The sequence below is a fragment of the Pinus tabuliformis genome, chromosome 5_1 (genome assembly GCF_031772625.1).
Source record: "Pinus tabuliformis cultivar Carrire ecotype Pingquan chromosome 5_1, CPIR1, whole genome shotgun sequence".
Classification (NCBI taxonomy): domain Eukaryota; kingdom Viridiplantae; phylum Streptophyta; class Pinopsida; order Pinales; family Pinaceae; genus Pinus; species Pinus tabuliformis.
In genome coordinates, this window is record NC_142305.1 from 481,342,414 (window position 1) to 481,486,592 (window position 144,179).

Consider the following 144,179-nt stretch of genomic DNA (forward strand, 5'->3'; position numbering starts at 1 on the left):
GCAAATGACACATGGCGATTTAGGCCTGGTCGGTGCAGTATGTGGATTTTCGTTAGACGACACTCGTTTGCCCCTATTCGCTTTCGGCTCCTTCTTCTTCTTCTCTTTCTTCTTCTTTTCCTTCTTCTCCTTAGGAACTTGACTTTTGGCTTTACCAGCCCCATCAAGCGAAGAGGAAGGAGGAGAGGAAGAATTAGAGGAAGTAGAAGGTTGGTGGGTAACTCTGGACTCGTCTAATTGCTTATTCGATTTTTCAAGAATAGTGGTGTTCTGAACGACAGAGGTTGAGAAGAGCCATACCGGCAAACCAATTGTCAATCCTGGAAGCAACAATGTGGCCATATGGGGTGCACCAACAGCTCCCCAAGAGGAGAAGGGACTAGGATTTCCTCCAAGGGGAATTCCTTGGTTGGTGGACTCCATTTTCTCAACCCAAGATCAACGTAGGAAAGGGGTAATGAATATTCGGTTTAAAATAAATTTTTAGACGCTTTGACACAACTTGTTTTTTCATTTTTTAAGAGTCGAGAAAAAACAAAAGATGACTCTAGTCGCCTTCGATTTTTAATGAGCCTGAAGTGACAAGTGCTCAGATGGACCTTTTCCGTTAAGGAGTCTGAAAAGGAACGAAAGGGACTACTCTGGAGATCTAGGTAGAGGGAGTGCCAAACCAATCGCAAAACTGCAGAATACTTTTTACGGTATGGCAGTCAATATTCCCGAATGTTGTGTTCAGTGCATTGCGATCGATAGGGCGGCAGACACGGCTTCCTAAGGATAAAGGATTTAAGCCTATAGGGATCTCCCAAAATATACTCGACGGTACGTGGGAGCACAAGTCCGTACTGGCACTTATCGTCTCAAAGTGGAGGAATCACCCAACCATCAGTGAGGACAACAGTTACCAGGCTCTATGACGCCGGAATACGTCTCTAGCCTAGACCTCTAAATGTTGTGCATTAAGTTCCAAAGCGTTGTTAGATTCATTGAATTTATTTTAAGTTGATCTTGTTTATGAAGTTTTCCTTTCGGGTTCACCACGAGATGTAGATGTAATTCCTAAAATGCAATCTAAAGATGATAAACAAACTTTTATCTCTTTTGTGCAATGAAAATCCTAGCTACTAGGGGAAAAGAAAGACAAAATCTTTTCACAAAGAGCAAAGAGCACACTGTAAATGCACTTTCCTAAATCAAGCCAAACAGACTGTCTATATGCAAATGCACATGCATGTATTTGTTTTCGAATTTCTTAGTATTGATGCTAAAAAGAAAGTTGATGTACAAATCTGAATTTCTTTTCAAGCGACAAATATAAACAAGCTCTTTTTCGAAATCAAAAACAGAGATGATTACGACACCTTACGATTTTGAAATGAACACTCGTTCTTGACACTAGAAAATTACAAATTTAGACCAAAGGCAATAGTAACAATATAATCGACCATCAACAACAATCAAACTTTCTCCTATGATCGAAATCGACACTTGCGACAGATTCAAATCAAAGGACGACAGTACGACTATTCTACTTTTGCAAAGGAAAACTGTAAACGACTCAACAAACACACAAAAACATCTACAGTTCTTTTGTACAAAGGAGGCAGAATAACAGTAAGGAAAAGAGGTTTCAAACAGACATATACTGATCACAGGCAGCAAAATTCAGGGATAGAACTAGAAAGAATGAAGCACAAGAACCACAACTGCACAGAGCTAGTCTGATTAGTGCACCTATAACACAGAGAATCTGAAATGCAGCGCAGGTTGCCCCTTCGGGAAGTGCGCTGAAATTCAGGATCTCTGAACAGTACCTACGTTGGGCCAGAAACGAGACTCTGTCCGGGTTCAAGGTCACAGTTTGCAGTTCAGTGCTTGGTTTTTGGCCGAGTAAAAAGCAATCAATAATGCAACAATCAGGGGTAGATCTAAGGAGGATCTAAGAGCTATCACAAGGGCAATCAGATAGTTTGTGAATCAGCTGTTTAAATCATAAACAGATCCAGTGAATGGATTGAAGCAGCAGTTATCTACTTTGCATTTGTTATGGCAAATGCAGTTCGAAAGCTACTTATAAGTTTATGAAACAAACAACAAAGAATGATACACAAACAAACTAATTAGACATTCCCCAGCGGAGTCGCCATTTTGTTACAGGGAAAAGTGTCTATTTAGAACTGCTCTATCCCACTAAGGTGTGACAGCTGCCTTAGAAACAAACAGAGAAAAACTACTTTTGTATTTCCTTTATGAATTATAGATAGAGAGGAATAGAAAGAACCAACCTGTGTCTTGCGCTAATCCTTTGATCCAATCCCTCTCTTCTTTGATAGTCTCCAGCTACCTGCTCCCTTGCATGCCCAGCTTCACAAAGTACCTGTAAGATCACAGAAGGAGAGCACTATACAAAGACATGGATATATATTCATAAACAACTTAGGATCAGATTTAAGTTAACCATACAAATGTAGCAAGCATCAATGATACAAAAGCATGGAGGAGAACTCAAATAGTTTTTATTGATAAACAAGAAAAGATCCAGGAGGAGTTACAACCAGTGGTTCCGACCCAGCATCAACCTCCCAGCAAAGAAGCCCCTCTTCACCTCAAACAAAGCATAAATCACCCAACAATCTAATGTTTGTCTCTAGAAACCAACAGCAATTCCTTACAATATGCAAAATTCCAGCCTCCGGATCTCTGGGATGAGGGATCCATATATAGATATCTGTAAGGAGGATGAGTCAGCTTGTGATTTGATTAGTGTCTTCTCTCTGTCAGTTCTTGCTTCCACTTGGAGACTGAGGGCCTCTTACTCATCCTTGGTCGAATTCAGTGAGGCAAGTGTCACAGGAGAAGATTCTGGAAGCTTCCATTGCCTCTCCACCTCGCGGAATGACACTGCCATTTGTCATTTCTCGCCCATCGCACCCCACAGAAGGGAGTTTTGAAATGCAACGCACCCTCACAATGCATTTGGGTGAGATGCAACGCACCTAGCCAGTGGAGCAGTTGCAATGATCCTGTTTTGACCAATTCTGAGCAGTTTCTGGTGGAGAACTTCTGGGAGAAGCTGTAATATGTTGACCTTGTTCCTTTAGGAGTTAGATCAACACTTTTAGGGAATTAGGAACCCTTGGTTTATGGACATTTCATGCTTGGAGTTGTAGGGCACAAAAATGTCTATAACACTTAGGTACGCCTTAACCTTGTTATTGAGTCAGTTCTCCTCCGATTGGTTACCTCTTCCAATCATATGGAGAGTTCGCTCGCGCCTCCTGCATGACGAACTTATATAGAGTTATCATATGCTACCATATAGTCATCATTGAGTCATGCTTTTGTTCAAGGGAAGTAAGCCTGAGTCGACCTCTCTGCGGTGTCTCTTGACCTATTTTTCAGTCAGCCATCCCTGGTTTTCAATGTCATGTTTGTCATCACATCAGTTATATTGGTCCTTTGCTCGTGCTGGTTTGAGAAGGTCTCCATTAACTTCTTGTTGGCGGGTCTTGTCCTTATCGATGACGACATATTGCTCTGAGGGCAAGCCTAGAGCCACACCCTGACCCTATTTTCATTATTGATAGGTCACCTTGTGCTCAGCATCGATCAGTATCATGGGCCTTTGATTGAGTGGTTTCCCTTGTGTTCGACATCAGCTTTCATTATCACACATTGGGATTCGTGCAGTGCCTTGGTTTCCATTTGACCCTATTGGTGGATTCCTCACCTCCGTGTCAGCTTTTATTATTGGTTGGTTCAGAGGGCTTCTATCATGCACTAGCCACATCTTGTGTACGTCGGAAACATGCTTAAGTCAGGTTACTACATATTTTTCGTTTGATTCCTTCCACATTATTGGCCTACGGGTTACACTCATGCTAGATTGATGAAGGATGCCTTAATGCCTTCCTTCTAGTGGATATTTTCCTATGGACTAAGGCTCATTGCTCTGGGACAAAGATCTAGAGTCCATTTGGCAGTACCTTGGGGTTTGCAGTCATCAATGGCAGATTCCTTCGCTATCGACAGTGGGAAACCATCATTGTCCCCTGATTGATAGATTCTTCCATGTGTTCAACTTGAGCTCATTCATTCACACTTGTTAGATTGTATTGGGTACCTTGAATCTCATTATCATTATCGAGTAGTAGTATCGCGTTTGTTAACGGTATACACCAATGACCAGTAATCAAACGATTTCTCATGTGGTCAACCTCAGATCATTTATTCCCATTGTGTAGAAATGTACCACGGCGGTCGATGAAGACCTCAAGTTGCATCAGCATGTTTTGGTTCACTTGTTAGTTGCTCCTGTTACTGCTAGTTGACACCATCCACCGTATATGTTGCAGTCCTTCATATCGACATCTTATATGCTGGCATCTGAGTTGCGATGTAGTATCATTTTATTCCATCATGTCCATTTGGTACTATTGGGATCAGTTTTTGACATCAGCGATCAGCTTCATCTTTCAGCTTCATTGATCATCTTCTTATATGTGATATTCAAACATGTACTTTTTCGATCACGATCAGATGATCCATTATGTACTTTAGTTCTTTATACTTGTATACATAGTGGGTCCACTTGTACTTGATATGCAGACATGCTTTACTTTCTCTAAGCATGGGTATGCCTGACTCACAGCAGTTTCTTTTTGATCTCTTTTTGATGGCTTGGCAGGCTAAATTCTGGTGAAGTCCTTCTCAGTCTCGACAAGATTCCTTTCCATATACTTAATACATTTCGGCCATCATGTACCCCTTCTGACCTCATATATTAGGGGGCATCTATTATAGCTCCATTTACCACCTTTGGTATTTGTGATGCTTGGTTTATGGCCTAGGGCAACCCCTCCTTCCAGACTTGGTCCAAATATTTTAAAAACAGTGTTTTATTCCCTGTACGCTACTTTTCCCTGAGATAAAAGCATGTACACATAGGTTAGTCAATACCCAACCCACGTATATGTGTTAAAACACTTAAAAAAAATAAATTTCCTTAATTATGGGCAAAGTTCACGGGTTTTACCTGTTGATTACCTCCTAGTGCCCATGGCCCAACTATTTCCCAACTAAAAAACTAATTGGGAGAACTATAAATAGACTTCTATGGGAAGGCCTTAAGGAGGAGAAGAGATAGAATTATTATACTGAGATTATCCTTGATTGAGTCTGAAGCATCCCTGTGCTTCAAGCACTTCCTGTTATGAAACCAGCTCAAGAAAAGATAGATCAACGCCTTAGAATTCAGCCTCTTCGAGGGGGCAACCTCCTTTACATTACATAAATGAACAATTCTTGGATGATACAAATGACAAAACCTCCTTTCTATATATAGGTGTCTAAGGAGTCACAATATAATCCAGCCGACCTAACAATAATAATATAAAGCCACAAAAATAACAATAGAGGGATTCTATGGGCACATTAATAACAATATGGGGGCAATGGGGCACAACAATATAAATAAGGGGTATAACTACAATAGTAATGGGGTAATCACTAGTATTATAGGGACCCAACATGCCCCTCTCCTTCAAAAAAGTGTTGTCCTCAACGCTTGAGTAGTTCTGGATACTTCTGCATAAAATTCTCATCCTCCCATGTGGAATCTTCAGCGGATAAGTTCTTCCACTTGATAAGGTACTCTGAAATTGATCGATTTCGTAGCTGTCGAGTTCTTGTTTCTATAACTGCTTCCGGTTCCAATATAATTTTTCCTTCCTCGTCAAGTTCTGGCAATATTGTTTGAACTGGGAGCTTGTCGCCTATAACCTTCTTTAAGCATGAAACATGGAAAACTGGGTGCAATCGAGAAGCTGCAGGAAGCTCCAATTTGTATGCCATAGTACCAATCTTTTGCAACACCTTGTATGGACCATAATACTTTGGTGATAATTTATTATCCTTCTTAGCTTGCTTGAGGGACATTTGCTTATATGGTTGTAGCCGTAGGAATACCCAATCACCTACATCAAAACTTCTTTCACTGCGATGTTGATCTGCCTGTTGTTTCATTCTATTCTGTGCCAACACGAGGTTATCCTTTAAGAGTTGGAGGACTTGTTGTTGATGTTCGATGTGATGTTCCACTGCCTGAACCTTAGAATTTTCTCTTAAATATGATGTGATGGATGGTGGTTGATACCCATAAAGTGCCATAAATGGGGTCATTTTGTTGTTGTATGAAAGGAAGTGTTATACCACCATTCAGCCAGAGGCAACCATTTGACCCATTGTGTCTGTTTATCAGATACAAAGCAACGAAGATATCCTTCCAAACATTTGTTTACTATCTCAGTTTGCCCATCAGATTGAGGATGATAAGATGAGCTATGAGCTAACTGAGTACCAAGACAAGAAAATAATTATGTCCAAAAATTTCCAGTGAAAATGGGATCTCTGTCACTTACAATAATCTTTGGGTTTCCATGTAGCTTTTGAATTGTTTCCATAAATGCAGTAGAAACTGTACTGGCTTTAAATGGATGTGATAATGCACAAAAGTGTGCATACTTGGTAAGTCTGTCAACTACCACCATGATGACACTCTTTCCCTCAGACTTGGGTAAACCTGTGATAAAATCCATTGAAACCTCCTCCCAACGTTGGCTTGGAATGGATAAAGGTTGTAATAGACCCGGTGTCTTAATTGTTTCAACTTTATTTTGTTGGCAAACCAAACATTCTGCCACAAACTTTTGAATATCTGATTTAAGGCCATCCCAAAAAAATTCCTTCTTAACCCTGTGGTAAGTTTTTAAAAATCCTGAGTGCCCTCCTAAGGGAGAAGTGTGCAATTCCATAAGAATCTTTTGTTTTAGCTGGGAATTCTTACAGAGGTATAAGCGATCTTTGTACCATAACGAATCATTTTTCCAGCTAAATGTATCAGACGTACTGGAATCTTGTTGTAGCTTTCGAATAAGTGCCCACACTTCTTCGTCATTCTTCCATTCCTCCCTTGCTTCATTTATCCAATCTGGTTGGATAATAGAAATGGCGCACAACAATGCTTCCACATCCTCATCCTTTCTTGAGAGTGCATCTGCCACCACATTTTGCTTCCCTTTTTTGTAGATGATTTCAAAGTCATAACCCAACATCTTTGTGACCCACTTTTGTTGCTCTTCAGAGGATAATCTTTGTTCTAAAAAGTATTTAAGGCTATCATGATCCGTTTTTACCTTGAAGTGTCTTCCCATTAGGTAGGGTCGCCATTTCTTAAGTGCATGGAGTATTGCCAACATTTCCTTCTCATAAATAGCTTTGCTTAAAAACTTTCCCTTGATTGGACGACTTTCAAAAGCAATGGGTCTTTCATCTTGCATTAGAACAACACCAATTCCATTTCCTGAAGCATCACATTCCACAATAAAGGTTTTTGTGAAGTTCGGTGTAGCTAAGACCGGTGCTTGGCACATTGCCTCTTTAAGATGTTCAAAGGCCTTTGTTGCTTCCGGAGTCCATGAAAATGCATCTTTCTTCAATAATGTTGTTAGAGGTGCTGCTATTCTCCCATAATTCTTAACAAACTTGCGATAATACCCTGTCAACCCAAGAAATCCTCGCAGATGCTTTATGGATGTGGGGATTTTCCATTCCTTAATGGCTTTAATTTTGCTAGGGTCTACCTTAACTCCTTCATGAGATACAATATGACCCAAATATTCCACCTCCTGGACTCCAAAGAAACATTTGGATCTTTTTGCATATAATTGTTTCTCCTCCAATAGTTGTAGCACCCTGTCAACATGTTCAACATGATCCTTCCAAGACTTGTTGTAGATTAGTATATCATCAAAAAATACTAACACAAATTTTCTAAGGAATGGTTTGAAAATTGAATTCATCAAACCTTGAAATGTTGAAGGTGCATTGGTAAGGCCAAAAGGCATGACCAAAAATTCATAATGACCCTCATGAGTTCTAAATGTCGTTTTCGGAATGTCTTCAATCTTCATTCTGATTTGATGATATCCTGAACGAAGATCCAACTTGGTGAAGTAAATTGATCCATGCAATTCATCCAGTAATTCATCAATGACAGGAATGGGGAACTTATCTTTAATAGTGAGCTTGTTGAGCTCCCTATAATCCGGACACATGCGCCATGATCCATCCTTCTTGTGCACCAATACTACTGGAGCAGAGAAAGAACTTTGACTCGGTTGAATTATACCAGCCTCTAGCATTTCTGCAACCATACGTTCAATTTCACTTTTTTGGACATAGGGATATCTGTACGGCCTGATGTTTGGAGGAACACTTCCTGGAATCAGATGAATAGCATGATCATGATCACGCATAGGTGGGAGACCTTTGGGAGTCTCAAATACCTTGGAATGATTGTCCAGGACTTTTTGGAGATCTGGAGAAATAGATGATTCCAATGTGGAAACATCTAGCGAACATAATTGTGCAATTACACCTCTTTGCTCCTTTTTTAGAAGCTTTGTCATACCATTAGAGCTGATTATCTTTCCTGGTTTCCCTGCAATACCCCTTAATTCAACTTCCTTTCCTTCCGTAGAAAATTTGATGAAAAGTTCTTGAAAATTAAAAGCTATTGTACCCAAGGATTGTAGCCATTGGACTCCTAGTACAACATCAGCACCTCCCATTGGAATGGAAAGCATTGGGCTAGTCAATACATATTCTCCCATGGATAGCTTGATATTATGGCACTTTCCAGAGAAATTTATTGTTCCTCCATTTGCAATCATCACTTGACACTCTGGTGCTGGATATAGGAAGCAATTCAATTCTTTTGCTACCCTACAATGAATAAAATTGTGGGTGCTTCCTGAATCAATCAACACTATTACCTTTTTCTTCTTGATTTGTCCTTCTATCTTGATGGTTTGAGGAGTGGTAATTCCTGCCAATGCATTACAAGATATGGTCGGATTTATTTGTTCTTCATCTAGGCTTTGTTCCTGGAGTATATCCTCTTCTTTTGACCTTTCTTGCTCCTTTTCTTCTTCCTCTTCACAATCTATGTAGAATAATTTCTTCTCAGCACACTTATGACCTTTAGTGTATTTGCTATCACAACTGTAACAAAGCCCTTTTGCTCTTTTTTCTTCCAATTGTTGTGGTGTCAACCTTATAGGTTGTGGAAGACTAGGGGCAACAACACTTCCATCTTTATAGTTGTGAGTGGTATGCTTCCTGGTTGCCATAATTTTGCTTTCCATTTTTCTTGCTAACCTGAATGCCTTCTCTAATGAATCAGGTTCCCAAAGGCAAACATCATGTTGGATATTATCCTTTAAAGACCCTATGAACACATCAATCCTATGCTCCTCTGGAATATCTTTTACCCTTATGTTCAATTTTTGGAACTCCTCAATGTGCTCCATTATTGAACCCTTTTGTTTGAGACTTATCAATTGGCTAAAAAAAGTGTTGCTTTTTGTATCCTCATAATGTGCTATCAATTCTTCCGTAAAAATTGCCCAAGTGATAAATTGTTTACGAGAGCAAAGCCATTGATACCATACAAACTGATTTGGTTCCAAATATAAAGTTGCCATACGTACCTTTTGTGTGTTTTGCACATTATTGAGATCGAAGAATTGCTCCATCTGTAATATCCATGTGGCGGGATCCTTGCCATCAAACTTCCTCATATCGATTTTTGGAATATGGTGGGTCTTCGATCCAACATTAGAGTCTATGGAATCATGATTAACATTTCTTTTGTTCACATCATGAGTTTCCTTTACAACCTTTTCACCATTAGTAAGTATTTCTTGTAGAAAATTTGTCAAATCTGTCTTCAAATCTGCCATGTCTGTCTTCAAATCTGTCCTCAAATCTGTCTTCAGATCATCCATCTTAGCTTCCATGCCCTTTATCTTAGATTCCACGTCATTTATCTTAGCATCTGTTAGCTTTTGTGAGCGTGACATTTGTTGCACTTGTTCTTGTAATTTTGATATATCATGTAGCATTTCTTCCTCTTCTTCATGAGTCATGCTAGAGCTTTCAGGTTCCTTACTAGGTGTTTGCATTTTCTTTCCTCGGGGCATCAGTTACCGATAATAATGCTTTACTATGCCCTTTGAATTCCTTCAAACCAAGCTTATGCAAAAATTTAAAAAAACTACACACCTTTTTTTACTTTGTAGAAGCCTGATATTGAATCTGATGTATCTCTGTAATTTTGAATCATCCAGTTCTGAAATTGTGACCTGTAGTAGCCTTCTATGTCCTCTTTCCAATGCCACTAGTCTGATCCAAATTGGATTCTCCAAGAAAGAGTTATGCACAATCTCCCACAGTGACCTGATTATAGACTAGTTCAGTAGAGAGAACTTGTATGAAGTGCCACGTGTCACTGTTTCAACCTTTGACTCTGAAAAATATATAAAAGAAAACTATAGTCCGTCCTCTTTCTGTAACTTCTTACGAAATTTCAATCCGATGCTCAGAAAGAAAGTTATGACGATTTTCCCCAGGTCACCTGTTTTGAGTGTAATTCAGGAGTCTGCAAAAAGACCAACTTCCTCAGATCATATCTCCGAAAATATCGCGCGAAAAGCTCTGAAATTCGGACCCAAGGTTCAGCGCGATTTCTTCTCAAATGGGTTTTTTTTGCGACTTCTGAAACATCACAGAAAAAAAGTTATAGCGAAAATGCCACGATGACCTGTTTGGAGCAGCGAAACCCTAGAATCCAAAGCTCTGATACCAAATGTTATGAAACCAGCTCAAGAAAAGATAGAAAAGATAGATCAACGCCTTAGAATTCAGCCTCTTCGAGGGGGCAACCTCCTTTACATTACATAAATGAACAATTCTTGGATGATACAAATGACAAAACCTCCTTTCTATATATAGGAGTCTAAGGAGTCACAATATAATCCAGCCGACCTAACAATAATAATATAAAGCCACAAAAATAACAATAGAGGGATTCTATGGGCACATTAATAACAATATGGGGGCAATGGGGGCACAACAATATAAATAAGGGGTATAACTACAATAGTAATGGGGTAATCACTAGTGTTATAGGGACCCAACACTTCCCCAAGTTTCAAGAAACCCTTGTTTCCTTGAGTGTTGATATTCTCCCACTTGCTTGAGATATCATGGTATTGGTTATGGAAGGAGGTTGTTGAAGACTTGGACTGGACGGATCTGGAGGACAGTTCTGCTTGGAGCTGGAAGAAGAAGACTCAGGTGAATTCTCTCCATGTTAGTTATAGCTTTCTACAATAAAAAGAAGCATTGTCTTGTTCCTGAGATTAACTTTGTTTATGCATCAAATACTGTTGTAATTCATATATGAATGTTATTTTAATGTATAACTAATCATTTGCTTATATGATATAAAGTTAGTTTCATCAAAATGATTTACCTATATGTTGCTATGTATGTTCGAATTGGTTGATTTACAGATTCGAAGATCATCAAGAGTTGCAGAGGGTCTGAACCCTGTTGGAACTACCCAAACGAAGGACATCCGGGTTTGTGAAGGCCACTTTCCTTTGCATACAGGAATCGAAATTATACTCTTCAATTACTAAGCTAGGGCCTATTAACACAATAAAGTATGACCACCATGGGCCTGCAAAACACAAAACGGACCCTTCATTGATCTAATAGTCCCTTAGTGCTTCTCCTTTTCTTGATGCCTTGCATGCTTGAATAATACAAACCATTCAGAATTTCCTCCTAGCTCTCTAACTCAAGTTGAAGGTTTCCTCACTTATTTCCTTAACAAATGTAGTTAAAATCACAATTTTACATAAGATTATGGTGACTTGGGACGGTTTTGTCTCCTTGTATGCAAAGTCACAATCTCAACTCCAACATGTGGTTCTCTTTTGTTCCCACGACTTTTCTTTGGTTCACTTGTACACACTTCTCTTGCATTCCTCGACTGCGCTCTCCTTATTATTCCTTTCTATCTACTATGTCTCTTCCACACTCACACTACACATCATGAGAATTCAGGGTCGCTCCTTAGGTTGTGTGGTCAACTAGAAGTCTCCATAATGGGTACACAACTCATCCTCTTGGAGTAGTTTGGTACCACTTCTCCCATTCCTCTCATAGTTGTTGGCAATTGGGTAATTCAACTACCAAATTAGAAATTTGGACAATTTAATTAGGTAAGATAGGAAGCTTCCCAAATCCTCTTATTTCTTTCCCCTCAACATCAAGATCTGTGTTAGTTGCTCCCTTCTTTAGCTTTAATTATATATTAAATAAAAGTTAATATTTACATAAAATAAAATTTGTCAAAATACCCATATCGGTCATTTCAACATTATCAATATTAATTACATATTACAAAACTTCAAATTTAATAAAAAATTCTACCGTTATAAATCTCTTTAAATAAAAAATACTTATTATTTCCTTTAAAAAAATTTCTTAAAGCAAAAAATAAAAAAATAAAGATATGTGTAAGAAACTCAATAAGAAGATGTGTAAAAAACTCAATAAGATAATGAATGTGAACATATATTAAGATAAAGAAAAATTAAAATACTTAACGCAATGTGAAACAAGTGAATATGTCAAAAAGTAGTTAGTCCCTTCCTAATATAAAAATTGAAATATCAAATAAAGTCTATGTTAAATCTAGGAATTGAAACACATATTTCACTTTCAATTTAGTGTTTGAAATTTGACTCTAGATTCATGTATATAAAAATCAGGATATATGTAAAACACTCCCCAAAATGTTAAGAATGAATGTGAACAAACAAGCAAATATGTCATAAAGTGATTAGTCACTAAGTACATAGAAGTATATTAAAAAGATAAGAATGAATGTGAACAACCAAGTGAATATGCTGTAAAGTGGCTAGTCACTATCAAATATAAAAACTGAATGAATGTGAACACACAAGCAAATATGTCATAAAGTGATTAGTCACTATCAATAAAAACTGAATGAGTGTGAACAAACAAGCAAATATGTCATAAGGTGATTAGTCACTATCAATAAGTACATAGAAGTGTATTAAAAAGATAAGAATGAATGTGAACAACCAACTGAATATGTTGTAAAGTGGCTAGTCACTATCAAATATAAAAATTGAAATATCAAATAAAGTTTGCATTAAATATAGAAATTGAGAACACATATTTTAATTTCAGTTTATTGTTTGAAATTTGATTAAGTTATAGGTAAAAAACTTCATGAAAAAGTTAGAATGAATGTGAACACACGAAAGTTGGAGAGAAATTAAAGTCAATGACATGTGACAGAAGTGACTATGGTATAAAGTGGTCAGCCTTTATCAATTTTCATTTAAATATTAAATATATGAATTTTATAGAAATTGAAAAAGTATAAAAGTTTTGGTTTCAGATCTAATTAATATTTATTGGAATAAAAATTATTTGGAATAGTATATTTGAATTGTTAAATTTGAAACGGGTGGAATAATATATTTGAGTGGTCAAATCTCTAAACAATTATTTAGATTTTGGAAATGGTTTAGGTTTTTAATTTTTTTATATATTCAAAATACATTTCAAGTCTAAAAATTTTTTTAAAAAATTATTTAAAGTAAATTTTTTATACATATTTTAAATAATAAAAAATAATAATTTCACTAAGAATTATATCACATTAATCATATTAATAAGTAATTGTTCTAATAAAAAAAACATAAATTAGTCGTATCAAAATAGAAACATTATATATAATTTGTTAATAATTTTTTGCTTTTTTGTTTTGTTTTTGGTTTTTTCCCCAGAAAAAACCTGCAATTTTATTAAAAAATAAAATTGCATTTTGCATGTGCTTAACGCAAGCATAGTAGCCTAGCTACTTGTACTCATAATGTACAAAAATTGCACAAAAAATAGAATTATATTTACCTTCATAAACTGAGTTTCTCTTTTTTACTTTTCCTCTTTTGAACTTTTTGCCAACCCCCAAAATTTGGATTGGCAATTACAATTGCCATTTCTTCTCCTTCTTATTTTAATGACACTTCTTTATCTAAGTCTGAACACTTAGATGAATGAGTTCACTTTGTTTCGGTTGCTCCTTAACTGTTGCATATTTCCTCATGCTATTTTCCTGGAACCTCGATCACTACCAAATCATTGGCTTTCTTGGTGTGAACTTCAAGATTATTTTGCTTCTTTTCGCCCTCCTTCACTTGGGGACCTTGTTGATTATGTTCTTCTACTTGTTGATGATTCTCATCCATTTCTTCATCTTCATCTTCTGCAGAAAGAAGATCTAGAAACTGTCATCCCTTTGGCTTTTATGATCTTTTCTTTACCCTTTTTTTACTTGGGGGCATGTATTCTGCAGGTGGCCTTTCTAATGATAAATCTGACATCTAAAAATCACATTTTTGAAATCTAACAATTGAGTCCACTTAAAATATTTGTGAACTAGATGAATGCTATATGGTAAGCCTTTACTAAGGTCCATCTCAACACAAATCCTAACAAAATTAAATATACTTTTTTCCATTCTTTCTTGATCCATCTTCATAAATTTCCCCAACGTGTTTCCAATACCTTCTAAAACTTGGTGGTGCCAGAAAGGGAGAGGGAGGTTGTGTAGTCTCACCCATACCAGCATCTTCATAACCACCATTGTTGTAGCATCGAATGTTCAAAACCATGGAGTTATGAAGAGACCCTCCCTTCCCTAAAACCATGGTCCCTCGTTTAAAACAAAGTCTAGATCCTCTTGATTATCGAACTGAACCACAAAAAACCCCTTTGAACATAGGTAAATATCACATTTATTAGTCTAATTGGTGAAGACCCATTGATGTAGATCTTCAAAATTGGGCCATAAACACTTAAATATGTAAATAAGAGTTTTGATTTGAAGAGATGTGAAAATACCACTTACTTCTGACAAATTTACTCACATATCTGGTTCTTTTTCCATCTTTTCAACCAAATAAGGACTTGGAATTGATAGATTTGGGGATTGTTAGTTTAGTGTAGTAACTTTCCCTTTCACGGAATCCTTGAATGAGGCTAGACCCTTGGGTTTTCTGGTAGATGAAGTTGATCCAGATGGGTTACTCATTCCTAGAACTCCACCCCGCAACCTTAAATTTATGATAATTATGGCATTATGTTTTGTGTCATAACCTTTCAACCGGATAACATCTTGTAACATTTGCCTTCATGGATCAAAATCTATAATTTGTCAGTATCCCCCAATTATATTGGACCTTCTTTTTCAAATCTATCACTAGATCAAAGGGTTGAACCCCAAAGAGGAGCGATTTCTCGTTTAGGGTTTTCACAATGATTTGATAAGACTCCTCTAGATCTAGATTTGATATATGCAGAAGATGCCTCTGATCAGAAAAAGGTAGAGACCAAATCTAAGATCTGGGCTAAAAATGGATCTGAAACTCGTTTCCAGGTCCTGCATACTACTATCTTTTGAGAGGATCCATCTCTAGTTCCTTAGAGGTGAAGAGAAAAAATACAAACCCTCCATCCCTCTCAGACATTAGATCTATAAAACGCCATATGGATAATAGATCTGTGGAGATGTCGAAAAGATCTACAACCAAGGTGACTTCGATCAATTCCAACTATTATACCTTTGCGGTCTTCGAAAAACTCGTCATCCATTCAACATAAGGAAATGTTGAAACATCTTTGAGTTTCTACCAGCTTGAAAGAGGCCAGAAACTCTTCAAGAGCAGACCAACACTTCCATGGCCATGACTTGGTTCACGTCGATCCAGCCATACTACATTTGCATGGTCAATGAACGCCTCATCTACGAGCTGAAATCTAACAACGATAGTGAGTGGTAACGAAACCTTAAAAAACACTAGCGTTCATCATTCAACCCTACAATTTCTTGCTTTTATTTTATAGTAAAAAAACTTTAACAGTGATATGCCAAAGTTTTTACATAGCATTTGCAAAAAACTCCATACTAAATATTTTTAATTTAATTTTTAATGTTTAAATAATAAGGTTTCTCCTTAGGATTTATTTTCCATGGATAACCTCTTTCACCAGTGAATAAATGAAATTAAACATTTTATGATTTTTTTTTAATTTTAGAAAATATATTTAATAAAATATTTTTTTTAAAACATTGAAAAACTTTATAAAAAAATTAAATCATAACATTAAATTAATTCACTTCAGCTTATTCATAAAAAAAATATACTTTCTATTAATAAAATAGAAAATTCAAAAGACATTTCTTTATTTAAAACTTGACACACACACACACATATTAGACCATAACTAAAATATCATATTAAGAAAATTTGCGGTTGAACATGCATTGATGATACAAAAAGTGTAGATTGTAGACTATTAATATTAAGCTATTCAAAATTCCTGATTCCATAACAGAGCTTGATCAACAAAAATCTATAGTAAAAGTCATAGTAGTATAAACTCAACAACAAAGTCTAAGTATTAGACAAAATTGGACCTCCATGCAAACTTATACTTGATTTGGATGATATTCTTCATCACAAAGTTCACAAGATCCATAATTGGAGTAGCTACATTCAAGTCAGTGATGAGAAAGAAAAAAGCACCAATTGAATTAACTGAAGATATGGAGGACAGGGTACCCTGGGCCTTAACTTGTTGTAGTTCCTTAATTTGACTACTAAGAATGTTGATCTAATCTTCGACCCTTTGAATCTACATTATCTGTTCTATGAGGACGTCCATGTTAGAAGAAATTTCTAACACCAATTTTTTATATAGAATCTACAACAAGAACATAATGTCTTGAAGGTCCTCAAGTTTTGACTCTAAAAGGGGAGAGTTTCTCTTTTTGATTATAATGGTTTTGAAATCCAATCACCTTGGAACTTACACAACAATTTGGCTCAAAGAGCCATTGCGAGGCAACACATCGAAGCTTGAAACCAACTTCAAAAGGAGTTGTGAACTGTCGAATTGGGATGAGACCAAAAATCACACATGTAGATAGGGATGACCCAATCAACACTAGGAGGCCATGCTTGCAAAAGGACCCAACTGTCTACATCAATAAAAGAAGAGTAGTAGCGAACCTAGTTAGCTGCTTTAGAAAAACATGTAAGAGCACTTAGAATCTAAAAATGTTTGTACACACTCAAGGAGAGAAATAAACAAGCCAAAGCTTCTTTTTCAACCCATAAAATTTTGGAATGATTTACCCTCTCAACGCAACCCTTATTTTCTTCCTCAATGAAGGTCAAGTCCATTGATTATAGCATGTGATCTCTCCTCTGCATCATACCTACCTTAACCTCCCATTATTTCCATCATGCAACAATGTACTCGCCAATAACTACCTCCACGAAGAGACAAACCCTTCATGCATGTTCCATAATGGGAACCATAATCCCCAACATGTCGATTAATTGGGGGGGTGTGGACTTAACACCCACCACCACCTACTAACACAAACCCCCATTGCCACTTGTTAACATGTAATAGAATCGGGTGGTTAGACTCCCATCCATTGATATGAAGGGACCCAATTTCATGCAATGTTTCCATATTTTCTAATGAATCTAACTCTAAATTATTTTGTCTAAGGACATGCATTGCTTGAAATTTAATCATAGAACCCAAGTTAAATTTGATCCTTTTGAAAATTGTTTTCAATTTAAGATTTGGTGGAGGTAAGCCAAAGTGTAGCTGGCATATTATGACCTTGGAATTTCCCACTATGACCATGGAATCTCCCACTGTGACTAGTTAATGGATATGGAGAGCACATGGAGAGAGACTCCTTGAAGAACTCCCTAAAAAATGGCATAAACCTCTACTTGGTTATTATATATCTTTCATGAACTCCAAGAAAAGGATAGTTCCAATTGTCCTATGGGGCATGTTAGTTCCCCCTCACACCCACAACCTCTTCAAAGCCATCACAACAATACACTCAATATGAAATCAACATTTCATTCATGGGAAGTGAACTTCCGCGGAGAAAGCAACAATCATTCTTGTGAAACACCTAAATTAAACACAATTAACAACTCATAATTGAAATCAAAATACATATAAAAAATAAAAAATTACAAGTAAGTTAAGGATGAATTTAAACACATGAAAACATGAAGGAAAACTAAACTTCTCAATAATATGTGAAATAAAGTAACTTCTCAATAATATGTAAAATAAAGTGAAATATTTATAAAAATATTGTAAAGGTACATAATTTAATATAAAAATGAATTTAAATTATTATTTTTAAAATATAAATAATAAAATAGATATTGTTTGATATATTGAAATTAAAATCAATCAAGATTAATAGTTGCGATGCAATATACTCCCTGCCTCTACCGCTAATTAATTAATTCTCTCTGCACAACTCTTCGCACAAACATTTGTTATTTGCACATGCTTCCTTCACACAATCACCATGGCACAACTTTCTCCGCACACACTTCCTCCGCACAACTATCTCTGCACTCAATAATGTCTTTCGGTCAGTCATTAACATTCGAAGTTGTTATTAATTGATGTGGGTCCCAGATTTTGTATACCTTGACTATATGTGCAAAGGCTTAGCTAGGACTATAAATATGAGAACGAACGATGTCAAATGCATAACATTGTTGTAAAATATTGTGCATAATACAACATCCTCGTATTTATCCTCTTGTTTCTGACTAAGCATTCATACACTTATTAAAGCCAATATTATGTTTTGTTTAGTTACTCGGGAGTTGAGCAGGTAGTGCAGAAGAAAGATTATTGTGCATATGATATAGGTTCAATATTATTGTTTTGTTTCGTTTGGTTCATATGAATATGACATTTAAATAAAGTAATGCTCTCTCGTGCAAAATTCTATTTCAAGTTTCATGCAATTTGAATCCTGCTTTCTGAGATTAGTGAAACCTTTCCTCCTAAAAGTAAATGAACAAGTGAACCAACGCTGATTGATATCTAAAAATATCTAAAGATATTGAAATTTTCCAATTGACCATTTATAACATCTAAATGATATTGGTTAATTTGGAATATGGCAGAAGATATTTTGATGGGAGAAATGTAAGACAAGAACCCTAGAATACATTCATCAACTTCATGGTCATGGTCATAACCTAACACTAAGCATATCATAGAAATAATTTGTCAGGATAGCTCTAGAAAAAAACTTGATGAATATGGGGGCCTACTATTAGGGCTTTTGGCTCCAAGGGGTAAAAATAATTCTAAGGCTGACTTTCTTTCATCAGGATAGAGATTGCGATATGTGGAATTTAGGCTTTCATCAGTAAGAAGCTAAACTTGTTTAGGCATCACCAGGTCTAGCGTTTGTAATATAGATTAGGTGAACTTCCACACATTGAATTTCCTTTCGCACAATAATCTTTTCAGAGTTAAATGATTGCAAAAAAAGATAAGTTCGCAATTTTTGTAATAGAGAAGTGACTTTTACTAGTTGCAACTTTTATTAATCCTACACGTAAAACAAAGTGCACAAATAAACTTGTTGATATTAATGCTATCCTAGTTTAGAGTAATTCTTGTAAAAGTAATTATTATTGTATTGTAAAATGTTCTTTAGATAAACATGCAAAAAGGTTCATTAGATACTTTTACTTTAGATAATTTTAATGTTTTGTTTCATTTGGTTCATATGAATATGACATTTAAATAAAGTAATGCTTTCTCGTGCAAATTTCCATTTCAAGTTTCGTGCAAGCAGGTAGTGCAGAAGGAATATTATTGTGCACAAGGAAGTTCAATATGCAAAATGTCAGCTCTTTGTGCAGACCTCCGCACATTGACTTCCTTTGACACTTGCAAAAAAAGATAAGTCCACGTTTTTTATAATAGAAAATTAACTTTTACTTGTTGCAACTTTTATTAATCCTACATGTAAAACAAAATGTACAAATAAACCTGTTGATATTAGTGCTATCATGGTTTATTTTAATTAATGTAAAATTAATTATTATTGTATTGTAAAATGTTCTTTAAATAAACATGCATAAAGTTATAAAGTTCATTAGATACTTTTACTTTAGTTAATTTTAATGTTTTGTTTCATGTGGTTCATATGGATATGATATTTAAATAAAATAACGCTCTCTCGTGCAAAATTCCATTTCGAGTTTCGTACAAGCATGTAGTGGGGAAAGAATATTATTGTGTGAAAGGAAGTTCAATATGCGGAAGTTCAACACATTGTACGAACCTTCGCACATTGAACTTCTTTTCACACAATAATCTTTTCAAAGTTTATCCTTGCAAAAAAGATAAGTACATGATTTTTATAATAGAAAAATAACTTCTACTTGTTGCAGCTTTTATTAATCCTACATGTAAAACAAAGTGTACAAATAAACTTGTTGATATTAGTGCTATCATTGTTTAGAATAATTATTGTAAAAGTAATTATTATTGTATTGTAAAATTTGTTTTAGATAAACATGTGTAAAGTTATAAAGGTTCATTAGATACTTTTACTTTAGTTAATTTTAATGTTTTGTTTTGTTTGGTTCACATGAATATGGCATTTAAATAAAGTAATGCTCTCTTGTGTAAAATTTCATTTTGAGTTTCATGCAAGGAGGTAGTGTGGAAGGAAGATTATTGCGCCAAAGGAAGTTCAATGTGCGATAACTCCACAATTTTTATAATAGAAAATTAACTTTTACTTCTTGCAACTTTTTTTAATCCTACATGTAAAATAAAGTGTACAAATAAACATGTTGATATTAGTGCTATCATGGTTTAGAGCAATTATTTCTTGTATTGTAAAATGTTCTTTAATAAATGTGCATAAAGTTAGGTCTTTTACTTTAGTTAATTTTAATGTTTTGTTTTGTTTCGTTTGGTTCATATGAGTATGGCATTTAAATACAGTAATTCTTTCTCATGCAAAATTTCATTCCGAGTTTCATGTGGAAGTTCATCTCATTGTGCGAACCTCTGCACATTGAACTTCCTTCCTCACAATAATCTTTTTGGAGTTGATGCTTGCAAAAAAAAGTTAAGTCCACTATTTTTATAATAAAAAAATAACTTTACTTGTTGTAGTTTTTATTAATCCTACATCTAAAACAAAGAGTACAAATAAATATGTCGATATTGGTGCTATCATGGTTTAGAGCAATTATTGTAAAAGTAATTATTATTGTATTATAAAATGTTCTCTAGATAAACATGCATAAAGTTATACAAGTTTATTAGATACTTAATTTTAATGTTTTATTTCATTTGGTTCATATGAAATGACATTTAAATAAAGTAATACTCTCTCGTGAAAAATTCCATTTTGAGTTTCATGTAAGTAGGTAGTGCACCTGTGGGTGGTCTTACTAATCATTACATGCTTAAGTATTATGACTTGAAATTCTCTGATATAAAGGAGCTAGCTAGGTCATGTTGCTTGATGCTTCAACTCACCTACTTCTCATTGACTTGTGCACGCAATCCACATATGGGAACGTGGGCACCTCACCTTTGTGTGGGCGTGTCCAAGGCACTCGCCTTTCTATCTTGCAATCTACGCAACACCCATTGGTCCACTTCGTCCAACGAATTTGCTAAACACTCGACCCATGTGTCCAATGTGTTGTGCCTGTCCTCCTCACCCATTGCATTGCATGACTTGGGTGCACACAATTTATAAGTCACCAAGGATCGTCATGGGCGTCCAATTGGCCATGGTGCCAACTCGAGGTCCTGATAATCCTTTACGTATATGTTTTGTTGTCCATTCATTTGTTTAGGTGGGCGCCCCTTCATAAGTTGGGTCGACCCACCATGTGTCATGCATGCACACTCCTTCGTTTGGGTGCCCCGACGTATCTGACACGTAATGACCCATCAGCCACTTGGGCACCCCGCCATCGTGTGCACACACCCAAGGCATGGACGCCCACGTCGCCATGTATCGCACGTTACCCTGTCGCCCGCTTCACCAAAATCGCCCACACTCGTTCTGCCCATCACATGTCTCGCCCTTCCTGTGCCTTTTTCTTGCTCCAAACATCGTGCCCGACTACCACTCATGCGACTTGATTCATGCCCGTCACACATCTCGCCCAACCCGCACCTGTCATGCGTGTATCGTTAGCACCCTCTACCTGGATTGTCTTTGGCGCCCATCATGCGGTCGTGTCACCTAGTGCTCCAACCCACCCACGTCATCAAATCGTGTGCGCAACACCACTTATAGGCGCCTGGGCGCCACGCCTTCGTGCGGGCATGCCCAAGGTGCTCGCCTTTGTGCGTGAAAGTTTTCTCCGCAATCTCTCACATGACTGATGGTTATTTTATTATTAATAGATTATGCAGAGTGTGAAGGTCCGCACAATTAAAGCTTGAAAGCTTCCTCCTTGCATTGAAATTTCTTCCACACAATAATCTTTTTGAAGTTGACTCTTGCACAAAAAGATAAGTCCACGATTTTTGTAATAGAAAAATAACTTTAAGTTTTACTTGTTGTAGCATTTGTTAATCCTACATGTAAAACAAAGTGCACAAATAAACTTGTTGATATTAGTGTTATCGTGGTTTAGAGTAATTATTATTGTATTGTAAAATGTTCTTTAGGTAAAGGTGCATAAAGTTATAAAGGTTTGTTAGATACTTTTACTTTCGTTAATTTTAATGTTTTGTTTTGTTTGATTCATATGAATATGACATTTAAATAAAGTAATTCTCTCTCATGCAAAAATCCATTTCGAGTTTCATGCAAGTAGGTAGTACGAAAGTAAGATTATTGTGCGGAAGAAAATTCAATGTGCGGAAGTTCAACTCATTGTGCAGACCTCTGCACATTGAATTTCCTTTGACGCTTGCAAAAAATGATAAGTCCACAATTTTTATAATAGAAAAATAACTTTACTTGTTGCAACTTTTATTAATCCTACATGTAAAACAAAGTGTATAAATAAACCTGTTGATATTAGTGCTATCATAGTTTATAGTAAATATTGTAAAATTAATTATTATTGTATTATGCAATGTTCTTTAGATAAATGTGCATAAAGTTATAAAGGTTCATTAGATGCTTTTATTTTAGATAATTTTTGCTTTTATTTAGTTAATTTTAATGTTTTATTTCGTTTGGTTCATATGAATATGACATTTAAATAAAATAATGCTTTCTCATGCAAAATTCCATTTCGAGTTTTGTCCAAGCAGGTAGTGGGGAAAGAAGAATATTATGTGGAAGGAAGTTAAATGTATGAAAGTTCAACTCATTGTGTAGATCTCTGCACATTGAACTTCCTTCTGCACAATAATCTTTTTGGAGTTGAGGCTTGAATAAAAATATAAGTCTATGATTTTTGTAATAGAAAAAATAACTTTTACTTGTTGCAACTTTTATTAATCCTACATGTAAAATAAAGTGTACAAACAAACTTGTTGATGTTAGTGTTACCATGGTTTAGAGTACTTATTGTAAAAGTACTTATTATTGTATTGTAAAATGTCTTTTAGATAAATATGCATAAAGTTATGAAGGTTCATTAGATACTTTTACGTTAATTAATTTTGATGTTTTGTTTCGTATAAAATTCCATTTCTAGTTTCATGCAAGTAGGTCGCATGGAAGGAAGATTATTGTGCAGAAGTTCATCTCATTGTGCAAACCTCCACACATTGAACTTCCTAATCTTTTAGGAGTTGACGTTTGCAAAAAAAGATAAGTCAACGATTTTTTAAATAGAAAAATAACTTTTACTTGTTGCAACTTTTATTAATCCTACATGTAAAACAAAGTGTACAAATACACATATTGATATTAGTGCTATCATGGTTTATAGTAATGTAAAAGTAATTATTATATTGTAAAATATTCTTTAGATAAATGTGCATAAAGTTATATATGTTTATTAGATACTTTTATTTTAGTTAATTTAAATGTTTTGTTTCGTTTGGTTTATATGAATATGACATTTAAATAAAGTAATGCTTTCTTGTGCAAAATTCCATTTCGAGTTTCGTGCAAGCAGGTAATGAACTTCAATGAATTGGAGATTCGTCCTACGACTGCGTGAGTTATTACATCATTGGGCAGTGTAGTTGCATAACAATGTCAGTCCCACCGTCAATGTCATAACACTCACCTACGCAATGGCCACTCACAAAATTAGCCTTTTTTATTTTTAAATGATTTCATAGCACTCACCTATGCAATGGCCAGTCACAAAATTAGCCTTTTTTATTTTTAAATGATTTGTCAGGCACTCAAAAATAGCAAAAATAAAACGTCTTCCACCATGAGAATTATATACCATTAGAGTTCGCTCAACTAATAAAAAATTAGAAATAAAACTACTAGAAAATTAGAAAATTATTTCTAAATTTACAGGAAAATAGGAATATTAAGCATTTTCTCAAACTTTATATAGTCCCTGGTGAGGCAATGACTAACTAAGAAAGATGAAATATTGAATAATTTAAATACTTCAATTTTGTTTTTGGTTTTTTTTTTTGTAGTTCATAGATCTTGAAAGTCAATGATTGCTACATCCACAAAATATTTGTACGAGGTAGACCCTTGAGCCCAAGGGTGTCGAGAAATTTCAACCTGTGACCTCTCAATAACAAAGGTGCTTTGATGATGGGGATTCCACCAATTGAGTTAACCCTCAAAGCTTACTTTTTTATTGAATGAAAACAACCATTTTTTTTGAGTTCGACAACAATGAGACTACATCATGGTCATACCCATGAATAACACTTGAATAGGGTGGGGAATTGAACCAATAACTTAACATCTAAGAGTGTCTTAACAACACACCCAATCATTGTTTATCCAAAACCCATGTACTAATTGAAAATATTATTATATTAAAAAATAAATTTGAATATTCTTTAATATAATATATAAGATAATTTTTTTTTAAATTATAAATTTAAATTAAAAAAATTAAAACTTTTAAAATTATATATATATTTTGTGAATTTAATAGGTCAATTACGTATAAATGAACTCAATATGAGATATTGACTAAGTATATATGAACTTAATATGTCAACTAAGTAAATAAATAAAACATTGGTAAGGAGGGTATTGCATCCCACAATGGCACGTACTAAATCCAATTATCCAATTAATATAAAATATTACAAATTAATAAAATAACAAAGATAACTCTAGTGAGACACGTAACTATAAACTCTCCAACATTTTTCCCTGCTATATGAGGAGGCTATGTGGTTATGTGTCCTAATAGTCCGTAGGATTAAAGTTTGCCCTATCTATATATCTATATAGATTCCCTCTATGTTGGTCAATGTTCCTTTATAAAACTAAAGGATAATCAAATTAAACTTATACATTGAAAATTGCACATCTTCTCGATGCTTTCAATGACATAATCAACTTGCTTAGAAAAGACAATTGAAATAACATTTTGGAGATGATATATTTTAAAATAAAATTTATTTAATTAATTAAGAAGTTGTTTTTAGTGTGATTTTTTAGATTTTTGGGTGTTGGAATGGTGAAAAAAATTGAGGTGAAATTTTGTTTTGTATTATTTAAATTGGTTTTTTGACTACTTAAAAATCTTTGAAGCATTTAAATTATGCAAAGATTATTCATCAAACTTATAATTTCAATAAATTCTGGCTGAATTTTAAAAAATTAGACTAAAATAAAAAAAACTTCCCAAAGATAATTCCGCTATTCTAAAAAAAATTATATCAAATATTAATTAAAAATAAAACATGTAAACCAAATACAACTTTTAAAATCTGTGAACCAAATACAACTTTCCTTGCGCATTATATTATCAACTTCTCTATCCAATTTATTTGAGTGGAAAATAATTAAAATGTACAAATCAAGACATAATCAGGTGACATGGGAATAATTGAAGTACCCTTCGATGTGTTCACTTCCACTCATTCTCCCTAGTACAATTCAATGCATTTACTTCCACTCACTCTCCACCTAATGAAGCGTTCAATGCAAAATTAGGTGGCATCGAGAATATTTCATGAGGATAGAATAATTACGTGGAATTGGGTACTTCCCAATCCTATAAAATGACTCTGAAATCACATTATTTTGCCAGAGTTTACTCAACAAAGAACTAAGGGGCGAAGCATTTGAGGTGCAAGCCAAGTGATTCTCATACAATGGCTTGGGAAGTTTTTGATATGGAGAAAAAATTTGCATTCCACAGGACTTATCACAGCAGTTCTATTAATGTTCTCATTCATGCAATAGTTGTGTGGCCAATTTTCTTCAATTACATGGTATTGGCATGCTTCACCCCTGTTCTGGGTGTGCTTCCCTTCCCACCAGGGACGCTTCCCTTCCAGGAGTACATGGTACTGAATTTGGCTTTTGTTATTGCTGTTGTCAATGCTTTCATCTATATCATGTTGGACAAGAAGGCAGGTACTCTGGCAGCAGTCCTTTGCCTTCTTTGTTGGGTCGGCAGCAATGTTCTTGCAGAGACTTTGGGTTTCTCCTTAGCATGGAAGGTGAGTTTCTTTTTGAGTTCCTGGATTTCTATATGTTGGCAATTTGTTTATATCTTGTTGCTTTCAAGCATCCTGAATGTCAATAATTAGGCTTGGTCAAGGAGTTTGTCATCTTTGTCATGGAAGGTGAGTTTCTTTCTGAGTTCCTGGATTTCTATATGTTGGCAATTTATGTATATCTTGTGTCAATAATTAGGCTTCGTCAAGGAGTTTGTCGTATTTGTTAATTGCACAAGTGCAGAGCTAGATTCGTTGTACCAACTCTCTGCAGTGTAAACTGAGCTGCAGGGGCCTTCTATTATGCTTCGAATTTTCTGCTTTGTAAAACTGAACCCCGTTTGTGTTATAACTTATATCATGTCTCTGCGAACCTTGCATTGTAAAATTAAGCTGTGGTTGTTCAGTTAGCCATCCTCACAGAGAGCATCACAGCAAATTGATCCCCTACTGAGATTTTTTGTGCTTATCATGAACTTCTGTAGCACAGCTGATTTGAAATGGCTCAGTATATAACTTATCATCTGTTTTGACATTTTCTGACTGGAAATTTGGAGCCACGACTTGTAGAACCTATTTTGCAGCAGATCTTATTTTGGTGATCTGGAGTCCTAAAACTTCTAGATCTCATTTTGGACATTAAATGACCATTTTTGTGGTCAATCTTTGCAAATGAAGTTCCCAGCCCTTCAACATCGTTCTAGTTGCTGAGAGGTTTCCAACTGTCCAAATATCATCTCAATCGGAGTCAGTATGATGAAGTTAAGCCTCCCGCAATTTGACATATGCTCTGATCATCACAGCACCAAGTGGATGCCATGCCAGCCTCCATTGCTTTCCAATGGTTGAAAGATCATCTCAATCAGAGGCCGTGTGAGGAAGTTAAGCATATTTCTAATTGAAATATGCTCTGATCATCACAATATCAAGTGGATGCCATGCCAGCCTTCGTTAGTCACACATGTGGAGCTAGTCATGTCTGGATTTTCAAGAAAATTCTAGAAAGGGTTCAAAACCTGATGCTAACTAGGAGTCGAGGCAGGCAAAAACCCTAATGCTAATTGTCAACAACCTTTAGGAGATGTTAAATAATGAGCTGATGGGTTTACTAGGATGCTCTCCATGAATATTAGGAAGCATTCCTTGAGTTTTCCTTAGAAAAAATAAAAATAAAAATTAGAACTTCACAGGCGAGAAATATTATAGTGTAGTTGTTATCTGTGCAGTGGAATAACAATGCATAGTGTAGTGAACTCAGCGAATAATTTGTCCGAGATTTGCACAAAACTTAAACAAGAAAAAGTAAATTAGAGGATAAAAAAATGATATTTAAGCATGGTAGCATAAAAAGTAAACAATCATGATTCATCCCACAATGAACATCTGTGCGGAGACAAGAAGATATCGCTAAAATTTGTAGAGCACTATTCCTAGTGGAAAGGAATACAAATTGGAGCAATGATTATAGAGCTAGGAAATAGCTCTATGTGCAAAATCCTTCTTAAGAAGGATATGAGGTAAGTTGCACTATAGCTAATTGCTGAGAGCGTGCTTAAAGAGTACAATGGCGATATGATATATATCTAAACAATTTAAATGATCGCTGATCAATGCCCTAATAGAGTCATCCGTAGTGGATCCAAATAATAGGCCCTGGGCACTAAGCACAAGTTAGATCAATGCTTCGTTACCTGTTTTCAGGTCAGCTTTTTCAGGCACCAATTGAATCCAAATCGATCACTGGGTTTGGTGCAGGTTCACCATTGAACTGGCCAGACTTGATCCTTGATTGTGGCATTTGTGTGGGACTACTAGGCTGTGGACTGGCATTGACTAGGTGCGCTGAGCTATTGTCATGGATGTGTAGGAATGTTGGTGCTGGGGGAGGCGTTAAGCTTGGGGTGAGTTGGTTGCTGGCACTGAAAATGTCTAGCTAAGGAGAAGAAGCTTGGGTGCAGGGGCTGAACTTGCTTGGGTTCTGGCGTGAATCTAACATAACTGCACCGGAGCATGAATCAGAGTCCCTGCACCTTTAGCATTGGTCCTAGAGGGTATTAAGTAGAATCAATCCCATTGTATCAAAAAGTGAGGAAACTTCTGCTGCAATTGATCAAATGTGAAATAGTTGGCTTGCGCTTGGAACTATCTTACTTTCAGGATTCTGAATTGTGGAATGAATTTTGCCTGGTGTGTCCAATTGTCCTGTCAGTGATATCATCTCTTTATCCTGTGCTAAATTCAAGATCAATCTGTACTCTAGGTTTAGGTTGCACAGTTGATTGCTCAAGTAAAGGGAGGATTGGAAGGCTGCAATAATTCTACGTTAAGTACTAGACAAAGGCCCAAGTATGGTGTTATGTCATCCTTGAATGCATTATCGCTGACTGGCTTGATTGCACCATGATTGTAGTCACCCTTAACCCTAAAAATTGGATTATAAACAAGATATTGATAGAAATATAAATGCAGAAAAGCAGGGGGCAACCATTTATGAGCAGAGCTCCAATCATGATCACAATGCTTGACAAAACATTACGTAGTCTTCTAACTCTATATATAGCAAAACCCTAAATGCTTCTGGCCCCATCGTTAATGAGTACACATTACTGCACCATTCAGATCGGAAGGCTGCAACAACTCCGTGTTGAGTACTAGATGACAGCCGCAGTATGGTCGTAAGTCAAGCTTGAATGTGTTATCATTGACTGGTCACATTGATCCATGATTATAGTGATCCTTAAACCTTTAAAATTGAATCACAAACAGAATATTCAAAGAAATATAAATGCCAAAAAGCAGTGACAAGAGACAATGATATTAAACATCTAAAATATAATCCTTGTATTAATGATTTTATAAAAAGGAGAGCAATGTTTATGGGCCTCTATGCGGGGGCAACCTCTTATGAGCAAAGCTTTGTTTACAATCACAACAGTTGACAAAACATTACATGGCCTTTTAAGTTCTAATTCTATAAATAGCAATACCCTAACAAGTTGTGGTTCCATCATAAATGAGTACCGACCATCTAGTGGACCTTATTTGCTAAAGATGACCCTTTTACATTAACTACCCACTAAATATCTAATGGGCATAATTCAAAGAAGATGGCCTTGTACATTAATTGGCCACTCCTAAGTACCTCAGAATAGTGAAGTTATGGTAGGAGGACCGTTTCCCTCCCCTTTCAAGAGGATCATTGTCCTCAAGGCTGGAGGTGCGGAGATTGCTGTAAAATCATTGTCGGTTCTCAAGTGGCATTTTTTAACTACAAACCTTTCCGCTGAATCAAGACATTTTGGATAGTGCACTGGTGTAGTCAATGCTCTTTGGTGGCCATTACTACTTCTGGATGTAATTAAAGGGACCCCCCTTCATCAAGTGTTAGAAGGCTAGTCTATATGTTGCAATTTAATCCCACGAACTTCTTTAAATAGGACATGTGAAAGACTGGATGCATCTTGGAGTGGGCTAGAAGAGCCAATTTGTAGTCAATTTTTTTGATGTGTTGAAGGATCTGATAGGGTCCATAGAATTTCGATGCTAGCTTTTGGTGGCCTTTGTCTTTGAGAGATGTTTATTTATAGGGTTGAAGACAAAGAAACAATTGATCCCCTTTTGCAAAAGAATGCTTAGAGTAACATTGGTTAGCTTGTTGCCTCATCCAATATCGAGCTATAACAAGATTGTCCTTAAGCGTGTGGAGAATGGCTTCTTTGGTGTGAAGCGTGTGATCAACTTTGTGAACCACGGATGTGCCTTGTAAATATGAAGCCACTAAGGAAGTTTTTTGTTCATAGACATCTTCATATGGTGTCATTTTGGTAGCACCATAACCAGTGGTAATTTACCACCATTCTGCAAAGGGTAGCAGCAATGCCCATTGGTTCGGCCTACTTGAAGCAAAGCATCTCAAATAGGTTTTCAAGAATTTGTTGGTCATTATTGTTTGACCATTAGTTTTGGGGTGATAACTGGTGCACATTTTCAATTTTGTACCTTGAAGTTAATACAATTAGTTAATGAACATAGGATCTTGATTCGACACAATAGAAGTGGGCATGTTCTACAACTTAAAAACTGATCCATGAAAACTTAATCAATTGTGGATGGCGTAAATGGATGTTGTAGGGTTTAATAGTGAGTATATTTGGAAATGTGGTCAACTACCACTATGACCACTATTTTGTAGCTTGCTGTAGGAAGCCTACCATAAAATCCATGGAAACGTCGATTCAAATAGTAGTTGGTATCAATGGTGGTTGCAATATCCCAGGAGTCTTCATCATCTACCCTTGTTCCTTTGATGAGTGTCACATGTAGCAATGAAAGTGTAGATGCCTTTTTCATGTCTTCCCACAAGAAAGAGTGTGTAGCGTGTTTGTAGGTTTTTGAAAGCTAGAGTTGCTTGTGGTAGGACATAAATGCGTCTCCTCTAAACACCCTTTGTTTTAAACTAGTATTTTTCACTAGAAAAATGTGCCCTTTATACTTCAATGTATGTTGTTGACATGTATAGCCGCCTGGAAGATTGGGATACTCTTAAAGACTTTGGATGAGTTGAACTATAGTGTTATTTTCCAACCATTCTTGATAGGCCAATGGGGCATGTGTAAGGATAAGGCAAGGAGAGATCCTTCCTCATATTTGCGTAATAAAGTATCAACCACCACATTCTCTTTGCATTTCTTATATATAATCTCATGATCATAACCAAGCATCTTAGTGACCCACCTATGTTGCTTTGAGGATGATAACCTTTGCTCTAGAAAATAAGTTTCTCCCAATGAGATATGGGCCCCAGTTGTCAACCACATGAAGGATGGTCAACTTCTCTTTCTCATAGGTGGATTGGCCCAAATTTCTATCACACAATTGCTTATTGGTGAATGCCAATAGCTGCCATTCTTGCATCAACACGGTTCCAAGACCTTTGCCCAAGGCATCAAATTCCAAGAAAAAAGTGTTAATTCTTTAATACTGTTCAATTTTCAAATTGTTCTATGCTGTATCAATTACTTTAGCCCAATTCAATACTTCGATTGGCAATCTTTTCGATAACAATTAGTTTTTCCAATCATCAATAGTAATTGAAGATAGAACAATAAATGCAATGACAAAGGAGACAATCAACACATCAACGACAGACACTAGGTTTGGTCAAAGACCAGGGAAAAACCCCACAAGGGGGAAAACCCTTTGAAATTCTTCTTCTATTGGATTGTCATAAAATGTTCAATAGAGAGTACAATGAACCCAATACAGTATCATCCAACAACCCAATGACATACAAAAATATGTTTCCAACAATAAAATATATCAGAGGCAACTTTTCCTATCTGCGGTCAACTTCAGTCAATGGTCAAATTTCAGTCAAACTTCCCGGTCGCATGGAGGAGTTGTGTGAGCGACTGAAGGCTTCCAATCGCTCCCTTGAGCTTGCGAGCCAGTGATTGTGGTCAAATTTGTCCTGTGATGAGCCAACTACTGTAACCCAAAACCCTAAAAACAGAGGGGAGCCTCAGACCTTGTAATTTCGGACCTTCACGAACTTCTTTTGTCGTCCCAACCTCAGACCTGTGCGAACCAATCAATGAAGAAGAGAAGAAGAAGATGCTTGGTGATGCCCAAATGAGCTTAAGGTCACTTGTATTTATAGGTTTCCAATGGTGACCAATTTACCATTAGGGCCGACCTGTCCAAATGTGCATATGTGGGCTTTCCTTCATAAGTACACTTTCCCTTGTCCAATTTTGATTATCTTTAGGTCCATTTTGGTCCTCTTGAAAAGTGGAATTCAATGCAATCATCATCTCCATCAAATGAGCCGTCTAAAGTGGAATTTGACCCTAGTTGCATAATTTAACAAATACCTGATCAAATCTATTTTATCTCAACAATTTACACAAAACCTAGAAAAATATTTTACCCAAATAAAATTTCTGAAACTATTGTAAAATAAATACCTTGGTATGGTAACCTCTGGAAATTAATTTATAGTGGAAATAACATTAGAAATCAGACATAAAACAATAGAGAAATGACCGAGAACAGTCCTCCTTCACTTCTATATTATTCAGGAAATTTAGGGTTAGACCCTCAAAGAATTTTTCAGAGAAATTTATTAGTTGTAGAAAAATCTATAACTCGGTCTACTGTAGGAAATCGATCATCCTATTGTATGAAGAAATCGACCTCAGAAATGCCTCAAAAATTCGACCCCTCTCTATAATAAATTGTACGACCCTATACTAGTGATCTACACATCCTTTTCCACCCCCTGACTTGGCCTCCTCAAGCCTGTATGGCCTATGCATGCGTGGGTTCAACTGGCCGCTAAATCGACTTGTAATAAAAAAATAACTCTATTTTCTTTCTGGCTATACTCAACCCTCTATCTCTCCTCCACTTGGCTTCTTTTGACCTCCACTCAGTAAAGTTCTTGCCTCCAATCAAGTCGAGTTTCTCTTGAGAAATTCTCTCTCCCAATCACTCAACACAAAGACTGTATCACTCACCCTTGTATATACTTTAACAAATGGTGCAATACTATGGGTTATCAAAATACCATGGGTCATCAGAATACCATGGGTCTATATCTTCATCCTCTCCTAAGGCTCCTTTATAATTTTCCAAGGCTAAATCCCTAAGTCACTTAAATAATTAATTATTTATCCTTAGATAAAACTTTAGCCCAAGTCTACATTAATCACTTAAATTAATCATTATACATTTCGTAAGTAAAACTTAAAAATGAAATCATATTATTTGCTCCTCATGAACAACCACCTGAAGAGGACATCTCTTCCACATGCTAAGACACCAAACCTATGTGGAAGACCTTTCGATGCTACAAAAATCAACACTTCCTCCTAGCAAGGAAGGGATTTTTCACCACCCACAACTTGTCCCTGTAAAACACGAAGTTCCTCTTCACCAGAGGCTTGGTGAGAATGTTTGCTATGTACTCCTTTGTGGAGATGTACTGCAATCTCACAACACTTCTTTGGACCCTGTCTCTAATAAAGTGATACATGATCTCTATATGCTTGTACCTCTCATGAAACTTAGGATTTTGAGAGAGCTTAAGCCTTAATGTAACTTTGATTATCATAGTGAATCACCATTGGTCTTGTTACTGCTCAATTTAGCAAGGGTCCTAGGAGGGAAACTACTAGACCAAATGGAAACGATGGGACATGGACCCACTGTCACCTCAGTTGATGTCCACTGCACTTTATGGAATTTCATTGATAGGAGGAGTCCCGGTACGAAGGGAATCATTAGAATGATGAGGTCAATGATTAGCTATGATGTGATTCCCAAAGACCCATTCACAAGAGAGGCTCGAATAAAGGCTTGCTTGCTTTAGAAGCAAGGTAAGGGGCTCTCTAAGAAAGGCTCAAAAGGGGCTAGATTTAGGGCTTAGGGCTCAAAATCTAGCCCCTTTTAGACATGTAATGCATGCAATACTTCAAATCTTAATGTTTCCAAGAATTCACATTCCAATTAGGGAACAATAAAACTTGACAATACATTCCATACATTATTCATGTGTTATAGTAGAGAAAATAGCATGAAAATAACACTTACAAGAAAAAGTGAGTATATCCATCCATCATAACATCAAATAGAAGCTCCAAAATGAGTTAGCAAAACTTTCCAAACATCAAAGTGCATCCCATCATCCAAAATTTCGTCCAAACTATAGGTCCGAATTCTTTTCAGAAGAGAAATTGAATCCAAGTGATGATGAATGAGAGAGAATGCCTCTCTTCTATTTATACAATCCTATAAGGGATTCAAATGGCCTATTTTAGCCTAATAATGCCCCTAAAGTAAAATAATGTGCAAAATAACATTACTTTTGGTGACAAGCCCACCAAATAGCTCCATAATATAAAAAATAAGCCTCCCAAGAGGGCCGAAATGATAATACAATAGCTAGGAGGGCCATTGAAAGGCCTAGTGAAGTCCCTCATGTGCCAAAATGAGTGGAAGGGCTCCAAAAATAGTGATGAAGGGGATGGCCCCTTGATCTCCAAGAAAATGACCTGTGGTGCTCCCAAGTGGCTATGGGGGCACAAAAACATCCTCATGGGTCTCCAACTGAATCGAACAAGCGTATATCCCATCTGCAAGGGTTGGAAGGATGATGTAAGCCCTCCCTATGTTTCCCATGGCAAGACACAACCCCATCTGGGCCCTAGATCAACTACCCAGTGTGTAGTCGACTAGGCAAGATGGTCTAGGTGCATCATCATCATCAAATAAGTGGGACATGAGTGAGAAATGGATGGCGCTGAAGGATCCCATGGCATGGCTATCTACTATAGTGGAGGCCCATGGCTCTCAACACACACCCTACAAATGCCAATATGACTCTCTGGAGGGCTTGGACCCCATATAGGGAGACCAAACCCCAAGATGAACACCTACCTGCAATCCTGTATAAGATCCCATGTGTCCCCTCACCTTCCATTACAAAAAATGATTAATGTAATTGAGAAAATGAGCTTACAAATCATGGAACCAAGTGGGCACTTCATAGTGGCATGGCCTTCCATAATGGGCTTTAGAGTGTACAGATCTCTCCAAGCTCAAGAAGGAGGTTAATGAAGGACTCTGTTAGGTGGTTTTAACCTCTAAGGGAGTGACAGGTCCATGATACATCTGTAATGTGGCAGGTGTCATGTGATATAATGATGGAACAGAGTGGGGCATCAAGGGAAGGTTCCAAGCCACATGCCATGGTACAAAGGTAGTTATGATGAGGGAAACATACACTTTGGTGTATAGATGTAGGAGGGAGCAATTGTGGTACATGAGTTACTCGACCTTTGTTTTTCCACCTTTTTCCATATGCCTTTTTCCTTTTATTGAATTTTCTGTTATAACTGCTCGGGACTCCAGGGGATGAGAGCACGATGTGAATGATATAACAGTTAATACCCTTTTAAGGTTGGGTAGTTCATCACCCACCAGGGGTTGGGACAATCATGGGATCCTTAATGATGCAGAGGGCCAATATAAGGGCCCTAGGAATCGGGATAATGGCCATAATGATAGGGGGTAGAGCTCTTGTTGGCTTTTGCCCACGTGCTAAATTTGTATGTCCCGACTATATTTTACATTTTATGGTACATTTCCTGTTGTGAGGCCAAATTATGTTTTTTACTTTCTTTTTAGCTACATCAACCTTTAGGGCATTGTTCCAGGCTCGACCCAAAGTGTGGATTATGGGAGGGGAAGGCTAACTCCTTGTGGACCCGATGGACAAATATGGACCAGGATGGGAAACATGTGAAAAAGGGGTTATAATGAGCAGAGGGGAGTGATGTATGTGGTGTCGGGAAACGAGACCATGCAACCAAAATCAGGATTTCCCATGTAGTGCCATTCCTAACGCTGGTGGCCAATAAAGGAGATCCCACGGGACTAGGGTACAAGGTTAGCCACCAAGTTGGAAAAGGGGACAAGAGTACAAACCAAGCCCATCTTTTCCGTTAATCACCCCACTAATCCATGCCTAGAAGTGTCCATGATAAGCAAGCAAAAATACCCAACTACATAATGAAAGCCATACATTCGGGGTTGGAAGGCCTATCTGCTTACTCATGTAATAGACCCAAAGGCGAGGACAAGAAAGGAAATATGGAAGGTCACAAGGGTAGGAGGTGGGAAAAGAAAATGACCATACACCGAGAATCATGGGGGAAGAGGAACAAAGGGATGTAATCTATTTCACAGGATCCTTTCTTCCAACCAAAAGATAGAGATATCAACAGTCAAGCTCATAAACCCCATGGATGGAAACCTCAAGCATGCCATCCCCATCATCGTTCTTAATGCTTATCATTCATATCACGCTTTATGGCCAACCTAGGGTCACAATTAATAGGAAAGGGAGACAAATGACATGGGAAGACACAAGCAGGTTGCTGATGATGATCATATTCAGGCGAAGAGAAAGGTTTCATTGATAATGTATGAAGGGTTGAGGAAAGGGTCCACATAAGACTCAACCACACCACCAAGATTGTGAGGAAGGACAAGGGTCCTATTGATGTCATCATCATCGGTGTCATAGATAGGGTCGTTGTCAAAATGACGCTCATGAACTTCCCATTTTCCCTCTTCAATATGTAAGTAATCATTGATATCAATGTTTGAAGGGGTTACGTGATCACCTTCTCCAAGTTCTTCAAAGAGCGGATTATTGGAATAGTATCCTTGGAAAAGGTAGGGTTAACCTCAACTCCACTTTCCATAGACTCATCCTCCCTATTACACATGTTCTGAAAATTACCTTCATCACCTTTCTTGCTCATCATCTAGATTCCTAAGGTCATCACGATGTTTAATGAAGGCTTCCTCTTGAATGTTTAGTGCAGGGCATATTTAAAAATGTCTAAGAATGCCATCAAATAATTTCTCAATAGATGAGATGCTCCTAGGTTCATGATTATGCAACCACGAATTATGACGATGGAGGGATCTCATGAACAACATCATGAGGACATTGTGATGAACCAATTCAACTTTTGAGGCATATGTGGCAAATCTTGCCACATGATCAACTGCAGATAGTGGATCACCATCAAACTTGGGCAACCCACGCATGATAGTCCAGGTGAGATGCTTAGGGCGTCTAGGAATGCAAACAATGTCCAAAGTAGGGAAACCATCAAAGAAAGACATCCTATTAGGATACACATGTAAATCATGTAGTGTTGAAATTTCTAAGTCTATCCGTTAGAAAGTTAATCTGTATTCTTCTGGTTTACTTCTTCTACTTGTTAATTCTGAACAAGTTATTTAAAACATATAAATAACAAAATAAACACAATACAGTCTCAACATCTATAGATCAACCGCTGAAAGAAAACAAACACACAAGTGACACCGTTATTTTTGGACAATCGTCCTCGAAAAAACCCAATGCGGGAAAACCGGTGCAATTATTTTGAGGGTTTATTATTATGCAGATATTTCGTTGAGTACAGCTGGGTGCCAAACTGGCTCACTCTATAGAGAAAAACAACCGGCAGTAATACCTTTCTATTTAGAAACAGGTATTCAGAAAACCTGTCCCACGAAACCCTCTCCAGCAACTTTGAAGTATTGTGTTAGCCTCTTGCTGCTATGCGTCAGCGTCAGAACCCTCCTGCGTCAGCGCTCTGAGGCACTGCACAGCCTCTGGGACCCTCTGCGTCACTCCTGCTGTCCTCTGCGTGGATGACGCAGGCCCCCTGGCCTCTCCGCTGTCTCTGCTGGGCTCTGTGTGGCTTGCTCTGGCTGCTGCGTCTCGCTCTCTGCCTTTGCGCTGGTCTCTCGGCACTATCTCTGCCTCTTTGTCCAATACTCACTGCCCCTCGCTGCTGATTACTGATTCGAATTTGCTTAGCAACCCTGCTCTAGCAAATCAAATGACTCATCACTCTGGTGTTTTCTCCAACTGACCATCAAGCCTCCTCTTATACTTTTCCTGTTGGTCCTTCAACGACTGAGATTAAATCTCTAATCAATGACTAAGATTAGGTTTGGCTTGATCCATGACTTTTGGAACCTTCTAACCCAGTTTTATATTAATACCCATTAATATTTTATTTTTCCTAAGTTTAGATTTATGAACCCTATTAAAAATATTAATTATTTTAATAACTCCCAAACCGGGTACAATCTGTCCAAGCCATTTCTGGGTCTTGGAGATCTCATGTGCTTTAGCCTCTCCACCGATTTTCAGGGTTAGAGCACATCCAATGCTACCCCAAATCAACATGTAGGAGTCGCCAGGGTGAAATTAGATATGCCTAGAAAGATGTTTGCTTCACCCTACAAGCATTGACCCTAAATTTCAATTAAGAACTAGGGCTTTGTTCTTCCAATGGAGTCGCCAAAAGACATATCAATGATGTCGTAAGGGAACAAGACACATGTCTTGTGTCCTTGGCAACAATGCCAAAAATGCTACCGCTCAATCTAGCAGGGGTCCTAGGAGGGGTTCCTAAAGGACAACTACTAGATCAAATGGAAATGATGGGACAAGGACCCACTATCACCTCAGTGGATGTCCCATGCTCTTTATGGACTTTCACCAATGCGAGGAGTCTTGATATGAAGGAAATCACTAGAATGATGAGGTCAATGATTAGATACGATGTGATTTCCAAAGGCCATTTCACAAGAGAGACTCAAATAAAGGCTTGCTTTCTTTAGAAGCAAGGTAAGGGGCTCTCTAAGAAAGGCTCAAAAGAGGCTAGATCTAGGGCTTAGAGAATTTTTTTAACAAAAGATGTCCTAAACCTAAGACCACAAGAGAGACCTAGGATACCCAAGCAAGGCCTAAGGTTTATGATGATCATCAACAATAGGACTAGGTCGTGTAAGGATGTGAGAGGAAGGGTCACTTAAAGAGGAACTTCGTTTGAGTTTTTGAGAGAAATGACCCTTTAAAAAGCCACTAACCAAAGCAACCTAGGACGAAAATGGTGTTGGAGCTAGACCAATAGTTTTGCCCAGCCGTGCTGGCTCGCAGGGCGATCCCCTCCTTGCCTGCGCCCTCTTGGTGCGTCCTTCTACCTTTTGTGTGAACTCCCAGATTTTTGCGATATTGCAGGCCAACTCATTCTGCAATAGACTTAGTCGAACTTCTTTGCCTTTGATCGAGTTCCCACTCTCCAATATATAGGGTTCTTGCCTTGCTTACGGTTTCTCCAAATCCACCCTTGGGAATGGCTTGAAATTTTGTGGATACTTAGAGGACACCCCAGCGTAACTAAGGACCAACTTTCACTTTATTTGAACCAACCCAATGTATTTCAAACTAGGCAATAGGAGGCTTATTGGGGTTAGGGTAGGAATCCAAGGAAAGGATGAAAAATATACTTTTAAAGGTTAATCATCAAGGATTCGAGACCCAATGCTTGTCTGTTGGGAAATATGGAGTCGAGGCTTCCTTTGATTTTAGATTTCTTCTTTATCAATGAGATCTAAGCAACTTCCCTAACCTTAGCTGGGCAACAACAATTACTGTAGGTATTATTACTTCTTTGGAGATTGTTGATGTAGTTTCAAGTTAATGTAATAGCAAATATACCCCTAGGAACATTCATTCGCTTTATCTTAGACATGTAAAGCATGCAATACTTCAAATCTTAATATTTCCAATAATTCGCATTCAAATTAGGGCACAATAAAACTTGACAACACATTCCCTACATTAATCATGTGTTATAGTAGAGAAAATAGCATGAAAATAACACTTACAAGAAAAATCTAGTATATCCATCCATCATAACATCAAATAGAAGCTCCAAAACGAGTTAGCAAAACTTTCCAAACATCAAAATGCATCCCAACATCCAAAATTTCGTCCAAATTGCAGGTCCGAATTCTTTTTCACAAGAGAAATTGAATCCAAGTGATGATGAATGAGAGAGAATGCCTCTCTTCTATTTATATAATCCTTTAAGGGATTCGAATGACCTATTTTAGCTTAATAATTCCCCTAATGTAAAATAATGTGCAAAATAACAATACTTTTGGTGACAAGCCCACCAAGTAGCTCCATAATATGAAAAATAAGCCTCCCAAGAGGGCTGAAATGATAATACAATAGCTAGGAGGGCCATTGAAAGGCCTCGTGATGATCTAGGGGAATATTGGTGGACACCCACCTACTCCACGTGGACCCCCACCATAGTTTCTTTCAGTGTTTCAGTTTCCTTAATTGTAGCACAATTTACTCTTTTTGGCAATTTTTCGGGTCTTGAACTTTCGGAGTCGTTTTGAGGCCCTAAACGACGTTTTTTTGGCAATCTCGCTTCAAGTGATCTCATTGAGGTCGCATTTTCAGTTGTAGTCGTCGGAGATATCTTTCTAACGAGGTATCATGCGCGTCAAATGAAGATAATATGACCAAATTATGACCTCGAGAAGTTGGTTGCCCAACTAACCCCAACGGGGCCCATAAACTCTTGGTGTTACATGTCCTCAGGTTAGGGTTTTCTCTTATTGTTCAATAATAAAAAGCCTCTTGAGCCTCATTGTAACTTAGTTTAGATGCATGTAGCCGCCACATCTCTTCTCAGAGATAAGCTACCATCGCCCAAGCTAGTCTCATTTCCATTCTGTTTGTCAACATATTTCATTATTTGATATTAATTAGAGATAGTGTTATTTCTGCTGCATCTCTTTATTTATGGTTATATTTGTAATTTGTTGTGTTCCTGTTTAAATTCGGATCAGTGGTATCAGAGCAGTCTGCTCTTTCTCTGTTTTTCTTTGCATGTCCCCAATGAGGTCAGGATATAAGGAGTTAGGGCTCGAACTGGTCGAACCTTTGCAAGACCAGCCTCGGAAATCCTGACGGCCTCCCAAGTGGGAAGAAAAGAAAGACGAGGGAGCAGGAGATCCTATCAAAATATTGCTCACGGAGGCCCTCGAGAAACAAAGGAACGCGATGATGGATAACTTTGCTTAGATCCTTCAATGGTTAGCCACCGGCGGCGCATCCACATCCAACGGTCACTCTGGAAGCTCCACACTTTTTAAGGTACAAATAAACTTTGACATTCCCATATTTGAGGGCCAAATAGATGCAGACGCAGTAGATAAATGGTTGAATCTACTAGAAGGATATTTTTCTGTTCATAATTTTTCCAGTCGAGAAAAGAGCCGCCCCCATATCAAGGATTGGTGGGAAACCTATTGTGAGTAGAAGGATGAAAGTACGACCTCACTATTTTCAGTCGCTCCTACTTGGAATTCATTTCGAGACGCCATCAAGGAGCAGTACTACCTTGTCGGGAGCTACAAGGACAAATACATAAAGTGGACCATGCTGCGGCAGGGAAGGGACCAAGATGTGCCAAAGTTTACCAATGTTTTTCATACCCTTTGCATGAAGTTGGGTATCAAGGATTCTGAGAAACATTTGGTACTCAAGTACTCGACTGCCTACATAGATACATCCAGGATGAGATGGAGTTCCTGGACATCTTTTCGCTTGGCACGACGTACCGATACGCCGTCAAGATCGAGTAAAGGTTTAAACAGAAGAAGCGAGACTTTGGATTTGCGAATCCAAAGCAAGGGAAAGGTGCCCCCAAACCGCAGAACAAAGGACAAATCCAAGGCGGGACGATCCAGGACAACCGCCAAGGCCACAAGTAAAGGACAACACTGCGAAGCCGAAGAAGGACCCGGGAAAGTGGTGTGAGTTCCATAAGAGCTCCACCCACAACACAAGTGAGTGTCTGGCCAAGCAATCACTGGTGGCCGAACTAAAGGCTTGAAAATCAGATGCATGTTCCGTCTCTGAGTCAGAACCTGACAAGGGGAATGACAATGGGAAGAAGATTATTGATGCGGAGCCCAATGCCACCGTCGCCACCACAAAGATCCAGAAGGAGGAACCTGAAGATCCAGAGGAGGAGGAGCATCTCTTCCACTCCCAGATGTGGGTAAAGGGTTCCCTGCTACAATTCATTGTCGATAGCGGGAGCCAAAAGAACCTCATTGCAGCAGAGGTCATGAAGCGGTTGGGCTTACCGACCATAGCACACCCACAATCGTACACCATCGGGTGGCTTCACCAAGGACGGGATCTGCGCGTGAGCCAACAATGTCGCCTTCCATACAACATCAAGCCCTTCACGGATGAGGTATTATGTGACGTTGCTCCCCTTGATGTTTGTGATGTATTATTAGGCCAACCATACTTGTGGAAGCAACATGCTGTGTATGAGTCAAGGCCTCGCGCTGTTATTGTTACATTGGGAAATAAGTTTTACAGGATACCAGAGGTAGCACCGCCTACTGCCATCTCTCTGGTTACTGCAAAACAATGCAGTAAGCTCATTTCAAAAACTGGGAAATTTGTTTTCCTGATGATATGCCCTGAAGGAAAGAAGAAGACAATGGCCATGACCTCCAGACAGGGCCCCTCTGCACGACAACAACAAATGGACAAGGTCATGGAGGAGTATGAGGACATCTTCACCTCCCCCGCAGGGGTGCCTTTGCAATGTCAGGCCAAGCACTCCATCAATCTGACCCCAGGTGCGCCGTTACCCAATGGACCAATATATCGATGCTCTGTTTTGGAGAACGATGAAATCAAGAGGCAAATTCAGGAGTTGCTATAGAAAGGTCACATTCGACTGAGTTCATCACCCTCTGGGAGCCCGATTGTGTTGGTACATAAGAAGGATGGGACTTGGAGACTCTGTATTGACTATTGGGCACTGAACAAGATCACTATTCGAAATAGGTACTCGATCCCGTGGATTGATGTCCTTCTGGACCAACTCAAGGGGGCAAAATATTTCAGCAAGATCGACTTGAAGTTCGGATATCACTAGGTACCAATCGAACCCTCCGATGTGTGGAAGACTGCCTTCAAAGCTAAGGAGGGTCTTTTCGAATGGTTGGTTATGCCTTTCGGGTTGACGAATGCCCTTGCAACCTTCATGAGGCTTATGGATGCCATCTTGCGGCCATTCACCAACTCATGTGTAGTGGTATATTTGGATGACAACCTGATCTTCAACCAGAGTTGGGAAGAGCACCTCCACCACATTCGACAGGTTCTCCAAGCATTGCGGCAACACAAGCTGTGTGCCAATTTGGAGAAATGCACTTTTGGCATGACCCAAGTTCAGTATCTGGGATACATTATTGATGAACGGGGTGCATGTGGATCTAGCCAAGATCCAAGTCATTCGGGATTGGCCAACCCCAACCACTCTGACGGAGCTCTGCAACTTTTCTGGGTCTTGTCAATTTCTACCACAGGTTCATGTTAGGGTTCTCTCATATCACTTGGCCCTTGAGTCAAGTCACCAAGGGAGGAGCGAAAGCAAAATTCTTTTGGTCTAAATCTCAACAAAAGGCATTTGCAGAGTTGAAACATCGCCTCTGCTCTGCACCAGTGCTCACATTATCGGACTTACAACAACCATTTAAGATCGAGACGGATGCCTTTGACTATGCTATTGGGGCAGTCCTTAACAAGGGCATCCAAATGGCATATCACAGTGAGACACTTTCAGACACAGTTCGAAAGTATCCCACTTATGACAAAGAGACGTATTCCATTGTGTAGGCTTGCCGACAATGGAAGCATTACATTTTGGGGAAGGAAACGGTCATCCACATAGACCACTGACCCCTGCAGTTCATATAGACGCGAGGGAAGTTGCAGAATGATCGCCATCAGAAGTGGTTCACATACCTACAACAATTCCATTTGAATATCAACTACAAGAAGGACAACACAAATAATGTTGCAGACTGCCTCAGTCGACCCCCGATCATGGCGTTAACCACCGTGCTCAACTCTTGTGGGCATGAGACTTATGATTGGCCACTTCTCTACAAAAACGACCCAGAATTCGGCCACACATACCATACGCTCTTGGAGGGTCAGCAAGTTCCAAATTTTCACCTCCAACATGCTCTGTTACGCCACTTGGGACACCTTTGTGTTCCTTCATGCGAGCGTGCAAAGATGATTTAGGAAGCACACTACAGTCGGGCCGTTGGGCATTTCAGGGTCGAGAAAACAGTGGCAGTATTGCAGAAGTATTTCTATTGGCCGAATCTTCAATATGATGTCGGGAATTACATCAGATCCTGCACTGCCTGCACCATTGCCAAACCGACCATCAAGAAGCAAGGCCTTTATACTCTGCTGCCTACCCCTAGTCGACCTTGGGAATCCATCTCCATGGATTACATGTCAGGCCTTCTTTCTACTAAGCATGGCGACGACTGTGTTTTTGTGGTCGTCGATAGATTCTCGAAGATGGCCATTATGGTGGCTTGCAAGAAGAGTATCACAGTAAAAGCCACTGCTAAAATCTTCTTTGAACGAGTGTGGGTACACTTTGGGATCCCACAATCTATCATCTTAGATTGCGACAGCAGGTTCTTCAGTACATTTTGGTCTAGTCTCTGGTCAATGCTGGACACCAAGCTCACTAAGTCCACAACTTTCCATCTTCAAACTGATGGCCAAACAGAGGTTGTCAACAGGATGATCGTACAAATTCTGCGCATGAACAACTCAAAGCATCCACGCACATGGGATGAGAGCCTCTCCTATGTGTAGCACAACTACAACCTGGCTCTCCACAACTCAACTGGCCACAACCCTTTTCAGGTGGGCTTGGGATTCCAACCACCATGTCCCATGTCCCATCCATACCATTTGCAATGACTTAGGCAGATTCGGCTCATGTCCAGTCCGAAGCCGACAAGGCAAATAACTTCATTGAGCACATTTAACACATCCGCTAATAGGTCCATGAGATATTAGACAAAGCCAATGCTAAGTACAAGCAGTGACATGATCAACATCAGGTGCCACATAAGTTCCAGGTGGGCAACAAAGTTTGGCTACATCTGTAGAAGGAGCGACTCGTAGGGCCCCATCGCAAGATTCGCCTGCTTCGATATGGGCCATACACCATCACCAAGGCTGTGGGAGATAATGCTTTTGAGCTCAGTATTCCCCCATTCCTTGGCCTGCACCTGGTGTTCAATGTGGATCGCCTTCGGCCATACTTTCCACCATTACTGGACATATCCGACATTGCAGAACAACTCACACCAACAGAGTTAAATCCAGATTGCATGGAACAAGCTGCAGCTAATCAGATCATGGACACACAGATCAAGAACACTCGCCAGCAAAAGATCCAACCGTATCGAGTTGTCAAAGCTGGCCAACTCTTGCACCAAGGAAAATGGTTCACTAGGGACCAAGTTCAGCAGAAGTTTCCCCATCTCATGGAGGAACTCAAGGCAATGGAGACCATTGTTTCCTAAGGGGGGAGGAATGTTCCAGGTGGATATTGGTGGCCACCCACCTATTCCACATGGACCCCCACCATTGTTTCTTTTAGTTTTTGAGTTTCCTTAATTGTAGCACAGTGTACTCTTTTTGGCAGTTTTTTGGGTCCTGAACTTCTGGAGCCATTTTGAGGCCCTAAACGGTGTTTTTTTGGCAATATCGCTCCAAGCAATCTCAAGATCGCATTCTTAGTTGTAGTCCTCGGAGAGATTTTTCTAACGAGGTATCATGCACGTCAAACAGAGATAATATGACCAAGCTACGACCCCAGGAAGTTGGCTGCCCAACTAACCCCAACGGGGCCCATAAACTCTTGGTGTTACATCTCCTCGGGTTAGGGTTTTGGTTGTTTAGGGTTTTCTCTTATTGTTCAATAATAAAAAGGCCCTTGAGCCTCATTGTAACTCAGTTCAGAGGCATGTAGCCGCCACATCTCTTCTCAGAGATAAGCTACCATTGCCCGAGCTAGTCTCATTTCCATTCTGTTTGTAAGCATATTTCATTATTTGATATTAATGAGAGATAGTGTTATTTTTGCTGCATCTCTGTATTTATGGTTATATCTGTAATTTGTTGCGTTCCTGTTTAAATTTGGATCAATGAAGTCCCTCATTTGCCAAAATGAGTGGAAGGGCTCCAAAAATAGTGATGAGTTGGATGGCCCCTTGATCTCCAAGCAAATGACCTGTGGTGCTCCCTAGTGGCTGTGGGGGCACAAAAACGTCTTCATGGGTCTCCATCTGAATCGAACAAGTGTGTATTCGATTTGCAAGGGCTGGAAGGATGATGCAAGCCCTCTCTATGTTTCCCATGGTAAGACACAACCCCATTTGGGGCCTAGATCAAATGTCAAGTGTGTGGTGCAAGTGTGTAGTCAGATGGGCAAGGTGGTCCAAGTGCATCATCATCATCAAATAAGTGGGACACGAGCGAGAAATGGATGGTGCTGAAGGATCCTATGGCATGGCCATCTACTGTCTGCTATAGTGGGGGCCCGTGGCTCTCAGCACACTCCCTACAAATGCCAATATGACCCTCTGGAGGGCTTGGACCTTGTATAGGGAGATCAAACCCCAAGATGAAGATCGGCCTGCAATCCTGTATAAGATCCAATGTGTCCCCTCACCTTCCAATACAACAAATCATTAGTGTAATTGAGCAAATGAGCTTACAAATGATGGAACCAAGTGGGCACTTCATAGTGGCATGCTCTTCCATAATGGGCTTTAGAGTGTATAGGTGTCTCCAAGTTCAAGAAGGAGGTTAATCAAGGACCCTATTAGGTGGTTTCAACCTCTAAGGGAGTGACAAGTCCATGGTACATCTGTCATGTGATATAATGATGGAACGAAGTGGGGCATTAGGGGAAGGCTCCAAGCCACATGCCATGGTACAAGAGTAGCTATGATGAGGGAAGCCCACACTTGGGTGTATAGATGTAGGAGGGAGAAATCGTGGTACATGAGTTGCCTCGACTTTTGTTTTTCCACCCTTCTTCATATGCCTTTTGCCTTCTATTGATTTTTCTTTTATAACTTCTCGGGACTCCAAGGGATGAGAGCATGATGTGAGTGATATAACAATGAATACCCCTTTAAGGTTGGGAAGTTCATCGCCCACGAGGGGTTGGGACAATCATGGGTTCCTTAATGATGCAAGCATCCAATACAAGGGCCTTAGGAACCAGGGTGATGGCCATAAGATAGGGGGTAGAGTTCATGTTGAATTTTTCCCACGTCCTAAATTTGTATGTCTCGGCCATCTTTTGCATTTTATGGTACATTTCCTGTTGAGTGGCCAAATTATGCTTTTCACTTTCTTTTTAGCTGCATCAACCGCCGGTCTAAGTCACAGGACACATCCTCCAAGGCCCCGTGTCCCGTATTTTACGTGTCGGACACGAAAACGGCCCTAAAACGTGTCGAAAACGTTTTTCATCGTGTCCTGTAAAATGTAAAACGTATTCGCCGGTTTTCGTCATGTCCTGCATCTGGAAAACGTGTATTCTGTTGATAGAAAACGTTGCCTGCATAAGCTGCAATTTTTTTTGAAAGAAACAAATAATTTTTGAGTGGGGCAGCTTAATGATCAAGTCTAGGCCCTAGTATTGATATGCTATTCATGGTAATGTTAAATTCTTAAAATAAAAGTGACATTCTCCTTAATCTTCATTTTCATCCTTTTACTTAAATTTTTAACATTACCATGAAATGACTCAGGATATTTGAGAGTGGTTTCGGCCTCATTGGATTTCATATGGAGAAAGTAGAATTTTAGATTTCATTCAAAATGCAGTAGATTTATTAGTTTTTCAGGATTTCAGGATTGGGAGATTGTAATGTTTCCAGGTGACACCACCTGCTCGGGCTACCCTGCCACCAGTAGAGGACGTGGTCTACCTCCTATAGCTCCTACTTCTAGTTCTTTAGCTTCTAGAGCATAGCAAACTCCACTGCCAACTCCACCAGCACCAACATCTACATCTAGAGGGAAAGGGAAAGCTGTGGCATTTTCTCGCAAGAGGGGTAGAGAAAATCAATAGGATTAGACTTTAGTTATTTTCTTATGTGCTTGTAAGTTGTACATGAACAATGAACATTGAATATTCAAGAATCAAGACCAAGCATATCACATTCTAATTTCTAAATAGTAAATTTTGATTCTATTTATTTTTTTAAAGTGAACTATGAACTTTGAGAAGTAATTATATTTTAATTTGATTAGATAAGCTACAACCTGCAATTTAATATGGATAAAAAACTATATTTCGGTATATATATATTTTATTAAATATATATGAAACGTGTCCCCTGTGTCCTGTTTCCAGGTCGCTGCGTTTCGTATTGAATACTCGTATTTACGTGTCCTCCGTGTCTCGTGTCCTCGTGTCATGTGACTTAGCCTCCGATGCATTGTTCCAGGCCTGACCCAAAGTGTGGATAAGGGGAGGGGAAGGTTAACTCCTTGTGGAACCGATGGACAAATGTGGACCTGAATGGGAAACATGTGAAAAAGGGTTATAATGAGCGAAGGGGAGTGATGTATGCGGTGTTGGGATGCAGGACCACGCAACCAAAATTAGGATTTCCCATGTAGTGCCATTCCTAAAGCTGGTGGCCAATAAAGGAGATCCCACGGGACTAGGATACAAGGTTAACCACCAAGTTGGAGAAGGAGACAAGAGTACAAACCAAGCCCACATTTTCCGCTGAGTCCCCCCACTAATCCATGCCCAAAAGTGTCCATGATAAGCAAGCAAAAAATACCGAACTACATCATGAAAGACATACCTTCAGGGTTGGAAGGCCCATCTTCAAAATAGGATCATGACAGATGGGCGAGGGTGCATAATCGCTGGCTTAGGGGGCAGAGATGATGGCACATCGAGCTATTTTTTGGCTACAAGGGGCTGCTTGCTATTGGTTGAGGACCGTTTAGGAGAAAAAATTATCCTATGGGTTTCATCGATAGGTGGTGGGTAACAGGTCCCGTCTCATGACCAAATAACCCTGAGAGCACCTTGCAAAGCTATATGGCCTCACAACTCTCCAGAATCACTGCCATGTATTCTACCTCTACTGAGCTAAGTGCCACTAAGTGCTGCTTCCTTCTATACCACGAGATCATAGCTGATCCCAAGATGAAACAACATCCAAAGGTAGATTTCTTGTCCCCTGCACTCCCTATCTAATCAAAATCTGTGTAGCCTTGCCACTCCACTCCATCAACTCTGACATATCTCAGTCCAAATTCAATTCGACCTTGAAAGTACTTGAGCACATGCATCATTGCTATGGTGCTACCCAATGAACCCTCCTTGGCTCCACCATAAACTGGCTGGGTGTGTTCACAACAAAACAAATATCAGGTCTCATGTAGACGAGATACATCAAAGAACCTATTAGTGGCCTATACAATGTTGGATCCACCAATTCACCCTCAGAAGTGCTCAACTTCTTCAAGTTGGTGATCATAGGTGTAGACATAGGCTTGCAATCCTTCATCATGGATCTCCTCTAAATCTCCTGTTATCACTCAGAAATTTCCTCTTGGTTGTGAAAGAGGAAGTCCTAAGGTAACCTTTCCAAACCAGCTTGTAGATTGAAGGCTAGCCCCTTCAATCCAAAGAGGGCTCTCTCTGACAACCTAATCACTAAATTTAGCAATTGACTGTACATTCACACAATGGCTAGATCTTTAGTTGAGTTGTGTTGATGTAGGGTTTGGTTGGGCATGAGGGAGATAGTCCATTGGGAAATGGAGTTAACAAGCTAGGGTTTATGGCAACTTACCAAGATACTGGCTATTTGATCAAGATTGACAAAGGCAAGGTAGATGGCACATCCTAGACATTTGTCATCGTTGTAGCTGAAAGAGGAAAATAGAAGAACAACCCACTACAGTAGGGCATATGAAATGAATCCTAAAGTAGCTTTAGAAGATAGGAGTGCAAATATTTGAATCTATGAGATAGAGCATCAAAAGCAAGGATGAATTCTGTAACATTTATTCTCATTCAAATATTAGAAGACATTACATTCAAATGATATTACAAAGAAGGAAACACTAAAACATGTAGAAAATACATACTAAGAGATACCATCACATGAATCTTTGTGTCACTGATCAAAATCTACTGATATTGGCAAACTGTAGATTAATAAAGCCTTCAACACAGACAATAGTTACGTTTTCATCAAAACCCAATGGTTTTTCCTCATTTATTATGTAATATATAGGAAAAATACAATAAAGATAAGATCCTGTTAATTTAGGTATGTTCTATGCTTAGAGCAATTTATTTCAATTTTCACAGTTAGCTCAATATCTTTTCCAGATTAGCAATCACATCAACATTAAAGTAAACTGCAGATAGAACATAAACATAAATCGCAGAAGACAAGCCATGACAAGAGGACACAAGATGTGGTGCTAGCCAGGCACAAACCCCAATGTGGGGCACCCTTCATCAATTCTTCTTATATGTTTTTCAATAGTTCAGCAGAGAGAGATAGTGCGTTACAACAGAAGTCAACACTTTGACTTATCTAGATAAGAGCATAGATCATCTCTAAGAAGATGATACATGAGATCAGTTGAAGACATGCTGCTTCAACTGATTCTCCAAGGTGACTCCTTCACCGATCATTGTGCTGCATTTCGTCACCATGTTGCACCTCATCGTGCTAAACCATGCTGCACCCATCATCACTATGCTGCATCTCATCATGCTTCATTAATCATGACTGGACCCATCACTGTATTGCATTATGTGTCGTTGCTGCACCATGTTGCCATACTGACCTATGTGCTGGCTGCATCTTGCTTGTTTGTTGTCCCTAGCTTGCTTGTTGTCCCTAGCATGCTTGTTGTCCTTAGCATGCTTGTTGTTGCATGCTAGCTGTAACATTGCATGCTTGGTGTATTTGCTGCTAAGTACCATACAATTGTCCCAATGTTAGTTAGTTGTCCCTTGCATGCTGCTTTTCTTCGCAGACAGATGCTCTGTTGTTCCCGCAGTTCCCGCTGTTCCCGGCAGTTTTGGTAGTTCCAACAGTGTCGATAGTTCTCGACAGTTTCAGCAGTTCTGGCAATTCTGGCTATTCCCGGCAGTTCCGACAGTTCCGGTAGTTCCGACAATTCTGGTAGTTCCGGTAGTTCTGACAGTTTTGGTAGTTTCGATAATTCTGGCAGTTCCGACAATTCCGACAATTCTCAACAGCTTCAGTAGTTCCGGCTTTTCCCGGCAGTTCCGACAGTTCCCAGCAGTTCCAGCAGTGCCGACAATTCCGGCTGTTCCTGATAGTTTTGGCTTCTCCCGGCAGTTCTTGCAGTTCTGGCAGTTTCGACAATTTCGGAAGTTTCGACAATTCCGACAGTTTCGGCTTTTCCCGATAGTAGCGGCAATTCCGGCTGTTCCTGGCAGTAGCGGCAATTCCGGCTGTTCCTGGCAGTTCCGACAATTCCGACAGTTTCGACAATTCCGGCAATTCCCGGCAGTTCCGGTAGTTCCGACACTTCCGGTAGTTCCGGCAATTCCAGCTTCTGCCCTCTGGATTAGAGTAGCGTTATCCCTTAGGATCCCTCCTCCTAAAACCCAAAGACAAGTAGAGAGGAAGAGATCCCAAGTGTGTTGAAATGACTTGAAGGCCACCTCTATTTATACTAAAATGTTGAGCAAAAGTGGGGTTTATTTGGTTGCTGGCTGACCTTGATGAATTGTCCCATAACACATATAAATTCATATCTCCATGAATTCTTATCAGAGTCGGATGATCTTTAGATCAATCCTACACCTCTCGATGAGAGGGATCCAAGAAAATTATCAGCTTAATGGCCAGTTTAATTAGATCTTTTTCTACTCTTGAACGTCGTGTTGTTACTGAAGTTGATTCGAGATCTCGTGAAAGGGATATTGACTCTGAAAAAGAATTAGAGACAGTAGAAAATCCTGAAAGTTGGAATCCTCCAACTCTCCATGCTACTGATGTCTATAAAACCCCTCTCTCTAATATTTTTCAAAAGAAAATGCTTTTAAAAGAAGTGGAAGTAAAAATTAAGATCTCAGGTCCCTCTGTACAGATAGTTTCTTTCTTTGTTCACAAATGAAGAAATCAAAAACTTTAGACAATATGCAAAAGACAAAAAATATTCCTATTTACATTTTGGAGGTATAAGGATAGGTTTGGCCCCTTTGTTTAGGCATGGCCTAAATACTCTGTGCATTACTGAAGTCTTTGATACTCGACACCAACGCTGTGATCACGCTAGAATAGGTACCCTTGTTGGTAACCTATCTACTGGTTGTCAATATGGAACGATCTTTCCAGAATACTCTATTAGTCTTACAGATCCTCATCTAAAAGATTGCTGGAAACTTATGGTAGGAGTCGAAGGATTACAGAGGGTTGATAGCAGTGAATTCTTATTTGTAATGATCCAAACGTCATTCCAGTTGACTAATACAGTACATCCGAAATTAAAACAGCCAGTACTCAGAGATTGTGTGTCAGTTGGTTTGAATAATGCACAAGTAAAGCCTTCTGTCCCGCGTCCTCTTATTCATCCGAAAAAATATTCATTACCAGTCCCTAATCTTACGGAATCCTCATCCCAAGTAGCCAGTACTTCCAGCCAGCCTGTACTATCTTCAAATGAATTGTATATACCTGAAGTCAAGCCTTTTCTTGCTGTAAATAAAATGTTTAGGATTTCTAATTCTCAAATCGCACCAGTTGAGGAATGGCAATTCGCCAATCGCCGCTTTGTGAAAGGAGGAAAATGGCCCCCAAAGACTAAATTCTGCACTACTTCGTCTTCCTCAAAGCAACCTCCCACAAGAGCTGATTGTGCCCCCTTGATTGAACATAATTCCTCAAATACAAATGATCTAGATCAATTGTATCAAATTGGTAATTATATTACTACATGGTGTTCTTATGCTGAAGATGCCATAGATGATCTAGGTGCACAAAATGAACTCATTTTAGCTAATCTCAAGCTTTTGCATGATGAACAACAAGAAGAAAGAGCTGAGAAAGAAGCTAGGATGCAGAAGAAAGAACGAAGAAGAAAAGCAAAAGCATCTCAGAGTTCAAAATTCACTATAGATATGTCGACCCCAAATTTCTGGGATCAAGAAGAAACAGAAGCTAGCACCTCTAAAACATCTTTCAGGCCAATGAAAATAGAGTCTATTCTAGAGAAACCAAGAAAAACAAAAGCAGAAATCGTGACTCTTGAAAATGCAGCTTCTAAGTTCCCATCTTTCATCATGCCATCAATCCAAAAGGCAAATTTTGTCAAAGAAGTCCAAAAATATCCTAGGATAGAAGAAGATCTGTTTGCTTCTAATTCTAGTGGTTATATTTTAGATTTGGACAAATCCACAAATCCAACTGAATCAATTAGAATATGGATTGGAGCTTTATATCAGATGCAAGTAACTACAAAGCTCGACAATATATCCATATTTGTTCTAGCAGAAAAGAGAATGGCAGGAATAGTTTATGACTGGTGGATTGGACCACCTGAGTTAGAACGACAAGTAGTTGTTGCAGCAGGACTATCTACTTTAGAAGTATTACTGAAAACACAGTTTGTCCCTGAGCCAATTGACGAGAAAAAGCAAATCATTACAGATCTTGCTAGAATGGAGCTGAAAGATTTAAAATATCTTGAATCTTTTGGTCAAGATTTTATGGCCAAAGTTTACAAAGCAAATCTTTCAAATGATTCAGTTCAAAAAATTTCTTTTTTATCAAAATTACCAGGAAATCTAGGAGATCTGATCTCTAAAGATATTGAACTTCAAAATAAATCCATTGATCAGATTTATTGGGTAGATCTCTTATTTCGGTGTCAAGAAAAGGTTAAATATCTCTGTTGGCAAAAACAAGCACATGATATCACTCCCAGTGCTAATGTTTGTCGTGCTGCTTTGCCCTGGACACCATTCAAGAAAAAGAGAAAGCATAAAAGGTATGGAAAATTTAAGGCAAAGAAAATTGCAAATCCAAAACGACCTTTTAAAAATTTCAGATTCCTGAAGAAAAGGAAACAGGCAAGAACCAAAAACACTTGCTGTTTCATATGTAAGAAGGAAGGACATTATGCTCGTGCATGTCCAAAGAGCACATCGGGTAAATTAAAAGCCTGTGTAGATATTGAAGGGTTTTGTGATGATTGGTCTATTGTACAGTCAGAAGAAGAACCATCAGATGTATATATGTTAATTGATGCTTCTTTTTCCGAAGATGAAGAATTAATCAATTCTGTTCAGAAAATGAATATTTGCTATGATTGTTCTACTGATGAATTTTCAGTTTAAGATGAAGAAGAACTCCATTATAGTGAAGATTTTGAGACTGTCTCAGAAGGTTCTGACACCAGCGAAGCCAAATCGTTATGTTGGTCCCAACTGCCAGAAAAAGACAAAGGAAAGAAAGTCATCTCTATTCTCCCTCAGCTAAACTCTTTTTGTCCATATAAGAAAAATGTTGGACAGACTTCTTCATTGCTAGTCCCTGAATTTGACCCAGCTGCAGAACAAAGTTTTTTGAAGAAAATGGTAAAAACCAATAATCTTTTGTATATACCAGTTTTCGTCCAAGTTAAAAATAGTTGGATAGATCTTGATGCATTTATTGATACTGGTGGCTCAAACAATCTTGCCAGACCGTCATTGTTTAAAGGATTATGGAAACCTCTCCAAAATATCCTAATTTCAGAAACAGTCGGAGGTACAGTTAATCTTACCCACTATGTAGATAATATTTCTTTAAAAGTAGGTGGGAAGATTGTAAAGATATCTGCTATACAGCATTATGACCCATCAGCTAGTTTATTTTTAGGTATGCCATTTATCAATTCTGTGTTGCCAGTGACCATTAGCGAAGATAAAGTTATCTTCAATTTCAAAAAACAAGCAATCTTTGTTCCAAGACTAAAATTTGCAGATTCAAAAGTTCGAAGAGAAAGCCAGAAGAAGACCAGTACAAGAAAGCCAATAAATGATTCCAAAGATTGGTAGAAAGTACTGCAGATTTATGAGGAAAAAGAAGCTCTTAAAACAAAACAAAAAGCAGTAATAGATCCTCAGTGGACTCAGGATCAAATTTCAATATACCAGCGATTAGTCAAGAGCTGCTCAGAAGATCCCCAGAAATTTTGGGAGAAAGAGAGCCCCAAGCAAGAAATTGTGACGATGCATGACAATGGAGTAAAAGGTAAGTTAATTCCTTGCACTCCTTCAGATGAACAAGAAATCAAGAAACAGATTGAAGAATTGTTAAAATTAAGATTGATTGAACCTAGTGTTTCTCACTATTCATGTTCTGCATTCTTAGTTCGGAATCATTCCGAAATTGTTAGAGGTAAAGCAAGGATGGTGATAAATTATAAACCATTAAATGCCATCACTCAAAGTTTTCATTATCCATTACCTCGTCAAGAAGTAATAATGCAGAAGATTCAGAAGAGTAAAATCTTTAGTAAATTCGATATGAAATCTGGTTATTATCAGATTCAGATTGAAGAAGCAGACAGACATAAGACAACATTCACATGCCTTGCAGGATTTTATCAGTGGAAAGTTGTTCCATTTGGATTAAAAAATGCTCCTGCTTTCTTCCAGAAAAGAATGGACGTTATTTTTGGTAAATATGATTTTATCATAACTTATTTTGATGACATTCTTATTCACAGTCCTGATTTACAAACACACTTGGCCCATTTAGAGATATTTCTCCAAGAAGTTCAAGTTCATGGAATTGTCCTCTCAGAAAAGAAAATGGTGTTATTCCAAGATAATATTGATTTTCTTGGAATTCATGTAGTTAATGGACATATACAAATGTAGCCTCATGTTCTTACAAAGCTTGCTGAGTTTCCTGATGAGCTTAAGGATACCAAAATGATTCAACGGTTTCTGGGTGTATTAAACTACATTCATAAGTACATTCCTAGACTATCAGAAAAAAACTGCTCTGATTAGACGACATTTGAAATCAGGATGGTCTAATCAATCCACAAAGGCAGTTCAAAATCTCAAGGCCGAATGTCAATCTCTTCCAAGACTGCAGCCTCTAGGAGACGGATTGCTTATATTACATACTGATGCATCAGATGAATTTTGGGCCGCTGTTTTATTTGAAAAAAAGGAGGAAAATAACGAAGAAGAATTATGTGCCTATGCATCAGGCGAATTTCTCCCCAATCAAAAAAATTATTTTGCTGCTGAAAAGGAAACTCTTGCAATATTTAATGGCATTCAAAAATTTGAATTGTATCTTGCGCCAAGAAAATTCTTGATTAGGACTGACTCAATGAATTTTAAATATTTTTTGTCAGCAAAGTTATCAAGACAGATGGCAAGAGGAAGATTACTAGCATGGCAAATTTGGTTTCAGCAGTATGATTTTGAGGTGGAATGGTTTCCTGGAAATTCTAATTATATTGCTGGTGCTCTTACAAGGGAAATGAATAAAGCTCATAGAATCGACCGTAGCAAAAAAGAAGTCAAAGGAAATATTTTTGATATTCCAGATCAGTTCGATAATTTTGCTACATTAGCAAAAAGATTCAAAATTATTGAAAGACATGTTGAAGATATTTGTCTTGAGATAAAAAAAGGTAGTTGGACTTGGGCTTCAAAGAAATCAGTGGATTAAAAAATGTCAAGCCTGGCAATCAAAGAATATTGGCAATCTTCTTGGTTTGGATCCTGAATTGGTAAAAGTATACTCTTTACCAAATATGAAAGTAAAGTTATATTTCAGAACTCTTGATGATCTATGGTCCATACAATATACACAACCTATGATTTGGGTTTTACAGATTTTAAATTATTATTAGATGATTGGTTGTATTGATTTCACATTTGAAGTCTTTACAAGTGCTAAGATGATGGACCTTGATGATATTAATATCAAAGAGGAAGTTGGAAAGTTTTTATAGTCTTTAAGAATCCCAGATCTATTTGAAGAAATGGAAGCCTCATTTTTACAGAGACCAGGTGCAGACTATATGCATTCAGATACTTTTCCTCAGTACGAAATCTTCAAGCCATTTGCAGATTGGGAAATTAGAGAAGGATACTGTAGAAAGAAACAGGTAGAAAGAACATCTCAATGTGTAGAAAGAACCTTGTAGTATATTAAAATCTTTTCAACACCATGGGATTTTCAAAGCCTAGAAATAAGAAATGTTATTGATCCAAATCCTTTTTCACAAGTTTTTGATAATTAGTTTTCAGAAAGTTCAGCCTTCGCAGAAAACAAAGAAGAAGTAAATAGAGTCTTGGGATGGTTAAAAGAATTTCCTCTGCAAAAGTTGGTTGAAAAAATCCACATCATTAAAAAACTGACAGAATTACAAGGGAAGCATCCTGTCCTAAGGTTTTCAGTAAACCAAAAGGCATTGATTACAGTGGGAGTAATATCAGGAAATTGGACAACAGACGCTATATGTTTGATCAGTTTGATGTTATCAATGAGGGTATGCACTGCATTCAATTTTGAATTTGGATGGCAAGAAAAAGAAAGAATCAGTGATCACTATAAAATTTGGGTACAACACACGATAGAGACAGCAACCAGCATGTTCGAAATATTTAAATGGGAATTATTGGATGGAATAGAGCTATCAATGTAGCAAATGACAGGCTTCTCAAAAGATCATAAAGATTCTTTCTTGGATATAGAGATAAATCCTACATCGTACATCAATAGATGGAGAAAAAGAGATGACCCATTCAAGTTACCCTACCAAAGCCATCATGCCTACAAAGATTGAATAAAGCTGGAAGTTGGATAGTCCTCTAAAGCAGCTACAACATCTTCAAAAGGCAAGGACATTTTGTTTTTGGATGTGTACCAAGATGCTCAAGACCCCACCGAGCCGGACTATGAAGAAAAATATCTAAAGATATTGGAGGAAGCATATCTACAAAAGAATCAATCTTCTGACGAGTTCGATGATTATGACTCAGACTGCAACCCTAAGGGACCATGGTGATAGTCCTTTGATTCCTTGTAAAGAGTAGAAAGTTTCAATTATTTTACTCAGTGCATTTTTGAATTATTGTACTGGAATATTGAGTAGACACCGTTGGACTATGGAAATGCCGACAGGACCCTCAATCACTTCCACTTTGTGTCAGGTCTAGGAAAAAGTAGATTCCTTAGGAAGTCTATAAAATAAGAGATCGACAGAAGAGAGGCCCATATTGTTGGACTGAGTGCTTCTAAACTCTGAGATCTCTTGTTTGACTCTTGTAATGCTCTGTAAGTTTTTCTTTTGAGTTAATAAAAGCTTTGCGCACGTTTTTACTCTAAGTTAAGTTGTTTGCTTGATATCTTCTTCTAAGTATCCGTAAGGCTGCAAAGGAGGCGTTCGTAAAGCTGCTAAGAGAGAGCCTGAGGAGAGGCCGAGTTGCAGTAGACGCATGCAGCAAGTGCTAGAAGATACCGTCTCAAGGAGCTACATTTTTGAATAGTAAGAGCTTGTTGATCTTTGTTCTCAATCTTTTATAATACCCATTCCATTAATAAGATGACCCACATGGAGTTTGGCCCTAGTTGCAAATTTTAACACTCCCTCTCAACTAGGGAGAACTCCATCCGCTGATCCATATGTCTGACTGTATTATCTTTGCCATCAGTGCCCTACACTGCTCTGCTTTGCTGAGCTTTGCTTTGCTTTGCTCTACTATGGTCTGTTGAACCATGGAGAAGAAGAATTGATCGAGAATGTCTCATACCATTCTCTACTGACCCGAAGTCAGTTTCATCTGAAGAGAGTGTGTCACATCACTCTTACTGGCCTAAAGTCAATTTTATTGATCCCAAATCAATATCACAAGAGAGTGTCTTAAACCACTCATACTGATCCCAGATCAATGGAGGTCATCCTAGCATAGGGAGTATGGTAGATACATCGATGCGTCCATCGATATTACTACTATGGTCCCTAACCCCATTTCTTTGCTCATTAATCAGATGAGAGGTACTTCTCGTGAATCCCAGACTGCATGGGTAGGATGCCTCGATAGGAGAACGAATCATCTTGCCCCAAAGTCGCCATGAGAGAACTAATCATCTCAGCCCACAGGAGAACTAATCATCCTGTTTCACAGTTGCCACAGGAGAACTAATCATCTCGGCCCACAGGAGAACTAATCATCCTGTTTCACAGTTGCCATGGGAGAACTAATCATCCTGTTTCAGAGTTGCCACGGGAGAACTAATCATCCCGGTCCACAGGAGAACTAATCATGCAGTTTCATATTTCCGGCAGTGTATTTCAATCCATGAGAGATTGTGCCTCGAAGATATCTCAGAAGATTCTTGGCACCAACCCAGTGAGGCTCAACCAAATATGAGCTCACCATGCTAACTGCAAAACATATGTGCGGACGGAAGTTCACCAAGAACATCAACGGGAATGAGTTTATGAAACTCAGAGGCATTTCCCAAATCTGGTCCGACATCACTACCATATAACTTCTGAAAGTTAAGATCCTCGAGGTAGTCACAGGCTTGCAGTTTATCATTCCACATCTGGAAACCAACTCCCTCTTACTTCTGCAAATGAGAGGGTCTGCACCTGTTAGAAATAGGCTGTCCTCATAAGGTGCTGGTATGAGAGGTCTATCATCCACAACCTTCAAACAATGGTTTGGATCGGCTTCACCCTTAGTGAATCTCAACTTCATCTGACAGCTATCAATCCTCTCATACTATGCCCGAGGAGTTTTGCTTGAAGCCATAAAGGGCTTTCTTCCACATGCATATGTGAGATTCTTGATCATCAATCTCAAACCCCTCGGGTTGTTCCAAACTTGTGGACCTGCTACATGAGGGGAATGGTCCCCTTGTAAGATTTTCCTTCGGTACATCGCAAACATGTACTTTCATGCTCTTTTTGAATTCAGGCATCCCTATCACCATTAGACATCTGACTCACATACCTCTGGTATTATGTGTCAATGAACATGGTCCTCAGTGGACTTCCTGCAACTTGATACAACCCTGAACTCAAAAACATCTTTGAAAATTCTATTTTCAAAAACGTACCTTTCCATCGATGAGTGCCACCTCGTAACCTTTGACTTCCATTGCTGAAATGGACACCAAGTTCTTCTTGCGATCAGGTACATAAAAGAGATTCTGTAAATGAATCGAGTTACCCTCATTCAATTGAGGGGTAACATTCCCTACACCCTTTCAGGGATAGGTGGCATCGGCTCCAAGTGTAATCCCACGATTGTTTCCATTTCTACCAAATTAGAGAGTGCATCCTTCTATCCGATGAAGTGCCTTGAAGCACTACAATCAATAAGCTAGATTCCCAAAGAATTTGAAGGAGAGGGCCAATACAAGATAACACTTCTTTATCTTATCAAAAACAACATTTGATTCTTCATACCTGGGGTTCCTTGCTTTCTTTGAAGAGTCGGCCATTTCCTTGATGACCCGCATTACTTGTCATTCCTTTGATCATTGAAGATGTCCCTGGAATGATTGTTATCTTCATCAAGAGATGTGTCTCTGCCATTCAGACACTCCTTCGCATAATGGTCGAACTTATTACAACCAAGGCATCTGCCTTTCTTTCCACCCTTAGATCCAGACTTCCCATTGAAGTGATCTTATGTAGGCCATCAGAAACTTCTGCTGTGCCATTATGATAATATTCCCTGCTTCAACTTCAACCTTGGTGAATTTGAGGAGGGATGAGGAATTCATTGATCCTTTTGTCCTTTCCCAACTGTCTTCGGTGATTGCTCTTTCACTCTTGCTTGGGCATTGTCTTCACCTCAGCTCTGATACCATGTTAATTTAGGTATGTTCTATGCTTAGAGCAATTTATTTCAATTTTCACAGTTAGCTCAATATCTTTTCCAGATTACCAATCACATCAACATTAAAGTAAACTGCAGATAGAACATAAACATAAATCGTAGAAGACAAGCCAAGACAAGAGGACACAAGATGTGGTGCTAGCCAGGGACAAACCCCAATGTAGGGAAACCCTTGATCAATTCTTCTTATATGTTCTTCAATAGTTTAGCAGAGAGAGATAGTGCGTTTACAATAGAAGTCAACACTTTGACTTATCTAGATAAGAGCATAGATCATCTCTAAGAAGATGTTACATGAGATCAGTTGAAGACATGCTGCTTCAACTGATTCTCCAAGGCGACTCCTTCACTTATTGTTGTGCTGCATTTCGTCATCATGTTGCACCTCACCGTGCTAAACCATGCTGCACCCATCATCACTACGCTGCATCTCATCATGCTTCATTAATCATGACTGTACCCATCACTGTACTACATTATGTGTCATTGTTGCACCATGTTGCCATACTGACCTATGTGCTGGCTGCATCTTGCTTGCTTGTTGTCCCTAGCATGCTTGTTGTTGCATGCTAGCTGTAACATTGCATGCTTGGTGTATTTGCTGCTAAGTACCATACAATTGTCCCAATGTTAGTTAGTTGTCCCTTGCATGCTGCTCTCCTTCGGAGACAGATGCTCCAGCAGTTCCAGCAGTTCCGGCAGTTCTTGACAGTTTCGGCAATTCTTGGAAGTTCTGACAATTCCGGCTATTCCTAGCGGTTCCGGCAATTCCCGACAGTTCTGGTAGTCCCGACTTTTCCCAACAGTTCTGACAATTTCGGTAGTTTCGACAATTCTGGCAATTCCGGCAGTTCCCAGCAGTTTCGGTTTTTCCCGGCAGTTCCGGCAGTTCTGGTAGTAGCGACAATTTCGGCTGTTCCCGATAGTTTCGGCAGTTTCGGCAATTCCAGCAATTCCGGCTGTTCTCGGCAGTTCCGGCTTCTGCCCTCTGGATTAGGGTAGCGTTATCCCTTAGGATCTCTCCTCCTACTAAAACTCAAAGACAAGTAGAGAGGAAGAGATCCCAAGTGTGTTGAAATGACTTGAAGGCCACCTCTATTTATACTAAAACGTTGAGCAAAAGTGGGGTTTATTTGGTTGCTGGCCGAGCTTGACGAATTGTCCCATAACATAAATAAATTCATATCTCCATGAATACTTGTCAGAATCGGATGATCTTTAGATCAATCCTACACCTCTCGATGAGAGGGATCGAAGAAAAATATTAGCTTCCATTAATAAGATGACCCACATGGAGTTTGGCCATAGTTGCCAATTTTAACAGATCCATAGAGTATGGTAGCAATAACTGCATAATATTTATAATATCTGAAAGTTTAATTAACTAAAAATAATTAGAATCCTATCATCTTAGCTATTTGGATCTCTATTTGACACATAACATTGGTCAAGGTATATTAGGGAACTACTGTGTGTATCTCCTGCTATTCTTCTAGGTTCTGGAATTGTTTACTCATTTGTAGGCTTGATATCTGGAACTGCAACTCATCTTCCCTCTTGGTAGCAAAACTGGTGCATGAACCTGTAAACTATGCTGAAACTGTGCAATTGTGCTTCTAACTACTTGCTCCCTTTAAGGCCCTCTTTACTTATGTTGACTTGTATTCTCTGCACTCCCTCAGCCACAAAAACCCTTTGACATATTACCATAACATATCGAAAATAACTTACTGTCAAAAAAGATTAAAATGGAGTAGGTCAAAATGTTGAGGTCTAATTAGGGTTTGTTCAACAAAATTAGGGTTTTGTATATTTCTCTGCCCCATGAAGTAAACTGATCATTTCTCCATAGCTTCTGCAGCCTGAGCAAGGAGGTCTAACTTATCCTGGCTTCTTGTCATCCTTTTGGTAGCTTTTTGTATGATTTTTCCAACCTTTAGGGTTTCTTTCCCTTTTCTGTTAGCATGCTCTGTTTTCCTCTGTTTTTTGGCCTTCTTTCTGCTCTTTGAAGCTTGCACAGTCTCTTCATCTTCATCAAGAATCATTGTCTCCTTTAGCTTAGGGTTTATTTTTGCTTTTAAACCCAATCTCAGTTTGTTTGTAGGGTGAGTGTGAGGTTTTTTGGAGTAAACCCTAGGCTCTTTTCTAGCTTCTTCATCCACTGTTTCCATTTTCTGTTTTCCTTTTTCACTTTGTGTTGTTCTATTTTGCCTCCTCTTCTTCTAACATTAGTTTCTGTTGTCTTCTTGTCCTTCTTTCATAGACCCTAACCTCTGTTTCCTTTACAGGGTTTTCAACATGTTCTTCAATAGGGTGGCTAGGCTCTCCCTTTGTTTCCTGAGCTAGGGTTTGTACATAAACTTTAGTTTGGTCTCTCCTTGGTCTTCTGGGTGCAGGCTGTCTTATGTTTCTCTATCTCAATTGCTCCACCTGCTTGTTTAGCTCATGAGTATATAATATTTTAATCAGGTCGTGATGACAAATGTCATGAGGTTGTAGCTCAGGTCTGGTTCTTGCTTTGGTGGACATCTTTAGCAAACTTTGGTGAAGAAAATATGGCAAATTCATCTTATTAAACCCTGCTAAATGACATAAAAACCTCATGTGATACAAATAGGCTTTAGAATACCTGCCTTCATAGGTGAAGAAAAGCTGCACAGTCCTGAGGGCGTTAGACCATTCGGGCTTCAACATATTTTGGAGGACTCCTGCATTCCAGTCTTGGTTTTGACATTCCTCCTTCAAGAAAAATTTCAAGTCCACATTCTACATTCTCTTTTTCTTAAACCATCTCTCATCCTCAGTTGGCAAAACCATGGCCTCTGCCATGGATTCTTCGGTGATTGAAAACTGCAGGGTTATATTTCTCACTGTGTTGCCATCAAAAGAATAGATGAAATCATGTCACCAACTTAGGTTGTGACCACTGAAGCGCTGGAACACTAGTTCCCTTCCTGCATTTCTGAATAGAGCTAACATCTCTGGATACACTTCAAAATACATCCCATCGGGCTCAAACTGCTTCACATGACCTGATCAACCCATCTTGCAAAGACTCTAACACTACAAATCCTTCTACAGTCTTGAATTCTCTTGGACAGTTGCTGCAAACCACTCTAGAATCTTCCTGCGCACTATAAACAAATTTTTGGGTTTGCTGGAAATTACCATTTTAGGGTAAATTAGGCAATTTAGGGTTTGAGTTTAAACTTCTTTCTTGGGCTTTAAAATGCAGCTAGCTGTCACATCATGGATGAAAAGGGATAGGGCTTTGTGAAAAAACACTTGGGCACTTGAAATAATTGAGTTGGCAGCTCGAAAACCTAACTTTTAAATTTTTCGGTGAGTGCTACGAAAATATTTTGTAGCGCCAACTGTAGGCTTGTGATAGGTTAATTGCGTTGCAAAAAACTTAGGATAAGCTTAGTGTTAGGTGAAAAGACTTGATTAGACATGTCCCTAGGCTAACATCTTCATTGCATACTTTCCCTGCCCAAGGAAAATCTCTCTTGGCTACTGCCACACCTACAATCCCAAAAAGTAATGCATCAAGCCAGTGTCCTTCATCTCAACCTGTAATATTCCTTTTATATATTTAACCAAAAATTCCTAGGAAAACAGGGTATTTGCTTCAGAAAATTATGCCATGCATTTTAATTCCAAAAATACCATAAAATGTGCACAATTTCACTTGATAGAAATTATCAGCAAATTAATAAAATTTTTGCAATATAAAACCCAAAAATTAAATAAACTGCTATAGCTCCGGTAGTATTTTATTAATGGAAATTTCGGTAGGAAATTCACATAGATATTTAAAGAAAAACTCAGGGAACTAATTTCTTAAACTGCTTGCACTTGTTCTTCTTGACAACTCGCCCCTTGAAGCACCACAAACTTGTTCCTAGAAAATATGCAATTTGGCCTTTTGGAATAGAATAAACTCAGCCTCCACCTACTTGTCAATCAATTCGCTGTTGCTCAAGGATTTCAGCCCCTTCTTTGACACTTCAATCTTCGGATGGATTCAACTCAATTTCTTTGCAAAACTCATAATGGCTTGCTAGGGTTGCTTTACAACCACCGAAACCAACCACCACCAGCTAGGGTGTGTGTCTCAACAATGAAATTGGGAAACAAGGGTTTCTCTCTCACACCGTAAGCTACTAGAGCTCTTGGAACAATTATCAAAATATCAATATTCATTCATATCCCAAATGAATTCCTATCCACCTTTTACCATGGGCACCGAATTACCATGGTTGATACCATGGGTCATCAAAGATTATGGATTTTCTCTTTATCTCCTTTTTAAAAAAGAAAAATTATTCATTTCATTTTTGTTATTTTTATTTTTATTTTTTATGTTACTTTTCTCTCCAAGTGAAAATGAACAATTAAATTTATTTTCTTGGAAAGGGACATTATAGTCCTCCCTTCCTGTGATTACTTACCCTCAATCAATCTAAAACCTATATAACAATACCAAGATCCCAAATTCGTCAATAGAATGCTCCAACATATAGTTGTTGTATCACCCCAACATAACCAAACCCAACATCATTGTCACACTCGTGAAAGATCCTACTATAATGTAAACCATCCTTCATAAATGCCCCATATTTCTCTTCAACAGGTGTAACTTCACCAAACTTGTCCTTGATACGTTGATCATGAACTTCACCTTCAACTACAAGAGCTGTCTCTCCTGCATTTGCAACATGGGTGTTAGGATTTTGTTCAAAAGTGGTGCTAGTGAAGCTGATCTTTTTGTCTTCCAAAGATGCTTCTTCATTTGCAGATCTGTAATTTTTTTTTTCCACTGATGTTGATGATGCCCATGCTTCAATCTGATCTACCATTCTTGTGAAATTCCAGTTAGATTCTTCAATTTTTCTGTTATAATCTTCAAGTGATTTTCTGTTATAATCTTCAATTTTTCTCTTATAATCTTCAATTTTTCTGATGCAATCTTCAATTCTTTGAAATACTTGTGTGACCAAATTCTCCTATTGGTTTGGAAACATTTTTTCAAATAAACCCTCCAGGTTAGCAAGGAAACGAAAAATTCTCAGGGAAATGGGGTATTTGCTTCAGAAATTTATGCTATACATCTTAATTTCAAAAATACCATAAGATGCGCACAATTTCACTTGATAGAAATTACCAGCAAATCAACAAAATTTCCAATATAAAACCTAGAAATTAAATAAATTGCCATAGCTCCGGAAATATTTTATTAATGGAAATTTCAGGAAGAAATTTACATAGATATCTAAAGCAAAATCTGGGGAATTAGTTTCTTAAACTGCTTTCAACTGTTCTCCTTGACAACTCACACCTTGAAGCACCACAAATTTGTTCCTGGCAAATATGCAATTCGGCATTTGGAATAGAATAAACTCAGCGTCCACCCAGCTGTAAATCAATACGCTACTGCTTAAGGATTTCGGACCCTTCTTTGACACTTCAACCTCTGAATGGATTCAACTCAATTTCTTTGCAAAGTTCACAATGGCTAGCTAGGGTGTCTTTACAACCACTAAAACCAACCGCCACCAGCAAGGGTGTGTATCTCAACACTGAAACTGGGAAGCAACGAGGGTTTCTCCCTCACACCATAAGCTACTAGAGCTCTTGGAACAATTATCAAAATATCAATATTCATTCATATCCCAATTGAATTCTCATCTACCTTTTTATAATTTTCCTCCTCCAAATACCATGGGTGTCGAATTACCATGGCCAATATCATGGGTCATCAAAGATTATGGATTTTCTCTTTATCCCTTTTTTTTAATTAATTATTCAGTTCACTATTTATTTTTTTTATGCTGCTTTCTCTCCCAGTGAAAATAAACAATTAAATTTATCTTCTTGGAAAGGGACATTACAATGGTATCAAAGTTGGTCTTCCTACTAGTATGAGGGTTTAAAGGTTAATTTTATCGGTGCTCGGATTTGTCAGTGTTCGTGGCAGCTGAATTTCTTTTGCAGGGCTGAAAAAAATACCTAGCCAATTATTATGTTGTAGGTTGATCTCGTGGCTGAGAATTCTATTTCAAGTGGACAATTCCACAACCCATTGTGATGGTCAAGCTCATTGATTTTCAAGGGCCGAGTTTATTATATTGCAGGAGCTGAGTTTGTGATTAACAGAGTGGAATTGTTGGGCCAAATTTGTCTTAAATTGCAGTCCAAATTCATTTCATTAATTTTCTAGGGCCAAAATTAGTATAATTGTTGGCACCAAATTTGTGACCTTGCAAGGCCAATTTCATGGGGTTTCCACTCAAGACGAGTTCCAAATTATTCTCGGCCGAATTTGTCTTGTTGACATAATTTTCCAGATTTATGATGTGTGCAAGTTTATTGATGTCCTATGTTTTGACTGTTCTCACCACCCATCAGGGACTCAAGTAAAGCAAGATAGATTAGAAAAGAGTGTTGGGGCATATAGAAAGAAAGAATCAACCAGTGAACGTTATTATGAATGTGAATATGAATGTTAAAATAATCAATAACTGAGAGATTATTGAAATGAGCGTTAAGCATATTATTAGGAAATGAAATATATTTATTAGTGAGTGTATATTTCCACAACCTGAATTTGTCTTGTTGACATAATTTTCCAGATTTATGATGTGTGCGAGTTTATTGATGTCCTATGTTTTGACTGTTCTCACCACCCATCAGGGACTCAAGTAAAGCAAGATAGATTAGAAAAGAGTGTTGGGGCATATAGAAAGAAAGAATCAACCAGTGAACGTCATTATGAATGTAAATATGAATGTTAAAATAATCAACAACTGAGAGATTATTGAAATGAGCGTTAAGCATATTATTAGGAAATGAAATATATTTATTAGTGAGTGTATATTTCCACAACCTGTAGTCATGTTGATATAATTTTCTGGATATATGTTGTGTGCGAGTTTACTAATGTCCTACGTTTCGAGTGGTCTCGCCACCCATCATCAGGGGCTCAAGTAAAGCATGATAGATCGGAAATGAGTGCTGGGGGATATATAAAGAAATAATCAACTAGTGAATATTATTATGAATGTTAAAAGAATCAATGACTGGGAGATTGTTAAAATGAGCATTAAGCATATTTGTAGGTTTTTCTCCAAGGTCAAGTTCCACATCATTTTGGGGTGAATTTGTCTTATTTCGTAGGTCGAATTAGTAGGGTTTTGCTGAGGCCAAGTTCCACATTATTCTGGGCCGAATTTGTAGGGTTTTCGCTGAGGTCGAGTTCCACATTATTTTGGGACGAGTTTGTCTTATTTTGCAAGTCGAATTTGTCATTTTTGTAGGGCCAAATTTGTGAGGTTTTCACTGGGGCCGAGTTCCACACCATTGTTGGGCCGAATTGCTAAATTCTAGAGTAATCAAGCAGTGCCAAAGGGGCGAAAATTAGTGTTGAGAGGACCAAAATTATTTGTTGCGAAGCAGAGGTTGAGTTGATTAGTTATTGGGCTGAATTTCCTATTCCAGGGGTTGAATTCCATCATTTCTCAAAGGAAAATTTATCTTTCTCAAGGTCCACATTGCCAGACTGATTGGGGGTCAACTTTTTGAGAAAATTGGTGAGCGAATTGCAGGGCTACAACGAATAATACGAGTTTTTGGGACGAGTTGATTCGATGTTTGGGCAAGCATCTTTCTGAAGTTCAATTGCTAGGTTCCATCTCAGAAAAAAATGATGCCAAAAACCCAAACTCTTGAAGGCTGAATTTGGGTGCAATTACTAGGGGACAAGTTGCAATCTAAGTCACAGGACACGTCCTCCAAGGTCCCGTGTCCCGTATTTTATGTGTCGGACACGAAAACGGCCCTAAAACGTGTCGAAAACGTTTTTCATCGTGTCCTGTAAAATGTAAAACGTATTCGCCGGTTTTCGTCATGTCCTGCATCTGGAAAATGTGTATTCTGTTGATAGAAAACGTTGCCTGCATAAGCTGCAATTTTTTTTGAAAGAAACAAATAATTTTTGAGTGAGGCAGCTTAATGATCAAGTCTAGGCCCTAGTATTGATATGCTATTCATGGTAATGTTAAATTCTTAAAGTAAAAGTGACATTCTCCTTAATCTTCATTTTCATCCTTTTACTTAAATTTTTAACATTATCATGAAATGACTCAGGATATTTGAGAGTGGTTTCGGCCTCATTGGATTTCATATGGAGAAAGTAGAATTTTAGATTTCATTCAAAATGCAGCAGATTTATCAGTTTTTCAGGATTTCAGGATTGGGAGATTGTAATGTTTCCAGGGGACACCACCTGCTCGGGCTACCCTGCCACCAGTAGAGGACGTGGTCTACCTCCTATAGCTCCTACTTCTAGTTCTTCAGCTTCTAGAGCATAGCAAACTCCACTGCCAACTCCACCAGCACCAGCATCTACATCTAGAGGGAAAGGGAAAGCTGTGGCATTTTCTCGCAAGAGGGGTAGAGGAAATCAATAGGATTAGACTTTAGTTATTTTCTTATGTGCTTGTAAGTTGTACATGAACAATGAACATTGAATATTCAAGAATCAAGACCAAGCATATCACATTCTAATTTCTAAATAGTAAATTTTGATTCTATTTATTTTTTTAAAGTGAACTATGAACTTTGAGAAGTAATTATATTTTAATTTGATTAGATAAGCTACAACCTGCAATTTAATATGGATAAAAAACTATATTTCGGTATATATATATATATATATTTTATTAAATATATATGAAACGTGTCCCCCGTGTCCTGTTTCCAGGTCGCTGCGTTTCATATTGAATACTCGTATTTACGTGTCCTCCGTGTCTCGTGTCCTCGTGTCATGTGACTTAGGTTGCAATTTATCTAAGCTGAGTTCATGGGATATTTGGCTGAAGTCAAAGACGCTATTGTTGGGGAAGAATTCACAATTTTTATTGGGTCCGAGTTTATAAATTTGCCCTAGTGGAATTGACACCATATCGTGGCAATCAATCTCCTAAAGAATATTTCCAGGTTCCATCTCAAAATTTCATGTAAACAACTCCTCCTAGAATTCCTTAATAAAATTATAGTTGCAGCTTTAATTTTTCTGAGTTTGCATTTGCTTAATTGTTGGTGATTTTCAATTGTATAAATTGTGGTGTTTTTCAAGCAAAATTTATGCCATAGAATTTCTGAAACAAACCCTTGAATTTTGGGAGGGATTTCTAGTGGTTGTTAGCATATTTAGTAGTAATGGAAAGGGGAAACCATATTATCTCGGTAATCGCTTGAAATTACTAAAGAGGAATTTGAGAATTTGCAAGTTTATTGGCTCGTGGACGATAGATGGAAACAAGTCTTGTAAGGCCTCACAAATGCCATAAATAACTTGGTAGGGGCAACAATAGTTCAACAATACTTCAACGGGTTCTTTGGGAAGTGACGTTCTTATGGAGCAAAGAACAAGACAAATCAACAAACCTTCTCCAAAGGAGTTCATATTACTCTTTAGCAAAAGCAGTTGAGGAATTTGCAGAACGAAAAAGACGTGGGATTTTTTCTCTTTGTACTTGGATTAGATTTGAAGTTTATGAAGATGGGGGATGTCCTCTGTAAATTGGAGGAACTAGACACATGCTTTTCTAAAGTAGCATAATTTGGTTGGATGATATTAAGTTGGGCAGTGAAGTCATTAATTCTTGCCTTGACCCAACCCAGGTTTATGAAACATCCTTGTACGGAGGTAAGACTTGCAGCGGCTTTTTGCCTTTGTGAGATCATAAGGATAACTGCTCTTGTTCCCCCTACAACGGTGGGATTCTAAGAAGGGTGTTACAACTGATTGTGGAGAGCTTCAAGGATTGCAGGATATTGAGGACTTTACCTTTGGTAAGAAACTCAAGATCTTGGATATGGTGGCCAAAACCAAAATCTGTCCCATTATGTTCAATCTAGACTATAGTAATTTGATTTCCAGATATTCTACTGTTTCTTCACCAACATTAGAGAATATCATCCAGGCATTGTAAAAGCCAACATGCAAAATATTTTGTCTTTGATTTTAGGTGATGATGATGTCATTTGCAAGCAACTACAATCAAAGGTGTTGGCTATTTGGAGGAAAGAGCAAGTTGTTTCACCTACTGCTCATGAACTCTCAAGAAGATTGATTGAGCTCAACCTTAAATGGTTCAAAAGGCAACTAATTGAAAGAGAGCTAAATTCAATGGGCTTGCAGGTCACACATTATGCTAACAAGGGTAAGAACCAAAAGGGAGGGAAGCAAAATTGTCCAACATTAGCAAGAAAGAACGATTGCTAGTCACTGGCGAGGAATTGGTAAAGGAAAAGATTTTTTGTAGTCAAAGGGTGCTAAGGACAAAAGAGTAGGTGAAACTGTGGAGCATGGGGTCAATGCCATACCCTAAGAAGAAAACATATCAGTTGATGAGGATCTGACAGAAGAAGAAAGAGCTGGTGAAGCATAGTCCTCATCATCTACATATACCATAACACAGGAGGATGACGGAAGCAGTGACACCCAAGATCGGATGCATGATCTGAACAAGTATGAAGAAGCTGTGGATTTGCAGGAGCTTGCAGGAGGCCTCTTAGAAATAAAGGAAAAAATCAAGAGGCTAAAGGGCACAATATTGAAGAAGGATAGTGAGCTTGAAGAATGGAGGATCAAGAATGCAAGGTTAGCCGTCAAGCTTTCTAGTATTGAGTAGTTAAAACACCTTAGAGGGAAACAATAGAAGCATGCCCTTGAGTTTCTTTTAGCAAGAGAAAAGGATGAGATGTATAATAGTCCACATTAGAAGAACATAAGCAAGTCTTGCAACACATTGAGTTCACAATTGCAGGTGAGTATAAGTGTGAGTAACAAGCAACCTTGCACATTATTGCGCAGTCCACATAGAGAGAAGATGTTGGAATATAAGCTTGCAAGATGTTTGAGCAAGATAGCAAGTATATTGGGATGCAGAAACATGAGCTCTGGCGTAGTGACATCTCAGTTATAATTAGAGTAGTGCAAGGTCAGCATGGTGGTCTATTTCAGGGGTGGCTGATGACTGGTGGGAGTAACACTCTCTGGGAAGTCAAGGACTTTAGAGGTGTATGGTGGCAGTTGAAGTCTACTATGACAAAGGTCCCCAACATTTAGATTGGAGGGGGATAATGAGTTGGTACACTATCAAATGGGAAATTTATGAGAGGTTACTTCTAGCCAAGGGTACAATGTTGTTGGAGTGTTCAAACACTAGGGATGCTAGATTCCCTATTTGGTAGTGGGATCTAGGTGGATTATTCCCTTGTATGGAAAAGCTTGACCAAGTATGGGAGCACAACTGGAAGGAAGGAGGCACAAGGATTGATAGTATCTTATTGATGCAATAGGAGTTTCGCAAATCCTTCTTCAGATTCATTTAGGATCCAGGAATTGGTCTTGGCATATAGATTCTAGATTCCATCTCAGTGAGGCAACAAGGATTATTCAGATTCATTTGGGATCCTGGTATTGAGGTCAAAATTGCTTCGAGTCAAGTAATTTCAGGAAGGGAGTATTGTCATGTCCCTTCTTCTGAACATTGGGAAAGGAGAGTATATTAGTAGCTCGAGTTACAAATTAAAATTAATTATGGGAAATGGGAGAATTAATTAATTAAAAGTGACTAAATAAAAGGAAATATTATAAGTCACTTTAATAAAAGAAGAAAAAGACCCATGGTATGTACCCATGGTATTCTGATAGTCCATGACTATTAAAGGAGATGAGAGCTCACTCCTTAGGCATGCATTTGGGATTATTATTTTTGTTTTTGTTGAGTTGAGCTCTTGGAGCTTGTCTAGGTGAGAGCCCACATTATGTAGAGGGTTAGTTTTGGTGGAAAGTGATCCACCCTATTTTATCCAATCAAGATGGGTTTTGGTATTGAGAGATATACCCTAGCCACTCAAAGAGGAGGGATCAAATTAGATTCCTCATTGGCACTTAACAAGATTGAGATTTTGGAACATTGGTTGGAAGTTTGAAGCAGTGCACAATTGCAGATCGTGGAATCCAGCTAGAGAAGATTTCTCCAACTTATCTATTTGCTAGGTTCTTATGAATTTTGATGTAATTTCCTTCTTAATAATAAACAAAATGAAAAACTGTGGTTTTACGATGGAATTTGTCTGTATAATTGATTTTAAATCGGTCAAATTCTTGGCAAGAATTATTATGTACTTTTCATGAAAAAATTTCAAAGAATAATTCCTTGGAAATTAAAATAAATTTTGAAAGGAAATATTACACAAACTTAGAAGCAAGGTCGTCCTTGCACATCTCTGTGAGCCTCTCTAATCCTATCAAGAAGAGATCATCAACATACAACACCAAGATAAGTAGCTCACCCTCAGTAAGTACATAGTACAAGTTTGAGTCTAGCTCACTCTTGGTGAAGCTCAAACCAAGAAGATATCTGTTAATCTTGGCATACCATGTGTGCAGAGCCTTCTTTAGTGCATAAAGGGCCTTCGTCAATTTGCATACATGGGACTCCCTCCCATGCACCTCAAAAACCTAAGGCTGCTCAATATACACATCTTCCTCAATCACCCAATTGAGGAAGGAAGTCCTCACATCCATCTCATGTGTCCTACACTCCATCTCTGAAGAAATGGAAATAAATCCTCATAGTCCACTCTCTCCTTCCAGGACAACCCTCTTGCCACAAACCTTTCCTTGTACTTGTTGATGTTGCCATCTGCAACATGTTTGGTCTTATAGATCCATCAAGAGGTGACCACACTTTCCCTCTAGCCTCAAAACTATGTTCCACACATCATTCCTCATGATGGAGAATACTCCACCACCATGGCATCCCTCCAGACCTATTGATTTGCTGCCTCCTCAAAGGTAGAAGGCTCAGACTCACTGATTGTACTCATCAAGGCCAAATAGCTGGAAAATATCGCAGGTGGTCTACTCTCCTTGAAAGTGCTGCTAAGAGCCTCCACATGATCCTCAACATCCCTCAAGGTCTACTCGACCCATCTTGGCCTTCTCCTGGTATAGCTTGAAGGAGCCTCTCACTTCTCCTCTTGATCTATAGGTTGTGTCCCTATTATTGGTGTTTCTGGTCCTTGTTGAACCTTAGGAGCCTCTCGCACTCGATCCTCTATTGCGATTGACTCTATGTTATGAGACCTCCTAAATGTCCTACCCTCCTTGAATCTGACATCCCGAATGACAATGATTCTCCTCTATCTTGGAATGTAGACCTTGTAGGCCTTTGAGACCTCATTGTAGCCCACAAAAATGGCCTTCTCTGATGAGGGCTCCAGCTTAGTCCTCCTCTCTGTAGGAATGTGCACATTAAATGGATTATCGAAGATGTGTAGATGACTCACCTCTGGTCTCTCTCCTGTAAGCATCTCCTCAGGAGTCTTATCCTTCAATACCACTTGAGGGCTCCTATTTTGCAAGTAAACAACTATATCATTGCCTTTGTTGCTTCAACTATGGTCTTGTTCTTCCTTTCTACAACCCCATTCTATTGAGGGTTGTAAGGCACTATGAGTTCCTTCTTGATCATTGCCTCCCTGCAGAAATCTTGAAGCTCATTGGAGGTATACTTGCCCCCATTATTAGATATTTGTACCTTAATTTTCTTCTGAGTCTAGTTCTCCACAAGAGTTTTGAACTCTTGAAACCCATTAAAAACCTCACCCTTGGTCTTCAGGAAGTAGATCGTAGTCTTCTTGGAATAGTCATCTATGAATGTCTCAAAATAGTTGGACCATGTAATTGATTCCACTAGCATAGGACCACATGTCTCTGAATGCACCATGTCCAAAACTCCCTTGGACTTGGTCTGATTGTGAGGAAAAACTGCCTTGGCATGCTTTCCAAGTGCACACCCTTTTGCACAGTCCCTCCTGCTCCACCTTGATCTTCAGAAAACCTGTAACCATCCTCCATAACGTAGGAAGAGTCTTATAGTGTAGGTGTCCCATCCTCCTATGCCAAAGCTCACTTTGGCTGTCATTGTCATGTACAAGGGCCTTCACTGGTTGACCCCTCTCAATAGGTATTGGTTGTTCTCCTGGATCCCTATGACTTGCCTCATGCTAGGATCAACCCATTTTGGCTTAACATCTACTTCACCTCCCATGAAGTTGACCTCTAGTCCTCTGTCCTCCATGGTTGAAACTAGAAGGAGATTCTTCTCCAACCCTGTTACAAACATCACCTCCTTCACCTCTATGATACTCCTTTAGTCCATTTGAAAATGTATGTAGCCAATGCCCTCAACTGCATACATAGTGTTGTCACGAAGCTCCACATGTAGATCTCTAAACTCCTTGGCCATACTGGTGAAGATATCTCGAGATCTTGTCATGTGACGAGAAGCTCCATTGTTGACAAACCACACTCCTCTCACAATAGTGTCAAAAAGGCATGACCTCAAGGAAAAGTTCTCTGGGAACTTCTCGACCAACTCATCCATATGTGTTGTGGCTGCCGTAGATGTCTTCCCTTTGCCCTTCTTTGTTGGACATTGTCGAGCATAATGGCTAAACTTGTAACATGCAAAGCACTTAATATTGCTCATGTCCTTCTCCTGCTTTCCTTGTGAAGATCCTCCTCCACCTTGGTTCTGCTTGGCCTTCCCCTTTCCCTTCTTAGTTTGCACAACAAGGGCAAGTTCCTCATCCCCACCTCCACTCCTACGCTATCCACCAGTTATCGAACTTGTCCAATAACCGACTCTAATCAAGAAGGTGTTGTCTAGCAAGGATCCCCTCCATAAAGGTGGTCCATTGCTCAGTGCAATCCTTTAGAGTTATCTTCACTAGCTTTGAATCATTCACAACTTCTCCCACAACTAACAGCTCATCATAAGCCTATTGGATCTTGGTGAGATATGAGGTCACTATCTCTGATCTATTCATACGAATGCTATTCAACTTCTCTCTCAAAACCATTTTCCAGTTCTCATTTGTACTCTAGTATAGACTGCTCAAGGCCATCCATATCTGGTGTGTTGTAGTCTTCCTTGTTATGTGAGGGATCACATCATCCCTCACACCATCCAAGATGATACCCAATCCTTTCACATCTTTTAATTTATTCTCAGTTACTAGGGTAGCATCTAAAGGAACTGAAACCTCATGAGTTGCAAACCCTCACAGAACATTAGTTTTATAAGGCAATTGTTATGCACTCCTTCCATGGATATAAGTGACTGGCCCCTTCCAACCTGTCTTCATACCTCAAGCTCAATGATTCCATGTCCCCAGATCAACCTTAGCCACAAAACCCTTAAACTAAAAATTAAATTTCTGTTGTTGAAACCCTAATGTAACTAATCTCTCCCATAGAGTTTCTATGGCTCTGATACCATGTTAATTCTTTAATAGCAGATCAGGTCTTTTTTTTCCTCAACAATTTACTCAAAATCCAGATAAATATTTTACCCAAGTAAAATTTCTGAAATTGCTGTAAAATAAATACCTTGGTATTTTGACTTCTGAAAATTAATTTGCAGCAAAAATAACAACATAAATCATACATAAAACAATAGAGAAATGACCCAAATCAATCCTCCTCGACTTTAATATTCATCACGAAAATTAGGGTCGGACCCCTAGAGATTTTTACATAGAAATTTATCAACTGTAGCAAAACATGTAACTCGGCCTGCTTTAGGAAATCAATTAGCCTGTTGTAGGAAGAAATCAACCTCTAAAATGCCTTAGAAATTCAGCCCCTCTTTGCAATAATTTTTTCCACTTTACCCTTCTTGTATGGTTTGTTGTACAACCTTGTTCCAATGTTGTATGACACACCCTTTTCCGCCCCCTAACTCGACCTCCTCAGGCCTGTACAGCCTATGCACACATGGGCTCTGTTACCACACAAATCAGTAGGGGACCCAAAGGGGTTCCTAAAAGGGCAACTGCTAGGTGAAGGGCAACTGTGGAGGCTTAGCCCATTGTCACCACAACTAAGTCTCCCTACTCTTTACAGAGTTTCACCGATGGGAGGAGTCCTGGTAGTGTAGGGATTCACTTGTAAACTATATGTTAATGGATAGGTGAGAAGTGACCTTGAAAACCCTTTCCCAAGGATGGAGTGAAGAATGGAGCTTGCTTGCTCTTTAAGCAAGGGACTTGGTCCACCAGGGATAAGGGGTGAGGATTGGAGGGTTGAGGGCGAAAGGATAGGCCTATGAACAAGTTTCTCAATTCATATAATCCTTGGGAAAATTGGATTCCATAATGGTCCTTGACAAATAGTCTTTATTGAGAAGTGGGATCACACGGGGCCAAGTGGACCCAACCCAAGTTCGGGGATGGAATGTAGCAATCACTGTTGTTACTTTCCTGGACAAGGTGAGGGGAAAGGATCAAACAAGAGTACTTTTTTCAAAAGGTTGAATTGATCCTATTGAGGTCTAGCCTTGGGGATGCCTAGGCACAATTCAATCCTAAATCTAGGGCTTTAGATTCCTAGAGATTCAACTGCTAGAATTGCCTCAAGTTTGGAGGAGAGGGAGGGGACCCACCAGCGCAGTAGCCTATTGGAGATCAAATTTTTTCCTTGGGTCATTCCCGGGAAATTGATGCCCTGGGTGACCTAATGGGGCTAAACTTGGGGAAAAAGGGGAAAATGGTTAAAATAGGGTTGAAATGATCACCCTTTCGAGGGATCAGTGCCTAGTTCACTTGGGGATATGGAGTCAAGGATAATGATGAGTAAGAACTTGGTTTCTTGATCAAGGAGGTCCAGAAAGTCAACTTCGTCCAATGTTGAGAGAAAGAAAAGAAAAGTGACCTTCAATCATTTATACTTCAAAGAAATGATGCAAGCTTCTCGATATAAATAAATCTCTAGGACATCTCATTCATATAATATTGTCCCATACATTAAATTAGCTAAAACATGCTCAATTCCACATTTCGATAATGCAGCAACTACCCCTAATTTTAGTAGTATGCAGCGACAAGAGTAATAACATCAAAATTTACTTACAACATTATAGAGTATATCCAACCAGCATTTCGCTTGCCCAATAAAGCTCCAAGACGAGAAATAGCCCAAATCCATACATCAAAATTCATCCATCTCAAAAAATATCCACCAAGGAAAAAGTGTGAAAATTCTCTATGATTAGAGAGATCCCAAGTCAAGTGATGATACAAATGAATGTATCTAATATCAATATGTAGTCTCCTAAGGAGTTCAAATCGGCCTATGGGCCTACATTAGCCCTAATGATAAAATAATGTGCAAATAATAACTCTTATTGGTGACAAGCCCACCGAACTAGCTCACAAATGTAACAAACAACCTGACAAGGGGCCAAATAATAATATGTGCATGTCGTAGGGTCCTCCAAAGGCTCAATAATATCCTGAAGTGCCATATTGACAAAAAAATTCCTCAGAATATGATGGACAAGGGGGTGGCCCCTTGTTCTCTAGGTATTATACCTGTGGGGCTCCCAATGGGTCTGAGGGCACATCAATGACCCCATGGGTCCCCATATGAATCGAAGATGCCTGTAGATCCTCTACAATGGTCCAAGTGGTGGAATGAATGCTTCCATGACATTGTACAAGTGCTGGGACACATACCAAGAGTGTGGGGTTCCTGTGGGGGCCTGTTGGGCATAGTGTACCAAGCATATCACCATCATCCCAAAAGTGGATCGCTAGTAGTTTTTGAACATCCATAAAGATCCATGGAGTGTTTTCTGCTGCCGTGGAGGCCCATGGCTCTCAATGCACATCCTACATGTGCCAATGTAGACCTCTGGGGTTAGGATCCCATATAGGGAGACCAAACCCAAATGGAAACCACCTGTAATCCTGCATAAGATCCAATGTGTGCCCTAGGCTTCTAGTACAACCAGTGATTAAAATAATCGAGTAAGAGAGCTTACAAATCATGGATAACAAAGTGGGCACTTCATAATGGCATGCCCTTTCATAGTGGGCTTTGGCATGTGCTAGTGTCTACAAGCTCCAAAGGGGGTTAGCCAAGTATCTTATTAGGTAGTTTCAACCCTTAGAGGGGATAGTATGTCCAAGGTACATCCCTCTAATGGGGGTGGGTGACAAGTAAGTGAGACAGAATAGGGAATGAGAGGGGCAGCCCTGGGCCACATAGTGGGGCATAGGGGTAGCTAGATAAGGGGAAGCCCACACCTGGGTATGTAATGTATAGGAGGGAGCAGTCGTGGTACATGAGGTGCCCCGACCTTGATTTTTCCACCCTTCTTTATATGCCTTTTGCCTTTATGAATTTTCTTTAATTAACTGCTTGGGGCTCAAAGGACAAGAGCATGATGTGTAAGATATAACAGTGATTACCCCCTTTAAGGTAGGGTGGTTCATTGCCCTCCAGGGGTTGGGACAATCATGGGTTCTTGAATGATAAAGGAGGCTCATCTAGGGCCTATGGAACCAGGGTGATGGCCATGGATTGGGGTAGAGCTCATGTATTGGCTTTTTCCCACGTGCTAATTATTTTTGTCCCGACCATCTTTTGCATTTTGTGGTACAATTTCTTGTTAAATGTGGCCAATTATGCTTTTTCTTCTTTTTTTTAGTTGCTTCAACCTCTGGGCATCATTCTAGGCCTGACCCAAGGTGGGGGCAAGGGGATAGGGAGGCTAGCCCTATGTGGACCCAGTTAGGAGAAAAGATGAATGGGGGTATAGTGAGTGGATAGGGAGATATATACGCGGATAAAGGAGTAGGACCACACATCCAAAGTCGGGGTTTCCCAAGTAGTACCGCCCTAGAACCAAATGGTCAATAAAGGAGATCCCACAGGACTAGGATCCAAGGGTAGCAACCAAAAGAGATCAAGGGGACAACACAAACTAAGCTCTCTCATTATGCCAAATCCCCCCATCAATCCATACCCAGAAGTATCCATGACAAGTAAACCCAATACTCAATTACCAAATGACAAGACATACCTTTAGATTTGGGAGGCCCACCTTCAAACATACGATCAATACAGGTGGGTGAGGGACCACATGGCTAGCTCAGGTGGTAGAGAAATGGCACAACAAGCTAGTAGGAGGCATCAAGGGGCTGTTGGCTACCGTCTGAGGCTCATCATGGAGAAAAATTTCTCTCGGGGATATCTCTCACAAAGTGGTGGGTAACAGGCTCAGCGGGATGCTAAATCAACTTGTAATTATCACATAACTCAACCTTCTTTCCGGCTGTACTTCTCCCTCTCTCTCCTCTACTTGACTCCTTTCAACCTTCACTCGACAAAATTCCTTCCTTTCTCTAGTCAAGTTGAGTTGCTCTTGAGAAACTCTCTCTCCCAATCATTCAACACAAGAATGTATTGCTCACCCTTGTACTTATACTTTTCCAAAGAGTGCAATACCATGGGTTATCAAAATACCATGGGTCTATGTCTTCATCCTCTCCTTAGGCTCCTTTATAATTTTCCAAGGCTAAATCCCTAAGTCACTTAAACAATTAATTGTTTATCCTTAGATAAAACATTAGCCCAAGTCTAAATTAATCACTTAAATTAGTCAATGTGCTTTTCCGAAGTAAAACTTAGGAAGGAAATCATATTAGTTGCTCCTCATGAACAACCACCTAAAGAGGACATCTCTTCAACAAGCTAAGACACCAAGCCTATGTGGAAGGCCTTCCGATGCTACAGAAATCAACAAAAAGTGCTAGTGAAATTGGGCATTGTTAAGAGAGTTGTAGTACACATGGCTTCCTTTAGCATTGAAAATGCTTGTTTTGCAGTATTGTTCCATATAAAGGCATTCTTTTTTGGTAGGGCTATTAAGGAGTAATAATTCACCCATACTTATTCACAAGCTTCTTCTAGTAGCCTGTAAGTTGTAAGAAATCACATATGCTCTTCAAGGTCTCGGGGCATGGCCAATCTTGCATAGCCTCAATTTTCTTGGGGTCCACTCGCACACCTTCCTACTTTACATTGTGACCAAAAGTGCATTTGGAATGTTTAAGGAACAATTGGTTGTCTCAATGGAGTTGCAGGGCTTTATTGCCATGCTCCACATGTGCTTCCTAGGTTTCGCTATAGATTAAGACATCGAAGAAGACCCACACAAAAACTTGTACGAAGAGCCAAAAATTATTATTCACGAGACTTTGAAAGGTAGATGGGGCGTTGCAAAGTCCAAAGAGCATTACTAAAAACTCATAATGTCCTTCATGTGTGCAAGAGCTAGTCTTAGGAATGCCTGCCTCCTTCATTTTGATTCAATGGTAAGCTTGAGTGAAGGTCTAGTTTGGTGAATAATCTGGCACCATGAAGATCATCCAAGAGATTATCAATGGCTAGAATGGGAAATTTGTCTTTAATGTCAACTTATTGTGAACACATAAATTTGGACACATGTGCCAAGTGTTTTCTTTCTTTAGTACTATCACTACTAGTGATGAGTAAGGGATAATGCTTGGATAGATGATGCCAGCCTCCATAGTTCCTGAACAATCTTTTCAATTCATTTCTTTTGTGCAAAAGGGTGTCATTTAGGATACACATTGGTTGTCTAACTTCTTGGAATTAGTGGGGTACCATGATCATGCTCAGCATGTGAGGGGGGTAGGTCATGATGTGTTTCAAATACTTGTGATGTTTAGTTAGGATCAATAATCAATTATAAAACAAGGTTGATCTCCTATGGTGTGTTTTCCACAACTTGGATGGCATTTAAATGGGAAATAATGTTAGAAAGGCGTTTCTTCAATAGTTTTTCCATATGGTGAGAGTTGACAATTTCAGCTTGAATTGAGCCCCTTGAAAGTATGTTTATATCCCTCCTTAGTGAAGGTCATGTGTAATTTCTTGAAATTTATGGTAACTAGGCCAATGTTCTTAACTACTTTTCTCTTAGCTTCAGTAATTGGAAAGCATGTCCTTTAAGGATAATGAGGAAGATCTCAACCCCGAGAGCCTTCAGACATTGCAAGAATGGATGATGGAATATGAAAAGTGTTGCAGGAAACTGATGGCCACATATAACTCCCAAGAGATTTTCTCCCACAATTGTGAGCAATCGGAAAGGCTCCGTAACACGAAGAGTGAATATAAAAAGAGTCCTACCGATGACCACCTCCCTGAGGCATTTGATCAAAATCATGTAGTAAATACCTTGGAAATCATTCTGCCGGAATGAATGGAGGAGGAAAGGTCCTCCCTGTCTAAAGAAGAGAATGAATGGCATCCTAATCAACACCAAATATATAGTGAAGAATGGGAGGATTTCAAGGAAAATCATTATATTATTGATATATGAAGATTTTCGGAAAAAATCACATTGAAAATATTTGGTTGATGCGTTTCGAACCAACCAGTGTGGTTCATCTTCAGGACAAGATGAAGAGAGAGATCTCACAAGCAAGCTAAATAAGAAGGTAGGTCAACTTAACGGGTAGATGAAAACGGCTATTTTTGACTAGGGAGGGAGAATTATATTGTTTATTAATATATTTATTTATTTGTTTATAAAATATTATTATTATAATATAATTAAACGGCTATATTTGACTTAAATTGTCTAAATAATTAATACTTAATAATAATTTATTTTTATTAATTATTATTACGTATTAATTATTTAGACAATTTAAGTCAAATAAAGTCGTTTAATTATATTATAATAATAATATTTTATAAACAAATAAATAAATATATTAATAAACAATATAATTCTCCCTCCCTAGTAAAAAATAGCCATTTTCATCTAACCGTTAAGTTGACCTACCTTCTTATTTACCTTGCTTGTGAGATTTGTCTCTTCATCTTGTCCTGAAGATGAACCACTGGTTGGTTCGAAATGCGTTGACCAAATATTTTCAATGTGATTTTTTCTGAAAATCTTCATATATCAACAAGTTATGGATCACGGAAGCTTGAATTCGAAAATCATTATAGTAAATAAACGAAGAATCTATGAGTGACTTTTGGGCTGTTGATTGGGAATTGGCTATGATTATAGAAATGAAGAACCCATGGTTTCTCAAGTCCATAAGAATGAGCTCAGGGAAGAAGAAAATGCTCTGCCCCTTTTGAATAACAATGTTGGTCCTTATGAAGCCCTTCCTAGTGGTTGGAAAGGTCTCTTCTTTATGTTCCAAGATGATTCAATCAAATAAGAGCCTTCCAAGATTGTGGGAAATTCTGATGACTTTAATATTGAAGAAATTGAGGAAGGTTGTTAAGTTTAGGTATGTTCTATGCTAGAGCAATTTATTTAAATTTTCACAGTTAGCAATCACATCAACATTACAATAAACTGCAGATAGAACATAAATATAAAATCGCAGAAGACAAGCCAAGACAAGAGGACACAAGATATGGCGCGAGCCAGGGACAAACCCCACAATGTGTGGGGAAACCCTTTGATCAAATCTTCTTTTATCTTCAAAGTTCAGCAGAGAAAGAGAGAGAGAGAGAGAGAGTACAATTACAACAGAAGTCAACACTTTGACTTGTCTAGATCTAAGCATAGATCATCTTCTATAACAATGAGATCAGTTGAAGACATTCTTCTTCAACTGATACCTATCATCATGATGCATCTGGTCCTCTAGTTGCACCACTGCATACTGCACCATGCTGCACTAAACATGATAATCATCATGCTGCCCATGTCCATGATCTTATCATGCTGCCCTTCATGTTCATGATCTTATTATGCTGCCCTTCATGTTCATGATCTTATTATGCTGCCCATACTAATATGCATCATCATCAAGCTGTTGTCCTTATAGATGTGTATCTAGAGAGTAGGCCGAGACAAGGAGTGTCCCTTCAAGACTCTTGTCTTCACAAGTATACCTGAGACAACGTATCTCCATGACTGTGCATAAGGTGTCTACGTGACAGTGTATAGATGTATCCATGACCTGCATATAAATGTTGCCATGGCCTGCAAATAAATGATTCCATGTCCTGTATATAATTTCCATGGCCTATATATAAATTCCATGGCTGCGTATATGTATCTCAATGCCTTGCGTATAAGTCCTCTCCTTTACACTGTTAAGGGCATCACATGGTTTACGTAATGATGTCATCTTCAAATTGTGATTGGCAGTTACAGGTCTCTCATGACTACGGCTTCCTTCTATGACTACGTTGATATATCTCCCATGACAGCGTGAAGATACCACCATCTTTATTTTCCTGCAAATCTTTATGTCCTGCGAGGTATATCACCATGACTGCCCCGCATATCATGACTGTCCAACATTTCAATATATTGTAATGAGATCTGCGAGATATATCTCTGTGTGGACAACATATATATATTGCATATAGTTTCCAGATCTACACTGCCAGATCTTAGATCACACACGGCTTCATCGTTTCTGTCTTGCGTATATTTTCTACGTGAGGGTATCACTTAACTATTTCCATACGTCATGAATATGACAGGCTATATGACTGCGTTATATATCTGCGTTCCTTATATGTGACAGTCTAGCATGAAGCGGATATTTATATTGCGTTCACCATAATCTTGACTGCGTTGATGCACTGCGTACCATGCTACCAGATTCATTATAGATGGAGTCTGATATATTACAGGACGAGAGTGTCTCAACATGACTGCACCTAAACATGGTGCAGTCAATACCCTTTTATGACCGCGGCTAGGTTAGAACAACGTATTACAGCGTATGACATATATGATTATATCTTTTGCGTAAGGTCTCATCCATTAATTCCATAAGGTCTCCCAACTATTCATACATTCATGACCTGTGTATAAATGATTTCATGGATGCTTCCAAGAGGTCATCATGAACAACGTATGTGTATTTACTGTGGCTAGCAATGCATATATATACAACGAGCAGCGTATATGTATTTACTGCAGCTAGGTCTTCCAACGAGCAGTGTATAGATATTTCATTTCGGCGTGCATCTCAACGTATGGTTGCGTGGATAAGGTCACCATTACAGCGTGGATGGCTTTCATTATAGCGTATGGACTGCTGCTCTTTCTACTGCAGCTAGGGTATCCAACGTATTCTCTTTTGTGTCTTCTCCTTCTCCAAAAACCCAAGACGTGGAGAGGAGAGTTCACATGGAGAATGTGTTGTGCTAATGACTCCAAATCCTCTCTTATTTATACTAAAAATGTAGAGGTTGAATAGACACGTCGGTTGGGCTTCTAGAGCCTACATAAGTGCTGGTCGGCTTGATAATAATTACATAAACAAAATAAATTCATATCTCCATAAATACTTATCGGAATCGGATGATCTTTGGATCAATCCTACACCTCTCGACGAGAGGGATCCAATAAAAATATCAGCTGCCAGAAATAAGCTAACCCACATGGAGTTTGGCCCTAGTTGCCAATTTAACACTCCCTCTCAACTAGGCAGAACTCCATCCGCTGATCCATATGTACGACTGTACTCTCTGCCATTAGTGCCTTGCACTACTCTGCCTAGCTCTGCTGGCTATACTCAGCTCTGCTGGCTTTGCTCTGCTCTGCTCAGCTCTGCTGGCTTTGCTCTGCTCTGCTCAGCTCTGCTGGCTCGGCTCTGCTCTGCTGGCTCTGCTCTGCTCAGCACTGTTGGCTCGGCTCTGCTCTGCTCAGCGCTGCTGGCTCTGCTAGCTCTGCTCTGCTGGCTCTGCTCTGCTCAGCTCTACTGGCTTAGCTCTGCTCAGCTCAGCTCAGCTAGCTTTGCTTTGCTGGCTCTGCTCATCTCCGCTGAACTATGAAGAAGAAGAATTGATCGAGAATGAGTCATATCATTCTCCACTGACCTGAAGTCAGTCTCAGAGTGCATACCACTAGTCCCAGACCAGTCTCAACTGACCCGAAGTCAGCTTCATAGTAAGTACCACTCCTACCACTGGTCCCAGACCAGTATCGCAGTCTCAGAGAGTGTACCACTGGTCCCAGACCAGTCTCAACCGACCCGAAGTCAGCGTCATAGTATGTACCACTCTCACTGGTCCCAGACTAGGACTGCACTGACACGAAGTCAGTCTGGGAGTATGTACCACTGGTCCCAGACCAGTCTCAGCCGACCCGAAGTCAGCGTCATAGCATGTAAAACTCCTACCACTGGTCCCAGACCAGTATCATTGATCCCAGATCAATGGAGGACATCTTAGCGTAGGGAGTACGGTAGATACAACGATGCGTCCATCGATACTACTATGGTCCCTAACTTCATTTCCCTGCTCATTGATCAGATGAGAGGTACTTCCCATGAGTCCCAGACTGCATGGGTAGGATGCCTCGACAGGAGAACTTAATCAATCCTGTCCTCACAGGAGAACACATCAATCCTGCTACAATCGCCATGGAGAACACATCAATCCAGGCCTCACAGGAGAACACATCAATCCTGCTACAATCGCCATGGAGAACACATCAATCCAGGCCTCACAGGAGAACACATCAATCCTACTACAATCGCCATGGAGAACACATCAATCCAGGCCTCACAGGAGAACACATCAATCCTGCTACAATCGCCATGGAGAACACATCAATCCAGGCCTCACAGGAGAACACATCAATCCTGCTACAATCGCCATGGAGAACACATCAATCCAGGCCTCACAGGAGAACTAATCATCCTGCTACACAAGAGAGCGAATCATCTTGTCCCACAAGAGAGCGAATCATCTTGTTTCAGTGCGCACCACCAGGGGAGGGTGAGTCACCCTGTGGTCGTATGTTGCTTCAATAGAACTGCAAGCCCCCAAAGCTCCTAGAGCTCAATATATGCAACATGCAGGACCCTTTTATAAAGGTCTCTCGACGACTCCAAGTCATTCGGGAAAATCACAAATTTGATCTTTCCTCAGGGCTCTGTCCTGTACATCATCTCAGTGTGATGGAGCCTCCTTGATCATCGACTTACCATATCCCAGATAAGGCAGTAATTGATGTCTATCTGCTGGAGCAATTGTCAAATACGAGATTCCTTAATAATCGAATCCCATCTCTGGTTGTCACAGAGATTCACAGTGGTATTCATCATGTGTACAAACAGCTCACTAAAGAGCTTCAGCAACCAGACTGCCTCACAGAAGGCCATACTATCAGTAATGTATTCTGCCTTGGTGGTGCTCAGAGTCACCGACTTCTGCTTCCTGCTCATCCAGGATATCAAGGCAGATTCCAAACAGCACTGAGAAGTGCTCTAGTGATCCTTCATACTTCCTGCCCACTCATCATTCGAATAACCATGTGGTTTCATATTTCCGGCAGTGTATCTCAATTCATGAGAGATTGTGCCCTGAAGATATCTTAGAAGATTCTTGGCACCAATCTAGTGAGGCTCAACCAAATATGAGCTCACCATGCTAACTGCAACACAGATGTCCGGACGGAGGTTCTCCAAGAACATCAACGCGAATGAGTTTATGAAACTCAGAGGCATTTCCCAAATCTGGTCCAACATCATTACCATATAACTTCTGAAAGTTAAGATCCTCGAGGCAGTCACAAGCTTGCATCTTATCTTCCTACATTCAGAATCCAACTCCCTCTGTCTCCTATAAATGAGAGGGTCTGCACCTGTCAGACATAGGTGCCAGTACGAGAGGTTTATCATCCACAACCTTCGAGAAATGGTTTGGATCGGTTTCACTCCTAGTGAATCTCAGCTGCATTAGACAGCTATCAATCCTCTCATATTATGCCTGAGGTGTTTTTCTTCAAGCCATAGAGGCCTTTCTTCCACCTGTATACATGAGATTCCTTGATCATGATTCTCAAACTCCTCGGGTTGTTCCAAACCTGTGAACCTGCTGCATGAGGGGAATGGTACCCTTATAATATTTTCCTTTGGTACATTTCAGACATGTACCTTCATGCTTCCTTTTGAATTCAGGCATCCTAGTCACCATTTGACTCACAGACCTCTAGAGCTGAGTCAATGGACATGGTCCCCAGTGGACTTCCTGCAACTTGATACAACCCTGAACTCAAAAACATCTTTAAAAGATCTATTTTCAAACACGTATCTTTCCATAGATAAGTGCCACCCTGCAACCTTTGACTTCCATTTCCGAGATGGACATCAGGTTCGATTAGGTACATAAAAGAGATTTTGTGGTTCCTTGCTTTCGTGGAAGAGTCGACCATTTCCTTGATGACCTGCATTACCAGTCATTCTTTTGATCATTGAAGATGTCCCAGGAATGATTGTTATCTTCATCAAGAGATGTGTCTCTGCCATTCGGACACTCCTTCGCATAACGGCCGAACTTATTTCAACAAGGCATCAGCCTTTCCTTCCACCCTTAGATCCGAACTTCCCAATGAAGTGATCTTAAGATGGACCATCAAAATCATCCGCTGCGCCATTCTGATAACATTCTTTGCTTTGAATTCACCCTCGGTGAATTATGAGGAACCCATTGATCCTTCTGTCTTGTCCCAACCGTCTTCGGTGATTGCTATTTCACTCTTGCTTGGGCATTGTCTTCACCTCAGCTCTGATACCATGTTAAGTTTAGGTATGTTCTATGCTAGAGCAATTTATTTAAATTTTCACAGTTAGCAATCACATCAACATTACAATAAATTGCAGATAGAACATAAATATAAAATCGCAGAAGACAAGCCAAGACAAGAGGACACAAGATATGGCGCGAGCCAGGGACAAACCCCACAATGTGTGGGGAAACCCTTTGATCAAATCTTCTTTTATCTTCAAAGTTCAGCAGAGAAAGAGAGAGAGAGAGAGAGAGTACAATTACAACAGAAGTCAACACTTTGACTTGTCTAGATCTAAGCATAGATCATCTTCTATAACAATGAGATCAGTTGAAGACATTCTGCTTCAATTGATACCTATCATCATGATGCATCTGGTCCTCTAGTTGCACCACTGCATACTGCACCATGCTGCACTAAACATGATAATCATCATGCTGCCCATGTCCATGATCTTATCATGCTGCCCTTCATGTTCATGATCTTATTATGCTGCCCATACTAATATGCATCATCATCAAGCTGTTGTCCTTATAGATGTGTATCTAGAGAGTAGGCCGAGACAAGGAGTGTCCCTTCAAGACTCTTGTCTTCACAAGTATACCTGAGACAACGTATCTCCATGACTGTGCATAAGGTGTCTACGTGACAGTGTATAGATGTATCCATGACCTGCATATAAATGTTGCCATGGCCTGCAAATAAATGATTCCATGTCCTGTATATAATTTCCATGGCCTATATATAAATTCCATGGCTGCGTATATGTATCTCAATGCCCTGCGTATAAGTCTTCTCCTTTACAGTGTTAAGGGCATCACATGGTTTACGTAATGATGTCATCTTCAAACTGTGATTGGCAGTTACAGGTCTCTCATGACTACGGCTTCCTTCTATGACTACGTTGATATATCTCCCATGACAGCGTGAAGATACCACCATCTTCATTTTCCTGCAAATCTTTATGTCCTGCGAGGTATATCACCATGACTGCCCCGCATATCATGACTGTCCAACATTTCAATATATTGTAATGAGTTCTGCGAGATATATCTCTGTGTGGACAACATATATTGCATATAGTTTCCAGATCTACACTGCCAGATCTTAGATCACACACGGCTTCATCGTTTCTGTCTTGCGTATATTTGCTACGTGAGGGTATCACTTAACTGTTTCCATACGTCATGAATATGACAGGCTATATGACTGCGTTATATATCTGCGTTCCTTATATGTGACAGTCTAGCATGAAGCGGATATTTATATTGCGTTCACCATAATCTTGACTGCGTTGATGCACTGCGTACCATGCTACCAGATTCATTATAGACGGAGTCTGATATATTACAGGACGAGAGTGTCTCAACATGACTGCACCTAAACATGGTGCAGTCAATATCCTTTTATGACTGCGGCTAGGTTAGAACAACGTATTACAGCGTATGACATATATGATTATATCTTTTGCGTAAGGTCTCATCCATTAATTCCATAAGGTCTCCCAACTATTCATACATTCATGACCTGTGTATAAATGATTTCATGGATGCTTCCAAGAGGTCATCATGAACAGTGTATGTGTATTTACAGTGGCTACAATGCATATATATACAACGAGCAGCGTATATGTATTTACTGCAGCTAGGTCTTCCAACGAGCAGTGTATAGATATTTTATTTCAGCGTGCATCTCAACGTATGGTTGTGTGGATAAGGTCACCATTACAGCGTGGATGGCTTTCATTATAGCGTATGGATTGCTGCTCTTTCTACTGCAGCTAGTGTATCCAACGTATTCTCTTTTGTGTCTTCTCCTTCTCCAAAAACCCAAGACGTGGAGAGGAGAGTTCACATGGAGAATGTGTTGTGCTAATGACTCCAAATCCTCTCTTATTTATACTAAAAATGTAGAGGTTGAATAGACACGTCGGTTGGGCTTCTAGAGCCTACATAAGTGCTGGTCGGCTTGATAATAATTACATAAACAAAATAAATTCATATCTCCATAAATACTTATCGGAATCGGATGATCTTTGGATCAATCCTACACCTCTCGACGAGAGGGATCCAATAAAAATATCAGCTGCCAGAAATAAGCTAACCCACATGGAGTTTGGCCCTGGAAATAGATGCTTGTGATGATGTTCATTCCCTTGGTCTTGATGAAGAGTTTCTTTCCCCTATGAAGAACCAGGAATCATGGTTTTTCCCCAAATACAATGATGAGTCCACTTCTTGTTTTCCCAATGACCAAAATAATATCATCCTAAATATGTTTGAGACATTGAATCCTTCTTACCTAGAGGGTGATAGGCCTGAGATAGCTACTCATTAAAGATTCATGTTTTTGATCATTGACATTTCTATCTCTTGGATAGAAGATCAAATTCAATCTTCTCGGTTGATGTCTTTCCCTTCTTCTAGGGTTCCTTTCTATATCATATGAGTCTCCTTTTTCCCACCTCCCGCCCCCATAACTCCTCACATCATTATTCCAATTTGTATTGTTGGGTCCATCGCAAAAATAATCATGAAAGCATGCATGCTTGTATTGATCAATTGATATGTTGGTTGCATTGGATCTATGATTATACCTAGCACTTGATATTGTATATTATGCATTTTAGAATAGGATGCATTACATGTTGATTTCCACATTAGAACTAATGTCATATGATATTTGTCTTGATAGATTAAACTGCATTTATATTTTGAACTGCATTTGGAAGTTTGTTTTTATGAGTCGATGTTATGGGTCTAATCCAAGCATGTGGGATCACGAGAGGCCGCAAAAGCATGTTGCCCCCTGTTTTAATCTATTATATGTGTAGGTAACAGGTCTACGGTAACCAAGAGATTGTTGGAGTTCTTGTGACCTCCCGTTCGAGTAGCTTCATCCACTTTTTCGTGAGATCATGTCCCAGTTGGAGCTAGATGTTACCTACCATTTTGTGGGTGATATCCCTAGGAGAAATTTTTTCTCCAAGATGGTACTTAGCTAGCAGCCAACAACCCCTTGGAGCCACCAAGTAGCTCGTTGTGCCATTTCTCCACCACTTGAGCCAGCCATGTGGTCCCTCAACCATCTGCCATGATCGTATGTTTGAAGGTGGGCCTCTCGAATCTAAAGATATGCCTTGTCTTTTGGTAATTGAGTATTGTAGTTTGCTTATCATGGACACTTTTGGGCATGGATTAATGGGGGGATTCGGCGGAAAGAATGGGCTAGGTTTGTGCTCGTCCCCCAGACCCTTCTTGGAGGTAAACCTTGGATTCTAGTCTTGTGGGATCTCTTTTATTGACCATTTGGATTTAAGGATGATACTTCATGAGAAACCTTGATCTTGGTTGCGTGGTCCCGCTCCCTCATCCACATATATTACCCCCTTTCCATGTTGATTTCTGGTAGCATCGGATGTGCTCTAAGCCTCAAAATTTGCAAGGAGGCTAGGTCACATGTATTCCATAATACCTAGAAATCATTTTGGGAAATTCCACCCGAGACAGTACTATTAAAATAATTAATTATTTTTAATCGATGCCTAAGTCTAAACTTAGGAAATTAAAAAAAATTAAAGGGTATTAATTAAATTGGGGGTGAAACTTCTAGAAGAAGACGAGGATCAAGCCAAAATGATCTGAACCATTGATTAGAATCTAATTTGGGCCATTGATTGATCAACGAGAGGATTATTAGAAGAGGCTTGATGGGCATTTGGAAAACACATTGAGTGAGATCAAGAGATCGATTTCTCAAGAGAGCAGCACAACAGTTGCCATAGAAGTGATCGAGGTGATTTCTTACAGCAAGGGGCAAGGATAGTTTCTAGAGGAAGTTTTCCTAATCCAGAGAGTGAAAGGAAGAGAGGGCAGAAAGATGTCTAGAGAGGCTAATGCAGGGCCACAGAGAGCTATGCTGTGGCAGCGCAAAGCTTTAGAGGAAGATCGAAATTCTGCTGAGGAACAATCGGGATTTAGTGTCGGAGCCGGCATGTGAGACTGAGAGGCCAGATGGCCGAAGTTTCTAGCCAGTAGAGGATCGAGAGGAGGTGCAGTGCAGTCCCAATAGCAGTGACGCAGTGACTGTGTGGGTGTGACGCGGTACTGCACAGAGGCAACGCAGGGGGGCTCATCTCCAGTGCAGATCAGTGTGGGATCTTCTAGTGACAGAGTGAGATCATCTCACTACCTTTTTGCCCAGTTAGATCTCTGTATAGGATTGCTAGTTTGGGCATTTGAAGAATTGTATTCAGAAAACCACTGCTTAATAATACAAACCCTCGGCGGCTGCACTGGTTTTCCCACATTAGGTTTTTCCGAGGACATTTGTCCAAAAACAATGGTGTCCATTGTGTGTTTTGTATTTCTTCTTGCTCAGTTCTTGTTTCCGCATATAATTTAATTAGTGAAGGCTGTAGTGTATTGGTTTCGATACTTACCGCAGAACACAGTAAATACTTTGTTCAGTTATTTAACTTATAGAAGAAACTTAATCAGTCGTTGCAGTAAAAAGTTGGGTCTCCAAATGTTCACATGGTATCAGAGCGTAGGTGAAGCAAGAGAGCAAACTAGAAGAGTTGAGCATTGAAGAGAAGGAGGGAGATCGAAGTGTTGCGTAGGCAGCACATCGAATCCCAAGAAGGATTGTGCAGTGCAGGCCAGGAGGGCAAGATTCTCGAGGAAAATCTCTCTCTGAGTGAGTTGACAGAGAGGTAAGATTTCCATATCGAGATTTGTCAGTGGTAGAGGGAGCAGCGCAGAGCAGTCTTTAGGTGAGACGCAATTTTCTGTAGCAGTTGCTGGGGCCAAAAAAGGTCAGAAGAAGGAAGGAGACAATTTTGAGGGAATTTCTTCCTCGGAGAATTCCTAGCCAGGGAATTCGATTTCTCAAGTGTTGAGAAGCAGTAGAGAAGAGCAGATCTACTAACTCCAGCCGGGAGTGCGCAGGCCAGCTTAGCAGCTGCGCAAAAGAGAGAGGAGGCAGTTCGACATTTTGTTGGTAGAGATGGCAGCAAATGGGTTGAGAGATCAAAATCGTTTGGACGGAGCATCCAACTATGTGATCTGGAATGCTAGGATCTTCTGCCTTCTGGATGAGCATAATCTCAAAGCCTATGTCGATAGTGTGGTAGCTGGGCTTGCAGATGCAGATCCACTCAAGAAGTACAAGGATGAAATGGCGAAGGCCAAGCGGTTGATCCTCAATGGAGTGAGGGATCACATTGTATGTCACATTGTTGGCAAAGGGATTGCCAAAGAGATGTGGGATGCCTTGGCTACATTGTATCAAGTATCTTTCGAGCAGCAGAAGATGTACTTGGACGAGAATATGAGATCCACGAGGATGCAAAAGGGGGAACGCATTGATCCGTTCCTATCGAAGCTTCAGGAGGTCTGAGACATGTTGGTAGCTGTAGGATCAGTGCCTCAACCCACCGAGATGGTGAGGTTGTCCTTGAATTCAGTCTCAGAAGAATGGAAAGTGTTTGTCCAGAGTATCTGGGGCAGAGAGAGATTTTCGGATTGGGAAGGGATGTGGGCCGCTCTTTAGCAGGAAGAGATGAGGCAAGACCTAGTCAAGTGAAAACTTGATAGTAGTAGCCGCAGTGGACGAAGCCCAAGGAGGAGGAAGAGAATGCAACCCTTGCATCAAAGGGGCAGCAGGAGCAGCGGAGGCGGAAGGACGTCTCAAAGATCAAATGTTTCCGGTGTGGTGAATTTGGTCACTACACTACACAGTGTCCTCTCAAGAAGAAGGAAAAAGACGAGAAACATGATCCAAACGCTGCAACCACAAGGATCGAGGAGGAGGAGTTTGCCATTATTGCCCAGATACCTCCAAGGGAGAGGTGGGGTGATCTATTATTGTAGTTCGAAAGAACTGTAGATTGGTAGGCTCCTTGAGGAGTCTACCTCTTGGATCAATACCTTGCTATGGGAGCCCATATCAGAAGTAGTAGGATGGACCAGTGTCATTTGGTACAGAGGAGTGCTGGAGTGATAGTTGCAGTGGCTAGGAGCGCCAGAGACTGAGCAACACATGGCAAAGTTGGCAGCAGTGCAGTTGGCACAGTGTAGAGTCAACAACAACGCAGAGGGTTTAGAGGGTCAGCGCATAGAGTAGCAACAGTCAGAAATCCAACAACAAATGCATCATGCTGAACACCTGTTCAGTATTTTGGATGATTTTCCGTTGTTGTTGTAACAACAACAATAGTTGGAGAGGGTTGCAGTGCAAATGCAGTGTTGGTAGTGGTAGGGCCAGTAGCAGCACAAATGCAACATTTGTGTAGTAGTTGATGGGCAGTGATGTCAGACGTCAGCAATGCAGAGGGAGATGTTACAGAGTTAGGGTGATGCTTCAGTGGGTTGCATTACTAGAGCACATTCCTCGTTAAGAGGGAGTGTTGATTTCTGGTAGCATCAGATGTTCTCTAAGCCTCAAAATTTGCAAGGAGGCTAGGACACATGTATTCCATAATACCTAGAAATCGTTTTGGGAAATTCCACCAGGAGACAATTTTATTAAAGTAATTAATTATTTTTAGTGGATGCCCAAGTCTAAACTTTGGAAATTAAAATAATTAAAGGGTATTAATTAAACTGGGGTTGAAACTTCTAGAAGAAGACGATGATCAAGCCAAAATGATCTGAGCCATTGATTAGAATCTAATCTGGGCCATTGATTGTTCAACGAGAGGATTATAAGAAGAGGCTTGATGGGCATTTGGAAAATACATCGAGTGAGATGAAGAGATCGATTTCTCAAGAGAGCAGCGCAACAGTTGCCAGAGAAGTGATCGAGGTGATTTCTTGCAGTGAGGGGCAGGGATAGTTTCCGGAGGAAGTTTTCCTAATTCGGAGAGTGCAAGGAAGAGAGGGCAGAAAGACGTCCACAGACGCTGATGTAGGGCCGCACAGAGCTATGCTGTGGCAGCGCAGAGCTTCAGAGGAAGATCGAAATTCTGCTGAGGAACAATTGGGATTTAGTGTCGGAGCCGGGGTGTGACACTAAGAGGCCAGAGGGCCAAAGTTTCCAACCAACAGAGGATCAAGATGAGGTGCAACCTAGTCCCAGTAGTAGTGAATGCGTGGGTGTGACACAATACTGCGCAGAGGCCGCTTAGAGGGGATCATCTCCAGCGCAAATTAGTGTCGGATCTTCCAGTGACAGGGTGAGATCATCTCACTACCTTTTTTCCCAGTTTGATCTCTATAAAGGATTGCCAGTTTGGGCATTCGAAGAATTGTATTCAGAAAAATACTGCTTAATAATACAAACCCTCAACTGCTGCATCGGTTTTCCCACATTAGGATTTTCCGGGGACATTTGTCCAAAAACAAGGGTGTCCATTGTGTGTTGTGTATTTCTTCTTGCTCAGTTCTTGTTTCCGCATATAATTTAATTAGTGAAGGCTGTAGTGTATTGGTTTCGATATTTACTGTAGAACACAATAAATAATTTGTTTAGTTATTTAACAAATAGAAGAAACTTAATCAGTTGCTGCAGTAAAAATTTGGGTCTCCAAATTTTCACATTCCACTCATTATAACCCCATTGATCATTTCTCCCACTTGGGTCCACATTCCTCCACTAGTTCCACATAGGGTTAGCATTCCCCCTCCCCTTGCCCACACCTTGGATCGGGCCTGGAATGATGCCCTGGAGGTTGATGCAGCTAAAAAGAAAAGTAAAAGCATAAATGGCTACATTTAACTGGAAATGTACTACAAAAGGCAAAAGATGGCCAAGGCAAACACATTTAGCACATGGGCAAAGGACAATACATGAGCTCTACCCCATCATCATGGCCATCACCTTGGTTCCTACATGCTCTACGAGCCTCCTTCATCATATAGGAACCCATGATTGTCCCAAGCCCTGGTGGGCAATGAACCACCCTACCTTAAAAGGGCGTATCCACTATTATATCTCACACATCATGCTCTTACCCCTTGAGCCCCGAGCATTTAATTAAAGAAAATTCACAAAATGCCAAAGATATATAAAAAGGGTCGAAAAATCAAGGCTGGGGCATCTCATATACTATTGAAGGAAGAATTGTTGACTGGGTTTTCCCCTAGATAGGGGTTTTACCTGGCTGTCCGCCTACATCTGTTGTCATTGTGCTATTGTTTTGTTAATTGCTTGATGAACTAAAAGATAAAAGAAGAACATAAAGGTAAAAGAATCACAAGTAATTATCTATATAAGGAAATCTTTCTGCCTTTCTGATTTTCTAACATGGTTTCAGAGCTAAGGTGAAGAAGGAAAAAGATAGTTTTGAGTATCTATTGAAAGGAGTCTAAAGGATTGATCAAGGGATCATATAAGGAGCTCTTATAAGAGAAGAAGCTCACTATATTCAAGGACAGTGTCTAACACAATAAAGATTGAGAAAAAATTGGAAGGAACATCAAACCATAGGGCATGGAAGAAGAGAATTGACCTCATTCTTGAAAAGAACAAGGTCTTGGATTTGGTCAAAGGAAAGGTGAAGAAACCTACCAAAGAATCCAGTGATGTAGACCAAGAGAAGTATAGAGAGTTAGAAATATTGGCCATGAGACTAATGGTAGAAAGCATGAAGGACAATCTTGTCCCATACATTTCCAATATAGACCATGTTTAAGATTTGTATGAAGCCTTATTAAAATTGTTCACTATCAATAACATCGATCAAGTAGCAAGTTTGAAGAATGAATTAAGGACTACAAAAATGACAAAGGATGACACAGTGGCTTCCTTTGGATATCTAGAATTAGAGATGAACTTCAAGCCATAGATGAAATTGTACCGGAAAAGGAGCTAGTAATCACTGCGTTATTGGGATTGCCACCTACTTGGAGTTATTTTGCTTCGGGTCTCAACAAATGGAAATAAGCTCCTACCTTCGAGCAATTATTGAATGCCTGCATCCAAGAAGAAATGAGAATTTCATTAGTATCCAACAATGAAGAAGAAAATGTTTCAAATGCATACTCCACTTCTCACAAGAAAGGAAACTCCAAGAAGTCAAGAGGGCCAAGAAGGAAGGTCGATATGTCCATGATAGAATGCTACCAATGTCACAAAATGGGTCACTATAGAAGTGACTATCTTGACAATCCGATGAACAAGAAAAGAAAAAGAGACCAAGCCAATGTCACTGAAGAAGGATCTTCAAAGAAGAATAAGCTCCAAGAACTGGATATAAGAGACTTATACTACTAGGTCCTTTGATCTAAGCTTTAGATATTTCATTTTTGATTTTTAGTATTTGTAGGTTTAACATATTTTTGGAAAAACATTTTTGATTTGTCTTTATAAGGTTATAGGTTTCCCTCAAGCTTGGAGGGAGCACTCACCAACCTCCAAAGATACGTATCTTATTACCTTTTTCATTTTAGTTTTCCTTATCTAGTTTTGTTTGCATTAAATAATAATCACATTTATACTCATATTTTCCTTGTTTAGGAAAACTTGCTGAAAACTCAAGGATTATGAAAGAAGGCCTCACAAAACAAAGCATTGGAATTACAAGGTTTGTTAAGAAACAAAAATGTATGTTTTGAACTATAAGTTTTTGTTCTGTCCATGATATTCATTCTCGATGAACTATTACTAACATCATTGTGTCTAGCTTTCTTGAATCTTAAAGATTATTGATTGGGTAATTCATCATTAGATAAATCTACCCTTCTCATATCTTGATTACTCTTGTGGAACCATAGAAAGGTTCTATGTGAAAAACCTTAACTTAAGGTTATTTCAATGATAATGTGTGAAACCCTGACCTACTTAGGGTTATTGATGAAAATGCTTAATGCTTAATAATGTCATGTTTGGGGTTTTGGTATGGTTATGAAAACCCTAACTTGTTAGGGTTGAATGGAGATGTCTGAAATCCCAAACCTTTGAAGTCTTGGTAAATTAGGGTTTATTATGTTTTGTATTGAAACCCTAGATCATTAGGGTTTGGTAGGGTGTATAAGAAAAACCCGTATTTTAGATATTGTCCTAGGAATGAAATCCTTGGTATATATGTGTTTATCGAAACCCTAGTCTGATCAAGTTTGTGATGTCTAACTTTAATATAATGATGTTTGAGCCAATGGGTTTGACTAACACATGTTATGATATGCTTGTGCATGATGATGGAATCCTAGATGTATGAATTGGCCTAATTGTTGATGGTCATGAGTCTTAGGGTTTGAAACTAAGCCCTAGTCTAAGTTTGATTCTCTAGGATGATGTATATGTGAATTTTAGGGTTTTGTAACTAAATCTTAGTAAAATTTAAAATCTCTGATATATGATGACAGTGTGATAATATGGGATTTATGAAAAGTTGATAAAATACGAAGTTGTATTGTGGTTATTGAGAATTAGTGAAATCTAGGGTTTACAACAAACCCTAGTGGAAGATAGTCATGTTGTTACTTTGAATTGAGCTGTGATTGGTTTTGGTTGTTAAAGCTCATGTATGAAATCTAGGGTTTTGCACAAAATCCTAGTAGGAAGTCTAACATATGAATTCTAAAGTTGCTAGATGCATTGTAGAACTATATTTGTTTAAATTGCTTCTAGGGTTTGTAGTAGGGTATGTCATACTTTTGAAAGAAGCATTGAAACCCTAGATGTAATAAAGGTTGTTATGAAATACTCAAATGATTGATGATATAGTCTAGGGTTTATGACAAATACCCGAGCAAGAAGTTGAAAAGTATGTGTCTCTTGTTTGTAACTAAGTTTGGGTATTTAATGTCTAAAGTTGATTCTTTCATTATTATATGATTCTGATATGGTTAACTTCATGTTTCTATATATTTGGTTGTACTTGCTATCTAAGTTATGCAGGTACATAATCTTCAAGATGGTGAAGATCTCGTAGAGTAAAAACATGATGAATAAAGTTATATGATGATCGTGATGACTCTGATAAGAAGGATGTAAGCCATGAAGGATTCTCCAATGTCGTAGAAAAGAAGTGGAACTCCCTAAGTTAAGAGGGAGGTTGGATGAAAGAAATCTCCCTAAGTTGAGAGGGAGATTGGATGAAATAAATCTCCCTAAGTTGAGAGGGAGGGCATACAATAAGAATGTTAAACACCTTGAAAGAAGAAAATTTGAGAATGTATTTTGAGGGTCTAATGAGATGAGAAAATCTGGATCTATGTAGAATATGTTGTTGCATGTGAAGTAGGAAAGGAAAATGTATGATTGAGGAATCTTTTGTCAAGATTCGTTTGAAAGTCGTACTCTGATAAATTGAGAAGCAACATCTAGTTGTCTAGAAGACCTCAGAGGTTTGTGTTTACTTATGCACATTTGAAAGTTTGTTATTGATTGGGGTTGTGTTTGTATAGGTAAATCTCTCTGAGGTTTGATAGCATGCAAGATACACGAGAGAGATTTGTCATCGATATGTTTGATTCGGAAGGATTTGCTACCGATTGGAATAATCGGGAGAGTTGAGGCTTTCTGTGTAAGACACATTGCCTGGGAGGACATCTGGTCGACACTTTGTGTTGGTTTCTAGTTCCCGAAGTAGGGAGGGTGGCATTGGTCATAAAGCTTTGACCTTGGATACACACCTAGATCCATGGGTTGATGGTTAGCAAGTAAGCTTGACGGTATCTAGAGAGGCTGAAAGCTTTAGTCCATCTTAGTCCCACCTGGATAGATTTCCCTGGTCAGGAATCTAGTCCATGGCATTGCGGTGCCTAAGTTCTTCATGGTTCATGTGTTTTGAGATCTTCCTTGTACTTGTACTTATGAATACCTCCCTAGTTAAGAGGGAGTGTTGAAATATGTAACTAGGTTTGGTCTTCATAAATGTATTTGAGTCACAATGAAATGTACTTATCAAAATAATGAAGAAACTATTATTATTATTATTATGACTTATTAAAGCACGGGTTTCATGCTTGGGTCATCTTGTTTTAGGTCAAAGTCCCCATTGATGACTTCTTGGATTTATTCTGAGTCATTAAAGTCATTGTCCATTAAAAGAGACCCTTCTTAGGCTTTTGAATCATGTAAAAAGAATTATTTTTGAATAAAAAATGAATTGTCACCTCCACACCAAGTCGGCCTCAAGAAGGGTAATTCAACCTCACTGGAAGGCTATATATATAATTTGGAGCAATTCACTCTCTCTCACATAGTTCGATATCCAGAAGCTGGAAGTTGGGAAGTGTGCACTGCGAAGTTGGAAAGAGCTGGAAGGAGGCTAGAAAGGAGTGCAAGATTTTGGAGGAAGATAGAAGACACCAAGATTGAAATTTTGGGTCATCTCTCTCTCACTTTTGAGGAGTATATAGGGAGATCGAAGTTTTCTTTGTCTAGTCAAAGTTGCTGCTGTTGCTTCTACTGGGTCGAAGCTGCTACGACAAGTTGATGCTGCTAGGTCGAAGTTGCTTTTGAAGAGTTATCATCTGCAAGAAGGATTGACAACTGACTTGGTGTGGAGGAAGTCTTTATCTAGGTCAAGAGTCTTGGATTATCTCAAGAAACTATTGAAGGAAGAATTGTTGACTGGGTTTTCCCCTAGATAGGGGTTTTGCCCTGGTTGCTTGCCTACATCTGTTGTCCTTGTGCTATTGTTTTGGTAATTGCTTGATGAACTAAAAGATAAAAGAACATAAAGATGAGGATAATGCACCTGGATCACCATGCCTAGCTAGCTTCACACTTGTACCACACACTTGGCAGAGGTTCCAGGGTCCAGATGAGGATGTGTCTCATTGCAGGAGACAAAGGAGGGCTTATGCCATCATCCTAGTCCTTACAGATGGTTTACAGGCATTATCGATCCACTTGGAGACCCATGAGGATGTCCTTGTGCCCCCACACCCACTTGGGAGCACCACAGTGACTTGCTTGGAAAACAAGGGGCCAACCCCTTGTCCACTATGTTTGGAGTCCATTCTCTTTTCATGGAACACTTTGGACTTCATTAGGCCTTCTCAATGGCCTAACGATCCATTATGTTGATCATTCTGCTCTTTTGAGATATTTATTTTTATGTCATTGAGCAATCTTGGTGGGCTTGTCACCAAGGGATGTTATTATTGCACATTATTTTATTATTTAGGGCTTAATTAGGCCTAATTAGGCAAATTGAACTCTTTAGAGATCGCATAAATTGATGAGAGGTGATTCATTTCTCTCATCATCACTTGTTTTTGTTTAGTAGCTCTTGTGAGAATTTCGCATTCCCTTTTGGAGGACGAGTTTGGTTTCATGGATTGAATTTTAATGTTTGGATACTATCTTCTTGGTCTTGGAGCTTCAAAATTGTCTTGATTTGATGATTGGATATACTCGTTGTACATGTAAGTGCTCTTTTCATGTCTATTCTTTACTTTTATCTTGTCACATGAATGTTGCTGGGATTTTTGCTATCTAGGTTTGAAATTGCCTCTAATTTATGCAAAAATGTGGCATTTTTGATATATTATAATGTTGCATATATTATGTGTCATGTATAATGAATGAATGTTCCTAGAGGTTAAATTTTGTTGAATTCACCTTGATAAGTCATCATTTCTTGTGCATCGAAGTGTAAAATCTTCTAGCAGCTGCTCTCATGCCCTAATTGCCATGCGAAGTTGTCTAGAGGTCTCCTTGATTGGGTATAGTCTCTCCAAATCACAAATTCACCTTGACTCCATCTCTCCCAAAGGCAAGGCACTGGTCCAACCATTGGTGATCACTTTAAAGATTATTTTTCTTGCCTTCCTCTTCTCTTTCTAGGCTAGCCCTAATAGGCCATTTAGGGCATCAATCAAATTCTTTTCTCGCCATCCAAACACTTCAATTTTTGGTCCACTACTGCGCTAGGGTTTTCTCTAAAGGTCCTCCAAGTCTGGAGAAGATCCAACGATGGAATCCTGAGATATAGCAAGCCCTAGCTGCAAGACCAATTCTTTCCCTAGGTTGATTTGGGTTAGTGTCCTCATTTGGGTCATTGCAATTAAACCTAAGAAGAAAATTAGTCCTTTGATCCTATTCTCCTCCCCAATTAGGTCAAGCCCCTCCTTGAGTGATCAATTCCATAACCTTGACTTAGTTTGGGTCCATTTGGCTTATTGTGGTCCCACAAGTTTACAATTCAAATTCCACAAGGATTACTTAGAAGCCATTTCTTCATTGGGATCCTCGAGTCTAGGAAACTTCTTGTCAAAATATATTCCTTAAACCTAAACTCAAAGATCCCTTTAGCCCTTCCTAGAGAGACTATCACCTTGTTTCTTAAACAAGTAAGCCATTTGTCTAAGCCTCTCTTGAGAATAGGCTTTGGGAATCACTCGTTATCCTATTATTGCTTCATTCATCTAGTGATTCCTCTTATATTGGGTCTCCTCCCATTGATGACAGTCCGTAAAGAGCACAGAGCCTTAGCTGAGGTGACAGTGGGCTATCGCTCCATTGTTGCCCCTTGACCTAGTAATTTCTCTATAGGATCCCCTCCTAGGACCCCTGCTAGTTTGAGTGGTAACAATCCCCACACTGGCTAGCCAACTCACCTTGATGCTGGGTTGCATAGCCACTTCGGCATCCAAAACTACTTTTGTAACCATTGCAACATATTCAACCATAGCCTAATAGCAAGCTTTCATTTTCAAGCTGAGCCTGTTAACTAGGAAGAAGAGATGCCACTCTTGCTCCTCGTTGATGGCATAAACAAGATATTAAATGTTTATTTCAGTACTACAACAACTCTCTGAATTATATTGATCACTCTCATCTTTAAATTCTACATTCTAAGAACCTAGCTATCAAACCAACTCAGCCATAGCAGCATTCCCACAATAATTGTCTATTTTTGATATATGTCTTGTTGACATCAATAAAGCACATAAAATATATAATTTTTAATGTCAAATATGATTTCCATTGCAAAATCTATATGTACCTCATTGCCTGAGTAAAAGTGTGCCGCTTACACCAAAGATGAGATTTTCCTTTGGGTATCATACAATTTCTTATTGCAGGGATGCAAGCTTCAAATGGTATGTAAAGATATCACAGTCGGCTCTCCCTAAATGTTGACAAATGCAACAGCTTGTTGACTTCATTTTACAGTCAATTTTCTTTGATGCCAACACAACCTAGAAAATTATCTTTGGCAAGCAGTGAAAATTCTTTTTATTAGTCCTTTGGCATGTTCTTTCTAAACAAATCTTCAACTTCTTCATGTCATCATTTCTTGCATCTTTTATGCAGAAGCCTCAACATGCAAACAAGAATGGAATACATCGTGAACAATAGCAAAACACATATAGTACACATGAGAAGAAGTATTGGAAGGAATTCCAACTGTCTTCGCATTAATTCTTCATGTGCATTTATACATCAGGGAAATGATTGGAGTGGTTGTACCTGCTCCAACTAATCATTAGTTTAGTATATTTACCCTTTATTACACATGTATTCATAAATTTACTTAAGACTAATGTGTGATGTCTATTACATAGGCCTAGGAGGCTCCCCAACAATCCTGTAGCCCAAACATGATTAGGCATTGATCTTGCCTTTCATCTAGCACCTCAAATACAAAATTTAAAAAACATTTTTCATTTTTCGTTTTTTGTTGCTAAGATCTCTTGCTTCTACTTCATACTACACACATTGAGCTTAGTTAACCATTGGGAATGCCCCCAAGGATAGCATTCATCTAGTCTAAAGTGAAAAAGGCTGGGCTATTGAGGTGACAATGGGTAGCTTGCCTAACTTCCACTTGGGGTTGCACAATTATGTGCTTAGGGACTTTTGCACCAGGTGAGAACCTAGAGGAAATATGCCTTATTCCAAGAAGATGGCCTTATACATAATTGTCTACTCCTAAGTACCCCAAAGCAGGGAGGTTAGGGTGGGAAACAATGATAGTGTGTAGATCATACTCATACCACATTGGGCATTTGCTTGGGTTTCTTTATGTGTTAATGTAGAAGTGAATGTAGTGATTGGCACTAGATTGGTAGTGTCAAATGACATTGTGGGTTGAAAGTTGAAGTGAGTCTTGTTGAGCTATGTTGAGTTTAGTTGTAGCTATGTTGAATAAACACTAGAGTTTTATCCAAGTGCAAGGTTGTCAATGATTGTACATGCACAATAAATGAAGGATCATTTTGTTCACAATTTTTGTCTTCCCATGGGTCTATGTTTGGAAAACTATAGACATGTCGATCCTTGTATCCAACATACTCTAGAGCTACTTCTAGAGGTTGTTAATGAATTTGAGATCACGGTTTAAGGACAATTGAGGTTGGAAACCCAGAATTGGCGCACACATGAGCAAAGAAAAGTTTTATGCTATCCTAGGACCTACACTGAGTTGTTCTTACGTGGTGTGAGGATTTTCATTTAAGAGAACATGTCAACTGCGAAACAAACATTGCCAAGTTGTGTTGATTTGTTGGTATGCCTATGAGAAATTCCATGGAAATGGGCAAAGAGGTGTGTAGGGGGATTGATTCCTACTTGTTTGTTTTGCAATTGTGCAAGAAATGTATGCTTTGTAATATTCTTATCCACGTCTCTAAGAAGGTTATGTTACTAGAAATACCTATTGAATTTGCTAGTCTTTTGGATGCCAAAGTGTTCCTAGATTAGAATTGGTCTTTCTTATCCTATTGGTACACAGAAATGTAGATTTTATGGTGCATTGTTGCAAGCATTCATTGGTTTTTTATCCGCAAGTGTGAAGTATAGCTAGTAATGTGCTCATTAGTGGTTGACTCGAACAATTTTCTGTACAATTGTTTGAAATGTGCTTTCCTGATCACCAAGTTGATTTGTTGTAGGAATGCCATCTACTTAAGCTAGCGTGTGGTTTGTAATTTTCTCTGTCTATGCAAACTGGAAAGGTTCATGGTTAGAGTGAATAATTATCTCTTTACCCAGTATGCAATGCTTTCATTCAATGATAGATTGTAGAATTCAATAGAATCACAATCATAAAATGAACAATTGTGGGCAACACCATTGAAGGTTTCTGAGTGCTATGTAATGGGGTGACCAAAGTGGGCTCTTCACTGAATAATGTGCTTCCTAGATTAGAATTTGTCTTGCTTATCCTATTGGTACACATAAATGTAGAATTTATGTTGCATTGTTGTGACCATTCATTGGTTTTTTTATCTGCAAGTGTGAAGTATAATTAGTAATGTGCTCATTAGTGGTTTACTTGAACAATTTCCAGTACAATTGTTTGAAATGTGCTTTCTTGATCACCAAGTTGATTTGTTGTAGGAATGCCATCTACTTAAGCTAGTGTGTACTTTGTAATTTTCTGTGTCTCTACGCAAACTGGAAAGGTTCATGGTTAGAGTGAATAATTGTCTCCTTACCCAGTATGCAATCCTTCCATTCGATGATAGACTGTAGAATTCAATAGAATCACAATCATAAGAGTCAGACTAAAAATTGTGGGCAACATCGTTGAAGGTTTTTGAGTGATATGTGATGGGGTGACTAAACTACATTAGAATTGTTCCCATTGCATGCTTAGAAGCAATTATTTGGTTTTCAAATGGCTGTTGTAGATCAGGCAGGTATAAAATTGGGCGTGGAGCACAATTTTTCTTTGATTTCCTAAAATGCTTATTGTTATATTTGATTCCATTTGAGAACTATGTTTGATGCTACTCAAAATTTGGTTCGGAAAAGGTGACACAAAACGCGACCAAGATGAATTTATCATAGAAGTTTGCCCATGCCAATAAAATTTTGTGGCTCAAGAATGCTGGTTGGGGTAGGTTGTGATTGATCTATACCTTCTCTGGGTTGATGCAAACTCTTGTTTCCTCGACAATGTATCCAAGGTAGTGAATGCCCTTTATTGAGAAGAAACATTTTTCCAAATTGGTGGAGTTTGGGTTGCCACAGAGTTTATGTGATTTGCACAATATGTTGAAGGTGCTCATCCCATGTTTTGTTGAAGATTGTCATTGAGGTAAACCATGTTGAATGTCGTTTCCAACTATTCATATAGACCATCATTTGTCTTGAATGTGGTTTTCCAAACATATGAAGGTCAAACAGAGCCTAACGATACCCAAACTTTACATAAATTTTGGTGAAGTACTTTGTGCTTCTTGGAAAATCCCGAAGGTAATGTGTGCAATGTGATAACAGTTCTTTACTTTGATTTTCTTCAAGGTGCAATGGTCATGCAAAGGCACCATGTCTTGTCTTTCTGTGCCATGAGCACAATGGGGCTTCTATAGGGTGAACTGCTCAAGATGATGTATCCTTTCTGTATCTGTGCCGAGATTTGGCACTTGATCTTAGTGTTTTCTATGATGGATTTGCAATATATTGGTCAATTTGGCAATCAAGGTCTAGGGATATATCAACTGAATATTGGACCTGTTAGTCTAGAAGAACACTGATAGGGTCCTTGTTAGTGTATTCCTCTAAAGTCACATTGTGCTGCTTCTGCTGCATAGATTATGTGACGAAGGACAGTTGGGTCTGTGTCATGGTCTTTGTGTGACTTGTGGGAAGATAATCAACAAGTTGAACTTTTGCAAATGACAGCTTAACTTGCATCATTGTTTAGCAGATATTAAAGATACTTCAACATTTGAGATTACCTTGGGATATCTGTAGAGTTGATTTACAATGTTTAGGATGATGCTTTGAGGTCACAGCTTGTACCTTCCAGGGTGCTTTGACATGAAGAGTTTTCCATGCAACAAATCATAGATATCCAGTGGGGTCACATCATAGGGGACTTTATCGCTGCATGCCTTGATGTTACACTAAAAGCTGCATTGCTATGTCATCAAGAGTTCCTAACACGGATTCAACCAACCTGTGGTGTACGATTGCAGGTGCAGTGTTGTCACTAGGTTGAGTCACTTGACAGTGGCCATATAAATCATAATCTTTAAACATCCATTATCCATGATTCCATGGTGGACTGCAGAGGATGTTTGTGTAGTGAAATTATGAGTGGAACAAGCGCTGTTTTTCTTCCTCTATGTTAGCGAGATTGACTGTCCCTGGACTTGTTTATGTAACCAATAAAATTGTTCTCAATCCTAAATCTGTCAAACTCCATGAGTGATCAAATAAATCGAGGTGCAAAAACTTTCATAAAGGTTTGTATCTTGAGTGATTTGATTCCTCTCGACTTTTGCTAGACCCTGTGTAAAATGGATCTGGAATGTCTATTTATTAGTTTATAAAGGGGACTCAAATGATGCATCACTTCTATTAGGAAAGAGGAATTCTGGGTACTAGCCCTTTCAGTAGAGTTGTTATTATTTTTTTATTTTTGGAAATGATTTATGGGCAATGTATGATGATGTTAGCATAGCCCATGAGACACATCTACTGTATACGGGGTGGTATAATGCACCTCTTGGTGTAATGAGAACTAAGACATTGGAAGATTCATGCTTATGATAACATGCTTTCCTTTGTTGTGTGTTGGAAAGTTTGGTTGAATCTGTGCTAGAAGGGTTTTGCATGCATGACACTCATCATCTGAGTCCATCCCTGACTTCAGAAAGAACACCATTTACTAGACTACTTTTACTATTGTTGGCATTGATTGCAGTTTGATCCTTGGTTTTGATTGGTTGTGGTTGTTGGCCTTGTGCAGCTTATCATAATTGTGTGATTGATTCTTTAGCACAGAATTGCACTTGTTGCTGTATTCCTTTTTTGTGTTGGTTACTGGGTGGTCTCTTACCACAGTTCTTAGCACAAAATCTATTCTTTTTTCTTTGCTGGAAAACAATACGCATCCCACTAGAGTTCTTATTGAAGTAATTGAGTTTGATTTAAATGTAGTGATGTGATCAGCTCCAATACTTGGGAATTTGATTGCATTTGGTCTCCCAGCTGTCCAAATAAGCCATTACATCATGGAACTTGTTTATTTAGTCTTGTGTAGATTAGTCATTGCAATGGTTCAGTGGTTTCCATTGGGTATACTGAGCCTCGTTGTGACGAAGAGAATAGTAACTGTGCATTGCCTCTAGAAACTTTGACCAAGTTGTTATAGGTTCTCCCTGGTATGCGAACTATTTGCTGTGAGACTCCCACCAGCCAAATGTGGTTGCTGTTTGTTTGAATGTAGCAAAGGCAATCTTGTTTGTGCCACTGAAGTGGTTGACTGCAAATAAGGTCTTGGCCTTCTGCAGCCATCCATCCAATGCTTCAACGCTGATCTTGACTTCAAACTGCAAGATGTTGACGTTCACTTGAACTTTGAAGGTAGTGTGGTCACCAAACAGATCAGATCCAGTGTTCACAGATGTAGCAATTATTATCTACAGTTGATCTCTGTCAAGAATTTGGGAAATTGCTCACACATTTCTTCATGCAGTCATCATTGACAATGATAGGACTATTGGGTTTGAGATTTCCTACCACTGGACATTGTGTGGAGTGTGGAGAGCAGGATTGACTTTGTGCTTCTTGTACTCGGATATCATCCGTGTGGACATCCAATGCAAATCACCACTGGTGCTTCAGAAATTGTTACTGTGGTCCAAAGTTGATTGTACTTGTCAGAAACTTTTTTGAGCTCCGATAATATGATCAAGCTTCAGCAGCAATTGAGCCCCTGAAGGAAGAGAGGGAACTTTGCATTTGAGAAGATCATACTCCTATGCAAAATTGTTAGATTTGCAGAAGTGGCTAAAAGTGCTTAGGCAAGGAATAAAGCTTCACATGATAATATAATGAACTAGAGAATTGTTAGAGAGTAGCGCATCTGTTGTGTACACAATGAAATAACAGTGTATAATGCAGTAATTAGATAATTTTGAACACCATAAACAGTAAACTGGAGGATAATGCATAAGTAGCTAGAAAGTTGACTGTCAGAGGGTAAACTAGAGAGAATCATAAACATCCCACAATGAGCATTCCCCTAGTGACAAGATGTAGCTCAAATTTGTACTATTGCCAGTTCAAAGGAATAAAACTGAGCAGCGACTATAGAGTTGTGGCATAGCCGTGTGCCAGATCCTTGTAATGAGAGATGCCAGGCAAGCTACGCTATAGCTAACTACTAAAGAGAATGCTAAGAGAGCAATGGTGATATGATACATATTTATACAATTCAAGTGATCATTGATTAATGTTGTAACGGAATCATCAAAGGTGGACTGCAATGATTGGCCTTGGGTGTTGTATCTGAGGTTGACTGGTGCCTCGCTCCTTTTTTTCAGGTCTGCTATAGCAGGTCCTGACTGAGTCCAAGATGATCAATGGCTTTGGCATGGATCCGATGTTGACCTAGTTAGACTTGATCACCAATTGTGGCATCTGTGTGGTATTACTAGGCTGTTTGCTGGCACTGATAGGCATGCTGGCATGTTTTTCATGGTTGCACGGGGATTCTGGCATGGGACTGTGGTCCTGACTCCTGGGCATAAAAAAAATTTGGTGCAAGAACAAAAGAGTGGGTACTTTCACTGACATTGCCTGGGCTCTGGTACAGGATTGACATTATTGAGCTGCAGATGGATCATATTTATTTCTGACTGCTTGACTATTGCTTTGTTTTTTTCTCAGGTGGTTCTTGTTTCTGAATTGATCTTGCTGACACCTGGAGTCATAGGACATGAAGTATTTGAGGTACCCTTATGAAACTATACTACTTTTTCCATTGCCATTGCTGCTACATGTTGAATTGGAATCTCACTTCTTGTTTTGCAGGAGCGAACACCTACGGTTTTGGATAATCTTATCGAAATTTTCATTATGGAACAATTTTTTGTCTTGGTTCAGGTCTGGAATATGCTTTGCATAACTAACATTTTCCAAATTGAAGTGAGAAGCTTTTAAAATGTTTCATCATTATAAGTGCACATCTGAGGTTGTATGCCTGTGTTTTGGATTCAGGTCCTCCAAAATGTCTTTGGTTATGAACCTTACCCTGGCTTCCAGAAGGCTGTTCGAGCAAGAGTGCAAGCAAACATCAAGGAATGGCCAGTGAAGAGCCAGAAGAAATCTGCATAGTTGGCATACCTGTTGCTTTTATTCAAAATAAAACTTGGTGAACATGTTGCGTTCTTAATGGACTACTTTCTCTATTTTACATCGTTATACTGTAACATGTCACTATTAGTACTTTAAGGAGAGCATCAATTTAATGTTCTGACCGTAATCCAATTGTATTATAATAGTTCCAAAAGGTGTTTATCTTCATTTATACCTTTAATAACATGTCACTATTAGTACCTTTAAGGAGGGCATCAATTTAGTGTTCTGACTGTAATCCGATTGTATTGTAATAGTCCCAAAAGGTGTTTATCTTCATTGATACCTTTGATAACATACTATTAGTACCTTTAAGGAGAGCATCGATTTAATGTTCCCGATTGTGTTATAATAGTTCCCAAAGGTGTTATTCATCATTCGAGTATTCAGTACCTTTAAGGAGAGCATCGATTTAATGTTCTGACTGTATTCCGATTGTATTATAATAGTTCCCAAAGGTGTTATTCATCATTCGAATCATTTACATGGTATTCAGTACTACTTCTGCAGTGAAGTGAATTCACCATTCTTTCCAATCTTTTCTGAGCTCTGCCCAACAGTTTCGAGATTAATCCATTAGTACTCAGTTGTTACAAATCTACTGCAGAGTCCACTATTAGTACTTTTAACGAGGGAATTAGTATAATGTTCTGACTTTAATGCAATTGTATTATAATAGTCCTGAAAGTTGTTTATGCTTTACCTTGATTGGAATCATTAATGTGGTATACAGTCTTAATTCTTCAGTGAAGTAAAAGCTGCATTCTTTCCAACTTATTCTTGGCTTTACTTGACAGTTTCCAGATTATTCCAGTAGTTACTCTGTCAGTCAGACAAGGATTGGTACATGTCCCAAGGTTACAGAGAAGTGTCTGTGACCTGTATTATGGAAACAAGGCAATGTAGTGACACTGTTAGAGTCAACTGCATCATGCAATTAATTATTTGAGGTTTTCTACTGTGAGATGCCTCACAGAAACCCTTTATAAGGTGGTCCAATGCATTAGACAGTGTTGGATGTTGATACAGAAAAACTACCGTCATTGAGTGGGTTCTGTTTTGTTGATAAAAGACAGGTGGAACTACTAATGAACAACTTCTTTGATTCTTTCCCACTCTTATAGCTTAGATGATATAGAAGGGGTCTCTTCAGAAAAGTCATAGGTGCAGCACCAAAGAGAGACATTAGACTCTATATAACATACATATTACAGTCCCTTTCCCTTATCTTTGAATGAGCATCATTTTTATCAAAATAGTATTAATTTCAAGGAAAAAGCATGCAATTCTTGTTGAAGTTGTCTGCTAAAATTTGAGGACTTGAAATTAGAATACCTTATAATGTCTCTTATTTTTACTTTTAATTAGCATTTTGGATTGATTATAATCTCAACTCTGAGAATGATCTCATCACTGGTATTGTTATCTATATCCTTGTATGAGTGTTTGCAGTTTGGTTGGTTGCACTGGTTGACATAATAAAAAAGGCAATGGAAGCTATAATAGAAACATACTGAAGTAAAGATGTACCAGAGAGACTTTCATGCGTTCCCTGCTGAAACTAATATAGTTTATGTTATTTTTTAAGTACTTGTTGAATGTTGATGGCAGTCTTTGCTGCTTGTGCGTGATTGTTCTCCTATTGTTCATGGATGGTTTTTGGCTTTAGACAAGTTTCCTGTTGGAATGCTTGCTTTTATGATGGAAGTAGCCCATTCTTCTAAATATCAGCTGTAAATTATGATTCTTGCCAAATTGGTCAAAGAACCTTATCTTTGGCAGCTGGACTACAGCATGGGGACAATGAAGTTGTTTATTGCGATAAGTTGAAGCCTTGCAGTATTATGATCTCAATCATCCATTCATTAGATTCGAGCAAAGCACAACATAAATATAGTAGGTAGGATCAGGACTTCAACACATAGCTGATTGCAAGAACATGTGCATGCACATGCATGAAAAAGTTTGTGGTGTAAAAAGTTCAAAGATTGTCTTCCCTTTTTCTGCTAGAAACTTGGCCAAATATGCTAGTGTAAAATATATTCTTGTGTGCGCTCTCTGGGAAGAGGGTTATGTAGACATGAACTCATCTTCTATTATTTCTTCAAGAAATAACATGTAGTCAACTGTCAATCCATCCTCTTTATTACATTCTTACATGAACAGTCTTTATTAGCAAGAAATTCAAATAGCTTTGCAAACACAACGGCGGTTGTATTGATATGTCCCAAGGGCCGGCAGTTGAAGAAAGACAGCTGAGTTAACACATGTATTCTTAGTGGAGCTGTTTTCATTTATGGAGCCGTTTTCGTTTATTAGATAAAAGTAGTATAGCTGTGGCAAGTAGTTGAGTGATCGACATTAGATAAATGTCGATTGATCAAGTCAACTTTAACAATTGGCCGAATAGCTAGTAATGATTTTATAAATAAAATGACAAATGAAGAGTCTATCGTTGTTTGTTTTGTCAATCTTTGAAAAAATATGCTCTTTTTGTTTTTATTAACTGATGTTTTGGCTTTCTCAACCACGTCGATCAGTATAAGAGCATAAAGCTCTTAGAGACAATTTTGTTTTTGCAGACCTCTACTCTTTTCTTCAGAGGTACACCTATTGTGAGGCCTACTCCTTGGTAGATCAACTCATTGCAAACTCCCAGTGGTCCTTCATGCTTGATCTATGCCATCTCATTAAGGCCTGCTCTTTGGTAGATCATTGCTACTTTTCTCAACATTCCAATCTGATCTGTGCTTGTCTTTTAGGCCTGCTCTTTGATGGACTAGTCTGTTTTTGCAGTCATAGCACTGAGCAAGGACAAACCTACCTTAGATTCCACTTTTGAAATTACTCCATAACCACCGCTGTAGTTGAATCTGTGAAAATTTGGAGACCCAAATTCCCTACTGTGGCAAACTGATATTACTTCTCCTACTTGTTAATTCATGCAAGTTATATACTGTGTTACATTGTAAATATCGAAGTAAATACAACTGCAACCTTCACTAATTAAATTATATGTGGAAATAAGTACTGAGCAAGAAAGGAATAGCACACACAAGTGACACCATTGTTTTTGGACAAATATCCCTAGAAAAACCCAATGCAGGAAAACCAGTGCAACAATGGAGGGTTTGTACTATTATGCAGTAGTTTCTGAATACAATCTTTGGATGCCTTACTAGCTATCTGATACAGAGAATCTGACTGGCAAAGAATTTGTGAGAAATACCTCACATTATCACTGGAGATCCAACACTGATCCAACCACTGAATGGCTAGCCCCACGCTTTCTATGCGCAGCTTATGCGTAATAATTGCACTACTCTACACTGCTCTACATCACACTTGATGGTGACTGCGTCACTCCTAGCTGATCGATTCGCTAGATGGATGCTCAATCCTCTGGCCCTCAGGTCTTACACCTCGTATCCTGACATTAGATCTAATCTGCTCCTTAGTAAAATCACGAATCTCCTCAAGGGCTCTATGCTGCCTCAACGTGGCTTTACACTGCCCAACGTGGCTCTACAATGCCCCTTCTGGATCTCTCTCTACCTTCTCTGCAATGTATCCTTGGATTAGGAAACTCTACACCCAGAAGACTATCCCTGCCCCTCATTGCAAGAAATCTCCTCGATGACTTCTCTGGCAATTGTTGCAATGCTCTCTTGAGAAAATCTATCTCTGATCTCTCACTCGATGTGTTTTCCAAATGCCCATGGAAGTCCTTCTTATAATCTTCTCATTGAGTAATCAACGACCCAGATTAGATTCTAATCAATGGCTTAGATCATTTTGACTTGATCCTCGTCTTCTTCTAGGAGTTCCACCCCCAGTTTAATTAATACCCTTTAATTATTTTAATTTTCTAAGTTTAGACTTAGGCATCCATTAAAAATAATAAATTATTTTAATAAAACTGTCTCCGGGTGTAATTTCCCAAAACGATTTCTGGGTATTTTGGAATTCATGTGTCTTAGCCTCCCTGCAAATTTTGAGGCTTAGAGCAGATCAGATGCTACCAGAAATCAACACTACCTCTTAGCGAGGAATGTGATCTAGTAATGCAACCTACTGAAGCATCACCTTGACTATGTAACATCTCCCTCTGCGCTGCTGAGGTTGGGCCCTCACTGCCCACCAACTACTACTCAAACGTTGCATCTGTGCTGTCGCTAACTCTACATGCTGTTGTCAATTGCAAATTTGCTGTTGTTGCAACATAAAAACATCCAAAATATTGAACCAAAGGTGTTCATCATGGTGCATTTGTTGCTGGAGTTTTGACTGCTGCTAGTCTCTGTACTGACCCTCTGAAGTCTTTGCGTCACTGCTGACTTTGCAGTATACCAACTGCATTGCTGCCAACTCTGCTCTGTGCTGCTCAGTCTCTGGTGCTCCTAGCCACTGCAACTCACTCCGACATTCCTCAGCACCCACTGACATTGGTCCATCCTGTGACTTCTGATATGGGCTTCCGTAGTAAGGTATTGATCCATGAGGTGGACTCTTCAATGGACCCTGCCTATTTGTAGTTCTTTCGAATTACAATACTAGATCACCCCACCTCTCTCCTACTAGATCACCCCACCTCTCCCCTGGATGTATCTGGGAAATCATGGCAAACTCCTACTCAATCTTTGCAGTTGTAGCATGCAAATCATGTTTCTCGTCCTTTCCCTTTTTCTTGGGAGGACACTGTGTAGCGTAGTGACCAAATTCACCACACCGGAAACATTTGATCTTAGAAACATCCTTCTTCTTTTTTCGCTGCTCCCACTGCCCTTTTGATGCAAGGAATGAATTCTCCTCCTCCTCCTTGGGTTTTGTCCCATTGTTGCTGTTGCCATCAAGTTTGCACTTGACTAAGTCTCGCCTCATCTCTTCCTGTTGAAGAGTGTCCCACATTCCCTCCCAATCTGGGAATTTCTCTCTGCCCAGGATACTCTGGACAAACACTTGCCATTCTTATGAGACTGAATTCAGGGCTAACCTCACCATCTCTGTAGGCTGAGGCGATGATCCTACCACTGCCCACTGATCTCAGACTTCTTGAAGCTTTGATAGGAACAGATCAATGCGTTCCCCTCTCTGCATCCTCGCTGATCTCATTTTCTCCTCCAAGTACATCTTCCACTACCCGGAAGATCCTTGATATAATGTAGCCAATGCATCCCACATCTCTATGGTCGTCCCTTTGCCAACAATGTGACATACAACGTGATCCCTCACTCCGTCAAGGATCAACCACTTGGCCTTCGCCATCTCAACCTTGTACTTCTTGAGAGGATTTGCATCAGCTGGTACAACTACCACACTACCGACATAAATCTTGAGATCATGCTCGTCTAGAAGGCGTGAGATCCTAGCCTTCTAGATCACATAGTTGGATGCTCCGTCCAACCGATATTGATCTCTCAACCCATTCGCTTCCATTTTTGCCAACAAAAAGTTGAACTACTCCCTCTCTCCTCTCCGCAGCTGCTACGCTGGCCTACACACTCCCTGCTAGAGTTAGTAGATCTGCTCCTTGCTATCGTTGCTCAACAATTGAGAAATATATTTCCTTGGCTCAGAATTCATCGAGGAAGAAATTACCTCAAAAAGTGTCTTCTTCCCTCTCCTGACGTTTTTCTGCCCCAACAACCGCTGCAGAAAACTGCATCCCACCTGAAGACTGCGCAACGCTGAATCTGTTGTGGCGCTGCTACCTTTGCCACGGACAAATCACAAATTGGAAATCTTACCTCTCTGTCAACTCACCGAGGGAGTTTTTTTTCGAGAATCTTTCCCTCATGGTCTGGACTGCACAATCCCACTAGGGATTCGATCTGCTTCCTATGCAACACTTCAATATCCTTCCTTCTCTTCAACGTTGGATTCTTCCGGTCTGTTCTCTTGCTTCCCTTGCGCTTTGATACCATGTGAAATTTTGGAGACCCAAATTTCCTATTGCAGCAAACTGATATTACTTCTACTTGTTAATTCATGCAAGTTATTTACTGTGTTACACTGTAAATATCTAAGTAAATACATCAACCTTTACTAATTAAATTGTATGCGGAAACAAGCACTGAGTAAGAAAGAAATAACACACATAAGTGACATCGTTGTTTTTGGACAAATGTCCCCAGAAAAACCCGATGCGGGAAAACCGATGCAAAAATTGAGGGTTTGTATTATTATGCAGTGATTTTTGAATACAATATTTAGATGCCTTACTAGCTATACGATACAGAGAATTAGTGAGAAATACCTCACACCATCACTGGAGACCCGACATTGGTATGGCCACTGAATGGCTAGCCCCATGTTGCCTATGCACAACTTCTGCATAATCATTGCGCTGCTCTGTGTCACAGCTAATGGTGACTGCGTCACTCCTTCTAGTTGATCGATTTTTTCGCTATATGCTCAATCCTCTAGCCCTCCGGTCTTACACCCCGGATCCTCACATTGGATATGATCTACTCCTCAATAAAATAATGAATCTCCTTAAGGGCTTTCCGTTGCCTCAATGTGGCTTTACGCTGCCCAACATGGCTCTACGCTACCCCTTCTGGATCTGTCTCTGCCTCTACAATGTATCCCCGGATTAGGAAACTCTCCAACCGGAAAAATATACCTGCGTCTCACTGCAAGAAATCTCCTTGATGACTTCTCTGACAACCGCTGCGTTGCTCTCTTGAGAAAATCGATCTCTGGTCTCTCATTCTATGTGTTTTCCAAATACCCATAGAAGTCCTTCTTATAATCTTCTTGTTGAGTAATCAATGGCTCAGATCATTTTGACTTGATCCTCATCTTCTAGAAGTTTCACCCCCAGTGTAATTAATATCTTTTAATTATTTTAATTTCCTAAGTTTAGACTTAGGCATCCATAAAAAATTAATTATTTTAATAAAACTATCTCCGAGTGGAATTTCCTAAAACAATTTCTGGGTATTCTAGAATACATGTGTCCTAGCCTCCCTGCAGATTTTGAGGCTTAGAGCACATCTGGTGATACCAGAAATCAACAGAATCAGACACGTTGTACATTGTAATGGGCTATTGCTGAGATAAGGGTCCCTTTTTCAGTGCATCCTCATAGTTTTTGCTTAGATCTTAGGGTGGTCTTGCCAAACTTCAATGATGAAATGGATGGTGAGTGTGTGGATGCTTGGATTCATAACATCTTTAAGTATTTCCCATCTTAGCCAGTGATGACTAAGTCCAAGAAGCTCGAGGTGGCCTACAAACCCTACTACAAGTTGGACAACATCCTATAAGATTCCAATGCGTTGATTTTATCCGCTGAGATATCACCAACCTTATGGGCTTCTTGGCTCCATCTTCATTAGTTTTTAGTTCTGTAATTCAATTCTATATTGCCCAATTCACCAAGTTGTAGATACAGTTATCTATCTTTGACCTTGATTCAATTCTTAGTATCAAAATTATTAGTGGTCTCCTTCCTTATCTCTACACAAAGGTAAAGTGTTTGCTCTGCAAAGCTAAACTAACCATTTTCCCTAGCTCTAGCAATAGAATGTAAAATGGGGATGTGCACTATCTTTCTTCCCTGGTCACATTGAGCACCCAATCCCATAAAATCATCTTTGTCAAGTGTTTCTTCTTTTGCATCCTTGATCTTACGTCTTTCTTCATTTCCTCCATTCCCTTGTAGGAACCCCTATTGTTTATATCATAAAACCAATACTCATGCATCAACATAGTGTAGGATTTTACAATGTCAAGCCACAAAAAAAATCCTTTGTTAGAATAGATGGCAATGTCCCCTTCAAAGCGGGACACCTATCCCTCCTCTCCCATAAGTTATTGACATTTATAACTCATCACCATTGATGAATATTTGGTGTTCATGGCTTGTCCATATAACCCAACAAATTGTGAAACATTGTTTGCTTACAACTATTAGATTAACGATTTTCTTTGCTGCCTCATCCTAGATAATGGTAGTTAGAGTATTGATTGCTTCCATCGTGTCCCAACTAAAGTTACCAATTGTGCTTCATCCCAAGCCCTACCATCCGGGGTCAGTGATTTATGGTTATCTTTGTTATTCCTCCTTTTTGAGACAGGATCAGGTGTGATGTTAGTCCATTGCATCATATTGTACTCCTTTTGGGTTGCCACTATTAGCATGATCATAGATCCATTTACAATGGTATCTTGAACCAATATAATTTAGACTAGGATGGAAAGGCTTTCAAGTTTACCTCTACTAGTATAAAACCATCCCATAACTCTTCATTAGTCATGTAGTAGTTAAAAATGTGTCTTTCCAAATTCCAACAATGCCTCCATTTATGTGTGGTGTGCCCCCTCAACAAAGAAACTGAACCCTAGTAAGATTTGGAATCCCTCTAGTAAATAGTGAATGACACAATGATGTGGTAAAAAATCCCCAGGGCTTAACCTTGCCGAGAGCCATTTAGCATTCTATCAACCTTGTTCCATGTGGGATGTTGTCTAACGCTGTCACACACAAATACTCTCCTTTATAAAGTATGAGACTTGAGAAACAATTGCAATTACTTCTTGAAGTTGGATAGATATGGCCTAACCTCTCCTTGCATGGCTCTTTGGTCTTTATCATATCCAACAAGGAGCAAAATAAATGGAGAGTAGTGATTGATTTTCAAGCACTCAATAAAATTGTTAAAAATCACTATCCTCTGTCTTGCATTGAGGATTTGTTGGATCATCCAGTTGGTTCTCTCTACTTGACTACATTGGACCTCCAAGCGAGCTACCATCAAGTCCACATGATCACAAGTGACACTTGGAAAAATGCCTTCAAAATGAAATTTGGTCTTCTTCAGTGGATGGACATGGATTTTGGCATCAACCTTTATACACATCATCAATGCTATCTTTCATTTCTGTTTGGGCCATTGTGTCACAATATACATTGATGATATCTTGACATTCAATAAAACATCGGAGGACCACCTCCCACATGTCCACACTATTTTAGGTTTGTTATGCTTTTACAAGTTGTAGGCAAAATGACATAAATTTCTTTTGGCCAAACTTTTGTTCGCTATTTAGGTTTTCTCATCACACAATTTTGAATTCTTGCTGATCCATAAAATGTGAAGGCTCTTTTGGAATCGTCCATGCCTCACATTGTCAATTAACTCAAGGGTTTCTTGGGGGGATTGAATTCCTATTGCAAAGTCATTCCCTTGTTTTCACACCAAGTGTGCCCCCTCCACACCCATTTGATTTTTTTCTTCTTGGATGCCTTGTCCTAATGCAACTTTTTCAGTCTCGAAACATGTCTTTTGTTCCACCCCTATTTTGTGCCTCCTAGATCTCCATCGGCCTTTTGAGATTAAATTTGGTGGTCTTAGTATGCTATTGGTGTGGTACTTAAAGAGGGTGGTCATCTTGTAGCTTACCATTTTGAAAGCTCGTCTAATGTAAGCTATGGTACAATGCTTATGACAAGGAGTTCTACATGATTATTCAAGCTCACAAACATTAGTGCCTTTATTTTATTGGAAAAGACATTGTATTGTATGTGAAACATCATCCTTAGATTTTTAAGGATTCTCAAACTAAGTTATAGGGGTGGTGCCACATCAATTGGGCTTCATATATTCAACGTCTCTTCATCATTCAATAAAAGAAGTGCAACACCAATAAACCAATAAATTTAGTTGGTCATCCTCCTCTTTTTTCATTTTCCATTCTCAACATGCATGTTCTTGTCTATGAAGAGGGGAAACAACAATACACTTACAATCCTTATTTTGGCCACAATCATGTAAGCCTTGCACTTTGCGAGAAAGGTAAACTAGATAACCGTTTCATATTTTGACCTTAAGGATGATTGGTTATATAAATTGAATCAATGGGGTGTGCTTGTTATGGAAGTTGGACTCGTCCCAATTAAGTAGCCCCGCACGTCCACATATGGAGGTCACTTTGGGATTCTAAAACCTTGCATCATTTGTCACACTATTTTTTGGTCTACCATGAAGAAGCAATTCTCACATTCATTTGTAGTTGCATCCTTTGCAATGTATACAACTCGCCAATTGAAAGCTTGGATTATCCGAACCTTTTCCTATTCTCACTAGACAGTAGGAATTTATCTTCATTGCTTTTATCACTAGTCTCCTTGTGGTAACTCCTAGAGACAACCCATGGGTTGAGGAGAGGTCAATGCCTAGGACATCTTAGCATCTCTTGAAGATAATTCATTATTGCTCAAGAGATAAATGAAAAACGATTTTTTTATCTGGTTCAATTACCTTTCACAGAGGTAGATTCAAACACGCATAAACAATATAGATCATCCCAATAATAAATGTCCAAGTATGGTGGCCTACACATGGTAAATGAAGCTCAATTTTTCGTTGTAGTAAATATGGAAAGGAGAAAAGTAAGGAAGGAATCCAACACAAAGGGCTGGACAGATCCATAATCCTAAATAGTAAATCCCAATATAATTATGAAAGATTAAGGAAATGAAATGCATAAATTATGGAGTGCATTTTAAGGTTTCTGGTTCAATATTTCATAGGTACCTTACGCTACATTATAGCATAGTAAATCTACAATCTCAAAGGTATTGTATGCTACAATATAACATAAGTAAATCCATGATTTATGAGTGAATGCAACATCTACTCCCTTGTAAGATAGCCTTAACCTTCAAGAAGAGACGCCTATGGTTGTGTTTGGACCCCATGTGGAGGAGCAAGACCCTTCCACTCCATTTTATGTCACCTTGGCAATTCATGATTTGCTACTACATAATTGTATGTTTGACTCAGGAGCACCTCACAACTTAATGCCATTACTCGTGATGGAACAGTTGGGACTGCAGATAACGAAACCATACAGAGACATATACTGCTTTGATTCTGAAAGAGTAGAGTTCTTGGGTATGATCAAGGATATGGTGATCAATTTGGCTCAAATCCTAGCAAAAAGTGTGGTAATGGATATTGTAGTGGCAGATATCTGTGCAAGATTCGGTATGCTTTTGTCCAGGTCATGGGTAATGAAACTTGGGGGTTCCATTAAAATGGGTTTAACCTATGATACCATTCCTGTGTTTGGTGGAGAAAAGCGCCAACTGTACAGGGAATCTATATTCATGAAGACAGTTACAAGAGAAGATTGTTCAAACAATGCTCCTATGTATGGTAAGGAGAAGGATTTTTCTTGTCTATTGTTAAAAGAAGAGGATCAAATCATGGGAGACACCCAGGTGGAATGTACAACTCAATTGAGTAAACAATCATTGGAGCATGACAAGGTATGAAAATTATATTTCGATGGTGCTTATTCTAGAGAAGGAAATGGGGCAGGTGTGTTGTTGGTGTCTCCAAAAGACAACCTAATCCCTCTCTCTTTCAAGATAGAGTTTGAAGCCACAAACAATTTTGCTGAATATGAAGCTTTGTTGTTAGGGTTGCAAGCCACTAAAAACCTTAACATCGAGTGCTTGAATGTGTTAGGGGATTTAGATTTGGTGGTGAAACAAATAAAAAATTAGTGTCAAACAAAGCATCCAAGATTGAAGGCTTACATGAATGAATTATGGGACTTGTTCGAAATTTTTTTCTTAGCTTTCAATATTAAGTTTCTGCCCAGGGAGCATAATAGGATGACAAACTCCTTAGCTATCGCTGCTAGCAATTTTAAGCCTCCCCAAAATCCTTTGCTCAAATATGATGTCGAGGTCAGGTACAGGACGTTGGTACAAGACAATGTGAAGTACTGGTGAGTGTTTGAATATGAAGAACAAATCAAGTGATTCATGGAGGTTGTTGGATAATTCTTGAAATCTATGATTGATCAAGAGGATGAGGAGATGACATGTGAACAAGAAGCCAGTTGGGAGGAAACCATCGCTGGTCACAGGATATTGCAGCGAAAGGGGAACACCATCCCCAACAAATTGGTTCCATTTGAAAGGTTTTTTTAACTCAAATGATGTGGCTACTAAGCCAACTAAGAAAGAGTTTTAGAGAGATGTGGAAGATTGTAATATTGGCACGGAAGAAGATTTGAGAATCATCAAACTAGCTAAAGGAGTTCTTAGGGATACAAACAAAGGTACCTAGACCTTTTTAAGGAGTACATGGATGTGTTTGCCTGGTCATATGATGATTTGAAGACTTTTGATCCTAGTGTCATACAACACAAAAGTCCTTTAAAAGCAAGGGTGAAGCCATACAAGCAGAAGCTCAAGCAGATTAATCATTTGTTTCTCCTATCAATTGAAAAAGAGGTGAATAAATTGCTTTAATTGAAAATTTGGTTCTTGTCAAGAAGAAAGATGGAGAAATAAGGTTGTGCATATATTTTAGAAATTTGAATAAGGCCTCGCTGAAGGATAACTATCCTCTGCCTAAAATGGATTATACTATGCAAAAAGTGGTAGCGTCTTTTCGAATGTCCATGATGGATGATTTTTTTGGATACAACCAAGTCGATGTATACCCTGAGGATCAGAAGAAAACAACTTTTACTACACCATGGGGAATGTTTATGTATGCCAGAATGCCTTTCGGCCTCATAAACACTGGAGCTACTTTCCAGAGAGCGATGGATATAACATTTGTTGGAGAGTGAGATAAATTCATAGTAATCTACCTAGATGACATAACTATTTTATTTGAGTAAGATGAAAAGCACCTCAAACACTTGCAACTCACTTTTGAAAAGTGTAGAAGGTATGGTCTGTCCTTAAACTTGAAAAAAAAGCTCAGTTTTCTTTAAGTGAAGGGAATTTATTGGGCCACATTGTAGCAAAAGGAGGAGTAAAGATTTATCCCAAAAGGGTGGAGGCTATTAATAATTTTCCTTTAGTGAGAAACAGGAAGGAGATTCAGGTTTTCTTGGGCAGAATAAATGTTCTGAGAAGCTTCATACACAACTATGTTAAAATTGTCAAAGAGATCACAAAGATGTTGAAGAGGACATGGAAGTAAAGTGGATTGAAGAAGCCAAGGAATCATTCTACAGAATTAAAAAGTTTTTGCAGAAGCCCTAGTCTTAGGCTGAGTCGGACTCTTAGCTAGCCCAGATTATCAAATGCCATTCCTCATTTTCTCTTTTGCCTTTCCTGACATGGTGGCAATTGTTCTATTGCAGAAAAAAAATGAAGGACATGTATAATCAATTGCGTTCTTCAGCCAGGTGTTGCGAGATGTAGAGCTGAAGTATAATATTTTAGAGAAAAAAACTTATGCCTTGGTCAAAGCCCTAAAGGTCTTCCGAATTTATGTCATGCAGTCCAATATAATAACGTATGTTCCAACTACCGTTGTGAAAGACATTCTCGTGTAGGGAGATAGTGAAGGTAAGAGGGGCAAGTGGATTTCCAAAATTCAAGAATACGACATGGAGATCAAACCCACAAAGTTGATCAAGGGGCAGGGATTGGCTAAAATATTGTTCAAGGCTAACTGCCAGACCTTGGGTATAAATTCACTGATAGATAAGGAAGGAAAAGATGGAAGATCAGAGGAACAAAACAATATTGAGACCTCAGTATATAAAATCCAAATGAAGTACCTTGTATCACAATGGTATACGTATTTGGTCCATTATTTACTTTTTCTGAAATGCCCATTGAATTTTGACAAAGGCAAATATAGGGCAATAAGGCTACGAGCTTAGAAGTTTGTTATTTCAAATGGCCAGTTGTACTGGAAGGACCCGGTGGGGATTTTGCTTTTATGCCTGGTAGAAGAAGATATTCATAAGGTGATTGATGAATTCCATAATTGTGTCTATGGAGGACATTACAAATAGAGAGCCACAACCCATAAGATCATTAAATCAAGTTTCTATTGGCCCAAGGTGTTTGGTGAGGTTCATGCTTATGTCAGATTCTGTGAGAAATGTTGGATTTTTGCTGAGAAGCAGAGGTTGACACCCCTCCCCTTGATCCTTGTTTTTGTAGAAGAGACTTTCAGATAGTGGGGGCTAGACTTCATATGAGAAATACATCCACCATCCAGTGGTCAACACAAGTGGATTCTTACAACCACTGATTATTTCACGAAATGGGTAGAGTCCATCCTAGCTAGAAATGAAACCAATTCAGTGGTCATTAAGTTTATGGAGGAGAATATCCTTGCCAAATTCAATTGTCCAGGGAAGATTATCATTGTAATGCTCATGTTTTTAAATCTGCTAAGTTTCTAAGTTTTTCCAAAAGCACAATATCATCGTGAGACACTCCACCAACTGCTACCCATAGGGAATTGATTTGAAATAAAACTTTAGTAAGGATGATGAAAAAGTCCATATCAGAAAAACAGAGGAACTGGGACTCACAACTGAAGTTTGATTTATGGGCCAACAGAGTCACTACCAAGAGGTCAACCGAGAAGTCTCCCTTTGAATTGGTATATGGAAAGGCTGCCATTTTCCTTATCCAACTAGCCATGCTAGTGGCTAAAATTCTACAGGATGTTGAGGAGGAGCCAAATTCTTTGACCAAGAGAATAAATCAGCTGGTAGAACTTCAAGAAACTAGAGGGGAGGTAACTCAGAATTTGATTAAATATCAAGAAAAGATGAAGGCTCTTTTTAACAAAAAGGCAAGGGATAGATCCTTACAGCTAGGAGATTTGGTACTCAGATGGGATGTTAGGAGAGAGGACAAAGGAAAACATGGGAAGTTTGATCCCTTGTTGTTTGGACCTTTCAAGATATTTGAAGCAAAGGGAAACAACACCTTCCTGTTGGAAAATTTGGATGGTGAGGTGCTTGAACTGCTAGTGCATAGGTAATTTCTCAAGCTTTATTTCCAGCGTTAAAGAGATCCATTTTCACCCACTATATATACTAGTGAGCCATTGTACATACCAGTGATGCTTTGATTTTTTATTGTTTATGCTTTACTTTTTATGTACTTGAATAAAATGACTCCATGCCCAATGGATAGAAGGCACTAATTTGCAGGTTATTAATGCATTGCTTGCAATACATTGTCGCCAATTGGAGCCGATGTTGTCACCTGTCATACCCTCTTGTTATTATGTCAAATGGTCCTATTTTTATCCCTGCTACAGAAAATGATGGGTGTAGCCTTGGAAAGCTAAAAGGGAGGAGCCGAAGTCCAAAATCTAAAAGGGGAGCCAAAAAGGGAAATCCTAAGTCTGAAATCCATAAGGGATGGATGACCATCGGGGCCCAATATCGGAAGGATCGACAGGTAGCATAATCAAGATATCAGCGACCGAAAACAAAGTAGAGCCAAAATTCGAAGCCGAAGTCAATAAGGGAAGGCTGACCATCTGGATCCCGATTTTGAAGAAAGCTCAACACATCGGAACTCGAAGTTCGGAGGGTCAATCATTTCCTAACTTTGGAGCATCGAAGTTTCGTAACTCCTTAAAAATGAAATTCCTTTCAAAGCGTCGAGGTCATGGAGTAGGGGAAATACAAAGAAAAATCATCGCAAGGCAAAGGGCCCCAAGGACCTTTTATCTCTCCTCCTGAGGACACATGGGAACGGATAATTGGCTCCAAGAAGTTGACGAGGTAGATGACGTCAGCATGACGTGGCTGTATGGTGGACACATGGCAGTCAGTTTCAACATTTTTGATGGCCAAATTAGGAAAATTGGGGTGATAAGTGTCACCACTAATGTGGCGCCACGTGGAAATGATGATGTTAGCGTGACGTCATCTCGAAGGGCAGGATATCAGAGGTTGAAATTATCAGAACTCCTTTATATATATAATTTTGAAAAGTTTCTATGAGGACTAGTGTGTGGTCGTGAGAGATACAAAGAACCCAAAGTGGAGAAAAGGTTTAGCACCTAAGTGCTATGGATAAAATCGGGGATGGAGATATCAGAACTCAATGGTAGAAGTATTTTGAAAAAGTTACGATGGGAGTTGATTTCGATATTGAATAGCTTTTGGTTATGGAAGCTGAAAGAACCAAGGGGCGAGAGAAAATACACTATGAGATAGGTCCTTGGCAGGATCTTAAATACCTTGGAACTTGAGCGACAAGCCTCTGGTCACAACACCTGCTCCCATGGAGGAGAAATAGGAAGAGGGGCTAAACTACAAGGAGCTAAGGGCCAATCAGAACGTCATAATATTGTAATGCCCTCTTAATAAAATTTACGATATATAGGGATCTGAAATCTCCAATGTAGTATTGTATGGGAGCCTCCGGTCACAACTCATGGTCTTATTGTCGATAAATGATAAAGGGGTCAAGTTCAAAAGGGGTGAAGTCATTAGAACTCTATGAATTCGTAAGACTTTTCTAAAGAAGTTTACAATAGATGAAGGCTTCGATATTGTAGCGCTCAAGTATTATACCTGTGGTCCCAGGCAACGATCCCATGGATATTAAATAAGGTCGCTAAGAACGAAGGGGCTAAGGATATTGAAATTTTGTGATTTTGTAACATTATTTAAATAAGGGTTGCGATATATTAAGGCCTAATACTGCAACATAGAGAGTATGGAATATGGATGGGTCGACAATTAAGCCATAGAGCACCTCTAACACCACCACACTCGACCATGTCTAGCTCCAGAAAGAGGAAGTTTGAATATGTTAAAGCGAGAAAACGACAGACGAATAGGCCGGTAACTGTCGCAGAGGCATGCCCTGATCAGAGACAATAAAAGGAATTGGCATTGGAAATATTTTCCCATGTCGAACATGACACCTCACGTTTTTCATGTTTCATTATTTTGTTAATTTTTTCATTTTCAAGAAAAGAATCAGATCTGTTTTGTAATCATATGGACAACTAGAATATTCGCATGCTCAGAGAACTGGTAGTTTAAATAGCTGGAGCATTTTGTGATATTCTTGTAACTGTGTTTGAGCTCTCTCTCCTTATATAAGGGAGGAGGAAAATCATTAGAAATATTCCCAAATTATGTTCTTAGGAGTTCAAATTCGGTCTTTTAAAATATTCGAGTTTTGTTTGCAGAGAGAAAAATACGAAGATTTGGTTCAATTGCTTGTTCCTAAGGTGGGAATTGTTATATAAATTTCAATAATTTGAACTTGTGATATGGACTCCATTTTTGAAGATTAATGAAGAATATCTGGTGATTCCAAGCATAATAATATGTACTATGTGTTCTTCCTTTGTATGTCACTTAATATGTGTTTCTCTTCCTCAGAGATTGTGTAAGTAGTAGCTGCTGGATTCACTCATAAATCATGGATTTATGTTGCCTTAGGGGGGCCTGACCCAAGTTCAGAGTTGTTTGTGCCAACCAACAAAACCCTCAACTGCTGGTCCTTTCGGCAAAAACCCACGCAACGCAAGCTACAGTCTCATCAGAAGTAGTATTGGGGGAAGCTAGAACCAAGTTTTTGCATCCAGAGATATGTTATGAGCAGTTTCTAAGTCTGCACAACTTCAGATATGCCTTCACGTAGATCGATATCCTTCTAGGGCTTCCTTACTATAACTAAGTTAAAACAACTTTAAGACCTTCGCGAAGGTCCACAATCAACCTTTGCAGACCTTAAACAACTGATCTACCTACTTTCGTGCATTAGCAAACTACCCTAGATCTGAGTTCGCACAGATCTACTTAATTCATCAGAAAACATAACAGAAATAGATTTTAACTTCGCAGACGTAGAAAACCATTCATATCATGCATCCTTAAGACAGTAATAGTGAATTCGCGCATTATTCATTCGTTATTTCATAAAACATATCATTTAATCAACAAACTATAACATAAACAGATTCATAGAAATACGTAGTAATTCTTCAAAATAACCTTTATTGATCTTCAATTTTCAGATTACAAACTCTTCTACCCTGCACACTTAGCTGCAAACTCTATCTAGGCCTCCTGCGCATTCATATGCATGAGCCTTCCCGTCCTCCCCTAAGTACAAGAAGAAAAGTCTTCCTGCCTTTACACTTGCCCAAGACAACAAAATCCTTTCAGCGTACCCAATTCTCTATCAAAAGTTGTCTCTAAGACCCACTATGACTCAACTATTTATAACTTTTCTTCATACAATATCATGGTTCGAAGACCATGGGAGAATCTTAAAACTGACCAAAAACAAGGGCTAAGACCCTTTTGAATCCTATCTATCTGCGTGCTCCACATCCACATATTGCAAGGACTTTACATTCTTTTTATAAAAAATTTACAAAATTGGGTTAACTTAACCCCAAAACTAACCCTAGGGACCCTATCCCAACAGGTCCTCAACACAAAGATCACGACTCACCCTCGAGTCACTCAGCTAGCGCCACGATCTTGCTACGAAGACCATCCAGCTCAACTTGCATCACTACAACTTCTGTAGCGCTCTGTGCTGCTACCTGCTGTACCTCTTCGACCAATTTCTCAGTTGTTGGCACCTCCACTTCGAGACACATGGTCCTCTGCATCTGTTGTAATTCTTTGAGCTTCTCCTAAAGTGATAGAGTAAGCTGACACGCTTCCTCTAGCCACGGCTGCAATTTGGCCTTCAGTAAGGCCTCCTCTCTTTGCAAGTCCTCCACCTGTGTGAGAAACTGCTTGCCCTCTTGTAGCTTTGTGAGGCGTTGCGCTGGCGCCAAAGTGCACGCAGTCACTTAGAACTCATCATACTATGTCTGCATTTCTCGAACATCCATGTTTAACTTCTACTGGTTTAGGTCCTCCTGCAGATTCGTCCATAACTCCATCGCGACATTAAACATCGAAAAGTAGTCATTAATTGCGATGTCCAATGTAGTCATGCCCTCCTTTATTACTGCTCCGCGCTGCTCCTGGACCTCTAGCGGAGTCATTGGCTGCAATTTCAATTGCACCTTTTCTATTTTCATCTGGAAATCAAAAGTCACCCTATAGACTTCCTCTGAAGCGTGTACTGCAGCAACAAATTTCCGCACTTTGGCTGAGGCCTCTGCATCCTCTGATATATTCAGCTCAGGCACTGACCTGGCCTGCTCGATTGTTGTCACCAAGTGCTAATAGTGTGTCTGCAACTATTCATTTTCCTTAAGCACCTAAGTTTTCTCTATGAACAATTGTTCATTATTGACCTTAAACTCACTAACGACGGTGAGTGTGCACTGTTTCCTGATCCTGAATTCTTTTGACACCCCATGATGCAGCGCATGGAGGGTCTGGAGCGATAGCTCGACCAAATTCAGCCCCATGTCCTTCACTGTATTAATCACAACGTGATCCTCTTCTGATTCTGCGCACACTGACCCCTCTAGCAATGGAATGAATCTTAGGTCCATAGGTTTTTCTAGCTACGCCACTGTGCTACTTCCCGCTGTCAGTATCGATTGCGCTCCGCTTGCTTATCCGACACCCGCCTGGATCTGCAATTTGCGCAGATCCTTTTGGTCACTTTCTAGTGTTTTCATATATTGCTGCTCAAATTGTTGTAGCACCTCCATTGACATGTCCTGTATCTTGTTTCCGATCTCATCGATATCGCCTTCTATCAGCACCATGGGATCGATATGTATCTACTTATCAGACTTATGCTTTTTCGTTGTCCGCCCATCTTCTCCTGCCCGCGTCGCTTCAGGATGAAAGGAGTGCTCTGCTCCTCACCGCCACCTCCTCCCTGCTTTGATAGCTCTTGCTCATCAGTATGATGCAAAGCAGACTTTTCATCCTCCACTGTATCCTGTTGTTTCTTCTCTTCCTGGGCTTCAGCAACACGCTCTTTCTCCATCCGGTCCTTCTCTGCAGTTGCCTTTGCAACTTCCTTCTTCTTCGTTTCGGCCAAGGCACGTGCAACCTTCTGAGTAGCATCCTTCTGCTTCTGCGCAGCAGAGGTCTTGGCGCCTTTGCTCGTTCCAACATCTAGTGTCGTAGGTCCACTTCACTCTGCTGGCCAATACCCTACAACTTCTTGTACATCCATTTTGGACACCAAATAACGCAAGAGATGCCATGTATGCTCTAGGTCCTTCTGCGTGCGGATTGATGCATTGTGAAAGTCAGCCTTGAACTCCACATAGGCTGTCAATTGTTTGAACAAGATTGGGGACAACCTTGGCCTCTAATTAACCACCATCTAAAGATCCATCTCCATTAGGACCCAGAAAATCTTCATTTCCTTAATTTGTGCCGCATCCTTTATAGACCATCTTTGGGTAAATCTTCCTTGTGTAGAGGAAATTCGCTGTCCTCCAACAACCTCCAAGCAACTAACACAATAGAAAAAAAATACAAGCATAATGAAATCGCTTGCTTTCCTCTTGGGCTTCTTGGCAGTTCGTGAGGAACTCCTAGCAGAGGTATTTGGACCAATTATACTACACGCCTTTCGCACACTGTGCAGCAAGTGACACTACTTGCACTAGAACTTTGTCTGCACGACACTTCCTCATGATCTTGCCTATGAGGATCTGGGAAGTGAATTGGAATGCCTGGTATTGAATTGACCTGATAGAGTATCTACGCGACTTTTTCACAAGACCATACTCTTTCTTCATTTTATCAGCTAGTTCTTTTTCTCCGGTTTTCCCTCCAAACTCCTTGGCAGGGTTCGCTCCTTTTTGAGGCAACTTCGTTATCCTATGGATCATCATGTCTGTTATTGGAATGGGCTGCCTAAGCCATAGAATCCCATCGTGCACCAGCGCAAGGAGCTGGCGCACACAGACCGTATTGATAGGTGAGCGATGATAGTGCGACACTAAAAGCATGTTCAACAGCCCCGACTGCTCAACACCGCGGACCCACTTCATGGGCTCCAACTACGTAACCCCTATTTCAGTATAGTATATCTTGGTCATATAGTTATGGGTTTCTAAGTGCGGGAAAGTTTCATGCCCGCGAGGTCCCAATCCTCCATTTTTAGTACCCAAATTCGCGCTAACTGAGGACCTTCAAATTCGACCTGCTTAGATAGCAAGGGAGTCGATACCACAAATTTTCTAGAATCTGCGTCCTTGGTCACTTGGGTTCTTTCCTTTCGAGGGGGGATATATTCAAGAAGCCTTGTGATAGGCTCGATTTCTTCGACATCGAATTCTTTGACATCGACTTCTTTGACAGCTTGGTACTCCTCTTCTTCCAAATCCACCACTTTTTCCAGCTGTTTTCTGTTGCACCTCCAGATTCTTCCTTGGCAACATTCTCACAGGCATCGACTTCTTTTGCTTTTCCTTCGCGATTGAGTGCTTCTCCCTTGCAGGCGGTTGTTTCTCTTTTGTGGTAGTTTGCTTCAGCCTAGGCGACCTCAGCGCCGTAGGCACATCGGGCGTAGCTTCTGTATTGGTTACTTCGGGACATGACGCGTCAGACACAACAACTTATGAACTCATGGCTTTGGCGAGGTATGTAAAGGTCATTTTCTCAATGAATTGCTCTTGGGCTACTGCAGTATAGTTTGAAAATGAGGGGCGTGTTACAAACTCTTCCTAGAACTCACGATTTATACGCTTTAGACAACAAAATGCGCAAGCACCTCTCAAAATGCAAAGTGTTCTTCGTTGGATCAACAATCGTAATTTATAGGGGGTTTTAAATTCAAATCCGACCATTCCTCCAAAATTATGATAATAAATGACCCTTTGGCAGTAGATATTCAAATATTTTTGCAATAAATGGCGCCTACCTGCTCCTTTTAACTGAATTTTAGCATCAAATCATGAATAGTAACCTCAACAGTTACCTCTAGACCCTCCTGTGCGACACCATCCTCTATGGCACAACTCATGCAATGCAACTTCACCTGTCGCACCCTTGTCATCCGTCGCGCATCCTCCCTACCAAGATTTCCCCCGAGGCAGGTAACATTGTTTATAGTCTTGCAATCCCCTGCAACTGCTTGGATTATTGAAACTATCCTACTGCCATATAGTCATCGTGCAAGGGAAGGATCCCCTGTATAGAGCTTCAATCTACTTCCATTCACTTTTCTAGGGAAAGGTTCCCCATTCAGCTTCGCGAGTTGAATTGCGCCACCATCTGTGATCTCCTTAATGACACACAGCTCCAACCAGTGCATTTGAAATTTCCCTGGGATATTCGTGAATTTTCTATCATATAACAACGCCAAATCATCCACCTTGAATGTGCGCAGCTTAATGTGCCTATGATGGCATGTTCTTTTTGTGTTCCTTTTTCACTTGCTGATGAAATCCCGCAAGGAAGAGGTATTCTTCTAACTCCATGATCTGTGCGAGTAGTTCCTCCAAGGTCTCGCGGTCCACCATCCCAGTTAAGGTCGCAATCCTTAAACTGGGCACAATATACTCCGTTGGCATGACTGCTTCAATACCATAGAACAATCGGAATGGCGTTTTTCCTGTTAACTTTTGCAAGTCATCCTATAAGCCCATAACACAGCAGGTACACACATGTCCCAATCATTCCTTTGCACGTCGCATACCTTCTCAATGCATGCTCTAAGATCTTATTAAAAGCTTCCATTGTTCCATTCGCTTGTGGGTGATAGGGCGTACTCTTTTGATGATATACTAGAAATTCTTCCAACATCGAGCTGATCATTTCATTCCAGAAATGCGTACCCTGATCACTCATCAAAATCTTAGGACATCCAAACCGTGTTACGACATAGTCAAAGAGAAACTTCGCAGTAGGGGAAGCTATACAGTCCCTCACTGGTCACGCTTCTGCCCATCTGGTTAAATACTCTGTTGTAGTAATAATATATCGCACGCCTTTCTTCTTTCTTGGTGGCTACATCGGACCTATAAAATCAATGGCCCATTTCTCAAAGCCCCACAACGAAACTTGGGGATTTAAAGGTAGTTCATCCCTTCTCAAAGGGTGCCCCGTCCTTTGCCAAGCATCGCACGCCTTGCAATATGCCTTAGAATCCCTGTGTAACATTGGCCACCATAACCCAGCGCATAAAATATTCTGCACAGTCGATTTCCTTTCATAGTGGCCTCCTGCCACTCCTCCATGAACTTTAGCTAAGATACTGACACGTTCAAACTACGAAACATACCTACGCAATATTTCATCTGACCCCATATTATACAAATGACCCGCAATTATTGAAAAATATGTAGCGTGAACTACTAACTCCTTCTTTTGTTGATTGATATAGCCTTCCAGAACTCTTCCTGCCGTTAAAAACTGAATAATATCGACAAAGTGATCATCAACGACGCGCACCGCAAACAGATGCACGTTTGGCAATCCTTCCTCCAAACTACTTTGGTTCTTCACCTGTTTCGATCCTTGATAGATGGTCCAGGTCTGCATTCAGCCTTCTAGGCTTCACAATTACCTCAAAGTCATATACCTGGAACAATAGCAACCATCGACATATCTTCCCCCCCCCAACACAACCTTATTGACTAGGTACTTTAGTGCAGAGTGATCTGTATACATCTTGAAGTGTCCACCCAACAAATAATGTCTAAATTTCTGCAGCGCGTAGACCATCGCCGACCCTTCCGACTTTGTAGTGGAGTAATTATTCTCGGCTTTGGATAGCTTTCTGGTCACAAAAGCTATTGGATGATCAATCTCGCCCTATCCTGGAAGGCGCGGTCACCATTTTATTCTTCAAGAAATCTAAGCTGTGGTGACAGTCTTCATCCGAGAAAAACATCGCATCCTTCTTTAACAATTTTTCCATCAGCATGGTTCTCTGGGCATATGCCTTAATAAACTTCCTATAATACCCAGTGTGTCCCCATGTCGCGCACAATTGTTTCACGTTTCTAGGAGGTTCCAAATTTACAATAACGATGATCAGGGTCCACCATCAATCCCTGCTTACGTACAACGTGGCCGAGAAAAATCCCAAAAGGCACACTGAATATACACTTCTTTGAGTTCAGTGTGATTTGAAATCTTTGACATATGTCTAGCGTGAGGCACAGAGTCACAACATGTCACTTCATCAAACCAAACATGGTCCAATCATCGAAATATACTTCCAAAAACTTATGAATAAATTCATTGAACACCGCGATCACTACCCGGGAAAAGATTGCATGCACGTTCTTCAATTCGAATGGCATAACTGTATACTAGAAGAAACACCACTCCGCCATGAAGGTTGTTTTTCTTCTATCCTCCGGTGTGATCTTGTGATCCGAATTGGATCCTTAAACATTCTCTAAGTTTTCATGACTGTTTCAAATTATGTCAAGCTTCAAAATCTTATGGATATTGAGCTTATCAGAAATAACCTCTAAACAATGGCAATTTTTGGTCAGCACGGAACAACGAGGACCCTCGGTCAAAGCGCGCAGACCATTGGCCCATGGTGATTGCGCACTAGCACAAATTGACAAACGGGAGGTCAAATCCAAAAACAGAGGCAGTTTCTGATACACGATTAGCGCGAACTCCCTTAGTGAAGAAAAGCTCAAAGTGTTTGGTCACGAGGAAAAGCATAAAACCGTATGGAAATCGCCTATTCTGTCAGAAGGTGGGTCATGCGCTAAAACCAATAGGATATTGGAAGGGCTTCAAGCGGTAAGCAGGTTCGACTGAGTCCCGCCCGATGCCATACACTGGGTGACACGCGTCCTGTGGATGAGAGAGAAAACCGCTCACATCGCGCAGGTAAAGGTCACGCTACTTACCTGCTCGATATGGATGGAAACCATAGGATCTGGAGGCTCCAGATCAACGACGGAGAAATGATCCGATGGATGACCGGATTCGACAAGGAAATAGGCTGAGTCATATGAAATTTGAGGTCCAGCATGACCACTGAGTTGGCAGAGGAATCGGTTTTGCGGGAAATCTTGGAGCAATGGAAATAACAACCGTTCAAAGAGAACTGACACTCAGACCATGAGGAAACAAGTGGCCACCTCTTTGTGAAGCGTTACACAGTGATGATGACACAGAGCAGGGGAATTCCAACGGGCAGAGGTAGGAGATCCAGAGAGCCGGGAAGCAGAAACGAATAGATAGGGAGCAGACTGGCTTTAAGCCACGAATAGACAAAGAGTAAAGGTAGGCAGAGAAAGAGAAGCAGAAAGCCGAGAGGCAAGAAAGAAGTGAATTGCAGAGAACAGAGAAGCTGAGCTGACCTGCAGAGCAAAGGCAGCATCGAGCAGAAAGAGACAGAAAGGGTTCAAGAGTCTGTGAACTCCAGAGAAGGTTTGAGAGGTTCAAGAAACTCTTCTGTGCGTACCTGTTAGGTATTGAGTACCAAATTGGATTCATACCACTGAGACCAATTGAGGTCGAGATTTAGTAAGGGGAGTCTGTGTACTCTAGAGACTTGGAGGATCCAAGTACAATCCTACTGATCATCATCTGTTAAGTGAGACTCAAATTGAGCTCCTTATTGTAAAAAATCTACTTTAAGACACAATATAAAGGCCACCACTGAAAGCCAGACTAGGAGACGTAACCCAGGAGGATTTGGTGAACTGCTTATTAAATTTTTTGTGTTTATGTGTTTGCTTACTGTGTTCTCTTACTGTTTCAGTGTCTGTGTATTTCACAATATTATCGATTCGTTGCATAAAATAACATAAGAACACACCAACACTTGAGTCTGTAATACCTTCATTCTTTCTCTGAGGTCATTTACGGGTGATTTCAGATCAAGTGGTATCAGAGCGCTAGGTTTTTAAGGTTAGACAAGCTTGTGCTAGATTTTGTTAGGAGGAGAGTTGGTTGAAACTAACCCGGAAATTGGAAGAGTCAATCCTCAGAAGAAAATGTTAGAAGAAAGTCCCTTAGGACTAGACCCCCAATTTATATATAGTTTCCTGGCCATGAGGCCCATGGTAGAGGAAATGTATAGGGACTTTAGGAAACATAAAGATGAAGATTCATCAAGCTCCAAACAAGATAAAGGAGAAGAAGAGTCTCTCCTCCATGACCACTCAAAAGGCAAAGGGAAAGAAGAAAACTTTCTCACACCTCCTAATAGCCCTGAACATAAAAAGAAGACGTTTTTGATTAAATTAGATGTTAAATTTGATGGAGAGTTGAATGCAGAGAAGCTGGATAATTGGATCAGACAAATTGATGTTTATTGCAGAGTGCAGAGTATCGACTTAGACAAGAGTAAGATTCAGCTGGCCAGCCTATGCCTCGGAGGCACTGCCTTGGTATGGTGGGAAGGCAGGACACAAGCTGACATGAAGAAACATGGTAAGATTCTTTCTGTCTGGAGTGAATTTGTTTCTACAATCAAAAAGTAGTTCTATCCATTAACTTACATGTAGCAAGCCATTATGAGCTGGAAAACTCTTTGCCAATTGAAAGGGCAAAGTGTACAAGGTTACACCCAAGAATTTAGGAAAAGAGCTTTGATTCTAGGAATTTCATTAGACTCACCTGAGACTCTGTTGAAGTACATAGGTGGTCTACACAGCTACATGAGGCACACTATCCTCATGTTTAATCCCACTAGTATAGATGAGGTATTTTTTCAAGCTACACATCTAGAAGCTAGAGGAAAGAATGGGAACCCAGAAGTTGGGGGATCATCTAAGCCCATTGCAAACAAGAAAAAGGAGAAAAGAAAACAGAAATGGAAAGAGAGGAAGGCCAACACTGCACAAAAGAGAAAGTCTTCATGCACTCAATGTAAGAAGGATGGGCATGATGATGAGCACTGTTGGATCCTGCATCCAGAGCTAAGACCTAAGAAGTTTGAGGGCAAGAAGAAGAAGACTGCTACAGTTATTCAGAAAGATTTGGGGTCGGACTCAGGGGATGAAACAACCATTGCAGCCACAGGTATAAAAGGTTGTCCGCTTTAGATAATGCAGAAATCAAGAAGCAAGTGTAGGAGTTGCTCGAGAAGGGGTTCATCAGATCTAGCACATCACCATGTGGGTCTCCAATTGTTTTGGTGAAAAAGAAAGATGGCTTGTGGAGAATGTGAATTGATTAATGAGCACTGAATAAGATAACTGCTCAGAATTGGTCAAAATTGCTCAGAACTGGTCAAAACTGGACCATACAGATTGCTTAGTGCTAAGGGTGCGATGCATCTCACCTACCACATGCAAAAAGTGCGATGCATACTGAAAATCCCTTCTATATGGTGCGATGGGCGAGAGTAGACAAATGGCAGAGATAGTTTGCAAGGTGGATGATCATGGAATCTTCCAGAAACTTCTCCTGTGACACTTGCCTCTCTAAATTCACCCAGGGATGAGTAAGAGATCATGAATCTCCAAGTGGAACCAAGAACTATCAGAGAGAGGACACTAATCAAAATCCCAGAAGCTAACTCACCCCCATGCAAACATTTATATATGGATCCCTCATTCTAGAGATCCAGAGGGTGGAATCGTGTATTTTGTAAGGAAGTGCTATTGGTTTCTTGGTGGAATATCATAGTGTTGGGTGATCTAAGATTTTCATGAGGTGAAGAAGGGCTTTCATGCTGGGAGGATGACGCCGAGTCAGATCAATGGGTTGTAATCCTCTCTTCTACTCTTTCCATCAATAAAGCTATTTGAGTTTTCCTCCACAGGATTGTATTATTGAATTGATATATGCATTTGTGTGGTCAATATATATCTGGTCCTATATTGTTTAGGATTTTAGATCCCTGTGCTTTGAAGGTATTATGCTGCTTTGACTTTACAGGTGCTCTTTGAAACGGGGTAAGCAAGGAAGGAGTGGAAAAGATCTGTTAGAGGGGAGGGGAAACAAGAAAGGAGCCAAACGAAAGACTGAGGTTGGTATTCTATGCTTCTCTCCCATATACTTCTCATAAAGGAAAACGAAAGTAATTTTAGTTTGTTTGTTTCTAAGATAGCTACCCGCCTTAGTGGGACTAGCAGCTCTGAATGGACACTAGATTTCCCGATAACAAAATGGAAACTCCACTGGGGATCGAATAGCTTGTTTGTTTGTCTATATTTGTTTGCTTTATAAAATATAGACAGAGCCTAAAGTTAAGCCAGTTAGCCTTCGAACTGCATTTTCTATGCAAGTGCAAAATAGATCAATGCTGCTTCAGTCCATCTCTAGGTTTTGTTTATAAACTGAACAATTGATTTGCAAACATCCTAATTGCCCTGGTGGTGGCTCAAGTAACCTCATTAGATCAGCCCCTATGATTTGTATTTACTGACTATCATTAGCTCGGCCTAAATCCCTGAACTAATCTGTAAACTGTGACCAAAAACCAAGTTAAAATCTCATCCCTGGACCATTGCACCTTCTCCTTTTGGCAATTTGGATGCATCGCACCTCCTGTGTGTAGTAGGTGAGATGCATTCCTGTTTCCCTGTGTTACAGGTGTGATGATCAGATAAGACTGTTTCTGCCTCTAGATTTTGGTTTTTTCTTCACTCTCTTCAGCTTTATTAAGGAGTTTTGCTGTCTGTGATCAGTATACCACTATGGAAACTCCCTTCCTTTGCATTATTCAGCCTCCATTGTACAAAGAATTGTGAATGTTTTTATGTATTGTTCGCCATTTATAGTTCTCCTTTACAAAGAAGTAGCTTAGTCGAACTGTCGTCTTTTGATTTGGAAGTGTTGCAAGTGTCGCTTTCAGTCAAAGAAAAGAATCCTACTCTTCTTGATGGTCGATTACACTGTTACTCTTGTATTTGATTTGAATTAATAGTTTTTCAAGTGTCAAAAGCAGTTTTCATCTCAAAATCGCAAAGTGGCGTCATTGTTTTCCTTTCGTCTTTTGAAGAGAAAATTGTTAGTATTGTCGCTTTGAAAATATAATTCAGATTTGTACTTAGCATTCCTTTTGTCATTCACACATTAAGAAAGCAGAAAACAAATACATGCATGTGCATTTGCATTTAGACTGCTTGTTGATTTTGATTTAGGACAGTGCATCTAGTGGGTGCTCTTTGCTCTATGTTGAAAGAATCTCGCTTCTTCTTTAGTAACTAGGATTTTCATTGCAAAAAGAAGATTAAATGATTGTTTATCATCTTAGATTGCATTTTAGGAATTATATATCTACATCACGCGGTGAACCTTAAAGGCAAACTTCTTAAGAAAGATCAACTGTAAAATAAATTCAATGAACATAAAAACGCTTTGGAACCTATCACACAACATTTAGAAGTCTAGGCTAGAGACGTATTCCGGCGTCGTAAAGCCTGGTAACTATCGCTTTCATCGTAGGTTGGGTGATTCATCCTCTTTGAGATGACAAGTACCGGTTCAAACTTGTGTTGCCACGTACCGTCGAGTATATATTGGGAGACCACAATAGGCTATATCCTTTATCCTTAGGAAGCCGTGTTTGCTGCCCTATCAATCGCAATGCACTGAACACAACATTCGAGAAGATTGACTTCCGTACCGTAAAAAGTATTTTGCAGTTTTGTGATTGGTTTGGTAATCCCTCTGTCTAGATTTCCAGAGTAGTCTCTTTCATTCATTTTTAGACTCCTTAAAGCAAAAGGTCCATTTGAGCACTTGTCACTTCAGGTTCATTAACAATCGAAGGCGACTAGAGTCATCTTTAGCTTTTTCTCGACTCTTAAAAATTGAAAAAGCAAGTTCTGTCAAAGTGTCATAAAATTTATTTTAATCGGGATAACATCACTGTTCCCTCGTTGGTCTTAGGTTGAGAAAATGGAGTCCACCAACCAAGGATTTCCCCTTGGGGAAATCCTAGTCCTTTCTCCTCTTGGGGAGATGTTGGTGCACCTCATATGGCCACATTGTCACTTCCAGGACTGATAATCGGCTTGCCAATATGGCTCTTCTCGACCTCTGTCATTCAAAGCACCGTGATTCCTGAGCAATCGAATCAACAACTAGATGATACTAGAGTTACCCCCAACCTTCTACTTCGTTTGTTTCTCCCTCTCCTTCTTCCTCTTCGCTTGATGAAGCTGGTCAAACTAAAAACTAAGTAACTAAGAAGAAGAAGAAAGGGAAGGAGAAGAAGGAGAAGGAGCCAAAGGCAAAAAGGGGCAACCATGCACCGTCTAGCGAAAATCTACACACCGCACCATCCAAACCTAAATATTCATGTGTCATTTGCAAAGGAGACCACTATCATCGAGATTGTCCTTGCATCCCACAGATCTTAAGGGACTGGTCTCCCCGCTTGCACAATTCGGCGTCCTCAACCTCTGACGATCATGTTGAAAGTACATCGTCAACTAGTGAAAAAGAAGTCTGGACAGGAAGGAAAATATAAATTTCCTTCTAAACTGTGTGAAGGCGATCATGCCGTCCACCGTTGTCCCTTCCTAGACGAGGCTAAAAGAGTCTTGGATAATAGTCCTGCTTCACCGCTACGGCTTCCTCCTAGATACAAGAAACTCTTTCCGAGTTTGTCGCTAGTTGAAAATTCGACTGACACAACTTTGTGGTCGGTCGAAGCATCTATCATTGAAGATACACCCTCTGAGTCCACACTAGACCAAAGTCAATAGGTCGAGATGACAGTCGACCCAGTCTTGTCTTTAGAAGGTCCATCTTCAGATGATACAGTCACCGAAGAGATGAGAACGACACTGTTCAAATTCTTTTCATAAACACAGACTTTGATGAGCATGGGGGCAATCTACCCGTTCCTTTACCGCAGGAAGGAAGTTCGTCAGTGTCATATTCGACAGTTTATTTAGTTCCCCTTCCGAACAACCTAGTCATTTCCTTCGACTGGAATCTACTAGGCAGACCCCGTCTATCGTCTAATGTACCATTCCGAATCATTGTACAAACTTACAAAATGGTCATGGTCGGTACTATCATAGATGAAGGGGCTTCTGTGAGTATCCTTTCCTCAACTGCTTGGAAAGTGCTTGGTTCACCATCGCTTCTGCCTGAGATGCGAAATCTGACAGGCTTCGACAAAGGAACCAGTTGATCGTTAGGGATCCTTCCAAATTTTCCTATAACTTTGAGAGGGAAAACCATTTATCTAAACGTAATGGTAGTTCAAGGGCCTTTAGATTACAATCTACTCCTTGGGTGTGACTACATTTATAGCATGGGAGCTATTGTCTCCTCACTCTTTCGAGTAATGTGTTTTCCGCATGAAGGCAGAATGGTCCAGCTCATAGACCAGCTTTCATTCCCCGGCTCACACATAGCTAATAGTCAAATTCCATCCCTAACTGGTCTTTTCATGCAAGGAATGTTTCATCAACCTAAAGTTCGTCCACCTGAGTAATTCGGTGATTATGACTGAAACCCAGGGGGCATGCACCCTGGTCTGCTTTGGCAGAAAAACTTCGAGTATAGAGTAGGTTTCCGTGGAGGATATATGACTAGTTTGACACACCTGTCCATTTAGGAAAATGGGATTAGACTGGGATAAGATACCTCCGTTAGAAGGTATGCCTTTCCTGATAGAACAAATGTTTTGTCTGCAAATTGAAGGGTAACTTGGAAACTCTACTTCGCTATACCTGGGGGCATGCAAACCTTTTTGCGCGCAAGTGAAAAACAACCAGCGTAACTCTAACACCATAGTTTTGCTGACTTCAACTGCTTAAGTTAGGTGATTGGTCAGATCGACTGTTCACCTTTGCGGGGGCCAAATGGCGCTGGCAAAGTAAAGGAAGAATTTTCCTACCTAACCTTAGTAGTTAATTAACCCCTAGGACAGTAGTTGGTCGTTCCTAGCTTGCATGCGAAAGGCAGCGGAGCAAAGTTTCGAATGGTGCAAGCTCCCTAAAAATTGAACCTATCGATGAGACATCCTTATTATACGACTGGCACGAGCAGTTTTACCCAAAGTTCAAGCTTGTTAAAAATTAAACCTAAGCAATGAGCATATGTTCCACCAGAGTTTAAGCTCATTAAAAAATGAACCCACCTCCGGTAAATAACCATTGTGAACGCCTTATCATCAGCTTTTGAGCCTTGGTTGTGTTCTTACCATCACCTCCACTCTGTTTTAGCCGATCATACGCCTCCACTTGATTGTTTACCCTTTTGAGGAACAAATGCGATGAGTGATTTTTTTAGCCATCCTCTTGACATTGCTGTGATTGGAAAGTTCCAAACCTCACCTGGAACCAGCTGCTATCCAAAAACATCACTCGTTCCTCGAAAAATGAGTCTCCTTTAATCTCTTTTCATCTGACTCGTAAAATATGAAAATATTTCCGAGCAATTGGCCTCTCCAGCTCGTTAAAACGATCGGAAGTGCTATCCCTCCTCTAGATTTTAATCTTTTTGGACCTGAGGGATCATTACACAAAAAGATCGAGTGCTTGTTTTGTTCGACTCGTTAAAATTATCGAAAATTCATCCCTTTCGTATTATTTTATACTTTTTCAGACTTAAGGGATTATATAACGAAAAAGGATTACTGGAGTTTCCTTTCCATCCCTTTTTAGACTCTCTAAAATTGAAAAAGGACTGAGTTATCTTTGTCGTTAAACTCGTTAAAACCAATAGCAACAAACTTGTCCATGCAGACAAGAACGAGTTTCACTGTCACTGTGCTCGTTAAAGCATAGCGACGGGTTTTCCCGAAGGGCAAATTATAGAACAAGCATATTTTATCCTCCTCAAGCTTGACAAAAATAAAGAGGTACTGGTCAGCAATGACTGGGGAAAAATTGGGAAGAAAACTTGAAGAAACTTTATTGGTAGCAAGTCGCTCTTGAACATGACACTTTCACTCCATCACCATGATTGAGTCGGGTTGGGTTATTCCGTTCACCGGTCATATTACCATTGGTCCACCGTACCATCCATTCTTGGGGTTAACGCTACCAATCCACTTCAGTGTCGCCGATATGTTCAAGAGAAGTCGCTCAGAGAATTCACCAACCTAGCTTGTGTCTCATCCGCTGCAATACCTTCACGCTTCATTCTTTCATCACTGCCACCCTGAACCTTGTATCATCAGATCATTTTCACCTCCACAAAATTATTTGCTCCGTTCCATGTCGTAGATGTGGGATTCATTAATGCACTCCTATGACGGGTCACTTCTTGTCGACATCAGCTCATTATCCAAGAAGTCGATCTAGGAAAAACCATTTCAGTACTTTGAAGCTTGGATGCCTCAATGGCAAGTTTCTCACTTCCGGCGACAGGTTTACATCAATGACCTTCGACCGAAAGATTTTGCGTGGTGTTCGACGCCAAGTCCCATTTTCACACCACGTGAATTGTACTGTGATACCTTGAGGGTCATCATCATTATCGGTGATTCCTCTCACGCCTGTTAACAACTTACATCATTGGCTAGTAATCAAGCGATGTCTTTCCATGTTCGACTCCAGAACATATTTTCACATGGATCGAATTGTACTTTGGGCGAAGATTGAACGAGTTTGAAGACCCCAGATCTAGTTTCATCCATTCGGGCTGCGATATATTCAGGGAAATAAAGACATCAAATGTACATCATTGCTGCACAGATGATCATCCAAATCAAAGGATGATGGCTCTATCAGAATCATCAGTCTGCCACACAGACAGTTATCTGTCCTATGTATATGAAAATGAATTTATAAAGTTGAGCATGGGAATGCCCGCCTCAGCTAGATCATGAAAATATTATGAAGATAATGTATTGTATTGTATTTTATTATAGGTCGCCTTCCAGTTCGAAAAACCTCGGATCCTCATGATAAAGCATTTCACCCGACATCAAAATATTTTCGACATCATGCTTTACGGGGAAACTGTTATAGACATATTTTGGCAGTGCAACCCCAATCATATATGTCCATAAACAAAGGGCTTTTGAGTCCCTAAAAGTGTTGTTTCACACCCTAAAGGAACAAGGTCAGCTGATTACATCATCTCCCAGAAATTCTCCATGGAAAACTGCTCAGAACTGGTCAAAACTGGACCATATAGACTGCTCAGTGCTAAGGGTGCGATGCATCTCACCTACCACATGCAAAAAGTGTGATGCATACTGAAAAGCCCTTCTGTAGGGTGCGATGGGCGAGAGTAGACAAATGGCAGAGACAGTTTGCAAGGTGGATGATCATGGAATCTTCCAGAAACTTCTCCTGTGACACTTGCCTCTGAATTCGCCCAGGGATGAGTAAGAGATCATGAATCTCCAAGTGGAACCAAGAACTATCAGAGAGAGGACACTAATCAAAATCCCAGAAGATGACTCACCCCCCTGCAAACATCTATATATGGATCCCTCATCCTAGAGATCTAGAGGGTGGAATCTTCTATTTTGTAAGGAAGTGCTGTTGGTTTCTTGGTGAAATATCAT

The 144,179-nt window shown here is 39.5% G+C and overlaps 1 protein-coding gene across 1 annotated transcript; it reads left to right on the forward strand.

The window, feature by feature from the left end:
* Positions 1-25,914: 25,914 nt before the first annotated feature.
* Positions 25,915-110,487, forward strand: LOC149165605 (2-hydroxy-palmitic acid dioxygenase MPO1-like). The gene is made up of 4 exons (XM_089432327.1): positions 25,915-26,421; positions 109,643-109,705; positions 109,787-109,858; positions 109,973-110,487. Exons 1-4 carry the CDS (start codon positions 26,071-26,073, stop codon positions 110,087-110,089), a joined length of 603 nt encoding a protein of 200 aa, XP_089288453.1. The 5' UTR covers positions 25,915-26,070; the 3' UTR covers positions 110,090-110,487.
* Positions 110,488-144,179: the final 33,692 nt, after the last annotated feature.

Excerpts from the sequence above, each read along its gene's own strand:
- LOC149165605 (XM_089432327.1), top strand. The coding sequence starts at position 26,071 with ATGGCTTGGGAAGTTTTTGATATGGAGAAAAAATTTGCATTCCACAGG. Across the intron at positions 26,422-109,642 it reads GTTTCTCCTTAGCATGGAAG|GTGGTTCTTGTTTCTGAATT; the intron begins GTGAGTTTCTTT and ends TTTTTTTCTCAG. Across the intron at positions 109,706-109,786 it reads TAGGACATGAAGTATTTGAG|GAGCGAACACCTACGGTTTT; the intron begins GTACCCTTATGA and ends CTTGTTTTGCAG.